This window comes from Balaenoptera borealis (assembly GCF_965194805.1).
Source record: "Balaenoptera borealis genome assembly, chromosome: 5".
Lineage (NCBI taxonomy): Eukaryota > Metazoa > Chordata > Mammalia > Artiodactyla > Balaenopteridae > Balaenoptera > Balaenoptera borealis.
Genome location: NC_138862.1, coordinates 76,955,792 through 77,094,736, shown reverse-complemented (window position 1 = coordinate 77,094,736; position 138,945 = coordinate 76,955,792). Strand labels below are relative to the sequence as shown.

The following is a 138,945-nucleotide window of genomic DNA, read 5'->3' as shown; positions in this document are numbered from 1 at the left end:
CATTAAAATGTGAAAAATGAGTCAAAGAAAAAAGACAAATGTCAGAGGTTACTTTTGAGGCCTCCTCGCTTTTATTTCTTTCTCCCATGATAGCATTTCCAGAGTGTTTAATAGCACAGTGGTCATCTTCTATGCATTTGCTGGTTTGTAGTCTAGAGTATCTAGATACATTAACCTTCCAACCACCTTTCTGGAAAGCTGTCTCCTCATTGGTGAAAGGAAAGACTTAGGGCTACAAGCTTTTCTAGCATTAGTTCTGATCTTTTAGAGATATGTAGGGTTTTGGGTTTTTATTTTTCCTCAAGAGCCTGATACAACTTCTTTACCAAAGAGATTATCAGTCACTGTAAAGCTTCCCATTTATAAACTATGCTTCATCCAGTACCAATAGAACTTAACTTTATACCTCTGCTATGAGGTCACTGGCTTGGCTGAAATCCTTCTAATTTTATTTTTCATCCAAATGTGTGTTGTAATCAACACCTGCATATGTAATACAGAGAGGTAAATTTCAAATCTGGTTAAAGCAAATTCATGTCAGAACCACTGAATGAAAGCACAGGCTACCTAGATAGATCCTCTTATCTAAATTTATTTCATTAAACAAATGTTTCTTTTTCCGCTTTAACAGGAAGTCAGGGCAGTTGGGAATTATTCTGTTATGATTCTTTTCTATATAAATTTACAGTGGTATGTATTGGGGGAAATAAAACACCTGTTAAAGGAAAAAAGAAATGCTCAATTAATTAGAATTAAAAATGGGGAAGATTCACCAGACCATCTGGTTCTTTATTCCCACAACTGAATTCAGGGAGATTTCAGCCCCCACTTATTTGCACAGCAATCTTAAATTCTACACAATGTTTTATAAACATTGTCTTCAAACTCACTGAAAAAGTATGTAATATCTATTTTCAACTTTTAAAAATTTATATTGCTCTTAGAGTTTGTCTTCTAGAAGCTGGAAGAGTCAAAACATTGGCCAAGAATTTGGGTATACATATTCACATATTTAAAAGGCATCTTCTGAAAGGACTAAAAATGCATTTTTTTTTTATCATTTTGGATTTTATAATAAATAGATCATCAAATTCTTGGTAACAGATTTTTTTTTTAACATCTTTATTGGAGTATAATTGCTTTACAATGGTGTGTTAGTTTCTCCTTTATAACAAAGTGAATCAGCTATACATATACATATATCCCCATATCTCCTCCCTCTTGCGTCTCCCTCCCACCCTCCCTATCCCACCCCTCTAGGTGGTCACAAAACACCAAGCTGATCTCCCTGTGCCATGTGGCTGCTTCCCACTAGCTATCTATTTTACATCTGGTAGTGTATATATATCCATGACACTCTCTCACTTCGTCCCAGCTTACCCTTCCCCCTCCCGGTGACAGACTCTTGTTAACTAAATTCACAAGGTTGGCCAATAGAATAATTTGTTAAATTATATAATTTGTGGTAGAGCATTTTAAGTGCCTAGCTTCTGTTTAAACTCAGGACTAGCTTATAGATCATGCTGAATTAATTTTAACATATTGAGGGCAACTGCTTTCCCTGTAGAAAGTGGGATGAATACCTGTGCCTAAACTCTGCACCTCCTCTCAGTGGGTGTGTGGTAATGAGCTCACACACACACACACACACACACACACACACACGCACACCCCAGCCAGGCTTGATTTAATCTCTCTTTTGCTCTCTCTTTCTCTTTCCAGAATGATGGTGCTTTCACAACCACATAAAATCTCTTCTCTAAATACTACTTTGTTGTGTTATCCCTGGGTCTTAGGTTAATGTAGTACTTTTACAGTTTTTAATAACACTGATTAAGCCTAGGAGACATTCTGCCCTCATCCAATAAATGATGAACAAGTTTAAGCTAGAGAACTACTTTACTTTTCTTATCTCCAAATTCTTGGTAGGAGGGAGCATCCAACATAGCAGAAGTCTATGCTCCATGATAATTAGAAAAAAGAGGAACCAAGAGTAAGAATGGTCCAGAATCACAGGAAATTAATCCATGAAAGAACTTTCTCCATTAGATGTCTGTCTTATTGATAGCTTCCTTTAATATCACGTACTCTGTGCTGGCTTTGTAATCAAACAAAATTCTGACATCAAGTCAGTTACCCAAACACACATCCCTACTTGAAAGAGAATGAACTCACTGGTTAATCCAGATATATACACAAATTTTCTGACTCTAAGTCCTGGATTCTTTCTACTGTACCAATGATTCCAAATCTACCAGTGCAAAAAGTTCAAAGTGCTTGCCAAGAATTTTCTGTAGACAAAAAAAAATTAATATGTTTCATACTTTTGGGTATTACTTTCAAAATGTATTTGGATGCTACTGTAACTAATAAGAATAATTACTTAAAGCTTTGCTGAGAGCATAATTGCCAGAACTTAGACACAATCATGATGTCCTTCAGTAGGTAAATGGATAAATAAACTGTGATACCTCCAAACACTGAAATGTTATTCAGTGCTAAAAAATATGAGCTATCAAGCCATAAAAAGACATGGAGGAACCTTAAATACATACTACTAAGTGAAAGAAGCCAATCTTTTTTTTTTTTCATTTTGTAAAAGCTGATATATTTGCCTTTGCTTTTGTGTAATCAAAGCTGCCTTATTCTATGAGCCTGAAGGTTGCATTTGAAATTGACATTAGTTTTGGTTTTCTCAGGCTCAGCTTTTTGTCCAGAGACTCTTAACAGATTCTCATTGGCATTGGTCTCCACTGGCACGTCCCATGTGTGCCATGTGGAATGCTGTCTATAAAATTTTGGAGAAGTCTGTTGCTTTGCAAATACTATGCACCCTTTATACCTTAGGTAAGCTTACCAGTTCCCAGCCCCTTTAGGAGGAAGTTCACCATGCCCACGATGGCAGAGATAAATCATAAAGAGAAGCAGACTTGGCTGGAGACAACACAGAGGCTAATCACTTTTCAGAGGCTATACTCATTTCATCTTTGAGGGAAGTCACACCTTCATAGAACAGAATCTCTCATTGCTGATATCTATGGGAGGCTAGACAGGATTTCTTCTAGGGTCTCAAGCATATCATACACACAGCCGCTCCAACACTGAATATTACCATTTTGTAAAGATCTTTGTCCATTAAGTGGCAGTTGTCCTGATAGTACTCAATCAGAATGCTCTCCAAGGTCCATATGCCACATAATTTGCCAAACGACTGGAAAGAAGAGTCCCATGCTAGTCCTGGAGCTGTCAAAGTGGGATGTTACAGAAAATAAGGAAGTCTAAGTTAAATTCTGTGGTCCTGATGCAAGAGTCAGTGGGCTTCAGCAACACCTGTATAATCCCAGAGTTGAGGTGGCTGTGTGGGTGTCATCTTCTTTCTTTGGGGCTCCTTGTTTGTCGTCCAAATGCTTAGGAGTGGTCAGCTGAAGAATCTATAAACAGGTTCTAGTTGGTGATCTTCCTTGTGAATATCTGTTTCATGAAGGCAGTCTGAACAAGAATCACAGAAATCCAAAGACATTTCTGGAGGACAATCCTGGCAGTGTCACCGAACACCCTGGATAGGTTCTATGCCACAGTTATCACACTTGAAGCCCACATGTTGCACAAATCCACTTTCAGTTTGCATTTGCTGAAGTTTCTGTTTTTTTAACTTTTTAAACTGTAATAGTTCCTTATATTCAGGTAAATTCTTATACATAATAGGAATACTTTCTTCATCTGATGCCTCCTCCATAGCAGTGTTCATGTGGTTACGAAAACGGGATTGGTCATCATCTTCATCCATATACACTGGTGGTTCATGGGAATTCATGAAAGTGGAAGGTTTAAAGAGATGCTTATTAAGGGGGCATTGCTTGTTGAAGACTTTTTGGAGTATATATAGAAATTTGGTGTTCTGCCTAGAACTGGAATGCCAGCTTTAGTTGGTTTTATGAAATACTTCTGCACTCGGCTGGCAACCTGTTTTGCTGTCCTACTGCCCAGTTCATCTGCTATCTTCCGCCAGCGTCGAGATTCTACTTCTTCAGGAGGGTATTTCAAGAGTAGTTGTTCAAGCTTTTTCTGTTCTGCAACAGTCCACAATTGGTTAAATGTTTCAGGTTTGGTATCATCACACAGGCATCCTCTTATCATCTGAGGATGACTGTTTGAGCCTTCTGGACCATCACTGAAAGGCAACATAGAGTATGAAAGGGACTCTCCATCCTTCCTAGGATCTAAAGGACTTTTTGATCTAGCAGGTAAACCTACTTTATCAAAAACTAGCTTAACTCTCCTAGTATGTCTTTTGTGATTTGTAAATTCTCTTTCAAAGTTCCCAAGGCTATTGGTATATTGGTCCCATACAATCTCGGGCAATTGAACAACTCTCTGTGGATATGGAAGCCCTATATCAGCCTTCTTCTGGAGCTTTTCCACAAATCCAATGGGATTTTTTAGTGCTTCTCTCTGATGTCTGCCTAAACTTTCAAGGTCCTGGACTGCTTGAGAACGTTGAGCCTCGAGTACAGCAATCGTCTGTAACAGTCTCTGATAACCATGACTCTCGAGTACTTTGTGTTTTATATCAGTAGTTCTTCCATTATTATTTCCTTTCTGAATTTGCACAGGCTCTGGTCTCTTCTTTGGTGATCTTGATCATACTTGAGAATGAGAAGAGATTTCTTCAGGATGAGCAATGCTACGTTTCCTTAAAGTTCTACCACAAAAAGATTCATCCAAGCCGTTTAACCCCACTGTTGATCTTGTAACACGAGTAGATCGGGAAGCAGCCATACTATGGCAAGTCCCTACGATACGGTCATCATGATCCACTCACTGGGAAACCTGTACAACCAAAGATCTATCATTGTGGAAATAGTATCTCTTTTCCTCATATCCTGAAGGAGTTGGAGCTATGATCTAGAATAGAGCTTAAGCATCACGGTTTCAGACTCTCAGCTTCAGCCATGGAGAATACTAGAACTTCCGAAATTCCTTTGTTTTTTAAAAGTGTTTCGCCTAGTATTTGATTACCAAGCGTCTGCATTTATCTGTCATCACTGTGAATGTCGATGTTACACTGAGACTTCAGCTATTAATTATTTATATGGTTGTACTAGCACAACTTGATATCTTCCGGGCGGGGCCGAGCACCGCAGGCCACTCTGGGAGGTGCGGCCGCCGTGGCCGCTCTCCGCCCCCGCCACGGCACTGGCTCGGCTGGCCGCCGCCGCCCGAAGCTGGACAGCGGCGCTGGGGCACTTCCAGGTGGGTCCCCGCCTCCCATTCCTGCCAGAAGCCAATCTTAAATAATAACATAATGTTTGATTCCAATTATATGACATTCTAGAAAAGGCACAACTATGGAGACAGTAAAAAGATCAGTGGTTTCCAGGGGCTGGGGCATGGGTTGAGGGGGTGGATAAACAGGCAGAGCACAGAGAATTTTTAGGGAAGTGAAAATATGATGCACATAGTTATTTCACATTGTGCGCTGTCAAAGACATAGGTAGGACCTACCTGTTCAAAACACAGCACATTATAGCTTTAAAGACTAATAACCTTGGATATGATTCTGAGTTTTCTTTAAAATTTTTCCTTTTCAAATGCTTGAAACTCCAATGTTGAAATATATTGAGCCATTATTAATGATCATCATTCTATTATTTATCATGTTATTTCTCAAGGTCACAGCTACCTGTGAGACAAGAGGACTCAGGATTAATTCTGATGGGAAGAAACGAAAAGTTTCAATCTGTATCACTGGTTACAGAGAATTGTTAAACAATAGCTAGATAAATGGATTGATGGATTTCCTTTTCTACAAAAGGAAAGCAGAAGAGTTTTGTTTTATGTTAACTAATAAAGGAGATTCTAATTCTGGGGGCAACATTTTAGTGGTTTTAGTATCTAATACTGAAACATTAACAGCATTAACATGTAAGTAGAAGTTACTATTTGTCTCCTTTGTAAATTCTGAAGAAGACTTTGAAGAGTATAATGAATGATCATAATGTTGAATGTAAATTTAACGCATATACCAACTGCTTTTCAGAATGGTCATAAACTGTAAATTATTAAGGTCATACTCAATTTTCTTTGGATCTCTAAGTATCGCTTATGTTTAAATATCCTGCCTACCGCAGCATGCCATTTTACAAGCTCCTCTTTAGCTCCCATTGCTATGTCAGGCATTGGGAATTCAAAAAGTAAGTCACAGTTCTGACAGCAAGAAGTTCTAGACTTTGTGGCTAGGATGAACGGGGGATACCCAACATAGCCTGATTTGGTCCAAGGAGGACACCTTCAAGAAAGGGGAAACCTCAGCTCATACTCCAAGCATAAATAGAAGCTGGTCTTCACAATAGGCTAATAAGTTGAAAGCTCCTTCAAGCAAATATTTGTTAAATATCTGACAACATTAACAGTCAACGTGTTGAGGGGCTGAGAGCATAGACTGGACTCAGGTTGCCCAAGTTCAAATTCTGACTCAATATCTGTGTGACTTTGGGTAAGTTATTTAAACTCTATGGACTTCAGTTTCCTCATCTGTAAAGTGGAGATCATAATACTAGTCCCTACCTCATAGATATTTTTGTGAGCATTACAAGAGTTAATACATGTAAAAACTTAGAACAGTTCCTGCCACATAGTAAGTGCTAGTCAAGGATGGCTATTACCATTTATTTTCAGAAGCTGGCTAGGGACTCTCTGTGCGATGCTCACAGAAGTATCCAGCCACTCCTCTGTTGCCCTGAACAATCCAGCTCTGTCCCCAACTTTTTATAGTCCACACAGAAAATTATATTCCTTGCATTTGTCTGGACTCACTGTCCTTAGAAAGTAATTTAGAACTCTATTGCTTTGGGTCTTTGGCCTTTGGGAACCTCATCCTTATTCTCACCTCCAGTGTTCAGTGTTCCTTCAGACTATAAACATTACTCTCTGTGGTAAGTCCATTTTTTTCTCACATGTTACAGTTTTAATGATGATGTCTAGTTCCTTACAGATTGGGACCCTAGGAACAATCTGACAGGTCTGCTCACCAGGAGTTAGGCAAATCTTGGGGTGTGTGTCTCTCAGTGAGGGGAGTCAAAGGGTCTGGGAGAAGGTGGGTAAGGAAGGAGTTAGTGGGATGAAGGAGAGGGTCTTAGCATTCTAAGGAGAAGGAACTGATTTTTAAAAAATAAAGTATTTCAAGTTGGACTCAATGATTTCTTTAGGTTTGCTTTTTAGTCCTGAAACATTCTGGTAAGTTCCTATTTGGTTATAGAAGATAACCCACTTAAATCTTGGTAATTGACCCTTGAGCACACAATTGCCTTATCAAAACTCTTTTCCATTTTTGCACCCATCAAAATCATAGAGCTTTTTGTCTGACCCTAAAAGTCATGTATTGGTATGTATTTAGCTAAAATACACGAGAGACTTTTTTAATCTCCTTCACCAAAATAAATTCTTCAGAAGGAAGGCTTTCATAATTCTTATTCATCTCCTCAACCCCTGTACCTAAAAGAGGTTCAGAGCAGCCATTAAAAATAATGCTTGTTAAAAGACTGGCTGAATGAATGAGTTAATCATTTTTCTCACCAAAAAGAGAGCCAGCTTCCCATTTTTAGTTTATGTGGAGAATTTATCTTGTTCCAAAGCCTCCAACTCAGACTGTGTTTAACACTCCATTAAACAAGGGAAAGGAAGTCTTGCCATTGCCAGAGTAGTTTGCAAACTTACTCTTCCTGCAAAAGAGCAAAAGGGAAAATAATCAAAAACAGCAAAAGGTGGAAAATGTAGGTACTTCTTTGTCCCATGTAGGTTACTATTCTCCACCATGGATAGAGCAGCATGTCCTGTAACCACAAAGTGATTTAGAAACAACATCTCAATGCAAATACTTCCCTATCAATTAGCAGCATTTTTTTTTTTGAGATATGCATGTATCTGCCAGGCCTCACAATATAAAGCAAAAAACAACAGTGTCATATTCATCAAGGAAAAGGTAGCCTGGAGTTACGCTTATTTTTTAGAAGTATATAATCAGCAGTCTTCCAGTGGAAAAAATATCAATGAAATCTGTATAGGAAGCATCATGACTTCTCTAAAGATGCCAAGGTGAAATCAAGAATTATAATAGCAATACATAGTGCTTAACCATGTGCCACATAATATTGTAATAATTGCTTTACAAATATTATTATTCACTCTTCATAACATATGAGGAGGTACTATTATTACTACCCCACCCCCCTTAACAAATAATAAAGCTGAAGCAAAAAAGTAACTCCAAAGTTACTAACAAGCAGCAGCTAGCAAGCAGCAGAGTCTGGATATAAGCCCAGGTATTTTAGTCCTATGTCTGTGCTCTTAACTACTATGCTAAAGAGGAAATAAATATAGTAGATGCTTATATTTTAGAAAATGAATTATATTGGAAGCTTTTGAACTAAATTAATTGATAATGTCTCTCTAACTTGAGCTCCTAGGTAAAAATTTAACAAACATATGTGCCAATCACTGTATTGAGCACTATGGGAATCTCACAGTGATGGATAAGGAACCATCTCTGTGCCAAACAAGGTACGATCAAGTATAAGAGGCAGGTGTGTATAACCAATGGCAACAGGGGTCAGATGAAATAAATGCCATAATGGAGAGACATTTTGTGATGTGGGAGGGAAGTCAGTGTTAGAAACAATTGGCAATAGGTTAAGAGGCATTTGATTTATCTCAGATACTTGTTTAAATTAAGAGTCCAGGATTTGGGGGCTTAAAACTATAAAAAGAGGGTCATAATATCTGAGTGGTGTGGTGGAGAGAGCACAGATTGGAAATGAAAAGATATTTATCTAAGACTAGTTCTTCCACTAACTAAGAATCTGAGTCTCAGTTACCTTATCTGTTACATAGAAATCCTTCTCCCACATTTATTTACTTTTTTTTCGGTTGGTTTCCTTGGTTCATTATTTTAGGTGAGATTCAGGTAAGACAATGTATAAGGATGGACATAACAATCTGTAAAGTAATCTGGGTATTAGCAGTATCATGACAATCCCTTGCTGTTTTTCTGTTTATTTGATGTTATACAACAAGACTCACTGTAGCCACCTGGGATGGACACTGCTCACAACTTTAAGGTAGCATTCACATGGTCAAAGGAGAGGAAGAATAGACTCTTCCTGTCTCATCACCATCCCCAGTCATTTTATATTCAGGTCTCTTCCTATATCAAATTTTTTATTTTAATTATTTCATCACTTAATGACTTACTTGAAATGATACTCAACTATTTTATGTTGTTATTGGTGTTATTATTTTATACATTTCAAGAAACTACCACCATCATTACAACAACTATGGCAGACTGCATTTGTTAAGAATGGCTTCAACATCATCTCCCACCCCACATGCTCTTCTTACAAAGCTCCTTGCTTTGAGATGTGGGTCGGGTCTGTAACTACAGCAAAAGTCATGCTATGTGACTTCCAAGGCTAGGTCATAAGAGGCAATACAGCTTTTGCCTGGTTCTCTTAAGACTCCATGTCCAAGAAAGCCCAATCAACCCACAGAAAAATCCACATGGAATGTAACTGAGGCCCTAGCCCAGTCCTGGATAAGCTTCTAGCCAACAGTCAATACCAAGTTACTAGAAATATGAGGGAGCCATCTTGAAAGTAGTCAACCCAGCTGATACCACATAAAGCAGAGACAAGCTATCTCCAAGATCTATTTCCAAATTGCAGATTTTTCAGCAAAATGAATGATGCTGTAGTTTTAAGCACATTAGTCTTCGGGTATTTGGTCATGCAACAATAGCTAACTGACTCAATACCCATAACTAACTAATCCTTGATCCCTTCCTTCCTTTTCCCTTTCCTTCCTTTCTTTTTCCCTTTACTTATTCCTTCATTCCTTTTTTTTCCTTCCTCCTTCCCTTCCTTTCTTTCCTCTTTTCTTCCTGTTTGTCCTATGTACAAGGCACTGTTGTAGGTACTAGAGATATAAAATATATAAACAAAGTTTATTCCTTCAAGCAGTTTATAGTACATCGTGGAACACTGACATGTCAATCAATAATTAGAATACTCAGCTCATGCATCTCAATATCAAAAAAACCAAAACAAAACAACAAATAACCCAATCAAAAAATGGGTGGAAGATCTAAATAGACATTTCTCCAAAGAAAACATACAGATGGCCAAAAAGCACATGAAAAGATGCTCAACATCACTAATTATTAGAGAAATGTAAATCAAAACTACAATGAGGTAAATATCACCTCACACCAGTCAGAATGGCCATCATCAAAAAATCTACAAAAAAAATAGTAAATAATTAGAATACAGCCTTTTAAGTGTTATAATAGTGGTTTGCTTAATATGCAAAGGGAAATTTGGGAGGTGAATTCTAACTGTAGTTTTCATTGAATAAATGATAAGATGTAATAATAACAAATATTTCTTGAGTCCCTACTATTTGCATGCAGTATTTAAAATAGTTTTAATGTATTAACACATTAATCTTTACATGACAACTCCCTGATTTAGATCTTATTGTTATTCCCATTTTATAGTTGACAAAACTTAACCAATTATCTGTAAATATACAGAGAGCTTTAGTAATTTGCCTAAGCTCAACGAGCCAAAAAGAAGTTGAGATTTGAACCCAAGCAGCCTGGTTGAGTCACTCAACTATCCTCTAAGAACATGAGAGAAAAGACTTTTCAGGCAGAGGAAATGTAAAGAGTCAGTGTGTGCCTGTGCTTGGGAGAGAAGGCTGTTATGCAACAGACATGGGGAGGTGCCATTCAGATGCAAGGAGTGTGGTTAGTCTATACCTACCAGCCATTTGTTCTTTCAGGATCCACCTCAGTTTTTGAGCCAAGCTTCTTTTCAAGGAGGCCCTGGTCAATGAATGAGCAAGGCAGTGGTATAAATGCTAGTCATTTCTGCTAAATGAGGGACTCCTCTAACCCTCATTGGGCTGGCAGAGACCTTATCAGGTCCGCATCATGGCCAGTTATGCTTCTTCCCTTTTCCTTTCACAAGTGTTACTTCCTAACCAAACTTTTATACTTCTAATTTTGTCTAAGTGTCTGCTTTTCAGAGAAATTAACTATAGCAGGGAAGATCAGAATAGAAAGTCAAGCAGAAGTCAAATCAACAAGAGCTTTATAATCCCTAATACAGAGTTTGGGTTTTTCTCTTATAAGTCAGTGATTTTCAAATTATTTTGTGAACATCTATTAGTAAAAGATTCTGATGTATACCCTCAATATATATTTATATGCATTTATTTATAAAATATATATGTAGATGCGTAGATTTTATATGTTGTAAACTCACACAAAGATATAAATTTTTAAGAATCAAAACATATAAAATTTATAAAAATAAATATTCCCAGTTTTACTGGTACCCAATTAATCTAGCTTATTCATTCCCTAGAGTAATGCACCCCATATACTGGAGTGACTACTGTTTCTGTTACAATGGAGATCTCTAGGTGTTTTATGTAAGAATCTAAGCCACTTAGATTTGTATTTTATAAAGGTCATTCTGGTAAGACTGTGGAGAATAGAAAAATTGGGGCCAAAGTGGGGAGAGAGTGATCAGTTAAAAGACTACAACGCGTGAAGAATTAGAATGGTAGTGTGAACGAAAGGGATGTGGTAGTTTTAAGAAATATTTGTGGGACAGAATAGGAAAATTTAATATGTAATAGAATTTAGGTGGTGAGGGATTCCAAGTTGAAAATGACACAGATATCGTGCTTGAAAAAATGAGTGGATAGCTGTACAATTGAACTGAGTTCAATAATGTAAAAAAGGGTGTCCTTGTGAAAAATATAATAAATTCAGTTTGGCCAACTTGGGTGTCAGTTGCTGAGAGACATCTGGTTAAAGAGGAGGTGCCTTGAATGTGCAGCACAAACTACCCCTGGAGACATGAATTAGCAGGGCAAGTGTGTTAGTGGAAGCAGTGAGGGTGAATTATAAATTAGATCCACCAGAGATGGTGTATGGACTTAGAAGAGAAGCACTCCGTTTAAATTGCTGGTATTGATATGAAAATGATAATGATAATACTTTTATTACTACATTGCCGGTATTCATTTTTAAACTTTCTCTAATTATTTTAAATTATTTTCTTATAAGATAAAAACAACTGACTCCCAAATATAGCCATCAAGTAAATAAGAGAATAAACCTGTGATTCTATAGTTTCTATTGAGAATTGAAGGAAATGGAGAGGAAAGATTTTATCATTAAACTAGAAAAAACACCTGCATAATACACTCCTATTAACAAACCAGTAAATTCTTCATAATGAAACAGATCAGAACCCTACGGTTCTTCCCCTCCGTGTCCTCCAGCTGCCTTTTGTCTGTAGAAAAACTTTAGTCAGAGAATACATTTTATCAGAGAAGTGAGAAAATGCAGAAGCAATGGAAAACAGTCAAACAGGAAGAAATAATAATAGTTTCATCTTTAAGTAAAGTCAAGGACATTTAGTTCCTCCTCCAGGGCTATGGGTAATATTCTGAGCCACATCCTTTGAGCTGTTTTGTACATACTGAAACCCCTGCCAGGTGGAAGAAGTTAACTACATGATGAGCAGACTGTAGCCATGACATAAGCAGCCACAATTCCGAAAACTGGCCTGAAAGAAATGGGAACAAACTGACCCTGGAACTAAAGATTAACTGTACTTAAAACAATCAAGATGACGCTGATCAGACCACTGCATGAGCAACTTCAAGATGACTGTCAGAGCTGACTGTGCTGTTCTGCATGTAGCCCCCTCCCTCTGCCTATAAAAGCTCTTGCCCACTGGTTGTCAGTGGAGGCAGTCGACCTTTGGACATGAATCTGCCCTCCCCCCACTCCCCCGGAAATATAGAAAACTTTCCTTTCCGCCAACATTTCCTCTTTATTGGATTTAAATAACTGAGTAGCCGGACCCCACTTACGCTAACAATAATTTTGTTTAGGCCACGCAAGGGTCTTCCGAAGGAAGGAATGTATCTACGAATATATAAGAGGATAAAAACTTACCATAGGAGGAGTAAAGATGACGTAACAGGAGGATGCAGAATTTGCGCCTCTGCACAACTAGGGCACCCACCAGGCACTAGTGGGGAACCACGGACACCTTAGGGGGTGGGAGGAACCCCCAGTGACCGGGTAGGACGTGGGGCATGGGGGGAGTGAAGGGGGGAGGAGAAGTGGAGGCAAGACAGGACTGGTGCCCCTGAGGGGTGGCTGGGGGAGGGGAAAGGATCCCATGTCCAAAGGGGGAAATTGCGGGACCACTGGGAGGTCAGAGGATCAAAAGGGAGAGTGACCAGGTCTCCCTTGCCCTCTTGGGCCCTCAGGAGGCTGTGAGATCCCGGGCCTGATCTTCTGCCCACCAAGGCCCCCTCCAGCCCCGCAGGTCATGACGGAGTGGGAGGGAGGGAAGGGGGAGCAAAAGTTAAGCCCGGACCTCTGGGACTGACACCCCTGAGGGGCAGTTGGGGGAGGGGAGGAGTTCCTACACACAGTGGGACCCACCACGGTTACGGGTCCAGCGGGGATGGGGGAGACCCTGGGGGAGATGGTGGAGGGAGGGGGTGGGCATGAAGGAATGGAAGGGAACGGGGCCAGTGCTTTCCCTGTCCACTTAGGCACTGGGAAGCCTATTGGGCTCCCAGGCCTAATCCTCTGCCCTCAGAGCCTCCCTCCTGCCGCACAGAGCCCAAGCCCCACCCCTACACCCCCACTCAGGGCCCCACCTCTATACTCAGAGACCCCCTATGAGACCTCCTCCATCCACATCCTCACACGGGGCCTTACCTCCAAACTCCTGAACTCCACACTATGGAGGCAGCCCTTTGGATATGCTGCCTCTCCGCTTCCAGGCAGGTCTCAAGCAGAGGCCACACCCCACACTTGAAAGTTGCCCCACTTAGGTCCCACCCCATCCTAAACCCCACCCCTGCCTAAGTTCCACCTCAGCCTAAACTCCACCCACCAAAGCCAAGGTTTTTTTTTTTCTTTCTTCTTTTTCCTCTTTTAGAATTGGGTTCTGTTTTACCTTGTTGATTCATTGCTGTTGATTCATTTATATTTTTATTCTTTGCTAAAAAATCTTTTATTTTTCTAATTTTATTTTATTCTTTATACTTTTTGTTCTGCTCCTTTTGGCTTGTTCCCCTCCCCCTTTTTTCTGTTGTGGTTTTGTTTTACCTTATTACAGTTGTTTCACTTACATTTTTATTTTTCCTAATATATTTTCATCTTTCTAATTTTATTTTGATTTTTATTCTTTGTTATTGTACTGCTCCTTTTTTCTTTTCCTTTTTTTTTTTTTTTTCTTTTGCCTCACCATGTGGCTTTCAGGATCTTGGTTCCCAGGCCAGAGGTCAGGCCTGAGCTCCTGTGGTGGGAGCTCACGTCCAAACTGCTGGACTAACAGAGAACCTCAGACCTCAGGGAATATTAATCAGGGTGGGGCCTCCCAGAGGTCCTCATCTTGACACAAAGACCCAGCTCTATCCAACTGCCTGCAAACTCCAGTGCTGGACACCTCAGGCCAAACAACCAATAAGACAGGAATACAGCCCCACCCATCAAAAAAAAAGAAAAATGAAACGACAAAAAAATATGTTACAGATGAAGGAGCAAGGTAAAAACCTACAAGACCAAATAAATGAAGATGAAATAGGCAACCTACCTGAAAAAGGATTCAGAGTAATGATAGTAAAGATGATCCAAAATCTCAGAAACATAATGGAGAAAATACAAGAAACATTTAACAATGATATAGAAGAACTAAAGGCAACCAAACAGTGATGAACAACACAATAACTGAAATTAAAAATACTCTAGAAGGGATCAATAGCAGAATAACTGAGTCAGAAGAACAGATAAGTGACGTGGAGATAAAATAATGGAAATAACTGCCACAAAGCAGAATAAAGAAAAAAGAATGAAAAGAATTAAGGACAGTCTCAGAGACCTCTGGGACAAAATTAAACACACCAACATTCAAATTATAGGGGTCGCAGAAAAAGAGAAAAAAAAGGGTCTGAGAAAATATTTGAAGTGATTATAGTTGAAAACTTCCCTAACATGGAAAAGGAAATAGTCAATCAAGTCCAGGAAGCACAGAGACTCCCATACAGGATAGAGCCAAAGACAAACATGCTGAGACACATATTAATCAAATTATCAAAAATTAAATACAAAGAAAAAATATTAAAAGCAGCAAGGGAAAAACAACAAATAACATACAAGGGAATACCCATAAAGATAACAGCTGATCTTTTAGCAGAAACTCTACAAGCCAGAAGGGAGTGGCAGGACATATTTAAAATGATGAAAGGGAAAAACCTACAACCAAGATTACTCTACCCGACAAGGATCTCATTCAGATTCAATAGAGAAATCAGAAGCTTTACAGACAAGCAAAAGCTAAGAGAATTCAGCACCACCAAACCAGCTTTACAACAAATGCTAAAGGAACTTCTCTGAGTGGGAAACACAGAGAAGAAAAAGACCCACAGAAACAAACCCAAATCAATTTAAAAAATGGTAATAGGAACATACATATCAATAATCACCTTGAATGTAAATGTATTAAATGCTCCAACCAAAAGCCACAGACTGGCTAAATGGATACAAAAACAAGACCCTTATATATGCTGTCTACAAGAAACCCACTTCAGACCTAGGGACACATACAGACTGAAAGTGAGGGGATGGAAAAAGTTTTTCCAAGCAAATAGAAATCACAAGAAAGCTGGAGTAGTAATACTCATATCAGATAAAATAGACTTTAACAAAAAGACAGGTACAAGAGATAAGGAAGGACACTACAAAATGATCAAGGGATCAATCCAAGAAGAAAACATAACAATTAGAAATATTTATGCACCCAACATAGGAGCACCTCAATACATAAGGCAAATGTTAATAGCTGTAAAGGGAGAAATCGACAGTAACAAAATAATAGTGGGGTACTTTAGCACACCACTTACACTAATAGACAGATCATCCAGATAGAAAATAAATAAGGAAACACAAGCTTTAAATGACAAAATAGGTCAGATAGACTTAATTGATATTTTTAATACATTCCACCCAAAGTGGGAAGAAAAGACTTTCTTCTCATGTGCACACTGAATGTTCTCCTGAATAGATCACATCTTGGGTCACAAATCAAGCCTTGGAAAATTTAAGAAAATTGAAATCGTTTTAACATCTTTTCCAACCAAAACGCTATGAGATAAGAAATCAATTACAGGAAAAAATCAGTAAAAAAACACAGATACATGAAGGCTAAACAGTGCACTGCTAAATAACCAAGAGATCACTGAAGAAATCAAAGAGGAAATCAAAAAATACCTAGAAACAAATGATAATGAAAACACAACAATCCAAAACCTATGGGACACAGCAAAAGCAGTTCTAAGAGGGAAGTTCACAGAAATTCAAGCTCACCTCAAGAAACAAGAAAAATCTCAAATAAACAATCTAACCTTACACCTAAAACAACTAGAAAAAGAAGAACAAAGAAAACCCAAAGTTAGTGGAAGGAAATAAATCATAAAGATAAGAGCAGAAATAAATGAAATAGAAACAAACAAAACAATAGCAAAGATCAATAAAACTAAAAACTGGTTCTTTTGGAAGATAAACAAAATTGTTAAACCTTTAGCCAGACCCATCAAGAAAAAAAGGGAGAGGACACAAATCAATAAAATTAGAAATGGAAACGGAAAGATTACAACTAACACCACAGAAATACAAAAGATCATGATCTACTACAAGCAACTATATGCCAATAAAATGGACAACCTGAAAGAAATGGACAAATTCTTGGAAAAGTACAATCTTCCAAGATTGAACCAGGAGGAGTTAGAAAATATAAACACAACAATCACAGGTAATGAAATTGAAACTGTAATTAAAAATTTTCCAACAAACAAAACTCCAGGACCAGATATCTTCACAGGTGAATTCTATCAAACATTTAGAGAAGAGTTAACACCTATCCTTCTCAAAATCTTCCCAAAAATTGCAGAGGGAGGAAAACTCCCGAACTCATTTTACAAGGCCACCATCACCCTGATACCAAAACCAGGCAAAGGTATCACAAAAAAAGAAAATTACAGACCAATATCACTGATGAACATAGATGCAAAAATCCTCAACAAAAAACTAGCAACAGAATCCAACAACACATTAAAAGGATCATACAACATGATTAAGTGGGATTTATCCCAGGGATGCAAGGATTCTTCAATATATGCAAATCAATCCATGTGATACACCATATTAACAAATTGAAGAATAAAAACAATATGATCATCTCTATAGATGCAGAGAAAGCTTTTGACAAAATTTAACACCGGTTCATGATAAAAAGCTCCCCAGAAGGTGGGCATAGAGGGAACCTGCCTCAACATAATAAAGGCCATATACGAAAAACCCACAGCAAACATCATTCTCAATGGTGAAAAACTGAAAGCATTTCCACTAAGATCAGGAACAAGACAAGGATGTCCACTCTCATCACTATTATTCAACATAGTATTGGAAGTCCTAGCCAGAGCAATCAGAGAAGAAAAAGAAATAAAAAGAATACAAATTGGAAAAGAAGAAGTAAAACTGTCACAGTTTGCAGATGACATGATACTATACATAGAAAATCCTAAAGATGCCACCAGAAAACTACTAGAGCTAATCAATGAATTTGGTAAGGTTGCAGGATACAAAACTAATGCACAGAAATCCCTTGCATTCCTATACACTAACAATGAAAGATCAGAAAAAGAAATTAAGGAAACAATCCCATTTACCATAGCAACAAAAAGAATAAAATACCTAGGAATAAACCTACCTAAGGAGGCAAAAGACATGTATTCAAACAACTATAAAACACTGATGAAAGAGATCAAAGATAACATAAACAGATGGAGAGATATACCATGTTCTTGGATTGGAAGAATCAATATTGTGAAAATGACTCTACTACCCAAAGCAATCTACAGGTTCAATGCAATCCCTAACAAATTACCAATGGCATTTTTCACAGAACTAGAACAAGAAATATTACAATTTGTATGGAAACATAAAAGACCCCAAATAGCCAAAGCAATCTTAAGAAAGAAAAATGGAGCTGGAGGAATCAGGCTCCCTGACTTCAGACTATACTACAAAGCTACAGTAATCAAGACAGTATGGTACTGGCACAAAAACAGAAATATAGATCAATGGAACAGGATAGAAAGCCCAGAGATAAACCCACATGTGATCATCTTATCTTTGACAAAGGAAGCAAGAATATACAATGGAGAAAAGACAGCCTCTTAAATAAGTGGTTCTGGGAAAACTGGACAGCTACATGTAAAAGAATGAAATTAGAACACTTCCTAACACCATACACAGAAATAAACTGAAAATGGATTAAAGACCTAAATGTAAGGCCAGACACTATAAAACTCTTAGAGGAAAACATAGGCAGAAAACTCTATCACATAAATCACAACAAGATCCTTTTTGACCCTATTGTAGAGAAATGGAAATAAAAACAAAAATAAACAAATGGGACCTAATGAAACTTAAAAGCTTTTGCACAGCAAAGGAAACCATAAACAAGACAAAAAGACAACCCTCAGAATGGGAGAAAGTATTTACAAATGAAGCAACTGACAAAGGATTAATCTCCAAAATATACAAGCAGCTCATGCAGCTCAATATCACAAAAACAAACAATGCAATCCAAAAGTGGGCAGAAGACCTAAATAGACATTTCTCCAAAGAAGACATACAGATGACCAACAAATATGTGAAAAGACGCTCAACATCACTGATCATTAGAGAATGCAAATCAAAACCACAATGAGGTATCACCTCACACCGGTCAGAATGGCCATCCTCAAATAATCTACAAACAATAAATGCTGGAGTGGGTGTGGAGAAAAGGGAACCCTCTTGCACTGTTGGTGGGATGTAAATTGACACAGCCACTATGAAGAACAGTATGGAGGTTCCTTAAAAAATTAAATTAGAAATATCATATGACCCAGCAATCCCACTACTGGGCATATACCCTGAGAAAACCATAATTCAAAAAGATACATGTACTGCAGTGTTCATTGCCACACTATTTACAATAGCCAGGACATGGAAACAACCTAAATGTCCATCAACAGATGAATGGATGAAGAATATATATATACAATGGAATATTACTCAGCCATAAGAAGGAACGAAATTGAGTTATTTGTAATGAAATGGATGGACCTAGAATCTCTCATACAGAATGAAGTAAGTCAGAAAGAGAAAAACAAATACCGTATGCTAACGCATATATATGGAATTTTAAAAAGCGGTACTGATGAACCTAGTGGCAGGGCAAGAATAAAGACGCAGATGTAGAGAATGGACTTGAGGACACGGGGAAGGGGAAGGGGAAGCTGGGACGAAGTGAGAGAGTAGCATGGACATATATACACTACCAAATGTAAAATAGATAGCCAGTGGGAAGCTGTTGCATAGCACAGGGAGATCAGCTCGGTGTTTTGTGACGACTTAGAGGGATGGGATAGGGAGGGTGGGAGGGAGACACAAGAGGGAGGAGATATAGAGGTATATGTATACATATAGCTGATTCACTTTGTTGGACAGTAGAAACTAACACAACATTGTAAAGCATTTATACTCCAATAAAGATGTGAAGAAAAAAAAAAAACTTACCATAAACTCCTTGATAAGCAGCAAAACTCCTTGGCAGAAATATATTTTACTAGGTCTCGATTGCCCATTAGAATTCAATAAATTCCACTTTCTTTTGCATTAATTCCACTTCTGATTTCCACAAGTTATACAATATCAGTATCTACCAAACAAAGCATGACATTTTAAGTCTATGCAACACTCAGAACACATAACCTTTTCAGAGTTTCCTTTTCCCTTAGACAAGATTATCTCCTCCCATTAATTAGAAGCTGTTACTTAGATTAAAACAAACAAAAAAGTGCATCTTCTTTACTTAAGAATCACGTATATATACCATAATATAATATTTTGCTTTTCTGGAGGGCTGACATTTTAAGAACTTACCCAGAACCAACTTATCGTTGTCATTTTAAAATCAATTTAATAATGTTGAAAACTCACAAATGGTCATAATAAATAGAGCATTAGAAATGAAGTGTATCTCAACAGAAAATGCTCCTCTCCTCAATAAGCAAGTTAATACTTTTTTCAACCAAGAAAAAACAGTAATGATAACAATCATATTTTATTTTGAGTTAAAAATGTATCATCTAGGGTGGAGAGAAGATGGCGGAAGAGTAAGACGTGGAGATCACCTTCCTTCCCACAGATACAGTAGAAATACATCTACACGTGGAACTGCTCCTACAGAACACCCACTGAACGCTGGCAGAAAACGTCAGACCTCCCAAAAGGCAAGAAACTCCCCCCGTACTTGGGTAGGGCAAAAGAAAAAAGAAATAACAGAGACAAAAGAATAGGGATGGGACCTGCACCAGTGGGAGGGAGCTGTGAAGGAGGAAAGGTTTCCACACACTAGGAAGCCCCTTCGCGGGCAGAGACTGTGGGTGGCAGAGGGGGGAAGCTTCGGAGCCATGGAGGAGAGCGCAGCCACAGGGGTGCGGAGGGCAAAGCGGAGAGATTCCCACATGGAGGCTCGGTGCCAAGCAGCACTCACCAGCCCAAGAGGCTTGTCTGCTCACCCACCGGGGCGGGTGGGGCTGGGAGCTGAGGCTCGGGCTTCGGTCGCATCTCGCAGGGAGAGGACTGGGGTTGGCGGCGTGAACACAGCCTGAAGGGGTTAGCGCACCACAGCTGGCTGGGAGGGAGTCCGGGGAAAAAGTCTGCAGCTGCCGAAGAGGCAAGAGACTTTTTCTTCCCTCTTTGTTTCCTGGTGCGCGAGGAGAGGGGATTCAGAGCACCGCCTAAACGAACTCCAGAGACGGGCGCGAGCCGCGGCTATCAGCGCGGACCCCACAGCAACAGGGGCACAGAGGAAAAACCGGAGAGATTCCCGCACAGAGGCTCGGCGCCGAGCAGCACTCAGCAGCCCGAGAGGCTTGTCTGCTCCCCCGCCAGGGCGGGCGGGGCTGGGAGCTGAGGCTCAGCTTCGGTCGGATCGCAGGGAGAGGACTGGGGTTGGCGGCGTGAACACAGCCTGAAGGGGTTAGCGCACCACAGCTGGCTGGGAGGGAGACCAGGAAAAAGTCTGCACCTGCTGAAGAGGCAAGAGACTTTTTCTTGCCTCTTTGTTTCGTGGCGCGCAAGGAGAGGGGATTCAGAGCGCCGCCTAAACGAACTCCAGAGACAGGCGCAAGCCGCGGCGATCAGCGCGGACCCCAGAGGTGGGCATGAGATGCTAAGGCTGCTGCTGCCACCACCAAGAAGCCTGTGTGCGAGAACAGGTAGTGACCTGTTCTCCCTCCCGGGAGCCGGTGCAGCCCGCCACTGCCAGGGTCCCGTGATCCAGGGACAACTTCCCCGGGAGAACGCACAGCGCGCCGCAGGCTGGTGCAACGTCACGACGCCTCTGCCGCCGCAGGCTCGCCCCGCCTCCTCTGTACCCCTCCCTCCCCCCGCCTGAGTGAGTCAGAGCCCCCGAAGCAACTGCTCCTTTAACCCCGTCCTGTCTGGGAGGGGAACAGACGCCCTCAGGCGACCTACACGCAGAGGCGGGTCCAAATCCAAAGCTGAACCCCAGGAGCTGTGCGAACAGAGAAGAGAAGGGGAAATCTCTCCCAGCAGCCTCAGAAGGAGCGGATTAAAACTCCACAAACAACTTGATGTGCCTGCATCTGTTGAATACCTCAATAGACAACGAATCATCCCAAATTCAGGAGGTGGACTTTGGGAGCAGGATATATTAATTTTTCCCCTTTTCCTTTTTTTGTGAGTGTATATGTATATGCTTCTGGGTGAGATTTTGTCTGTATAGCTTTGCTTTATAATAGCTTTATTTTACTTCACTATATTATAGCCTCTTTCTTTCTTTCTATTTTTTCTCCCTTTTACTCTGAGCCGTGTGGACGAAAGGCTCTTGGTGCTCCAGCCAGGCATCAGGGCCGTGCCTCTGAGGTGGGAGAGCCAACTTCAGCACACTGGTCCACAAGAGACCTCCCAGCTCCACGTAATACCAAACGGCAAAAATCTCTCAGAGATCTCCATCTCAACATCAAGACCCAGCTTCACTCAACGACCAGCAAGCTACAGTGCTGAACACCCTATGCCAAACAACTAGCAAGAGAGGAACACAGCCCTATCCATTAGCAAAGAAGCTGCCTAAAATCATAATAAAGCCACAGACACCCCAAAATACACCACCAGACGTGGACATGCCCACCAGAAAGACAAGATCCAGCCTCATCCACCAGAGCTCAGGCACTAGTCCCCTCCACCAGGAAGCCTACACAACCCACTGAACCAACCTTAGCCACTGGGGACAGATACCAAAAACAACGGGAACTATGCACCTGCAGCATGTGAAAAGGAGACCCCAAACACAGTAAGATAAGCAAAATGAGATGACAGAAAAACACACAGCAGATGAAGGAGCAGGGTCAAAACACACCAGACTTAACAAATGAAGAGGAAATAGGTAGTCTACCTGAAAAAGAATTCAGAATAATGATAGTAAGGATGATCCAAAATCTCGGAAATAGAATAGACAAAATGCAAGAAACATTTAACAAGGACGTAGAAGAACTAAAGAGGAACCAAGCAATGATGAAAAACACAATAAATGAAATTAAAAATACTCTAGATGGGATCAATAGCAGAATAACTGAGGCAGAAGAAAGGATAAGTGACCTGGAAGATAAAATAGTGGAAATAACTACTGCAGAGCAGGATAAAGAAAAAAGAATGAAAAGAACTGAGGACAGTCTCAGAGACCTCTGGGACAACATTAAACGCACCAACATTCGAATTATAGGGGTCCCAGAAGAAGAAGAGAAAAAGAAAGGGACTGAGAAAATATTTGAAGAGATTATAGTTGAAAACTTCCCTAATATGGGGAAGGAAATAGTTAATCAAGTCCTGGAAGCACAGAGGGTCCCATACAGGATAAACCCAAGGAGAAACACACCAAGACACATATTAATCAAACTGTCAAAAATTAAATATAAGGAAAACATATTAAAAGCAGCCAGGGAAAAAAAAACAAATAACACACAAGGGAATCCCCATAAGGTTAACATCTGATCTTTCAGCAGAAACTCTGCAAGCCAGAAGGGAGTGGCAGGATATACTTAAAGTGATGAAGGAGAAAAACCTACAACCAAGATTACTCTACCCAGCAAGGATCTCATTCAGATTCGATGGAGAAATTAAAACCTTTACAGACAAGCAAAAGCTGAGAGAGTTCAGCACCACCAAACCAGCTTTACAACAAATGCTAAAGGAACTTCTCTAGGCAAGAAACACAAGAGAAGGAAAACACCTACAATAACAAACCCAAAACATTTAAGAAAATGGGAATAGGAACATACATATCGATAATTACCTTGAATGTAAATGGATTAAATGCTCCCACCAAAAGACACAGACTGGCTGAATGGATACAAAAACAAGACCCATATATATGCTGTCTACAAGAGACACACTTCAGACCTAGAGACACATACAGACTGAAAGTGAGGGGATGGAAAAAGATATTCCATGCAAATGGGAATCAAAAGAAAGCTGGAGTAGCAATTCTCATATCAGACAAAATAGACTTTAAAATAAACAATATTACAAGAGACAAAGAAGGACACTATATAGTGATCAAGGGATCGATCCAAGAGGAAGGTATAACAATTGTAAATATTTATGCACCCAACATAGGAGCACCTCAATACATAAGGCAAATACTAACAGCCATAAAAGGGGAAATCGACAGCAACACAATCATAGTAGGGGACTTTAACACCCCACTTTCACCAATGGACAGATCATCCAAAATGAAAATAAATAAGGAAACACAAGCTTTAAATGATACATTAAACAAGATGGACTTAATTGATATTTATAGGACATTCCACCCAAAAACAACAGAATACACATTTTTCTCAAGTGCTCATGGAACATTCTCCAGGATAGATCATATCTTCGGTCACAAATCAAGCCTTGGTAAATTTAAGAAAATTGAAATCGTATCAAGTATCTTTTCCGACCACAACGCTATGAGACTAGATATCAATTACAGGAAAAGATCTGTAAAAAATACAAACACATAGAGGCTACACAATACACTACTTAATAATGAAGTGATCACTGAAGAAATCAAAAGGGAAATCAAAAAATACCTAGAAACAAATGACAATGGAGATACGACGACCCAAAACCTATGGGACGCAGCAAAAGCAGTGCTAAGAGGGAAGTTTATAGCAATACAAGCCTACCTCAAGAAACAGGAAACATCTCGAATAAACAACCTAACCTTGCACCTAAAGCAATTAGAGAAAGAAGAACAAAACAACCCCAAAGCCAGCAGAAGGAAAGAAATTATAAAGATCAGGTCAGAAATAAATGAAAAAGAAATGAAGGAAACAATAGCAAAAATCAATGAAACTAAAAGCTGGTTCTTTGAGAAGATAAACAAAATTGATAAACCATTAGCCAGACTCATCAAGAGAAAAAGGGAGAAGACTCAAATCAATAGAATTAGAAATGAAAAAGGAGAAATAACCACTGACACTGCAGAAATACAAAAGATCATGAGAGATTACTACAAGCAACTCTATGCCAATAAAATGGACAACCTGGAAGAAATGGACAGATTCTTAGAAATGCACAAACTGCCGAGACTGAACCAGGAAGAAATAGAAAATATGAACAGACCAATCACAAGCACTGAAATTGAAACTGTGATTAAAAACCTTCCAACAAACAAAAGCCCAGGACCAGATGGCTTCACAGGTGAATTCTATCAAACATTTAGAGAAGAGCTAACACCTATCCTTCTCAAACTCTTCCAAAATATTGCAGAGGGAGGAACACTCCCAAACTCATTCTACGAGGCCACCATCACCCTGATACCAAAACCAGACAAAGATGTCACAAAGAAAGAAAACTACAGGCCAATATCACTGATGAACATAGATGCAAAAATCCTCAACAAAATACTAGCAAACAGAATCCAACAGCACATTAAAAGGATCATACACCATGATCAAGTGGGGTTTATCCCAGGAATGCAAGGATTCTTCAATATACGCACATCAATCAATGTGATACACCATATTAACAAATTGAAGGAGAAAAACCATATGATCATCTCAATAGATGCAGAGAAAGCTTTTGACAAAATTCAACACCCATTTATGATAAAAGCCCTGCAGAAAGTAGGCATAGAGGGAACTTTCCTCAACATAATAAAGGCCATATATGACAAACCCACAGCCAACATTGTCCTCAATGGTGAAAAACTGAAACCATTTCCACTAAGATCAGGAACAAGACAAGGTTGTCCACTCTCACCACTATTATTCAACATAGTTTTGGAAGTGTTAGCCACAGCAATCAGAGAAGACAAAGAAATAAAACGAATCCAAATCGGAAAAGAAGAAGTAAAGCTGTCACTGTTTGCAGATGACATGATATTATACATAGAGAATCCTAAAGATGCTACCAGAAAACTCCTAGAGCTAATCAATGAATTTGGTAAAGTAGCAGGATACAAAATTAATGCACAGAAATCTCTTGCATTTCTATACACTAATGATGAAAAATCTGAAAGTGAAATTAAGAAAACACTCCCGTTTACCATTGCAACAAAAAGAATAAAATACCTAGGAATAAACCTACCTAAGGAGACAAAAGACCTGTATGCAGAAAATTATAAGACACTGATGAAAGAAATTAAAGATGATACAAATAGATGGAGAGATATACCATGTTCCTGGATTGGAAGAATCAACATTGTGAAAATGACTCTACTACCCAAAGCAATCTACAGATTCAATGCAATCCCTATCAAACTACCACTGGCATTTTTCACAGAACTAGAACAAAAAATTTCACAATTTGTATGGAAACACAAAAGACCTCGAATAGCAAAAGCAATCTTGAGAACGAAAAATGGAGCTGGGGGAATCAGGCTCCCTGACTTCAGATTATATTACAAAGCTACAGTAATCAAGACAGTTTGGTACTGGCACAAAAACAGAAATATAGATCAATGGAACAGGATAGAAAGCCCAGAGATAAACCCACACACATATGGTCACCTTATCTTTGATAAAGGAGGCAAGCATATACAGTGGAGAAAAGACAGCCTCTTCAATAAGTGGTGCTGGGAAAATTGGACAGATACATGTAAAAGTATGAAATTAGAACACTCCCTGACACCATGCACAAAAATAAACTCAAAATGGATTAAAGACCTAAGTGTAAGGTCAGACACTATCAAACTCTTAGAGGAAAACATAGGCAGAACACTCTATGACATACATCACAGCAAGATTCTTTTTGACCCAGCTCCCAGAGAAATGGAAATAAGAACACAAATAAACAAATGGGACCTAATGAAACTTAAAAGCTTTTGCACAGCAAAGGAAACCATAAACAAGACGAAAAGACAACCATCAGAATGGGAGAAAATATTTGCAAATGAAGCAACTGACAAAGGATTAATCTCCAAGCTTTACAAGCAGCTCATGCAGCTCAATAACAAAAAAACGAACAATCCAATCCAAAAATGGGCAGAAGACCTAAATAGACATTTCTCCAAAGAAGATATACAGATTGCCAACAGACACATGAAAGAATGCTCATCATCATTAATCATTAGAGAAATGCAAATCAAAACTACAATGAGATATCATCTCACACCGATCAGAATGGCCATCATCAAAAAATCTAGAAACAATAAATGCTGGAGAGAGTGTGGAGGAAAGGGAACCCTCTTGCACTGTTGGTGGGAATGTAAATTGATACAGCCACTATGGAGAACAATATGGAGGTTCCTTAAAAAACTACGAATAGAACTACCATACGACCCAGCAATCCCACTACTGGGCATATACCCTGAGAAAACCATAGTTCAAAAAGAGTCATGTACCAAAATGTTCATTGCAGCTCTATTTACAATAGCCAGGACATGGAAGCAACCTAAATGTCCATTGACAGATGAATGGATAAAGAAGATGTGGCACATATATATAATGGAATATTACTCAGCCATAAAAAGAAATGAAATGGAGGTATTTGTAATGAGGTGGATGTAGTTAGAGTCTGTCATACAGAGTGAAGTAAGTCAGAAAGAGAAAAACAAATACGGTATGCTAACACATATATACGGAATCTAAGGAAAAAAAAAAAAAAAAGGCCATGAAGAACCTAGTGGCAAGACAGGAATAAAGACACAGACCTACTAGAGAATGGACTTGAGGATATGGGGAGGGGATGGGGTGAGATGTGACAGGGTAAGAGAGTGTCATGGACATATATACACTACCAAATGTAAAATAGATAGCTAGTGGGAAGCAGCCGCATAGCACAGGGAGATCAGCTCGGTGCTTTGTGACCACCTAGAGGGGTGGGATGGGGAGGGTGGGAGGGAGGGAGATGCAAGAGGGAAGAGTATGGGAACATATTGTATATGTATAACTGATTCACTTTGTTATAAAGCAGAAGCTAACACACCATTGTAAGGCAATTATACTTCAATAAAGATGTTTAAAAAAAATGTATCATCTAGAAAACACTTACATTTGCCTTGTTTAATATGTTTAGTAAATTAGGTGTAATAAGTATTATTACTCTCATTTTAGCAAAAAAGAAACACCTGCTGAAAGAGTAAGTGCCCAATGTCACACAAAGAATAAGAGATACTGAGTGAGGACCTGAATGAACATCTGACACCTAGTCTTGTTTTCTTTCCACTATCCCATAAAGGTTCCAAAAAACTGAAAATGAGAGCAGCAAGCCTTTAGGATCGTTTTGCCTGTCCCCTAGCAATCTGGTGAGGAGCCAAACCTTAAATCCACCCTTGCTGTATTTACCATTTTGCGCAAATGATTTGTGGCAGGAACGCTAAACAAGTGTTCTGTGTAAATAACTAATCAATAAAGCACTATGAATAATAAGCAAGAGACCTGGCAGTTTGTCACAAGTGCTATTGCAGTGAGTGGAAGATTGGAACAAACACACAAACACACTCCCTGAGCCCAGTAATGTAGATGAAGTCCTGTGATAGCAAACTGTAATGTAAGCTTTCTGAGAATCATGGTATGCCCAGTAGCTTCCCATTAAAAGCCTATTGAAAGCACGCCCTGGGATATGAATGAAGGAATGTCTTTGTTAACTATGTAAATCTGATCTTATGTCTGCAACCATTGTCACCACTGCCACAAAAGATTCTTCCATGCCCTACAAAGTCTCTAAAAATCATGAGAAATCTATTGTAACTGGCTTTAACAATGCTCATATTATTCAGCTGTCACAGAGGAGTATATGTGATTTGTACTAGAAAACCACATTTTTCATTTCTAAATTTAGGGAGCATGAGAAAAACTAGAGGGAGTAGTATGGGCCTGATTATGTTGGTTTTTGAAATTCATATTGTTTATTAAAATAAGTAAACAGATCAAATTTCACATTTCAGTTTTAAGTAAAATCTAGTCCATAGAAATAAGTATTCAGAGACAGGTAGCTCGGAAATGAAGCTACCAGTTCATTTCTATAAAAACCATAGGTTCATGACCATGAATTCCCTTATTTTTTTTATTGAAATATAGTTGATTTACAATGCTGTGCTAGTTTCAGGTGTACAGCAAAGTGAATCAGTTATATATATATATGTATACATGTATATATATTCTTTTTCAGATTCTTTTCCCTAATAGGTTATTAAAAAATATTGAGTATAGTTCCCTGTACTACACAGTAGGTCCTTGTCATTTATTTTCTATATAGTAGTGTGTATCTGTTAATCCCATACTCGTAATTTATCTTTCCTCCCCTTTCCCCTTTGGTAACCATAAGTTTGTGTTCTATGTCTGTGAGTCTATTTTTGTTTTGTAAATAATTTCATTTGTATCATCTTTTTTGATTCCACATATAAGCAATATCATATGGTATTTGTCTCTCTCTGTCTGACTTACCTCACTTAGTATGATAATCTCTAGGTCCACCTGTGTTGCTGCAAATGGCATTATTTCATTCTTTTTTATGGATGAGTAATATTCCACTGTGTATATGTACCACATCTTCTTCATCCATTCCTCTGTTGATGGACATTTAGGTTGCTTCCATGTCTTGCCTACTGTAAATAGTGCTGCAGTTTCTAGGAATTCTAGATGAACACAAGACTCAAGAGGTTAACATTAAAATAACCATGCAATTATACTCTTAGATCCAGTAGATATTTGTGCTCACAAAATTCACTGGCTTCAAAATGACCTTATATAAAGTTGATTTTGTTGCATAATAATCCTGTGATGCAGAATTAATTGGCTTAATTAACTATATAGAGAAACAATGGTCTGTGACTTACCTAAAATTTGTGAAACCAAGAAGTGACAGAGACAGAATATGAACCAGCTCTCCCAAACCCAGGTCCAGTGGTTTATGTGATATAAAGAAGAAAAAAAATTGCAAAAATTCAATTATTAGCTACATGACCTTAAGAAAGTCACTGAATAATCTAGACTTGTTTCCTCAGAAAGAAAATGATACATTGGAAAAGATGCATCCTAAATTCTCTGTAGCAACTTGAAAGGTATTGTGACAAAGCTATATGTGAATGTGTTCTTTAGAGCACAACTCGCTAGAATTCACACATCAAATAGCACAAATTTGGGCAATTCATTTCATCTCCCTGTGCATCAATTTTATACATGAAAAAGGAGATAATAATAGTACTTACCTCATAGAGTTGTATGAAGGTTAAATGAGTTTGTTACACAAAACAAATAGAAGAGGACCTGGCATGTAGCAAGTACTCTACACATATTAGTCATGGTAATTTTTAAACTGGTAATTTTATAAAATAAAAATACATAAAAATAATGTCATTTACTTTATTTACTTATTTATGTGTACAGTAGAAATAATAGCTTACAAAAACATGATATTGAACTTCCTTCAGATTAGAGCATAGCTTATAAAATGTACCACAAGTGGTACATAAGCAATATTCTCATTTGAAAGAATGATCTGAGTGAGAACAAGCCAAGCTATTTGTCAAATGTCTATCATAGGATAAGGGTAATTCATCAAGTTTCTCCATAGTCTAAGTGAAATAGCCTATGAGCATGTGCAGTTCTCTGTGGTCTGATTTTGTGCTCACAAAGCAAAATTCTGGTTATTGATTCTATTCCACATGTTCACTGGAACTTAGAAGATCACTTCTTGAGCAATAGATGAACGTGTTTCCAGGCACTGGACTAGTTTTCTCCTCATCGTTCAAATAACTTGGCCTCTAGTTTATCAGCCATTCTTCTGGAAGTTGGTTCAGTCTGATTCAGTCTTCCAGATTCTGGTTCTTTGTGTGAATTTTGGAGCAGCAGAGCAGAAGACCACATTTGGACTTTGGTCACCTCATTAAATGCCCTCATTCTGTCTTGCCCATTCTGCAGGACCCTGTCACTTAAAAGCCCAGGCCCACCCTAACATCCTTTAGATAAAATGCCATAGTTCATTTATAGTAACCACTCTCCATTTACATTATCTAACAGTTTACACGCTTGTCATCATATTACTTGATTAAAACATTTATGAAGAAATGTCAAGAAAAAGGAAGAAAAAAAGCCAGGATCACATAAGCAGCAAAGGAAAAATAGATATATTCAGGTGCATCAAAATAAAAACCTTTAGTGTATCAAAGGGCACTAACAACAGAGTGAAAATGCAACCCAAGAAATGGGAGAAAATATTTACAAATCATATATCTGATAAGGGTCCAATACCCAGAATATATTTTTTAAAACTCCTACAACTTAACAACAACAACAAAAATAAAACATCTAGTTTTTAAAAATGAGCAAAGAACTTGAAGAGACATTTTTCCAAAGAAGATTACAAATGGCTGACAAGCACATTAAAAAATGCTCAACATCACTAATCATTAGGGAAATATGAACCAAAACTACAGCGAAACACCACTTCACAGCCAATAAACAAGCAAAAACAGAAAATAAAAACTGTTGACCAAGATGTGGAGAAATTGGAATCCTCATACATTGCTGATGAGAATGTAAATATATACAACTACTGTGGAAAATGGTATGACAGTTTCTCAAAAAATTAAACATTGAATTCCTACATCATCCAGAAAGTCTACTTCTGGGTATACACTCCAAAGAATTGAAAACAAAGATTCCACAGATATTTGTGCACTCATTCATAGTAGCATTATTCATGATAGCTAAAACATGGAAGCAACACAATGGATAAACAAAATGTAGTATATACATACAAAGGAATATTATTCTGCCTTAAAAAGGAGGGAAATTCTGACACATGCTATAACATAGATAAACCTTGAAGACATTATGCTAAGCAAAATAACGAGTCACAAAAAAGACAAATACTATATGATTACACTTATATGAGGTACCTAGAATAGTCAACTTCCTAAAAACAGCGTAGAATGGTGGTTGTCAAGGGCTGGGGGAGGAGGGACTAGGGAGTTAGCACTTAATGGATATGGAGTTTCAGTTGGGGAAGATGACAAAGTTCTGGAGATGAATGGTAGTGATGGTTGCATAACAATGTGAATATATTTAATGCCACAGAACTGTACACTTAAAATGGTTAATTTCATATTACATCTATTATACCACAATTAAAAATATTTTTAAGATTTTAAAAGTCAAGATCAGAGAACTAAGGACAACTTACATGGCATACCCCACCCCCGACTAAAAATAAATAAATAAAAAGCAAAGAGATAAGCTAATAATGGTTGATGCATGCATTGATGAGGCAATAAATAAATAAATGAATAAGCTACTAACCCTAACTGGAAACCTATGACTTCTCCTCCAGTCTCTAACGTATTTCTCTTGGCAATAGTTCTATTGCACTTTATATTCAACAAGGGATCAGAATGTACTAGTGATTCAACAAGAATTTAATAAGAAAGACTTTTCCATGTACCTGGGTCTGAGTTTTGAGCTGTAAAATCACTAAAATCAACTGTCTTAACATGTTCATCCTTCCAGAAAATATCTAGATATTATTATCCTGTATACGGTAGAGTTAACTTGAATTGTTAATTAAATCTTCTTGCCTGCTGCCTGTTTTCTTTTGATAGTAGGTTCTCCAAAAAGTATGTGAAAATCCTTTATTCTGAGGGTGGACACCACATCTGACATAGTCACAGAATGCTAAGTTAAGAGTTATTCTAGATCAATTTCCATTAGCACCTTTATAATGAAATTTCCTAAAACAAAATCAGATGAAATTTAAAATTCATTTTGTGACCAGGGCTCTGAGTCATGGTATCTAATAAAACAAAAACATTCTGATATTTATACCTGAGATCTAAATCTTACACTCTGTCAAATGCTTTAGTCTATAAATCTAAGCAGTCAGCAATATTTCTAACAAAAAATAAATATATATATGCATGAATACACAGAAAGAAAAATTACACGCATATGATTCATTCATTTCTGTTCCTTTTCCCTTTAGGTTGCTTCAAGAAGCAACAAAATTTCAGTTTATATACTTTTCCATAGGAAAAAAAATTACCTAGAATATCGCAAAAAGCTTATGAAAAGGTTTTCCCTCAGTTGTCTCTAGCTGACTTATCAAGCATATACTTCCTGATTATTTTCCTAAAGCGCATCTTTGGTCATGTCACTGCCCCACCCAAAAACCGTCAAGAGTTCTTCACTGCTTGCCAAGTGAAGCCCAAAACCTCACTCAAACAGTCCGTGCCTGTAGCAGTCTGCAACTTCCTTCTCTAAGTGCCCTGCACTATTTTTCTTTACACGTCCTCCTCTCTAAATAAAACATGCAACCTGCCATTCCTGAACAAACTTAAAATTTCCAATCTCTAGACATTTTCATTCTGCCTGATTGCAATGCAATTCTATGTATCTAAATTCCACTCTTCCAAATCTAAATGTGTAAAGTAATGTTCTCTTTTTAGTTTTTAAGAACTACAGTTTCTTTTTACTCTTCAAGGGTCAAAATTTCCAGAGGAACAAATTGAAAATGATTACATTTTTTTTCATTAAACTTACTTCCAGAAAGAGAAACTTACATAGAATCATGTAGAACTTAGATTTCCAGCTTCCTAATTACCATAAGACCCAGCAATCCCACTACTGGGCATATACCCTGAGAAAACCATAATTCAAAAAGAGTCATGCACCACAATGTTCATTACAGCTCTATTTACAACAACCAGGATATGGAAGCAACCTAAGTGTCCATTGACAGATGAATGGATAAAGATGTGGCACATATATACAGTGGAATATTACTCAGCCACAAAGAGAAACGAAATTGAGTTATTTGTAGTGAGGTGGATGGACCTAGAGTCTGTCATACAGAGTGAAGTAAGTCAGAAAGAAAATAACAAATACTGTATGCTAACACATATATATGGAATCTAAAAAAAAAAAAAAATGGTTCTGAAGAACCTAGGGGCAGGACAGGAATAAAGACACAGACGTAGAGAATGGACTTGAGGACACGGCGAGGGGGAAGGGTAAGCTGGGGCGAAGTGAGAGAGTAGCACTGACATATATACACTACCAAATATAAAATAGATAGCTAGAGGGAAGCAGCTGCATGGCACAGGGAGATGAGCTCGGTGCTTTGCGACCACATAGAGAGGTGGGATAAGGAGGGTGGGAGGGAGATGAAAGAGGGAGGGGATATGGGGATATACGTATGCATATAGCTGATTCACTTTGTTATACAGCAGAAACTAACACAACACTGTAAAGCAATTATACTCCAATAAAGATGTTTAAAAAAACTGTATACAAAATATTGTTATTTGTATATTCCACAAACATTTATTCAATACCTTCTGTGTACTTCAAATTATAGAAGGCAATGCCAAATGTTGGGAAAAATACATTCTTTGGAGTAATGAGACATAATTAGAATACAAGGTGAAAGAAACACATTGTAAAATGAGAGAGAAAGAAAAAGAAGAGAGATTGTGCGTGCTTGGGAGGATCCCAGAAAGCGTCACGTTAAAACAAGATGTTTCCATTTGTCTTCAGCAGATGTCAACCACAACGGAAAAACAAGACAGCTAAGTATAAAATCCTTCATCATGAATCTGTTTCCATGGTGTCAATTCTATATGTTTATATAGACTATTTTCTTGGTCTCATGAAAAAGATTTTAATAAATCTATAAACACAAAAGCATTGAAAGCCATATTTGCCACAAGATACCAAAGTTCTTAAATATTAGTGATTTGGAATATTACTGTGTATATTCCCATCCTGGATTAGTTCTCTTTTTGAGATTTGGGGAATTATTTTCAGACTATCTGTCTTCAGAAACTATTGATGCTATATGACTTCAGCAGCACAAATTAGGTCCATGAGTAGGAAGGTAAGTGCTTACTTCAGGAGCTATGTTTTGACTTTCACAAATGGGAAGGCCTAGAGGTGACTTTGTGGGCCAATTACAGTTCATTTCAGGACTCCTCTTGCCTTTAGTGTATCTCTGAAGAGATATACTCCAGAAGATGTGCTTTCCTTCTTTAAATAAGTATATGCATTCTTGTGATGAAGGGAGAAGCAACCAAGAAATCCTGCTCAATTAATACATGCTGGAACATTGCCATTAATGAAGGATAAATAAACCTCTATAGTCGTTCATTTGAAACGTCAAGAAAAGCAATGGATTCCTTAAAAATAACAAACATTTATTTAGTTCCTATAAGGTGCCACAGTTTTAGGCATGGGGGACCTTGCAGTGAAAAAGGCAAATGGTCCATGCTCTCCATGCAAGACATTTTGCAGGTGTATGAGATATGGGTTATGGGGAGAAGGGAGGCAAGAGATTGGAGAGGAGAGGAGGTAAAATACATGCAATTAACAAGTAAGCAAATTTCAAAATGTAATTTCAAATAGTGGCAAGTGCTATGAAGACAATAACTTAGGGAGATCTGATAAATAGGGAGTTGGCAGAGACCTTAGGTTAGGTGGGCAAGGAAGGGAGCCATATATAAGAAGGTGATATTGGAACTGATACCTGAGTTATCAATTTAAAAAACAACAAGCCAGGTAACAATCCAAGCACAAAAGCAGTAAGGACAAAGGTCCTATGGTGGAACACAGCTTGGAAGATTCCAGAAAAAAAAAAAAAAGCTAGTATAACAGAAGCATGGTGACTGAGGTGTAGGATGCTCCAAAGCGAAATTGTAGGGTTTGGCAAGATCATGTAAGATGATGTAAGCATATAGAAGCAGTTTGGATTTTATTTTCTTAAAGCTCTGATTTGAAGCCATGGTAAGGATTTCTGTATACTTTTGCATACACTAGTGAAAGGAAATTTTGATGTTTATATTTATTCAAAAAGCAGTTATTGAGGAGCTCCTATGTGCTAGAGTGTGGAATTGGAGTAGAAAGTAGACAGGAGGATAGACAGTACTTACTCTCTAAGAATTTATAGAGCGATAGAAGAAAAAGTGCTAAAAGTCCCAATATATTATATTACATTTATAAAGTATTTTGCATAGTATAAAAAATGATATAACTTCCAGTTGGTAAGATCTTTTCATATAATATGGCGTATATATTGAGCCTTGAAATATAGGTATGAATTGAGTGTGTGGAAATGGGGGCATGCATAGGTTCTGGAAAATGGATTAAGACAGAAGGAAAAATACGAGACCTTTTATGGAATGCAGGGCACAGCATTTAACCAAGTGTTGCTGATACTGGCCATATACGTGAGGCAATGAAGGGAAATTAATTAATTCTCTCATTTATTCAGTGAATATTTATTGAGCAAGTACGATGTACGAGGTGTCATACTAGTTTCTAGAGAACAGTAGTGAATGAGATAAAGTCCTTGTTCTTATGGAGCACTCCAGTAGGGGGAGACAGACAATAAACAAATAAGTTAATATAGAGTACAAGAAGATAGTAAATGCTATGGAGGAAAATAAAGCAGAGAGTAAGGGAAAGCAGTTTGTAGGTACTTAAACTTTTACAAAATTGATCGATAAAGGCTTCTCTAATAAGTGACATTATAGCAGAGACCTGAAGGACATGGGAGAGTGACTCATACAAACATCTGGGGAAGAGTATCAAAGCAGAAGAAGCAATAGGTGGAAATGCCCTGAAGTGGGAACATGCTTGGAATGTTCAAGAAAAAGTATAGAGACAGGTGTAACTGCAATATTGGGGATGAGCTGGAAAGTGATAGGAAATGAGTTTGCAGAAGTGCTTTGGGAGCAAGGGGATTTAGACATGAAGCACCTAGGTGATAGCAAGTTGGGAAGCCATTGGAGCGCAGTGAACAAAATGGTAGAATGTTCTGACTTTCGTTGTCAAGAGATGCTTTGACTAGTGTGGTGAGAAGACCCAAAGAGGATAGAACAGAAGCAGAAGGCTATGGACATTATCCAGGTGACAGGTGTTTGTGACACAGATCTGGATTTCTATGGAGGAAGTGATGAGAATGGTCAAATCCTGGAAATACTTTGAACTGATAAAATTTGACAATGGGTCAAATATTGATAAAAGAGGAGTCAGACTGACACCAAGTTTTTTAGCCCAAGTAACTGGAAGAATAGAGTTGACATTCACTCAGATGAGAAAAACCCCAGAAGAACAGGGATTTGTTAGGCAATCTACATGTTAGTTGTAGACATAGTTTGAGATGCCTATTTGTAACTAAGCAGAGATTTTGATAGGCAGTTGAATGTATGGGTCTAGAGTTCAGGGCAAAAGACTGGGCTAGAAATAAAAATTTGGGAGTCATCAGGAGATACATGGTCTTTAACACCTTGTAACTGGATTATATAAACCATGGAATAACTCTAACTGAGAAAAGAAGAAGGCTTGGCATTGAGTCCTGAGGTACTACAGATTTAGAGGTCAGGGAGAGGAGGAAGAATCAGCAAGGAAAGGAGTGCTAATGAAGAAAGAGGTAATAGGGGAGTCAAAAGGAATTAGTGCCCCAATAACTTAATGAAGCAAAAAGAGAGTAATCAACAGTGACAAATATGTTTAAGTAATTTGAGAACTGAAAAGTGACCATTGGATTTGGTATTGGGGAAGTAATTAGTGACCTTGACAAGAGCTGTTAGAGTGGACTGGTAATAATTAAAACCTCACCAAAGTAGGATTAAGAGAGAAAAGATAAAGAAGAAATAGTGGAAGTTAACTCCTCTGAGAAGTTTTGTTGTAAAATGTGTCAAAGAAATTGAACAGTAGCTAGAGGAAGAGATACAATCAAGAAAAGTTTTGCCTCCTGCACTATTAGTGGGAATGTAAACTGATACAGCCACTATGGACAACAGTATGGAGGTTCCTTAAAAAACTAAAAATAGAACTACCATACGACCCAGCAATCCCACTACTGGGCATATACCCTGAGAAAACCATAATTCAAAAAGTGTCATGTACCACAATGTTCATTGCAGCACAATTTACAATAGCCAGGACATGGAAGCAACCTAAATGTCCATCGACAGATGAATGGATGAAGAAGATGTGGCACATATATACAATGGAATATTACTCAGCCATGAAACGAAACGAAATTGAGTTATTTGTAGTGAGGTGGATGGACCTAGAGTCTGTCATACAGAGTGAAGTCAGTCAGAAAGAGAAAAACAAATACCATATGCTAACACGTATATATGGAATCTAAAAAAAAAAAAAAAAATGGTTCTGAAGAACCTAGGGGCAGGACAGGAATAAAGATGCAGACGTAGAGAATGGACTTGAGGACACGGGGTGGGAGGGGGAAGATGGGGCAAAGTGAGAGTAGCATCGACTATATACACTACCAAATGTAAAATAGTTGGCTGGTGGGAAGCAGCAGCATAGCACAGGGAGATCGGCTCGGTGCTTTGGGATGACGTAGAGGGGTGGGATAGGGAGGATAAGAGGGAGGCTCAAGAGGGAGGGAATATGGGGACATGTGTATGCATATGGCTGATTTGCCTTATTGTGCAACAGAAACTAACAAAGTATTGTGAAGCAATTATACTCCAATAAAGATCTATTTAAAAAAAAAAAGTTTGCCTGAGATGAGACATAGGTTAGTCTAAATTGAATGCTGCTGGAATGGTCCAGTTGAGAGAGACAGAAAAAATAATGAGAGAAAACAGAAAAGGAGAACTACATAAGTAACGTATTTGAGTGGTCAAGGAAGTTGCTTTCTAGTGCACCAATGGTTTATCCATACTAATAGGAGGGAAAGCAGAGTATATTGGTACTAATATTTACAGGTGAGTAGATGGGGTAGCAGAAGTTTGTAGAAATTTTTTTATAATTGCTTTCTCTGCTCGGTGAAATAGAAGGCAATTTTATGAGCTGAGAGTGAGGCCAGGAAGGGGGTGGTTAGAGAAGAGTGGTTAGAGAAGAGAGAAGATTTAGAGGAGTCCTCTAAAGAAGTAGGAAGAAAAAAAGCACATTCCCCTAAATGGACTATAGGTCAGGATAAAATGTCTGTTTGAGATTAGCAGGCATGCATTTAAAAGTGATATAATTAAGCAGAGCGTGTAGGTTTTACTCATTATGATTGCAGGGTCAATGATGATTTTGATCAACTTTAATTTTGTAAAATTAGTATGATGTGAGGGGCAGTATGATGCATGGATGGATTCTAAGCTATATGAAGACCTAAGGGGTATAAGTACAGTGAAAAGGTAGGAAGAGCTAAAAAGCATAGTCCCTGGAGTATTGGAGTTTAGATAAAAGGGAGACTGATTTAGAGCTGGTGGGTTTGACGATGTTACAGTTACTCACATTTGATAAAGTCTAGTTGTTTTCATTAAAGTGAATAGTCAAAGACGGACAAAAAATAGATTATTTACAAAGTGGTAAAGAAATCAGGATAAAGTGATTAATTGCCAGTATAAGGAATAAGGACCACAGACTTAGAGTATGTAAGATGCTCTGAAATTCTTTTTTTTTTTTTTAACATCTTTATTGGCGTATAATTGCTTTACAATGGTGTGTTAGTTTCTGCTTTATAACAAAGTGAATCAGTTATACATATACATATGTTCCCATATCTCTTCCCTCTTGCATCTCCCTCCCTCCCACCCTCCCTATCCCACCCCTCTAGGTGTCACAAAGCACCGGATGCTCTGAAATTCTTAAGAAAAAAGTGACATGATCATTACTTTGAAACAGGTAATCAGAAGGGAGCATGGAAGGGAAATATATGTAGGCAGAGACTGAAAGCAAGAGAAAAAATTAGCAGTCTGATGGCACCATAAAGAGCAAAAAGAAGAAGGAAAAAACTGAGGAGAAGTCGGGTTGTGTTCTGCTTTTAGTGTAAAGAAACATATGAACTGGATGCATTGTCTCAAGAATTTGGCATTCAAACCAGGTAGATAGGCATGTAAGTCAATAATTTTGACCAGATGTGATAAATGCTATGCCACGGGTATGCACAAAATGTTATGTAGATGCCAAAAAGAAATTGAACAATTCTGATGATTCTGCTATGAGCAAAATTGAGGGATAAAGGAAAAACTTAACTGAAGACATAAATTGTTAGCTGAAAGCTGGGTGGTAATTTTCCAGGTAGGGTAGGTAGAACTGAGTGTGCCAAGTAGAGAGAAGAGGAAGCTTAATACCTAAGGAGTGTAAAGAATACGACATGTCAAGTATATAGTGCTGTTTTGGATTAGTTTGAGCATGGATGCTAGAGGAGACATCATGGGAAATAAGGCTAGACTTGGAAGTTGAAGCCAGTTGTGAGTGACTTTGGATTTGGTCTTTTTTCCTGCAGGTAATGAGGATTCACTAAATGTTTTAATTGTGTACTTTCAGAGGTTGTGTGTGTGTGTGTGTGCAGTGAACATGTGCACATGTGTCTGTTTAAGACAGTGCATGACGTTCCTTTTTTTGCATAATTCTGAACTTATTTGGTCACACTTTGATCTCCCATGAAATAAGCGACAACCTAAACTTGGATTGTGGTTACAATTAAAGAGTGTAAAATTAGCCTTCCTTTCTAGTAATCCAATTGGAAACATTTGCCTCATCACTATTATACTTTAACAAATGAAACTGATAAACAGTTATGTGATAGGAGCAAAACCAGAGCCCGGCTAATATCATCTGGGGTTTAGATTCTCTTTGAATCCAGTTCCACATCTGTAAAGTGGCAGATGGGAGATGGACATACTTGATAACTCTAAGGTTTGTTCCACATCTAGAAGTGTGATTACTCCATGCTAAGAAGAAAAAAGGCAAACTATACCTAAAATTTCACTATGAATATCCACATATCAAAGAAAAAAAAATGAAAGTAGCCATCCTCTTTTTCCAAATCAGGAATAAAATGTAAAATACAGTTGTCCAAAATAGAAGTTGGTTAATATACTATTAGGCCAACATTGAATAAGTACACAATTATATTGAATGCTAGTACATCTATACTGATTTTCAAGGATAGTGTGGAACGTTGCGGTCTAGTCTGGTTAGCATAATTTTGTTGATGTTCAGTTCTTACTGAATTTATTTCATTTGAATTCAGAGGAATAAACCAAAACTTTAAAACAAAGCCAGCAATTTTTTTCCTGTGTTTATATGTTTATGTAAATTTTGTGACAAAATTTTGTGACAAAACCACAGCTTTCAGTGGGTGCATGAGGTTTAAGTGGTTTCATCTCAGACTGCAACCAGATGTGAGGACTGTTGAAGTGACCAAATGTCATATTGCAAAACCAAAACAAAACCACCGTTCACTGTCTTCATCTCTGCTAAACACCAAAATGATGTGTTTCAAGGACCAGCAAAGGTCTGAATGAAATTTGCCTTCATTGGGAATTAGGATTTAATCCAAAACGAGCAAAGAATAAAATCATCAAGGGATTTGGGTGAACTTTTGCACCATAGATTTCAGAGGAAACTGCTAATTGTTGACCAAACCCATGGAGCCTGATAATTAATCATATGGAGGTATTTTCTCTGTTCTATTGTACAAACACCATATTCATATCCATTTTAATATTCTGCTTCTTTTATATCCCCAAGTGAGACTACTTTCCTCTTTTCTTTCCTCTTCAGTCTCATTGCTCATCACTAATGGTCCAGCTCAAATTCATTTATGAAATAACACTTGCCATGAAGACTCCCTTCTTTCACTAGAAATCATTGAATCCCCCTACTTTATAAATGGGAATCTATGTCTCAGAGATATTTATTACATTATTATATATAAATATTTGATTATATAAAGATATATTACATATATAAAGGTTTGGTAAAGTCATACTGTTTATTGGAGGTTTATAATTTCTCTAAATTTCTACAGCTTTAATTATCTATAACACAAAATATATTTACCATAACTACAGAAGGGTACCTCCCAGTTTATGAACATTCAATTTGTGAACAATATAATCCCTCGTTGAACATCGGGGGAGCTACCTATTAAAAATTCTAAGATGTGAGAAATATCCCCTGAATGCTACAATCTGTTGTCTACACTGATACTTTCTTCGTAGTTCCAGAAATATGGGGGGGAGCAGCACTCTTTTTAATGTCTTTAAGGGGTTTCAAAGTCTGAAACTAGCACTTTAGTTTTACAGGTCCTCTACTACTGCACCATAAGGTATTTTTATTCCTGTAGTATTCAAACGCCCTGAGTTTTCTAATTCCTTCTCATCAATTATTCAACTAGAGAAGAGTAGCAAGATAAACTTTACTGTTCACTTGACATGAGCAAAGTTTTCAAAATAGGTAATGTCAAGTTACTTGGAATCAAGTAGTGACCTAGGAGAGAAAATAACACAGTAGCCTAAAATTTTCATATGTATATATATATAATATAAGTTATATATATATATATATATATATATATATATATATATATATATACACGTAACCTCACATATCATATAAACTAAAACTCAGAAAAGTTAAAAAAAAAAAAAAAGAAAAAAAAATTGTATAAGATCACCCAGCACACAGCTAAAGTTGGAAACACAGGTGTTCCAGTTCTAAAACCAATGTTGTCCCCTTTCCAGCTATAAGAATTAGTAGCTCTGCCACTGTTGCAGTTTCCTAGGCCAAGATTCTCCCACTATCTCATAAAGCTCCTCTCTACAGTGGTGATAAATTCCTTTTAAGGTTGTAATTGGTAATCTTCTGAAAAGAGAGACAAAATATTTGTTTCCTTCTCTGAAAAATGTAAAGGGCTTACAGCACACGGCATGAAATGAGGACACCTAAACAGCACCCAAATATCTGTAGATAAGTAAGCCTTTTTACATCCTGGAAACTATGGTGTGATATATTCAGGATGCTGTTGAGGTCTCAAACACTCTCTAACCCAAACTTATAAAGAGCTCCCAAGTGAGTGTTTGATTTCCTGACTTCCCCTAAGGGTAATTGCCTCCAATACATAATCCTTCAATAAACTGGCTAATTTAAGTAAACACCAAAGTTGGCAATGGTCAAGGATATAGGGGTTTAAGGTAATAATAGTACCGGCATATGAGGCCTTAAGGAGCAGGGATTAATATTCCAGTAAATTGGCTTCTCATCTTTTCTGCAATTCCATTCTCTGAATTTATAATTTTAGTAGATACCATTATCATCACTTATATTGACTATTATTCAAAAAACATGGAATCGGACCTGCATTCTATACTTTTGTCAGTTTATAGTTCAAATAGTAAACATATATTGATCACCTAATATATGTCAGGTACCATGCTAGGCTCTGAGAATATAAAAGTGAAAAGAGTGATTTTCTTTGAGGGGTTTGCATGACAGCAATTCCAGAAAACAGAGAAGACCCAAGCAGCAAATTACAACGTGCATTTATTAACGTATAAGTAAGAGAAGCAACAACAACAACAAAAAAGTAACACCTTACTTCTACAAGGCAAACATTTGGTTGCAGAGATCAAACGCCTCCTGAATAAAGACTTTATTAGTTTATTTATATTAAATTGTTATACAAATATGAATATATAAAATATATTCATAAATTAGTTTATTTATATAAAATTCCAAATCCCAAGTCTAGCAGGTGAAAACACAAATGAAAATACATAAATTTTCATCCTTTCATATCTCCAAAGGAAAGAGGGGTACAATTTGTTCTTTACAATATTGATTCTTTATGAAATTACAAATGGGCAAATGAGGCACTGCTCCTTTAAACTTTATTATAATATATTTTAAAATCTAGCAAAATAGATGCTTAAAATATATAAACTTTGCTCATTTATAACTATATATCTATATATACTTAAATATCTAACATATACTTAAACATACAAATATAACTGAGTAATGTTTATAGCAAAAAAAAAGGCTGTAAAACTGAAAATCCAATACTACAGAGGGAACAAGAAAGTATATTTAAAGATATATTCTGACCCAGAGGAACTAATATGTCCTATGTTATGTAAACTCTTCTAAAGTATTCATTGTAGATAGAAAACTGCTCAATCATTAGAAGATACTAGATACCAAAACCACCAATATGCGCATGCACACGCATGCGCGCACACACACACACACACACAAACACTCTAAACAAAGTCCCATTTTTATACTTACATTCAAAATCTACTAAATAATGTATTTTTTTAAATCTGACAAGTAGTGAACTAAATGTGTAATATATTTTGTAAAAATAAAAAATTTCCCAAGAGTACATCTTCCCCTCATTTGATGTTTCTGTATTTTGTTAGAATTTGTTAAATATAGATTAGAATTTGCCTGACATATGTTATATTTCAACTTCATTTTCAACGTTTTTAAAAGTAATAAGTGTCTCTTCAGAATAGTGTTTAACTGATTATTTTTGTTAGTTTTTTATTAACTCGTTAGCTTGACTTTACCCAATTCAAAAGTGTCTATCTTTGGAAGGGGATAATTAATCCTTTTATATTTATTGTAATCCTTATCTGTTGATCCTATTTCTCTCATCTGTTTTTTCTGTAAGTATACGGAAACTTGGAAAAGGGTTTGTGTTTTTTTGTTTCTTCCTTTCATATATTTTGTTGAAATTTATAGAATTTGTTCTTCAACATGTGTACCTCTGGTGATATATTTACATCATTGTGATATATTTATATATCTAGCCTGGGGCCTCCTTATTTTAGTGTGAAAGCAAATAGTTTTTATGAGGTGTTAAGTGCTAAGCCCCTCCCTGATGGCAGAAAATAAGCTGAAAGATCTCTTTTGTCTGTAAGGACTTAAATGAGAGCGTGAACCTGCAGGGGTTTGGGGAAAGAACATGGATAAATAGTACCAGATCCCAAATTTGGATATCTGAGTCTCATCCAAAGAGCAACTCAGAGATTAGCCAGTGACATGCTAGCACCAGGACCAGGGGCTGAAGGAAATAACAGGACAGCATACAATTGCTCAGGTCCATGCAGCTATTGGGCAATAACTCCAGCCCAAGAATGTCTCATCAAATGCAAGATAAAATTATAGTTACAACTCTGATTATTCAACTTAGTGTTTGACCTTGGATACATCCCTTTATCCTTTAAACATCATAAATTAATGTGATAATGATTTTATAATTAACTAGAACCTCTTCAAAACTCAAATTCTTGACAAAACTTCTTTTCTCAGACTATACTGTTTTTGTTTATCACTTAGGACAACATGAATTGGAAATTCCGTTAGAAAAGAGGCCAGTTTTAGGCTATTCTAGGTTTGTTTCACCTGGTTATCATTTTATCCCATATTTGAGAAGCCAGAAAAGTACCTGGTACAGTACTCACTCTTTCATGTTCCCCTCAGGCGACTTTGAAATGATTGCACCAGACACAAATTATGGGTCCTCCATAAACTTTCAAACAATGAAGCTGTAATTTTAGAAATAGCAGAGAAGTTACCCTATTCTTGTTCTTCAATTAGCTAGAATGTTTGGGGCTGGAAATCTTTTTGGAACAATCCCTCACGCCTAGTTACTCTTACTTGTCAGTTTATACGATAGGTTTCTGGGTGCCAGAAGGCCATGTCAACCCTGGAATGTGATTTTATGAGGAAGCCCATTTAACTGACAGTGAAAATAAGGGGTTAATAACAATCATGTGCATGCAATTGTCCATTGAGCTGACTGACTTGCGAGCATGGCATACTTTTGAATGTCAACTCAACTTTTAAAAATCTTGTACTCAAACACTTAGGTCTGTATAATAATTTATAGATACAGGTTAGAATCCCATGGAGTGCTTTGGAAATTTATTTAGGTAGACTTTATTCCAGGTAAATCTCATCATGTAAGTTTGATAACTAAAATAGTGTGCTAAATGTTCCAGACAATTGCCTGCTAACTTGAAATCTTGTACACTCAATATAAAAATTATGGCCGCTGAATTTTCAAGAAAAAAAAATGAAAACGTTTTTAAAATTTTTCTTCTTGTAATTCCACAGTATATTTATACTCTAAACTCATGGAATTAATAAGAAGAATGGATTCAGATACCATCTGACCCACTCTCTTTTTCTTATATTAGAAAAGGGAGGTTTAGAGGGGAAAAGTGGCTAATTTGGTTATACAGACATTTACTGCAGATCAACGAATAGAACACAGCTTTCCTACATCCAGTGTTCTTTCAAGGCACTCCAGATCATACTAAGCTAATTGTACATAAATGTGGTTATGTCCAAGAATGCAAAATTTCAACCTCTAGTTCTGATATATTAACTACTAAAATGAGACAAATTCTTGTTTGATTCAAATAGGGTAAATTACATAAATAAAATTTTGGAAGAAAACAACAATTTCCAAAATATATAATCATTAATAGTCTCACTGATTAAGAAAAAAACAACCAATTTATCTTTGAATTCTAATAAAAATCAGATTTTTAAAATAATGAATTTTAAGTATGAAAGGAAAATAACCAAAAAAAAAGAGGAAACAGGTAGCCTTCTAGGGATATTTATTCAAATGTAAACAAGCACCCTTTTAACATGCCATATCTATGGAGCTGGAACTAAAATGATAGAGAAAAAAACTTGGAAGAAAGTGGTTTCCTCACTGTGTCTTCCAGTTTACTGGATTATACTCTGTTGCATTATGGTTTAAAATGCCATGCTGAGCCACGTTTAGGGCCAATAATTTTTTTGACATTTTATAGTTAAATTTTAGGTTTATTCAATCATTCAATCATAAATCATCCAGCTTGATTTGGATTCAAACTTATTCAAAGTCAAATCAGTTCCTTCTATAGCAAGGGCTTGCAGTGGGGAGGAAGCAACAGTGATAAATACCACAGAGGATGTTATTTTATATGAATTAGAGTATAAACCTATATTTTATTTGCTCTTATTCAATGAAATGAAAAAATTGCCAACCTGAAATGGTAAATACTTATAAATTTAATCTTTTTTCTACCCTTTTTTCTTTGGACTTTTGTTTTTAAAGATAATGAGACTGAAAAAGTTGTTTTTAACCTAAAACACAAAGTTTTATGGAAATATTCAGAGGAAATTGTGACTGTTTAAGAAAATGTTGCTTCACGGTAGTGACACCACAGGGAAGGGATTTCTTAAAATAATCCCTTAAAGACGGTTGAGGTTTCTGACCCTTGGCTCTGTGGACTTAGATTGAGGTGTAAATTTTGTAGACCAAATTTTTTGCAATAGATAATATTAAAGGGAAAAATAAAAAAAGAAAATATATCCAGAGTGTTTCAAATTCCTTTATTTTCATTCATTTTGAACTTTTCTACTAACTGAAGGTCATTCATATTCAGAATTATATAGCTTCATCTGATTTATCAAAATTTCTCTTTTATAGAGGGAACTATATCTAAATGTTAAGATATTTGTATATTATTTGCATATTAATTTATGGAGGTAAGAAAACAATTTTAAGGTAATACTGCTTTTTCCTTTGTTCTCTGAATCTTTCCTCCAGCCTGTGTAACTCACGTAAAACCTGGAACATTACTGTTGCTGAAATAAGTGTTTTGGGGTTTCTTTTGAATGAATGAATGAATGAATGACCTCATATATATTCAAGTTTAATCTTGGAGAAAATGTTTGATGAAAGTGTCACTAATAGTATTTCTATTATTATCGCCTCTAAGTAACATGTAAAAAATCTTTACCAGGGTCAGAGTGGATAACAACACACCAACCAGTGTTCATTGCAAATTTATTCTGCATCAAATTCTTTGTTAAAATCCTTTCATAGATTATTTTACTTAATCATCAAAACGACCTTAATAAGTGGGTACTATTAAATATATCCATAATGAAACTGAGAGAGCTTAAGTAACTTGACAAATATTACAGAGTTATCAAGGAGCATAGCTAGTTAGCAGCAAATATGGAATTTAAACTTAAATAGTACAATTCCAGTGCCCTAGGCTAGACATTACCAGACTATTTTTTAGGTTGGAGGAATCAATCTATTTAGGAATGGTGAAGACGGACATGGCAGCCCGAAGTAAATGCCCTTTACGTAAAATTTTGATTTCTCTTACATAGGTTTAAAAGGTATACAAAGCATATACCAAGCTGTATTCCAATGATGATTTAAAGAGAATTACAAAGCAATAAGCAATGTCTAGTTAAAACAATTCTTTTGTTCGTCTTGACTTTATCAATTTATAATTTGTGAACTGACGATCCACAGTGTTCTGTCTGACATTTTGCTTTCCTTTCTTGCCCTTGTAGTCTCTTCTCCAAACATCAACAGAATGATCTTTTTAAAACATAAATCAAATCATCCTATTTCCAGATTTAAATCCTCTAGTGGCTTCGGTCACGTTTAGAATAAATCCCACTCTTTACTAGGCTCTGCAAGGTCCTATACGAGCTAGCCCTTATCTATCTGTAATAATCTCCATCCGTTTCCTCCTTAGTCACCTTACCTTCCAAACACTAGAATCATTGCTCTTCCTAAAACAGGCCCAGCTCTTGCTCTCAATGAAAAGCTCTTCGACCTCAGATTATTAAATGGTTCAATTCATCATTTCATTCAGATCTTCACATATGATATCTCCTTAAAGAGATCTTCCCTCGGGAATTTTTAAAAAACCACCCCCAGGGCTTCCCTGGTGGCGCAGTGGTTGAGAGTCTGCCTGCCAATGCAGGGGACACGGGTTCGAGCCCTGGTCTGGGAGGATCCCACATGCCGCGGAGCAACAAGGCCCGTGAGCCACAACTACTGAGCCTGCGCGTCTGGAGCCTGTGCTCCGCAACTGGAGAGGCCGCGATAGTGAGAGGCCTGCGCACCGTGATGAAGAGTGGCCCCCACTTGCCGTACCTGGAGAAGGCCCTCGCACAGAAATGAAGACCCAACACAGCCAAAAATAAATAAAATGAAATAAATTAATTTAAAAAAAAATACCTAGCTCCATCATTTAAAAAAAAAAAAAAAAAAAAAAAACCACCCCCAACCTCATCACTCAATTCCCTTCATGGTTTTCACTACCTGCTTATACGATATGATAGTTTACTTTTTTATCTATAACTTCCATGGGGGCAGAGACTTAAGAGCAGCAACTGTTCACTGCTGTGTGTTCATTGCTCTGACAATGCCTAACAGTAAGCATTCATTAGCTGTATGTTAGAAAATAAATGTTATAATCTTGAATTATTACAAAATCATTTTTTAGGTCTAGTCAGGCACACTTGTTCATTTTATATATATATATATTTTTTTTAATTATTTATTTATTTATGGCTGTGTTGGGTCTTCGTTTCTGTGCGAGGGCTTTCTCTAGTTGCGGCAAGCGGGGGCCACTCTTCATCGCGGTGTGCGGGCCTCTCACTATCGCGGCCTCTCTTGTTGCGGAGCACAGGCTCCAGACGCGCAGGCTCAGTAATTGTGGCTCACGGGCCTAGCTGCTCTGCGGCATGTGGGATCTTCCCAGACCAGGGCTCGAACCCGTGTCCCCTGCATTGGCAGGCAGATTCTCAACCACTGTGCCACCAGGGAAGTCTCACACTTGTTCATTTTAAATCAGATTGAATAAAGCGTTGGAGTATAAAGATGTTTAGGAGACAGCAAATAATTTTATGAAAGCACATTTTAGTTTACTCATTAGGTCAAAATCATCTTCTAATTTTTATATATTCTAGCCTATATTTTTGCTTTTGCTAGTGTTTAAAGGAGGAGGAATGATAGATAGATTCTATTTCTCAATACTTAAATATTTCAAAGTGAATCATAAAATAGCTGAACCTCTTTGATTATTTCAAATAGTTACAAATGGAATAATAAGGATAGATGACTCAGCAATGAAGACAGTGCTCTCTGGCCTGTTTCCGTCATTTGCAAAATCGAGGAACTGGACCTAATGGTCTCTAAGACCCATTTGGTTTATTGTCCTACAACTTGAATATTGTAATTTGAAAAAATAAATCCTCATCTGTAACTCTAAAATATCAAAAATAATAATATAATTTTACAAATTTAATTTTCATAAATTATAACTATAAATGGCAATAAATTGCAAAAATCCTTTTTGATTAGTAAATACTGCCACCCAAATCCTCCATTTAACTAATTGTGTGACATTAAGGGAGTAGCTTCACCTTTCTATGACTCTATTTCATCAATTGCAAAATGGAATTAATTATACTATACACCTTATAAGGTAGTTATTAAAATGAAATGGGCCAATGTGTGATACAACATTAATGTAATATGTAGCATATTATAAGTGCTGAATAACATAAACATAATTAATTAACTTAAGGGTTTAAGCATAAGTTAAAGTGAAACATTCTACCTAATCTTCTTAAGAATACTGGTCAACCTCTACACTCCTTTTTTGAATAGGAGTGGAGATGTGGGAGATATTTCAAAAAATAAACTTATACATAGAACTGATTTAATTAACACAAATTCTGAATCCTTTCAGTTCAGACAAAAGCAATAAAACAAGTAAACAACATGAAGTAAAGAACACTCGTGGAATATGAAATGTTCTAAAGTCAATTTCTTCATTATTATAATAAAAGAGAATGTGAGTTATTTGCTAAGAAACTTCAAAGAATAAGTACAAGAAATAGAAAAAAATGATAAGACCACAGAATATAAAAGGTAAACTAGAAGAAATCAGGAAGAATATTGAAAATAACAATGAAAAATACTAAAATTTGAAAATACACTAAGATTTTCAAGGCATGGAATAGATATCATTAGAACAGTAGCAATGAGGTAGAAGACAGATGAGTGAACATGCAAAACCAAATGGAAGAAAATAGTGACAAAAATGCTGAAAGACAACAGCTATAGAAAGCAAATAAAATAGACCCAATCTAGACATAAATGGTATCTCTGAAGAAGAGAAAAATACATAAATGGAATGGAAAATACATATGTTAAGAGAGATGCTACTCAAGTGAAGGATAATATGGCAAAATAACAAGAAACCTTGACTCTGTCTACCATGCTAAAGCTTAGATACCAGAGAAGGGGGTAAGAAAATTTATAAATCCCAAATGATAAAATAAAACAGAGCATTATAAAAGGATAATAAATGCAATATAATAGAACAAAGATTTCTAAATTTAAAAAATTTTTATCAATTAATAAATATAATACATCTAAATCTAATAATATAAATGTAAACTTATATAAATAATTTGATAATTAATAATGAAAACATAAAAGTAAAACATTCCTTATAATTTTATTATTTTATACAAATGGTAAAGGAATATCATCAAGAACATGATAAATAGATTTCAATGGAAACTTGCAAAATTTGAAAACCTACATGGACAAGATAGAAAGCTATAAAAAAATTGGACACACAAAAATATGAAAGTTGACATATCAAATAATCATTTTGAAAAACCGAAATGGCAATCAGAGAACAACTCCTCCACATTCTGAAAAAAATTCCCCAATTAAAATAGCTGTATGATCAATTCTCACAAACTTGCTTTAACCACATTGTTATTAAAGAAAAAAGGGGGAAGTGGGAGGAGCTGTGTGATTTATCTTGTAAGGCCATATGAACCTAAGCCCAAAAGTGGAATAAGAATAGCACAAAAATCATAGGTCTAGTTCACCTATGAAAATAGTTGCAAAAATCCTAAATAAAATGTCTGATAATCAGACACAAAATGCTTTAAAATAATATATTTAGTTCAGTAGATTTACCTTTGAAGTTCAGATTATCACATTAGTGAAGAAAAGGAGAAAATCAAAGAATTGTTCAACAGATACAGAAAAAGCATTTGATAAGTATTAACAAATATTTATGTTTAGAAAAAGAACTTAGAGCTAGGAAGAGTCCAAAACTTTCTTAATTTGATCAAAAACTCAGGAAATCTCATGATTCTGGAAAATCTTTAGTTGGCCATATATCTTTAAGATCAGAAATAGGATGAAAAGGCCTGGTAGCTCAGGCCTATGATTAGGGGGAAAAAAAAAATCAATAGGTGATAGAATGATTAAGAAGGGAAGAGACAAAACTGTCATTATCTACAGGTGATGGAATTAAATACACTGAAAACTCAACAGAATGAAAAATATTTTAGAATTAGAGAGTTCCGTTGGGCTTCTAAATAAAAAATGAACTTAAAAAGTGTAAGAGCACTTTTTTAATTAAAAACATTACTTTATATTGGTAACATCGAACTGGAGTATATATTAGATACCATTCATAATAGGAAAAAAAATAGGAATTAACCTAACAAAGAATTTACCTTGCACAGCAATTTATGGAGAAAAATATTTAATTATATTAAGGGCCATAAAGGGCATAAACACAGGCTAAACATTAATTTCATGTTTATGGATGGAATTTTTAACACTATAAAGATATCAATGCTCCAGATTAACCTATAAATTCAACACAAATTTGAATCAAAATCCAACAGGGCTTTTTTGAGGAACTCAGAAAAATTATTCAAAAATTTACCTTGAAGAATAAAGGTCCACAGAGGGTTATTTCAATTTGGAAAGAGAAGAACAAAAATTTATCCTAGCAGATATTAAGATATATTACAAAACACAGTAATAAAGTACATTGCGCAACTAGTTCAGGAACAAATAACCAGACCAAAAAAACAAAACAACAGTGAACTTAGAAAAATATCCATGCACACATGGAATGAAGGTGAGTAGAATGTAGAGGTTAAAAGTATGAATACTGGAGCCCCACTGCTTGCATCCAAAACATGGTTCTGGAACTTAATAGTTCTGTGACCTTAACCTAACTATTCACCACTCTGTGCCTCCGTTTCCTCTTCTGTAAAATAGGAAGTAAAAATAGTGTCTTCTTTATTATTTTATTATTATTATTACTATTATTATTATTATTTTGGTGAGAACATTTAAGTTCTACTCTCAGCAAATTTCAATTATACAATACAGTGTTATCAACTACAGTTACCATATTTTACACTAGATCCTCTGACCTTATTCCTCTTATACCTGAAAGTTTGTGCCCTTTTACCAACATGTCCCTATTTCTCCCACCTCTGCCTCAGTCCCCAGCAATCACTTTTCCACTCTCTGTTTCTCTGAATTTAACTTTTTAAAAATTGTAGATTCCACATAAAAGTGATACCATGCAGTATTTGTCTTTCCGTGTCTGGCTTATTTCACTTGGCATAATTTCCTCAAGGTAAATATGTAAAGTGATGGATATGGTTAAATAACTAGATGAGAGGAATCCTTTCACGATGTGTATATATTGGAATCACCACGATGTATCTTTTAAATATTTTATAAATTTTTATGTCAATTATACCTCAATAAAGCTGAAATTTTAAAATATATATATAAAGTTAAAAAAATGTCTTCTTTATAGGGTTTTTATAAGGATTAGTTGAGTAATGCACTTAGAACACTAGTGGGCATAGGGTAAGTGCTCAGTAAAGATTAGTTATTATTAATACATATCAGAAAGGAAAATGAGCACCCGTTTAGCAGATGGTGTTGTGGATACTGGCTCGATATCTGGTAAAAAAGACACTAAGAACTCCAGGTGAATTTTTAAAATTAAATATGAAAGATAAAATTATAAAGTTAATGAAGAGAATTTCTTTTTTAATTTTAAAAATATAAATTATAAGGTATGCACTTGATAAACTTGACTACCTTAAATTTCAGAATTTGTGTTCATGACTGATGCCATAGACAGAGTTAATAGAAGGGGAAAAGACCAGGAGGAGATATTTGCAGCATTTAATTCTAACAACTATCTCTAGACTATAAAAAGAGCACATAAAATTTATTAATATCAAAATCCACCAAAATAAACGATGACCCAAAATAACTCTAAATGGAAGAAGTTATACTACGAAAGAAAACTCTGTAAGCACTGAATTCTTTTAAATATAAATAATATTAAACAGCTTTGAAAATTATGGCTATTGAAGAGGATGTAAAGTTGTAAATCTTTACCCTGTAAAAATATCACTCACTAAAAATTTAGATGCTGGAAGTAAACAGAGGAGGAAGGAAGACATATGTACACAAATTTCTCATCCTTTTAAAGCAGGGAACCAATAGATAATGTTCAAAGTTAATAAACTAGGGAACAGTTTTAAGAAACAATTATACTCAGAATATAGCTGCCCAAATTACCAGAAAAATATGAAAACAAAAGCACATAAAACAAAGCTAACATAGACTAAAAGTAAATGAGATCAAAAGAAACACTGAAAACAAAATCAAATATAACATTAGAAATCAGAAATATGGAACATGTGCTCAATTTCCAAAGCCTATCATCTACAATATTTAATATGCTCCATGTTTGCTACCTTACTGTCAGCATCTTGAGAGCTGGTTTAATGACTGATTCATCTTCTTGCCCAGTTCCATGCACACTAGTAGGCACTAAAAAATAAATTCTTGATTTATAATGAAAGTACATACAGTTAACCCTTGAACAATGCTGGGATTAGAGGTGCCCTACCTCCACACAGTGAAAAATCCACATATAATTTATAGCGGAAGGAACCTTCCTTAGCGGTTCCTTCTTATCCACGGTTTCACATCTGCAATTCAACCAACCACAGATGCACATGAACGATGTAGTCCTGTAGTGATTACCCCGGAAAAAAATCCATGTAAAAGTGGACCCAAACAGTTAAACCCTTGTTGTTGAAGGGTCAACTGTATTTAGAAGCCTAGTTAAAGGGCTGCAAAATACTTTAAACATAGTATTCAAGGTTGATTAAATCCTACTTCTGATGACAATATTTTAAGGAGGTTTGAAGAACAATTAAGAATAACGTATTAACACTTGTCTGAATGGTTCAGTCTACTGTCTTAGCAGGAAAAAAAAATGGCACACTTAAATTGAGTAATTGGAGGAGGGTTTCAAAATGTATTCTTGGAAAAGCTATGGGTCTGATGTAGGGAAGCAATAAGAAATGTCACAGAGACTTCCTTGGTGGCACAGTGGTTAAGAATCTGCCTGCCAATGCAGGGGACATGGGTTCCAGCCCTGGTCCGGGAAGATCCCACATGCCGCGGAGCAACTAGGCCCGTGAGCCACAACTACTGAGCCTGCACTCTAGAGTAGTGAGCCACAACTACTGAGCCCGCATGCCACAACTACTGAAACCCACACGCCTAGAGCCCGTGCACCACAACGAAGAGTAGCCCCTGCTCACTGCAATGAAAGAAAAGCCCGTGCACAGCAATGAAGACCCAATGCAGCCAAAAAATAAAATAAATAAATTTATTAAAAAAAAAAAAAAAAGAAATATCACAGTATCCTATGACTAATAACAGTGGAGTTCTGACACCATCCTGAGTCCTGGGGGAAAGTGAGTTTTGAGAGCAGGAAAGCTACCTTTTTGGAGCTGTGACCCGCCATATAGGGAGCCGGCCCATTACAACCCCTGAAGAAGACTGATCAGGGCAATAAAACCCCGAATATACTTCTTTCCCACTCACCGAATCTCCTAGAGTGCCTCCTACCCCTCAAAATCAACTGAACGCTAGAGAACAAGGAGCCAGCTGATACAGCTTAGAGTTCAGCCTCCCTGAGCAAAGTGCAAATGGAGAAAGGTGAGTAGAGGTTCTGGAGGGGCAAACGGAAGCTATCCGGCACAGACTCTACTTCCCAAAACTGTAAGAAAAAGGTCTATGTCAACTGTTTTCCATGGTAGGCAGATAAATATTTTTTTATTAATAAATACCATGCATTGGATTTGAGCTTCCATTTGATCCATAATTACAATCTTTATCTTCTGTGTATCTAATATATTCTCAAATAAAATGGGAAAACTGCATTCTATTCACTCAGAGAGAGTTCTCAGCCACGTCTTATTTTGTTTTCCCTGGGTTAGAAAATTGGGTCTATGATCTAGTTTCTGGTCAATAAAAAATAAGTCATGAGTGACTGAGATAGTTCTGTATTCAGCAAAAATTTTCTGACTGTGCAATTCTCAGTACAGCAAAGATATATTTATTTCTCTGCAAAGCAGATCCAAAGAAGCACCTAAAGAGTATCTTCTCTGTTAGTTATAAGGGTAACCAATATTTTGGTGCCAAATCTTACATGACCCTTTTTACCACATTATTAATAAGGACAGATGTTTTGAATTGAGAATCACACAAAAGCCAAAATATGCTCCTGACCTTAAAAGACAGGATCAAACTTCCACTGTACTGTAATGTTTTTTTCATCCAGAGACATTTATTTTAGGATGCCTTCTTTTTGTTAGAAGATTTCTGTCAAATGAATTGAAATACTTTCTTGGTCCCTCTTAGCTGGTTAAATCTGAGCACTGCAGAAACATTTCAACTGGGCTCAAGACAGGCAGAGAGTATAAGGTAGAAGATATTCTTACCAAAGAATTGAACTTTAGGTCTCATGTTAAAAAGAGGTAGCCTGCCATGATATCTTTTCTTAACTCCTCTCATTTTTATAAGAATTCACATAAAACATGTGCCAAATTATAGTTCTTCACTGTGGCATTTAGAGCTTATGCTGTGTTTTCATATTCTAGTCAATTTATTTTCCCATCTACTCAATCATGATTTCAAACATTCTAATTAATTCTCTAATTCCCTTACCTACCTCCTTTACTCTCGACTTCCATGGCTTACCTCCTGGAATGCAGATCTGAAGAGTTAAGAGATACCTGAATAGCTCCACTTAGGTGTCACATGGACACCTAAAACTTCTTACTTCTTAAAATATGCCTTCTTTTCTGGGATTCCCTATCTCATTAAATAACCTATCTCTTACCCAGTTTTCAAGAGAGAAATCTAGGAGTCTATTAAATTATCACTCTTCATTACACACCTCAGACTCATAACCATTTGCCATAGATTGGGTTCCCTGGGAAGTGGACTCTGAGGCAGAAATTAGCGTTCAGAAGTTTACTAGAAAGTGCTCTTGGGATCAACAGCTATGGAAAGGAAAAGAAGGAAACAGGATTATGTAGAGGGAAAAGTTGGGTCGAGATGCAGTCCCAATGCCAATCCCATGGTTATTCTTGAATGAATATTTATATCCTCACACTGATTATTCACTGGATGTGGCCACCCTAGAAAGGGGTGCAACCTTGGGCAGGGGAGATCTTCCCAGCTGAAACTGGGGCTATTTAGCAGCAGCACACTCTAAAAAGTGGATTTGAATGGCACAGTATTCACCATACCAATAAACCCCCTCATTATACCATTTTGTTTCTTAAGTAGCTCTCAAGTCGTTCCAGTTCTTCAGGTCCCCACTTCCACTATTCTAGTTTGCTACTAACATTTCTCCCTTATATACCAGCTTTATAAAGGGTTTTACTATATCCAATATATTTCTCTTCTACTTTATTCCCCACCCAGCTGTGCAATCTTTGTAAATCACTTATCGGACCACATTTCTCCTATGCTTAAAAACTTTCAGTAGTCTCCTATTGCCTTTATGATAAAACATCAGTTTCTTACTAAGACCAGTAAGGCTGTAATGATCTACATGTCTCTTCTTTAACATCCTGAAGCCACTTATCCCCCCCTTACACTATCCCCTGCCAATGCCTGACTATACCAAACCTTTCAAATGGACCACGTGCTCACCTTTCAGATTTTCTATACATTGCTCTGCGCCTGGGAATACACATCACCCATGTCTGTCCTTATGACTAATTAGCTTACTCTTCCTTAGAGAAGTGTTTCTTGAATCCTTAGAATAGGTTAAATCCTTCTGCTTCTGTTCCCTTAGCACCTTTTATTTCTCCTATCATAACACTTCCCTATCATAACAATGGTTTACAATTTTCTATCATTATTATCTTAATTTGTACCAATTGCCTGCCAATAGTCTCATGAACACAGAGCTTGTGTTTGCCGTAATAAGCAACATGGCCCAAGATGGAGCCTTTATCTACAGTCTTACTCTTATATAGCCCTGACTCCTATACATATTTCAACAAGTAAGTAAAAAAGAAAAATTTAAAACTAAACACACCCAAAACAAAACATAGCTCAAAATATTTTGAAATAAGTAGGTCTTTGTCATAGATTTTTTGGGGGAAACAAAAAGAATGAAATTGCATGTAACTCAACAAACCTTTCCTGAGAGATTCCTCTCCCTGTGGCACAGCCGCTGTTAAATTATCTTTCAACTCCACCCACCCCCCTCCCCCCATCACATCCCTCCACATAGTTTGATTCCTTTCGTATGTAACAGAATTTAGCCCCATTCATTACCTTCCTTAAGCAAGAAAATATATCTGCCTTCCAATCCACCCACCTTAAATAGAGACAGGAGAGATTCTAAATCCTGTAGATAAATTTGCAGTTTTTTAATAATAATCAATTCACAACTATTCATTAACATTAGTGCAGATGAAAACGTCTGTGGGTTTGTGTAGTTCCCAGAGCACCACCTTTTTCTCAACTACTGTAGAAAGTATATTGAAATGCTTATGAGTGTTCACGAGATCACTCATTTATTTAAAAAAAAATGTAAGTGCCCTCTGTGTGCCAGGCACTATTCTAGTTTGATGGAATACAGAAGCAAGCAAGAGATACATGATCTCAGGTTTTGTGGAGATTTCTTTCCAGTGAGGGGAGAGGAAATACATCAACTGAAAAATAAAGTAAAAAGGCAATGTTAATATAGAAAAATTGCAAGGAAATAAAAATGGGTAGTAAGAAGTATGGCCAAGTGACTATTAGATTGATTGGCCATGGGAAGCCTCCTTGAGGATGATCCATTTGAGCCAGAAAGCTAAATGACTAGAAGGATTCAGTTTGCAAAAATCTGAAGAAAAAGCATTCCAGGAATCTGGAATAGCGACTGCAAAAGCCCAAAGGTGGGGTATAGTTAGATTAGGCTATTGTGTTGAAACACAGGTATCAAGGCGAGAAAATGATACAGGCAGATATCAGATAAAGTACCCACGGTCAGGAGTCCAAATTCAATTCTATGGCTATGTAATGTAGCTAAACGATTTTGATCAAGGAATTAAAATGAAGGAAGGCAGCATGGGCTAATTACTAAGAACATGGCTTTTGGGAGCCAGACTGTATGATTTTGAATCTCAGCACTGAAAATTGCTAGCTGTATCTTAGACAATTCACTTAACCTTTCCAGCCTCGGTTTCCTATAAAATTGCAATAAATATAAAAGTATCCATTATACTTTATATGACTGCAGAATATTAATAGCTACCTAATTTCTATTTTAAAAGATCACACTGCGGTAGCATGAAGAAATAATTACATGAAGAAAGTAGAAATCGTGAACTCATTTAGAGGCAGTATTAGTTTTTATGGCTGGCATAACAAATTACCACAGACTTAGTGACTTAAAACAACACAAATTTATCATCTTTCACTACTGTGGGTCAGAAGTCAGACATAGGTCACGCTGGGCTAAAATCAAGGTGTTTGGCAGGGGTGCATTCCTTTCTAGAGGCTCTAGGGGAAAATCCATTTCCTTGCCTTTTCCAGTCTCTAGAGGCCACCTGCATTCCTTGGCTCATGGCCTCCTTCAAAGACAACAATAGCAAGTTGATACATCTAACATTACATCTCTCTTACTAACTACAGCTCGGAAAAACTCTTCACTTTTAAGAACTCATATAATTAATGTACACCCTTTCAGATAATCCAGATTAATTTCTTCTCTAGGTTTGTACACTTAATTATAGTTTCAATTCCCTTTTGTCATGTAAGCTAACATATTTACAGGTTTTCAGCATCTTTAAGATTAGAAAATGGGCATCTTTGAGTGGTCATTATTCTGCCTAATATTGCTTAACACCGGTGGTTTTTAGGAAAACATCTTAGGAATATTTAATTTAGTAATATTTTAGTAATTTTGTAATATGTAGTAATTTAGTAACTTTAAATTTAAACAGATATTTAAAGTAATATTTAAACAAGTCTTTTGCAAATTTTATGTCTAAAAAGATACTGTGGGCTTCAAATTGTAGAAAGTCCTCATTATCCAAAGACACTTAAAATAAATCTTCTTAAAAGGTGAAACATATCCTAATAAATAAAAATAAATCAATTTTAACTAAAATTAATTTGAATTTATTTCATTTCAAACTTAACAATTTAAGCTATAATACATGGTAATTCTTAGAATAAAACACTGAAACAAGAATGAGTCTTTTTAAAAGTAACTTTTCAGCAAAACAGTATGATAGCACAGAACACTATTTATATTGATCATTTAAAGCAAAACAATAAATAAAGGCCTTTTGGCAATTAGGAGCCCATTTTTGATTAAGGAAACTTAGTTAATTTAGACCAACCCTTCTACTAAGGATAACTAAAGAAACTGGGATAGATGATAGATAAACAGAGACAGATAGATAAATGGATAGAAAAAAAGACAGACAGACAGATGATATATAAAGAGACAGATAGATAGATGAATAACCCATTAGAGTGTCCTTGCAGAGCTACTAAGACAGTGAAGAATTGCCTATTCAGTGTAACTATGTAACTAGAAGGAAGGAAATGAGGCTCTGGAAAAATGAGTCTAGCATTTTAGACACTTTGCCCCTGGAAATATCTATTGATTCTTTTAAAGACTACTAAGAAGAAAACAATCTGAGTCACATTTTGACAACCTTACAGGGCTGGGTGGATAAAAATTGGAGTTGAGGACCTGCTAAGGTGGCAGGTCTCTGTTAAACTTCTGCATATTTTTGGTTGAAATTTGAAAGAACTATATCCTGGAAGAGAATGTGCACTCAACATAAACTGGCACTTTCAGAGACTATAGTCCGACTTCAAATCAACTCAAAAATTTTCAAATATACATGGTCAAAAATAATCAGGAACACATGGCCACAGAATGCATGAATTGCATCCAGCATAAACAAAATGTAATAGAAGCCTATTCAATGGAGCTCCAGATATTGGAGTTGCTAGACCATTTTAAAGTAATTATTCTTAATATATTCAAATAAATAAAAGACAAAAATCTATACAGCAGAAATTCTGCAATTAAAAGATTTTAAAACAAAATTAATAATTTAACAATAGAACTTAATAATTTAGACACAGTTAATAATAGAATTTAATAATTTAAACATAGCAGCAGCCATATGTGAAGAGATAATAGGTGAGAATTATCTGGTGATAAAATTTAAGAAGATATGTATGATCCAAGCAATTCTGACCTAACTATATTTTACTGATATTCCTGAAAACTGGAAACAATAACAGTGTGTAAAAGAAGCTAAAGGCACAAACACAAAAATTTTCAAAGGAGCAACAATTGGACTGAGCTGAATCCTCAACAAAAGTAATAAAATAAAATAAAATGAAATAAAAAACAGTGAAGTATACTTTTACAGTACTAAAATAAATAAAAATCTAGATTGCTATACCCAGAAAAACAAAATAAAACAAACATTTTCAAAAATTAATGTGAAATAAAATTACCTTCATATAAATAAAAATTATGAGAATTTTTCTCAACAGACAAAATGAATTACAAGGAGTATTTTTCAAGCAGAAGGAAAATAATTTCAGATGGAAGATCAGAGATACAGGAAGGAATGAAGAGCAATAAAAGTGGTCGATATCAGGCTGAATCTAAATAAACATTGACTATATCAAATAATAATAATGTCTTAGGATACATAGAGAGAGAGAGAGAAAGAGAGAATTAGAATATGTAACAATTGCATTGAGATGAAATGTAGTGGTAAAAGGAGTTAAAGTGTTTTAATTCCCTTGGATTTTTTTTAAGGTAAAAGTGACAATTAATTTAGACTAAGTCAAGGGCGTTGTATTCCTAAAGTATTCACAAAAAGAATAACAACAAATAATTTTCACCTAACAGAGAAAAAAAAATGGAACCAGATAAATATGCAATCTACCCAAAAGAAGCAGAAGGTAGAAATAAGAAAAGAGAGAGGAGAGATAAATAGAAAGCAAATAGGAAGCTGACAGATTTTAATACAACTATATCAATAGTTATATTACTTATAAGTGGATAAGTGATCTAATTAAAGGAAAGATATAAAAATTAAAAGATAATAATATACTAACTACAAAAAACATTTCTAAAATATGAGTACTGCAAGGTTGAAGTTAAAAATTTGGAAAAAGTTATAGAATACAAACACTAACCAAAAGAAAGCTTCTAAGTTCTATCCGTATCAAAGTAGACTTTAGCACAAAAAAAGAAAATTTAGAAATAAAGACAGACACATCAAATGGTAAAAGGTTACCCACTAGGATCATAGAGAATAAAGACATAAAATATACATTTTACACAGTGTCATTGTCTCAAAATGTGTGAGAAAAAATAACAAATGTACAAAAAGAAACAGACAAGTGACAGGAGATATTTTAATGCAGCTTATTCACTAGCTGATAGAGCAAACAGGAAAAAGAAAATCAATAAATATAGAGAAAATTTGAACAATGTGATTAGCAAACTTGACCCAATTGAAATATATGGAACACTGCACCCAGCACCTGCAGAATACACCTTCTTTCAAAAACACTTGGAATATCCACAGAAAATGACTAAACAAAATGATTTGAGAACACACTATTGGCATTTTCTACTAAAGTTGAAATAACATGCCCTACTTTATGACAGAGGAATTCCACTAGTATATTTTAAAAAAAATCATACATAGAGGCATCAAAAGACACATACAAAATTATTCATAGCAGCAGTATTCATAATGGTCAAGAACTGGGAAATACCCCACAGCAGAAAAATGGCTATTTAACTGAGAGCACTTTTATACACTGTAGTAGTATATGGTAATGAAAATAAACAAACTACAGCCAAAGGCAACAATGTATTCGAATATCACTAACCTAATATTTATCGAAAGAATTCAGTCAAGGATAATATATACTGCATGTTTCCACTGGTACGAAACTCAAAAACTAAAGGGTAGTAAAAGCTAAACTAAAGGTAATATTAGAAATCAGTATTATCATTATGTTTATTCAGAGGGAAGAAATAGTGAATGAAGGGAGAGTGGGTGCTGGCAATATTCCATTTCTTGAACTGGGTGATGATTACACAGATGTTCTCTTTGTCATAGTTAATTGAACTCTGCAAATATGTTTTCTCTGCGTTTTTTCATATATGTGTTATACATTACAATTATGTATAGGAATGTATAACTATATATGTATATATAAAGAAAAAATATATGCATTTATGTATATACATATAATGGAGTAAGAGATGACATTACTTTCTCTAATTGAAGTCAACATACTATCAAGCCTCTATGACAACTGATAATGGACAGCACTTGACCTTGACAAATAAAGGTGTCTCAGTCTCTTCTTTTTAAAAATAGTCTATTTTGGGTAGTTAGACTAGATATAGCACCAGCTGTCCTCTCTTCTTTGGCCCAGATCCCTCCCCTCACACTGTAGTCAACATCTCCTCTAAATTAATATTGAACACATATTTAAAGGCTATAATATTTAGCCAGTGCTAAAATAGTAGGCTTCATAATACACCTACATGACTTGGTTGAGGCTATATATAAACTCTCTGCATGTACCTATTCTAGTCCCAAAACCAATATTATTTCCTTTAAGTGCAGGTTTCATATCTAACGTTCCTTTTATTTTTGATTCTCTTGCCTAAAATAATTTACCCTACAGACTAGGCATTCATCAAATTTTTGTATTAACCATTGTCATATGATTTTTAAGGTAAAGTATTAATATGTACATGTTGAATAAGAGGAAAATAAAATTTCAAGAGATAAACTACCCATGAGCACACAGGTAGAAAATGGCAGAGTTCATATTCAAAGTCTGACTCCACAGCTTAAGTTCTGTCTTCCAAGTTCTGTACCCTCCCTAAACAGAAAGTTAGACTCAGATCTTTTTTTTTTTCTTAATCCTTTCATTAAGACTCAAGAACATGTTCACAAGAGAAAGGACAAGAAAAATTTCCTCCTCCAAAGAGATTTGAACTAATTTTTTTACACATCTCAACCCACTCTGCTACTCAGAGTTCTTTACTATAAAACTCTTTGGTTTGTCATGCAAAGAAATTCCAGATGAGTCCTTACCGTTGATCCTCCAGACGTCCCAAACATATCTAAATCCTCTAGTGACAGTTTATGCTAAAATATAAACTGAGTCCCTAATACATAAAAATGAAGTTTGTTTTTCTACCCCCAAAATAGAAATTTAACTTTACATGTGAATTATTCTAGTATTCTTATTAAAAACTCATCTTTTTATCTGTGTGTCTCTCTCTCCCTCTAGCTGGTGAATTTCTCAAGAGAAGAATGTTCTGATATTTCTAATCATTTTCAAAGCACTTAACACAGTGCCTAGTACAAATAAACATTCAGTTAATGTTTTTTGCTCAAGTTTTCATAGAAATGAAGAGAATTAAGTCAAAAGAGCAACAGGAAAATCCACTGTTGTGTCTTTATTATTAAGGTTAACTTTTTTGGCTTAGTTTATGCTAAATAATCAAGATCATTTTCTTTCATTCTCACCTGCTTTTCACGTGTCAACATATTTTAAAAGGATGCTAAAAATCACCCCTAGTAATACGTGTAGAAATATTTCCTTAAGCAATTATATTTGCAAGGTTTTTCCACTTTTACCCTAAGAATTGGTAGCTGATGGAGCAAAGAGGGCCAGTAATAACAGTTGCTAATGGTAACATATACTGAGGACAAACAGGAGGGAGATCCTGTGAAGTAGCTTGGAGAAAACCATAGCGTTAAGGGAGGATATCAAAGTAAAAATAGAATACGTTAGAAATCACCATCTTTCGTTGAATGGATATCCTGGCAGTCAAAGTCCATAAACAGAAGCAAATTGAGCCAAGACTTCCTTTGAAACCACTTCTATTTCATGGAAACTAATTTTTAACATGCTCAGTGGTTTAGGAACATGAAGAGTCAGTTTACAAATCATTATGCACTTCATGAAAAGAAAAAGAAATTGTCAAGAACCCAGATTTTAAAACCATATAATGGAGTTAAACATTAAGTCATGTGACAAATTAGAGGGACACCAGAGTAATTTCAACACAGTCAAATCATCAGCCTTCAGTCTTCATAGTGATTATGCTCTCAGCTTACATATATCTCTGCATTACTGTGGCGTCTTAATAACATCTGTTAAAAATCCTGACATGTTGGTAATGTGAGGAGAGAACATCCTTCAGTGTACCTATGCCAATAAGCAAAGGTCTCTTCTAGTTACTGAGGTTTTTAGTCTTTCTGACTATATATAGCTCATACTTCTCTGATCTCCTTACCTCAGAATAGAGTGTATTGAATAGCTCAATGAAAATCAGCAAGTTGTGATTATTAACTAGTTCATATGTTGGTTTGAAAACCCAGGTCTATGATAAAATGCTCTAATAACAGGAGTGAGGCAAGTGTGCAATAAATCTGGACTTGGCAGGAGAATTGCATTAAATTTATCTTAAATATAAGGCAACCATCTTGTTATTTGTTAAGATATTTTTTAATTTTCCATTTCTGATATTAAGAAATTATACAATTATTGTATATTCTGGACCAAATATAATACCCTCTTCTTCTAGAACGTGCACTTTAATCCACAAACACCTCTGTAAGTGTTTCTCATCACTGAGTACTTGTACACATCCTTCAAATCTTAACTCATGTATCTCCTACTTTATGAAACCGTCCTCCACTCCCCCAGGCAGAGGCAGTTAGGCTACTTCCTTTACGTTACCACTGAATTTACAGCAGCCATAGCACTTGTTATAATAGTGTGCTTATTTTTCTCTTCTTTCGGAATGAGTTTCTCAAGTGTAGAAGTGACTTGTTTAGCCTAGCTCTGGAACACAGTTGAGAAAAATAATAATTTGTTAAATGAGCCAATCTGCCTTCTGGATCTTATCTCCCATAATACCTCACACCAATACCATGTATGCATTTCATTATGCTTCAGACACAGAGGAATATTTACCATTTTAAAACCTTTCACACTTTTTGTTATAATAGTTTGGTTCAAAGAGTTGTTTCAGTCTGCATGGCCCATCTCTTGACTGAGACAGAAGACATTCGTTGATAGTACGGGACACCTGTTCTCTGTCATCTTTAAGGAACTCTAGAGAACTGCTTCAGTTGCCAGAGCTTCTTCCAGCAAGCGTCCTCATTTCCATCACTACCCAGTCCTACGGTAACTTGCAATTACTTCTGAGAAAGACCAACCATTCACTTCCCTGCGTGTTAGCGTGCTGATACTTTCCAATGTGCACATTACCTGAGAGTGAGACCACAATTTGCTCAAACTTCAAGACAATCTCTACACTTTATTGGGTATGTGATTTGGAGCCGGCTACTTAACTTCACTTTGTCTCAAGTCGTCAGCTTAAAAATTATGATACTGACAGTAACCACCTTAAAATGCTACCTATTTTATAAAATTCGAATGTGAAACCGCGATGATAGTCACCATTTATTGAATACATATTAAGCATTTACATTTGCTTTACATACATTATTAAATTTAATCATCCCTACAGCATTACAGAATAAGTATTGGTATCCACTTTCTACAGAAATGTATGTGTGTGTGTGTGTGTGTGTGTGTGTGTGTGTGTGTGTGTGTAGGAAACTATATCTAGTATAGTAATCTGGTCACAGTTAATTGAAATATGACAGGTTGGAGTAGGGAGATAAGACCCCTCAACTAATATGGATTTTTATCAGGTGTAATAATAAGGTTGTTAAGACAATAAACCAGCAATCAGCTTTCAATTGGGAGCTGGTTTTTTTAACAAAGTAATGTAAAATCTAAGAATATGTTAGCAAATAACCTGGTTTTTCATGCCAGTTCTTTGGATACTTTTCTTTCCAAGCACCATCCCCCTACTTTCTTCACATATCTTACTCCACCTGGTAAAGGAAAATAATAATTTCTATCCCCTTGTCAGGTAGAGTATGAGTGAAAGGTGATTCCAGGTAGGACATGTTCCCTACGACTGAAATAGAGCTCAGAATGGGAAACTTTTACCTTGATAACTTGAAAATAGGGGAAAGATTCCAGAAGTCATGCACCAAAGATTAAAATACAACAGCAATTAAAAAATCAAATAGTCAATCCAAGTAGTAAGGTAACCAGTGGGAGTCAGTAACAAAACCAACTTGTGATTTGAGAAACCAGAAAAACTAAGGATAAAAAGTTGTGGAGTAGACAAAACGGAAGTGATCTGGAAATGTTCCTGAAATGGAGCAAGCATGGCTCCAGTAGCCAAATCCAAGGCAGGTAAGTGTTTTGTAGGTCAGGAGTGTCTGATTGAGCCTGAGAAGAACAGAAAGCATACTAATCCTTCATATCAAGAGATATGAACAGTGTATGCCAAAAATAAAGCCACCTTTTCAATTTCAGTTTCCAGGTATTAGCTTGTCTACTTGGTCTGTCTACAGGCTCCTTAGAAGCAAATCTCTTCTTGAAGCAGATGCAAGCCTGTCTTTTAAAAGAAACATTTGGAGAATCAAAGTTTCTTCTCTGCCCCAATAAGGGTGGTAGAGAAAACAAGGCTTCTGAGAAAGTAAAAGCTAATTTTTTAAGATGGTCTAAATAAGATGAAGTAATAATAAAAGAATTATACTGATTATCATGTTTATACTCACTTTTAATGCTTTTGAATTTAAGCATAAAATGCTATATTTTGAACCTAGAATCAGTATTTTTAAATCAACTAAGAAAATACTAAATTAAATAAATCAATTTTTGCTTACTGAGTTAATTCAATCAATCAATAAAGCTTTCATTGTAAGACATTAAATGTAGAAAAACATTTCCAATAGACACTTATTTCAGAGTAGTTTGATATACTAATAGCCCTTGCATTCCAAATCTCCAATTCTATAGAGAGCTTCCTACCTGAGATCTTGAATTCTTTGGACCAAGGTAAACAGATACTGGGCCAGATTCTATATCCCTATGTCTAATTTTTCCTTCCTTAATCTAGCCAGCCCTGTTTCTAAAAAGAGACTTTTATACATATATGTGATCAGTATATCCTCTTCCATACACTTTCTCCTAATTTTCCTAGCAGAAGGTTTCTGGAAAAAAAGAAAAAAAGAATGAAAAGATACATGTGTAATTCTAGGTAACTTGCTCTAGTTTAAAGGGTGAGTAGAAATTATTTACATTTAGGAGGTTTATGATATGTAGTTAGAATATGCGCTGTGAACACATCAGGTTTGAATCTCAGCCCCTACCACTAACTAGCTGGTGACGTCTACTAAGGCATTTAAGCATTCCATGCTAAAGTTACTTCTTTTCAAACATATGGCTAATAGTAATACCCGCCTCTTAAATCTACTTTGAAGATTAAACCTGATACGGAATGTAACACTATTAGCAGAGTACTGGCTCTGAGGAAGAACTGAATAGATGTTAATTGTTATTCCTATTATTACCAGATGTCATATTTTGGTAATATGGAAATGAGCTATTCTTTGTTTCAATTTCTTTTGCCTTAGTCTAAATATCACCCTTCTGTACACAGGAACAAGGGGGTCATGAAGATGTTTAGATTAGTTAATCATAACCAAATAGATAATTAAATACATAGATAATTTTTCCTCAATAAGACCAGGTTCAATAAACCATGATTATTTAATAGTGTTATGCTCAAAGACCCATGAATAAAATAATTAAGGGAAATATGTTATTGGGAGTTTCATTGCTTAGTGAACTCAGAATCTTTGAAAACCTCAATGTTTATCATCTTGACTGATTTTTACTTCCTTCTGTTTGTTTTGTGTAAATAATGAAATTAATTTTCTTCCAATAATTCAACCTATTTTTGTTGTTATTTCATGCTAGACTTTAAGTATGAGTAAAAAACAAAGATGAGATGATAGTTGCCCAGTTCTGCTCAGAGAGGACTGGACAAAACTGGGAAGTATTATGGGACAGACTGGGAAGAGGATGGTTTTTCTCCCAGATTTGACTTTCATTGTCAACTCTCTGCACAAACTCCAACTTTACATTCAGCTTCATTACCATGTCCACATTTATAATGAGATCTAAGGCTAAAGCCTACATTTTAATGAAATGTAGATAGTTCTGCTTCACTTTGGCAGGTCAGTGAATTCTAATACCTTGGCAGGCAAGTGAGTGAGAGTTTATTTCAGATAATGAGCAAGGTTCACAAATGCTGAAACAAAAGTTCAATGTGAAGAGTAAGAAACAGTATTTTTTTTAATATTCTAAGAAATATAAAGGAACAAGGCTAAGCACATGTGATTTCTATTCAAGTAAATAGTTCGTGGTGATAATTGTACGTAAGATAATTTTAAGGCTGGACTTTAATTTATAGCTTCATTTTTTTTACATCCATGGAAGCTGAAAGATGATGTGAATCTTGAATATTAAAAAAAAAGTTACTTTTGTTCATTTATGATTGTAATAGTGTGGACCTTAAAGGCTTCTTCTAGTCTTGGCCTGTGGATGGTAAGGTACATCCTTATTCAAAAAACATGTGTGCACATACTTAATGTTAGGGTGAGATCTGTCAGCCACTCTTCAGGCACCCTGGCAACTAAAATAATATGACAGAAGGTAAATCTCTCAAATCGTGTTTAAAATATGCTTCTATAAAACTTTTGTTATACCATTTGTATAGCACTAATCACATTGAAATGTCATTATTTTTCAAATTAACCCTCTCCTCGTCAAGACCTTAAATTACTTGAGGATGCGGGCTATCCTATACAAACTCTTTACACTATACCTTGACTTTCTCAGGACCTGGTACACAAAAGACTCTAAGGAGTGTTCCTTTGTGGAAATGAACACTCAATAATGTAGTCAATGTAGGCATATTTGCAAATAAGCAGTTACCTGACTTGGTAAGTCAAGGACATTTGACAATTGGAAAATTCCTTAGCGATCACTTGAATAAGCTCCTGATTTCACAGCTGAGGAGCTGGAAGCCCAGAAAATGTAAGACTTGTCCAGGACCCGCACAGGACAGGGAAGAGCCAGTCTCACTCCCCAGTCCCAATTACATCAGTCCGTGGAGGACCAAATGGAGGCAGGGGGGTCATTGTTCCAGTAAGTATCTTACTTCTAATCTGCAAAGGGAAAACCTGTGGGATACTCCTAAATTAAATCATGTTGGCAGCCAAAAGTCCAGTTTTGCAGAAGACCATGGGATATGAAGATTCTGCATGAAGAAAAAGGTAACTTGCTTGGCCTCTGCTAAATATCTACTCACTTCCAGTGCACAAAGTCATAAAAACATTAAAATTGCTAGTGTGTGTGTTTGTGTGTTTGAGAGAGAGAGAGAAAATGAATGAAAGAGAATAAGATTTGGATAAGAAAATATTTCCCCCAAATAGTAATTAACTATATGAAAATAAATTAATAGCATTTAGATTAGACATAAACTTTAACTTTAAAAAAATAAAAATGAAAATATTACCTTTACTAATTCCTGACTATTTTTTATGACTAAAACCTATTGCTATTCCAGCTAAAATTGACACTTGTCACTTTCTTGGCACTATGCACTTTCTATATCAATAAAAAGTAATGGCTAGGAATCTGGCCTCTGAACCATACTGAACCTGTTGACTAACCTCAGTATACCTCAGTTTCCTTATATTCAAAATGAATATGATAAAAGAATTAACCTCATAGGATTATTGTGATGATTTTAAATAAACTGGTACATGTAAAACACCTTAGAGCAATATATGGTTCGTGGTGAGTGCTCAGTAAATGTTAAATATGTATTTAACATGTATTTAAATAAATAAATAAAATATGTATCTTAAAATGTATTTCCAGCTCCTAAACATTGAGTTATAAACCCTTCCATAAACCTCCTAACTTGAAACTTGAAAGGAAAGGAAATTCAGAGTTTAGAGAACTTCCAAATCATTTGTACGTCATTCCTTCCTTTTTCCTCAGTTTGAGTTCATTATTAAAAAGACAGAGAGAACTACCATGAAACATTTGTTTTAGCTTGAGAAAACAATGAAATCAAACGCAAAAAAATTATTACTGTAGAGCCATTTGCTTGTGGATTGAATAAATCACTGTTATTTAATATATGGAGGTAGTCATCAGAGAGATTAGTGAAATCTGACAAAAAATATTCTTGCCTAGGGCTTACATTCATACCTACACCTATCTACCCCCATTTGGAATGAAAATATAAGTTTGTGAGCAAATATAGTTTAATAAGAGAACTAATTCTGAAGCAAAAGAGATGAACGATTGTATCACATATTACATGTATGTTTTATTCGACCAGTGTATTTGCTTAGGTAACAAGATGTAAATTGATTATAGGGCAAAGATGAGCATTATCAAATGAAAATTTAGTTTGACTTGCCCAATATGTATGTCAACCTCACTAGGGTATGTGTTTTATATTTTAAAACTTTCACATGGTAATAACTTTGATCAATATATGACAGGTTATATAAGCAAGCCACCTCTTTATCTATTTGAAAGTAAGTCTGTATATACTTTTCAATTTTTTTGTTAATAGAATCAAAAGGCTTAAAAGAACATAACTAGTTCTCTAATCTGAGATTAGAAGTGATAATCATTTCTGCAACACCTGTAATAGATCCATTTTTTCTTAAGTACCCTTTGATGTGGAGGATATTCTTTGAGGGAAATAATTCTATCATCAAAACATCTAAATAAAGTGTTATTGACAGTCTTTTCACTCCTATTGAATTCAAATCTCTCTTCCTATACTTTATGACCCAAGATAAGTATGAGGACTCTGTATAATTTTTTTTGTCCTTCAAATTAAACATATCCATTCTTCTAAATGGTTTTTAGAGTAATTGTTTTCCAGATGCCACCCTGACCTGGGTCCCCATTTTGGGACACTCTAGTTTACCTGTATCTCTCTCAAAGTATGATACAATCTGACAAGCATAGAGTAGAGTAGGATGATTACCTTCATCCTTTGCATATCATCATGTTGATGTCAAAAGTTTGTAGGCATCCATATTATAGTTAATATGCACTGGGTGTTTTACTTAGAGTAAAGCTTTGCTTTATTAGATGCCTAAGAGAATTTAATAATCCTGTTAGTGGCTGTATGGTCAGGCCACCCAAGAAGGCTCTTCTCTTGCTTTCTGTACATCCCCTGCTCAGCCAGTCAGTGCCTGCTTCACCTACACCCTACTTACATGACTGGCCTTCCTACATACTTGCCCCAGGCCCCGGCTACTGACTGTTCTTATCAAAGGAGAGGTGAGGGGCATACCCTTCTGCTAGTTTCCCGGTAACCAATGAGCCCACCTGACATCAATTCCCCCATAGCTGGTAACATCTCCCTGCGCCCGGAGCAAAGCTTGCCGCCATGTCCTGACCTGCTTCCGCAGCACCGGTGGGGTGTTGCTCCAGGACCTTGCTTCAGACATGTAAGCCCCCACATCCATTAAACCATTGATATCTCTGTCTCTGACACCAGGCTCTTACTTCAGTCTTGAAGCTGGGCAAGCACAGGGACTGTAGGCCTGCAGGGTGCAGCTCAACAGTGGCATATCCTACTTACTTAAGAGGTCCCAGCTTACTTATCTTAGTTACCACAGTATATTGAACAAAATTTATTTATGTTATGATGCCTGAGGCTTCTTCCCAGTGTGAACTCGTAGAAATGAATTTAAGGGATGTATAATTCAGAGACATGACTTCTCCACAATGATGGAAGTTGATGGCCTAAATAGATGCATTCTAGGAATGTCAGGGATACCCAGGACTGTCACACTGACTTCTCAACATCATTGGTGTAACACAGTGGAAAACAGTGTTGAGGAAGGTTTAAAGAAGAGGTTTTGGAGGAGTCACTCATGAACACAAATCCCAGCTCTCACATTTATACCTGCATGACTTTGAACATATTCCAAACCTCGTTTCCCCATGATTTAATTTTGGATAATTCCTACCTTGTAAGATGTGTCTAGAATTAGATGGAGAGACAATATAGTGTAGTTGTTAAAAACATAAGCTTTAAGGTCAGAAAAATTTGATTTAAATCTTGGCTTTACCACTAACTAGTTTATTCACTTTAGCTATGTTTTGGTTTCTTTGGTAAAAAGAGGATAACAGTAATTTCTCCTTCACTGTGTAGAAGTGAAAATTTAACAATAACACTGTCACATGGTAAGTTCTCAATGAGTTATGCTGATTATTACAATGACTGTTTAAAAAACTGTAATACAGTACCTGTCTCATAGAAGATCATCAAAAATGGTTATTCTTATTATACAGTGTCCACCCCTGTAATTTCCTATAACTTTAACTTAAAATAATAGTTCCTGACTCAACACGAGAGACAAACACACTTGATATGATAATTGGTGAAAAACTTTCTAGAATATCAGGTGATCCATTAGGAAAAGAAGCCCTAAAAACAAAGATGCAAACAAGAGCTAATCAAGGGTTGAATTCCTCACAGGATAGTATGGAGTCCATCCTGGAGTTATTTGCATTTCAACTTTGCCTTTCCTATTAGAATATATGTTCCTAGAGAACAGAGTCACAACGTCACAGACACAGCAGAATTCCTTGCACATCCAATGGGACAGGTAAATACAATTCTTTAATATTCAGAGTTTTCACCTGTATAATGGTGTTAATAATAGTTGCCCTATTATCTAAGAGTATTGTATCACCAAGAAAACAATTACTATAGCAGTAATATAACTTATAAACAGATTTGCAAATTTTGATGTGCTATTTGTTGATAGGTTATTATCATTATATTAGTACCTCATTGTACTAATATAATAATAATCAAGTGATTGTCTCCTGGAGTGTGTGTGTGTGTGATAAAATGACAGTTTGGTCTTCTAGTGTAGCTTCTGGTGTTCCCTACATTTCCATGTCCTTAAACTGATCAAGTCAGTGATTTGAACTGTTACAATTTAGCAGATAGAATCCTGTAGTTAATGTAACCAGTAGGGATGATCTTAATAAAGGAAGGGTGTAAAGGGTGGAGGTATCAAATGGCAAGGGCATTCCATCAGGGTCAGCCAATGTTGTGCGGTAAAAACAGTTCTTGAAATAAGGCCAATGACTCTAGTCGAGGCTCTAGCCCCATAAAATAAAGGTGAAAGCCAATGCACTTTGGCTCAAAGGTGATCTGTAAACCTCCAGTTTGTTTTAAAATCTCCCACAACTGCAACTACATAAATACAGTGTGCCCTAGACATGGGATACATCCAAAATCAATGCAGGGACTTCCCTGGTGGTCCAGTGGTTAAGACTCTTCACTCCCAATGCAGGGGACCCAGGTTTGATCCCTGGTCAGGGAACTAGATCCTGCATGCCACAACTAAAGATCTCTCATGCCGCAGCTAAAGATCCCTCACACCACAATGAAGATCCCACATGCCACAACTAAGACCCAGTGCAGCCAGATAAATAAATAAATATTTTTTTTAAAAAATCAATGCAAACCAGAGTAACATGAGGAGTTCTATAGAGTCTAGAGGCAGAAATCAGTCTTCTGACCTGGGAGATTAGAATATGGAAATGTAGCCTTTTGGAGTTCACTTCAGGATAAATACAAGGGAAATATGAGGAGGCTTGTGAATGCAGTTCTTACACCTCTGAATTTCATCATTAAAGGGATGATTTATACAGATGAAAAATGCAGTGGAAAAGGTAGGACATAGCTAAGAGACAGGCTTTGCAAATTATTTCTATATATGAGTGCTTTAAAAGCTGTTTTCATGTCTAAAAAATTGGGATGATAATAAATAGAATATTGTCCAAAAATATGTAAAGGAATTATTGAAATATTGTTATACAGCAAAACAAGCATAACACTATAAGGAAGAAGACTTGTGTTTCCTTTTAGTATATAGGAAGCCACAAGACAACATCACTTTCACAAAATCATGCAAAACTTTTAGCTTTTTTTGAGACCATCAGGGATTTGAGGCCAATAGATAACAAGGGTTAATAAATTTTAAATACTTGCAGTTCCTCTGAGGGGAGAGAGGGCATACAAATAGTTTCACCCTTGGTAGAACATTTGAAGTAAAGGAAGCCAACATAAAAGTGGTGAAGAACAAAAGAATCATTGAAATTTTAACAAATTTTTAAAGTAAATGTGTCACTGGCATGAGAGTTTAGAGTTCCCAGAGGCCCAAGATGTAAGTGAAATCCTCATTCATTTGCTAGGCCTATAATATACTAAAATTAAACACACACACACACACACACACACACACACACACACACACATACACTACCAGAGATTAGAATAAGAATAGGAAACAGTAAATGAATTTAAAGCTAGGTCAATAGAAACTATTTCAACTGAATTATAGGGAGAAAAGATATAAAAAAATCAGACCTTCCAAGAGGTGTAGGACAATATCAAATGATCTAACATACATGTAATTAGAATAACAGAAGAAAAAATAAAGAATGAAACAAAAAATATCTGAAGAGATAATGGCCATTTTTTTCCCAAAATTAACGAGAGAAAACAACCAAGAAACTCAGCAACCCTCAGGATAAATATAAAGAAAAATACAACTAAGCACATCATAAAGCACATCACAGGTGAAGAGGCTTCCAATCAGACTACACAATACTAAAGAAGAAAAGCCATCACCTCAGAATTCTACCATGAGCTATAATAAAATTTTAAAATGAAGATAAGTTAAACACTCTCTTGGACAAAAATACTATGAGAAATGTTAAGGAAAGTTCTTCAAGCAAAAGGAAAGTAGTACTACTTGGAAATGTGAATCTAAACACACACACATACACAAACACACAAAAAGAAGCATCAGCAATGGTAAATATAAGTTTAAAAATTTTTTTTAAATGACTAAAAATTATTAACTGTGTAAAACAAATATAGAAAAAAGAATTGGGTTTATAAAACGGAAAATTAAAATGTGTACGATAATACCATAAAGGATGAGAGGGATAACATGGAAGTATACTATTGAAAGATTGTTACACAATATGTGAAGTGGAAAAATATGATTTGAAGGAAGGCTGTGGCAATATAAGGATGCATACTATAAATCTATAGCAACAACTTAAAAATAAAACACAGGTATAAACTATAATCCAAAATAAAGTAGAATGAGAGGAAATAGATGAGACAAAAAATCCCAGTTTTTAAGATGGTAGTTTTAAAAATAAGTATATCAATAATTGCAGTAAATGCAAATGATCAAAACACACCAATTGCAATTTAGAGATTGTCAGACTGGGAAACAAATAGCAGAAACCAATTCTGTTCCGTCTATAGGAACACATTTTAAATGTAACGGTATAGATTGACTGAAAGGAAAATGATGTGGGGAAAGATATACCATGCCAAAAATAATCAAAAGAAAGCTATATAAACATATTAATATCAGACAAGGTAAACTTCAAAACAAAGAATTTTTTTAGCGTTAAAAAGATAAATTACATAATGATAAAGAGATATGCACCTAATAAAGAGCTTAAGCATTCATAAAGCAAAAGCTGATAGAACTGAAAACAGAAATAGAGAAATTTCTCAATGTACTTGAAGACGTCAGCAAGTCTTCCTCAGTAATTGAAAGAACAAGTAGACAAAAATCATTAAAAGTATAGATTTAAATATTATCAGCCAACTTAGCTGAGATTTATAGAACACTCCATTCAATAATAATAGAACGCACGTTCTTTTCAAGCTCACATGAAACGTCACCAAAGTAAACAGCTATATTGTCAGCCATAAAATAAATCTTGACAAATTTAAAAGAATTGAAATAATACAAAGTGTGTTCCCTGAGTACAAAACAATTAAACTAGAAATCAATAACAGAAAAATATATGGAAATCACCAAATGTTTGGAAATTAAATGACAAATATCTAAATAACCAATAGTCACAATTTTAAAGAAAATTAGAAAAAATTCCAAATCAAATAAAACCTGAAAACAGAGCATATCAAAATGTATAAAATTTAGCTAGAACAGTGCTTAGAGGACAATTCATAGCACTAAATGCCTATATTAGAAGAAAAGAAATATCTATAATCAATAATCTAAGCATCCATGTTAAGAAAATTGAAAAAGATGAGCAAAGTAAACCCCCATCAGAAAAAAAGGAAGGAAACAAAACATAGCCAAAATTAGTGAAATAAAAGGATGAAAATCAAGAAGATCAATGAAAACAAATGCTGATTCTTTAAAAAGACAAATAAAATTGATAAAATTCTAGAATGACTGATCAAGAAAAAAAGACTGAAGAAAAAGAATACCAGAATTAAGAATAAAATAGAGGATATCACCACAGATTGTACAAATAACAAAAGCAAAAAATAGAATAATATAAATCATTTTAATTTAATGAAATGGACATATGATTTGAATAATGCAAACTATAAGAGTACACTCAGGAGGAAAAGATAAAATGATTAGCCCTACACCTATTAAAGAATTTGAAATTTTAGTTAAAAACCTTCCCACAAAGACAACTAATATCACAGATGACTTCATTGGCAAATTCTACCAAACATTTCAGGAGAAAATAACACAAATTCCATACAAACTCCTCCAGGAAATAGATGAAGGTTGTTATGGACTGAATATTAGTTTTCCCCCCCACCAAATTTATATGTTGATATCCTAACCCCCAATGGAATAGTATTAGGAGGTGGGGGTATTTGAGAGGTGATTATAGGTCATGATAGTGGAACCCTCATGAATGGAATTAGTGCTTTTATAAAAGACACCCCAGAGACCTCTCTCATACTTTCTGTCATGTGAGGACACATTGAGAAGTTCATCATCTATGAACCAAGAAGTAGGCCCCCAGTAGACTCCAAATGGTCAGACACCTTATTCTTGGACTTCCCAGCTTCCAGAACATGAGAAATAGATGCTTGTTGTTTAAGCCTTCCAGTCTATGGTATTTTTGTTAAAACAACATGAAGGGACTAAGACAAGGGTATAATTCTTCCCAATCATTTTATGAGACCACCATAACTTTCATACCAACACCTAAAAAAATATATTTTAAGGAAGTGAAAAGCCTATATCTCCCTCATGAATAAACATCCTTAAAAAGTTTTAGCACTCCAAATCCAGCAATGTAGAAAAAGGATAATATTTTGTGATCAAATGGAGTTTATCTCAGAAAAGCAAGGTTACAATTCACTTTCAGAAAACTAATAACAGAAGGGAACTTCTGCAGCCTGATAAAGGGCAGCTATAAAAACCCTACATTATCATATTCAATGGTGAAAAATGAATGCCTTCTTCACCCCAGATCAGGAACAAGGCGGGGATGTTCGCCCTCCACTTCTATTCAATATTGCACTGGCAGAGCTGGCTGAGGCAATAAAAAATTACAAAGATATAAGAGACATACAGGTTGAAACAGAAGATACAAAACAGGTTTTCTTCCCAAACAAGAGAATTTTATATACATAGAAAATCCTGTTTAATCTATAAAAACCTACTAGAACTGATAAATAGGTTTACCAAGATCACAGAATAAAAGATCAATATACAATAATCAGTTGTATTTTTGTAAACTAGGAATGTCCACTTGGAAATTGAAATTTTAGAAACTACATTTATAATAGCATCGAAAAACATCAAATAATTAGTGATACATTTAACAAAATACATACAAGATTTGTACAGTTTTGAAATTTAAAAACATTGTAAAGAGAAATCAAAGATCTAAATGAAAGAGAAACATACTATGTTCACACATCAGAATACTTTTAAGATGTCATTTTTCCTCCAATTGATCTATAGATTCAATGAAATCCCAATAAAATCCCAGCTAGTTCTTTTGTGTACATTGATAAGCTGATCTTAAAATCTATATGGAAATGTAAAGGACCTAGAATAGCCAAAAGAATTTTGAAAACTTCTAGAAGGAAACACACAAAAAAAATCACTACAAACCTGAGTGAGGGAATGATTTCTTAGGGTACATAAAGCATGCTCCATTTTTAAAAGATGGCTAATTGTACTTCATCAAAATTATAAATGCCTGCTCTGTGAAATGAAACTGCTGTGAGAATGAAATGACAAGCTACAGAATGGGGAAAAAATTACAAAACACAAATCATAAAAATTCTTGTATCTAGAATATATAGCGGACTCTCACAACTGAATATTAAGCAAAAGTTTTAAACAGACGCTACACCAAAGAACATATACAAAGGGGAAGTAAGTACGTGAAAAGATTCTCAACATCATTAGTTTTTATGCAAATACAAATTAAACACAATAAGGTACCAGTATACATTTATTAGACTGGCTAAAGTTTTGAAAATGGCAATGACTGTCCAATGCTAGCAAGGATGCTGAGTGATTGGAACTCTCATACATTTCTGGTGGAAATGCAAAACGGTAGAGCCACTTTGGAAATCAGTTTGGCTATACCCTATCAAGTTAAATATACACTTGCCACATGATCTAGGAATCCCATTTCTATGTATTTGCCCAGGTGAAATGAAAACATATATCCACTCAAAGACCGCTATATTAATGTTTATGGCAGCTTTATTCATAATCACCAAAAGCTGGAAGCAACTCAAATTTTCACCAACTGGTAAATGAATAAGCAAATTGTGGCACATCCATCCAGTAGAACACTCTCATTATTAAAAAGAAACCAAGTGCTGATACATTTAACAATATGGATAAATCTCAGTCAGAAGCATTATTCTAAGTGAAAGAAGCGAGACACCAAAGACTATATACTGTATAATTTCCCACAGCCTTCTGGAAAAGGTAAAATTGTAGGGACAGAAATCAGATTGGTGGTTACCAGGACCTGGGGGTGGGGTAGAAGATTGACCATAAAGGGCAGGAGGGAAATGTGGGAGGGGGGTTATAGACATGGTCTTTATCTTGATTGTAGTAGAGGCTACATACTGTCTACATTTGTCAAAACTCATCAGACTGTGCACTTTAAAAGGGTGAATTTTGTGTATGTAAATTATCCCTCAATAAACCTGACTTGAAAAAAAGCATTAGGAAGTATGGCATAATAGTGTGGGTAATAGTGGCATTTGCAGTCATGTTGATCTTTACAAAGGAACCCATTTGTATGTCTCTTAGTGCAATTTTGAGGCTAAACAATGTGCTGGGTCCTTTATCTCTCAGGGTTTGACCAGAGGTAAACACAACAGGAGATTGTATCCAGGAAGCAAAGTGAAATCTCAGTGTTTGTTTCCTAGGTTCCCTCCCCTGTAGATCACTCTTGACTACCTGTGTCCCTTGATGAAATGTTACACTTCTGCCAGGCAACTTTCTCCACTAAGATCCCTCTGTTCTGGGTCCCTGTAATCTCACTTTTAATCCTTCAGGCTTAGGAATACCTGGCTATTAATGGGGGTTCAGTATACTGAATGATACTTTCTGGTTCCTCCACACCTGCCCACATTAAATTCTTCTCAAATTTCTCAATTTGAACATGCCACCTCTTTCTTGCCAGAATCCTGACTGATAAAGAAAACGAGATTCAGCTCCTGTTCTCATCATCACTTTTAAGCTGTGAGCACTTGGGCTATCTCTTTCACATATTTGAGCTTTAGTTTTCTCATCTGTTATATATGAATAATAATACCTCATTAGCAAGGTTATTATGAGAATTAAATAATGATATAAGTTTTCAGTAATTTTTTTTCTCTTTTTCATCTTAATCTCTTCATCTATTACTGGGTGTTTATTCTCTTTCTATTTCTTCATGTGCTTCTATTTTAGTCTCTATTTTAAGTAACAGAATTTCTTTATCATGTATAAATGCATAAGTCATTTACATAGGGCTTTATAATGTGCAGAAGCCCGTATAAATGGCTTAAATGTACCATGGTTATGTTCCTGGAATAAACTGTTGCTACAGAACAGTTAAGTCAAACTTTTGAATTAGGTCAACAAAATCCACAAATAGGGTGGAATCTTTGGACTGTCTAAGCAGGGACAGATCTGGAATAAATCAGCCACAGATATCACTTGTCAGCATGCTAAGGGAGGCGTTTCAAATAAGGGTAGAAGGTACGTCAAGAATATTGGCTTCTAGTAGCATTATGATGAATCTGTTAAATCTATATTGAGAGTTTTCCAGCATGTGGATTCAAGTTAACATAATTGTTTTATGGCAGTAATGTCTAAACAAGGACACGATTAGGCTGTATTTTTATCTTGACTTGTGAACTATCACTGCCAACTACTCAAATTTCAAGCTTGTTGAGACATATGTTATCCCTGGAAGCCCTTCACAAAAATGAAGCATTTTACTGTCCCACCAATTCAGTGTGCTCTGGTCAGTTCTCCAGCTAGATCTAAATTAACCATGTACTAGTTCCTACACAAGCAAGTAGTATTTTAAATGCCTTTTAAAGCAAAACCAAAAAGAACAAATCTATTTCTATTTGTGCAAAAACATAATCTGATTTGGATTCTCTTTTCCAGCTTTTTAAATAGTGAGACAGAATGAAGTCGTGGGAAGAAAACTGGATATGGAATTACGATCTGTGTTAGAAATCTGGCTCTGCTGCTACTTCCTAGCTGTGTGATCTCATTAACTCACTAGACTCAATCTCTTTATCTGTCAAATGGGGATCTACTGGTGAATTAAATGAGCTAATAATCATCTGACAACATATTACCTTTAGGACTTAATAACTTATAATAACTTATTTTTTACAATTTGTGTATGTAAAGTTACAAATGTGATTAGTAGGAAATGGGAATGAAGGAAAATTTCAGACACAAGCAGGAATGTTTTGCTTAAAAGGAAATTAAAATACTGGAGAACAAGAGCAAGATAAAAATGATTACAACGACTGCATTTATAGCCCACATGTCTCAGTTCAGTATTTATAGGTTTGTTAGTGACAGCCTTCCCAGTATAGCAATGTTAATTACAAAGTAACTGTCAGTTTCACTGACAGGGCTGCCGCACCTGACTGAGGCTGAAACTACTCACCATTTCCATACATGATCATTTAATTTAAGGGTCCAAAATATACATCGATAAATCAGTTTGCATTTCTGATTTTGTTTCCCTAAATCTTACTTTGAAATATCCTAGTGACTTTCTTTTTAATAAATCTTAGTGCATTTTATTTCCCAAATGTGATTTGTAATTATCAGAGCTGGACTAAAGCCTCAGGAAGAAATGATGGGTCTAAGGCTGAACACAATACTAAATGGATACTTAAATTTTCCGGAGCCCATGCTCCTGTTGCTGCTTAAATTCCATGGTCAAAGCAGTAGATAGAATAAATATGGAGAGGAAGAACAGGAGAGGGAAACAGAGAAAGAAAGAGACTGGGAAAGACAGAGAAAAAAGGATGAGAGAGAGAGATTGAGGAGAAGCTTGGGAAAATGTTCAGTGGAAAATCTGTAGAAATGATGTAAGAGAAAGCAAAGGCAGGGATTGGAGTAAGGGGTGTATAACTGAGACTATAAAAACTCAGAGTGAAAACTCACCATCAGAGCTGAGTTTGGGAGAAACTGCACAGACAGGACTCTAAAGTGAGAATCTCCTGATTTTTCACAAGGTAAGTTAAATATAAAAGCTGATAAAGAGTTAGGCTTTTTCCTTTTAACTTTTTAAAAAATTTTCACATACTTTTTAAATGTTTTGATTATATCTTGATTTAGCTAAAGTCAGAAATGTTTTTGGAAATATTTTCCTCTCTAAAAGTGAGTAAAAAATCTAAGATATTTTTGTAATGCAAACTTAGGGTGGAGATAATTGTTTGCTCAGGCATTTTATATTTATTACATTATTTTTGCTTTTATATTCCATTTTAAAACAAAGAGAAAGGGAATTCAAGATAATAATCCTATAAGTGTGCTAGATGTATTAATTTTGCTTTCATCAAATATATCCAGTGTTAGGAAATTTTTAAATGTACAAAGTGACCTAATTTTAAAAACCTAGCTAGAAAAGAAAGTTTTTCTCTTACCTGTATTTCTATTACAATTGGAACTTAGGAAACATCCCTAAACTAATAAAATTCTGTATTCTATATTCTTCAAACCCATATTATTGTCTGATTTTATTCTTACAAAACTCAAATAGGCAAGTATAATATGAATAACATAGCTTAGAGTAGACTTAGATCAATGTCTAATCTTCAGTATTTGAAGTGCTCTTGCTATTAAGTTATTGAATTAAGAGTTAATCTGAAACATACATTTGAGTTCTGTTTAAGAAGAAATTTAAAATTTTGTTTCAGGTTTTGATCTGTGGAAATAGTGTACACTCAATAAATTCAGTTCTAGCAAAACAAAATATAGCTCCTTTGAATTACAATTATAGACATTATAGGTTTAGGAATGAGATTATTATTTATTTCTGAGTTATCTTTCTAGAAATTAGATCATTTAAACAATGATTTATGATGATTTTAGTGCTCATGTAAGCTATAGAATTGATAGCACTATATTTAATGGTCTCCCACAAACATCAGCACGTTTTGTGTCTTCTCTTTACTTTGGTACTACTCTTCATCACTCTTAATAGAACTTTTCTAAGAAGAGCTTCCTGCAGATATGCATTCGTCTCCTCTTTATAAGTGAATTGTACTGTGGCTTCATTCAATAAGTTATTTAAGGTAGTTAAGGTTATTTGCTTTCGTCCTGTATTTCTCAGGATTTTAAACTGATTCTGATACAATGAATCATGGGTAGTAAAGAAGCAGTTATGTTTAGTAGACTAGGTATGGGGACCTCAGGGCTATAATTTTAACTTCTTATTCAAATACTTTCAATGATTTGAACATTAATTAATAAAATTAGATCGGTTGAGCTTGTCTCAAATGAACAGAACTCAAAGTAAGCAGTCTCAAAATATTACCCCAAATGTGTCACTATGTAGTTGTGCAACTTCATGCAAGCTTAAGCACAGAGTAGGGCTCGACAACATTTTGTTATTATTGAAAGAGATGAAAGAACTAAAAGTGCCAGTGATACTGAATGTGAGAATGACCTGGGGAAGCTCCCATATCAGTCACTTTTCCCTATATTAGACAATGAGGACTCAGTATCACAGAATCTTGGGGCTAATCCTTAGACATCATCTAACTTAACCTCCTTGCCAATATTTCATCCACTGTGATCTCTACACACCAGACAATGTTTGCTTAGGTTCAATGGTGTTATCAGAGGAACACAAGCTTTGGAGTCAGGAAACCAGCTTTCTAATCCCAGTCCTGTCTTCAACAGCTTTTACTCAGCTTCCTAGGGGCATTTTTCTCTCCTCAGTAAAACTAGAGTCTGTGTGAGTACAAATGATGAGTCACAAGTTCCCTCGTAGCCCTAGGCACCTCTCTACACAGGCCAACTCCCATGTGCCTAAAGATCTCTCTGACTAGAGATATTTTTAGCTGAGTCCTCCTCCTTTCTGCAAATAATTTTCAGGGTACCTCTCTGGAGCAGCGGTTAGCATCACCAGCCAGTAACTGCTGGTGCCTTGGCTGGCTCGAACTGGCTGTTGCTCAGCCTTGCCTCTTCTCCCTTACCAATGCCTCATCAGCTCTGGTCTCAGAACAGAGCACCCGCTCCCTCCAGAAACAACTCCTCTGCCATGCCTCCTCCTGCCCCCTCCTCCTCTTAATCCATTTTACATCTCCCCTTCATTTCCTCTCCCTAGGACAAGTTAATTACCTCTGAGTCTGGCTCTCTCCATCTATTGAGGATGGTAAATTCCACAGTTTCTAATGAGAGCCTCCTTCCTTTCTAAAACCCTATGTTCCTATGACACATAAGACTCTAAACATGTGAAAAATGCACCTTTAAAATATCACCTGGGCCACCACTGAGAACTTGGCTGCTGACCCACTAAGTAATAGCTGTGGCTTTCCATGGACCTCTCCATGGACCTTTTCATGGACCTCTCCGTGGCTTCCCTGTGGTCCCACTTTGGTGGTTGCATTTCCTTGCAAACTCTGACTTGTCCATCCATGCTGGGGCACTAAGAGGTTTAGAAAGTGACAATTAAAATTTATTTTGTTAATATAATTAGAGTTTGAAGAATAATTATGTTTTAAGTATAACAGATTTCTTCCCTTTGTTTTCTTCTCATTATAATATTCTTTATAGTTGTATGCTAATATTTTCATAGAAATATTGTGGCTGAAATTAATGATAATGCATAATATACTGTAACATTAAATGTTAAGAGTCATTGCCATTTATAACTCTCTTTAGTAAAATTTCCTTCCCCCATCAATATTACTTTCTTTATTATATTTTATTTTCTATCACCCTGCTATAATTCTATTTTATTAAATAGTATATATAAATACAAAGTGGGGTAAAGGGTGAAGGAGGTGGTAGTATTCCACATTACCCTGATGCTAATATATGCCATGTTTAACTGCAGTTATCCAACTTTACCCTTTGAAAGCCTTTTTATACCACATAAAAATGACCTATGTATCAAATGGCTAAACAGAATGTTTATGTGCAACTCTATCAGCTTTTCCCTATCTCTAGTTTTGAAGATTCTTGTTTTTCCCATTATTCATTATTCGAATTAAAGAACAAATTCCCTTACCAGAATTGTACACAATCATACACGAAGTTCTCTTGTCTTTCTAGATAACATAGTTTTATATGAAGAAACTTATAATAATTCAGGGGTCTGAGCACAAATTAGTGTTTGATAAGGAGAAATCTTAAACTTTACTGGTATAATGATTAGGGAATAATGATGCATGTCTCTTTCATTAGAATGAGAATCTGTGATGTGAAACATTAATGGACATACCGGGATTTTGGCATGAACTTCATCATAGATTACTGTAGGTGTAAAACTTAGGCAAATCTCTTCCCATCTCTAAGCCTTAGTTTCCATATCAATAAAACTGGGAAGTTAGTATCTGTCCCGCATTTCTGTTTACCTACCCCATAGGGCTGCTTCATTCATTCATTCATTCAACACATAATGTTGACTCTCTGCCAGGCATTATGTTGGGTGCTGAGATACAATATTGAACATGTCATAGTTCCTACCCTCAAGGAGTTTACAGTAACATTTAAATAGTTTGTTAAACATACATACCTGGGCTTTTTAATAGTGGGATCTTACTAGTGTTGTTGTAGGTTTCTGCCTTCTTTGTGCAAGAAAGATACTAGTAGTATGATTGAAAATTCCAAATAGAAAAAAAAAATTGAGATATTTAACAACAAAATTTTATGATTTTGGAAGGCAGTAGTGTCTGAAAAAGAACAAAAATGGTGCCAGAGAGAATAAAATCAGTTAACACATGTATACCAGTAAATAATTTTTAGCATTCAGGGAAATTCATTTCAAAGAATTTTTTTTTTTTTTTTTGGCTGTGTTGGGTCTTCGTTACTGCACGCAGTCTTTCTCTAGTTGCAGAAAGCGGGGGCTACTCTTTGTTGCGGTGCGCGGGCTTCTCATCGTGGTGGCTTCTCTCATTTGGAGCATGGGCTCTAGGTGCATGGGCTTCAGTAGTTGTGGCACTTGGGCTCAGTAGTCGTGGCTCACAGGCTTAGTTGCTCTGCGGCATGTGGGATCTTCCCGGACCAGGGCTCGAACCCGTGTCCCCTGCATTGGCAGGCAGATTTTTAACCACTGCACCACCAGGGAAGCCCCTCAGGGAAAGTCTTTTTAAAATGCAGTGGTCTGCCACATTAAGAACACCTCATCCATAAACATTTGACTTTATAAGCAATTTGTTTTGGAGATGGGAAAATGTTTATACTTCTACAAATAAGTTATACTTGAAGGAGCATGAAACTGAGAGTCTGAAAGCATTACATTGTTGTTCTGGCTCTTCTTCTAACTGGCTATGTGGCTTCGGAAAATTGACTACTGCCAATGGAAGGGCAATGAGAAATGAGAAAGAATACATTCCTGACATTTTCATTTCTTAAAAAAAAAAGGAAATGTGAAATTTCTCAGTCTCAATTTGCACCTTCCTTTCAAAATCATACTCAAAATATAAAGCAAATACCCATCACACAATCTACTGAAAATACCAAATTTCATAAAGAGAATTTTAAACAAACAGCTAATCACCATGAGTATTTCTCAGATGTATTTCTGTGAGGATGATATAGATGATATGTATGCTAGTGACAGAAACTACCAGTTGTAATTCAGTTGCTCTTGGGTGAAAATCCTCAATGATTTTAAATCTAGTATCTGAGTTTATGAGGATCCAAAACTAATCCCCACTTCTGAAGTTCTAAGTGCCAAAGCCACACTTAGTTCTCTTGTTTGTGGAGCCGATTGCACCATAGGCAGTGGAATTGCAGCACCAATAAAGAAGAGACTGCAGCGTCCAAGTCTCTGCTTTCTAGCAGGAAAGTGTCTCAAGCATCTTGTTGCTTCTCTCATCAATGAAAACTAGACACAAATTTAACACCCTGTTCAAATGTCACTCATTGAAATATCAAGATTATCTGTATCATGTCAAACTGTTATGTATCCTCTTGATTGTTTAACATAAGCTTTGCTGATTGTCTCTATGAATGGCCCCAGATTCCCTAGGTGGTTGTTGAGTATAAGCTTTACTTTCCTTGGAAGGACTTGTCGTCAAACACTTGCCTTCAGCTCAGAAATAATCATTTTTATACCATGCAGTTAATCTTTCCATATTATCTTATAGTTTTCAAAATGTTTTCATGCAAAATTTAGCGTCTCCATTGAAAAGTTCACCTATGATAAAATAAGAGTAAAAATGATGCAGTGTTTTTTCACAGATAAATGTATATCTTTATATGTTTTAGTAAATAATATTAAATATGAAAGTAAATGTTTTTATTGCTCTTATTTGGCAAACAAGGCAAATCCATAATGATTTGTGCTATTTGTAAATTAATTAATTTGAAATTAAACAAAATTAATTAATTAAAATGTGAGTTCATAAAATGAGTTTTATTAGACAATTTTGACCATTTAAGCATCTTGCTCCAGGTTACCAAGCACAGCAAGGACACGTATCCCTATCCTTCAAGTCTAATTCTGAGTTTTCCTCACCATCACAGAAATATTTTTCTGATGATGAATGTCTATTTATTGACTGAAATTTTTTATTTCTAAAATACTCATTAGTTTATCTAAAGATTTTTAGAAAAACATTATGTGAAAGATATATGTACATATGTGAAAAAATATGTGTATATGTGAAACTGGTGGTGTTTCAGATATCTGAAAATTTCTATTTTCAAAAATTCCTATTTTGTAACCAAAATAGGAACTTTTGATAATAGTGATTTTGTATCCACTAATACTAAGACTTGTGAGTACTCTGAAAATATTCAAATGTTTATTTTCCTTTGATAGACTGTTAACTACAAATGCAGAGGAATAAGGAATCAATCAAATCTTTAAATTTTTTAACATTATGTGATTTTTAAAATTTATAACTGATCATGTGTTAAATATTGTACAATGCTTTCTTTCTCTGACCCCAAAAGAGCAGATATAACTGCTGCATGCTAGGGAATCTGGATCCTCCCTCAGCTCTAACAATGTTTGTTTTGAAAGTATGGGGGAATTGAGTATACTGTCTTAAGCATGATGAAAAAAAATCCAAGTAAACATTTGAAAGTAAATAGATATAGCATATTTCATCCATTCTGTGCACATTTAACATCTCTGAAATTGGAATGTCTTACACTTGCTAGCATGTCATAATTTAAATGGTAGCATTTTTTCTTTCTTAAAATACATTTATAAAATGGGATTGCTTACCATAAATGAAATCTTAAAATCAAAGATTTGAAGGCCCTCTCTTTTCAGCTAGAAATACTTAAAATTCAAGAGGAGCATATTTATGTGAAAACCTAGATGCAAAATCTTATGCATAGACTCAGCTGATTTGAGGGACAGCAGAAAGGTTTTCCCAGCCAAACCTACACCAACTATTATCATTACCTACATACAGAGTCTGTGCTTCCACCAGAAAAGAGCCAGATTCAGAAACGGACTTTACAAAAGCTAGAAGCAACTTTAGAGGTCAGGGAGACTAACCTCAGTTTACTCAGCCTAGAGAGGAAAGGGTTTGCCCAAAATCATACAGTGAAATAGCAGCCGAGCCAAGGCAGGACCTGAGTCTCAGAACCCCTAGATCAGGTCTCTTTCTATCACAGAGAGCCACACAGACTTTGTGTTAACCACTGTCCCTTTTAGGCCCGTCTTTAAAATAAAAAAAATGATAGTTATTCTGCTATCTACTATCCTGGAAGCTTTCCTCTATTATCAAAAAGACCTGGGTGACCACGACTTTATGGGGCAGGGTAAAGGGTACATTGAAGAAGAACTTACTCCGTTTTACAGATTTACTGCGGGACCAAGCTGATCCACCACTTGCCTAGAAGACCAGCCCCGTTTTCAGAGAGAGAAGATTTGGGGAGTGTTGTGTGCAGGTACACACGGTCATTTCCCAATGTCAGAACTAGAGACCCTTCATAACATGTCCTGTTAAATCTCACTTAAATGTCTGCAATGCCAAAGTAGAAGAAGAGGATTAAAAATAATAATAATAATTACTTTTTAAGTCCTTTATCTTTTTTTTTTTAAATTTATTTATTTATTTTTGGCTGTGTTGGGTCTTCGTTTCTGTGCGAGGGCTTTCTCTAGTTGTGGCGAGCGGGGGCCACTCTTCATCGCGGTGCGCGGGCCTCTCACTATCGCGGCCTCTCCTGTTGCGGAGCACAGGCTCCAGATGCGCAGGCTCAGTAATTGTGGCTCACGGGTCTAGTCGCTCCGCGGCATGTGGGATCTTCCCAGACCAGGGCTCGAACCCGTGTCCCCTGCATTGGCAGGCGGATTCTCAACCACTGCGCCACCAGGGAAGCCCAAGTCCTTTATCTTTAATTAAGGCTTTATTTTTAATTTCTGTTGAAAATAGCGTGGATAGAGTCTATTTGGAATATTTCTAATCAAGAAATTGTCCCAGAAGTTATCAAAAATCACCCCCAAAACTCAGTCCTTTTGTGAGTTTCTAATGGTTAGATCTACTATCCCTAAGTCAGACGTTGTTGAAGAGAAATTTCCTTCGTCACCTGAGTGATTTGTTTTTCTTCAACACCAGCCCTCAAAGGCAGATAGTTTGGATCAGTGGCAACCAATCTTTTCTTTTTCCCACCGAGCCCACTTGAGAGATCATTTTTCACAGTAACAATGACTCATTGCAGCACTGATTCTCAATAATGCAAACATCTTTCTTCATTTTAACAGACTTCTCATTTAATCCTAGTTTAAATATAATTTAACCAGTTACTTTGCTGCTGGGCTTTCAGAGCCTAATCTTCTTATAAAGGCAGATCCCATGCCCACTGTCTCTTTTGAAGCTCCTCACATTAGAGGAATGGTATTCAAAAATTACTCAATGAAAAGTATAGCTGTACTAAAAAAAATTGCAAACACCTCCACTATCATGTATTCACGCAGTGAACATCCTTTGAGTGTCCTTTCTGTGATCTGGAGTGTACATGGGGCTGAGTAGATTTTTAGTCATGGGCTATATTTATCCACTATCAACCAAATAGGAAAATGGAGCTGAACCTGGTCTTTTCCTTCCCTCCCTGTAATTTCCTCTGTTTCTAATTTTGTAGCAATCAAGTTTCAACTAGTTAATCAAATGTCTTTTGTGTGGCAGGTGCCAGGGTGTTTGTTTTCATTAGTGTACCAAATGCCATATTTAGGAACTTGGCCTTTTGGTTAACTGGCTGCAAGCATGGCTTTAAACCATTAAATGTGTGTATTTAAACTCAGCATTTATTTTTATATCTCCCTATCCGAATAATCAGGATGTGGTTATCTGTAAGATGATATATTATGACTTTTTTCCTATATACACCCAAGCACAAAAATATATGCCTCAGACATAATCATCAATATTACAAACACTCATCATCCTGTGCCTTTTATAAGATTGCAGAGATGAAGAGAAACCTGGTTAGTAAAATGTGCATAAAAATAGTTGAAGGAAATCCACATGGGAAAGCTCATAAAATTGAGCAATTTCACACTTTGTAACCTTTTTTAGCATGATAAAAAAAAGTGGAAGAAAAACATCACAACTGTAGTTTATCTTTGATTGAATGAAAGAGCTATTTTAAAAAAGATATGCCAGAAATATGAGCTCATTGTAAAAATACACTTATGTTTTTGATATATCTTCCCTTTTGCTGAGGAAAGTCAGAGACAGCAGCAAAATCAGAAGGAAGAATGATTCAATGGCTGATTTCCTAAAGAAATAAGTAAGGCAGTTTTTGGTTAGTATTTTTACCAGATAACTTTTACATTCATGCTTGTTATTTTTCTCCTGTCTCAATTTAGAGAAATAATCATGATTAGCTGTTTTTAGATACTTATCAAAAAACTCAAATATTAAATATAAGTTTGTCAGAAAGAGAACACAGAATTTACTGCTCCCTTCCAGAAATTGTGGAATACAGAGAAGCAGCTAGTGACCAACACTGTATGACTAGATTGCAAAGTAGAGTAATTGATGACATGATGAACTAGTTTAGACTGCATTACATGAAAATTAAGATCATATTTGATAAATAAATGTTATAGACAATGCTAAAATATTTTATCTCCATTTTAAGTATTAATACACATTTAATACAGATGCTACTCTGTCTAGGTCTTATTTGTCTGTATTCTAGCCGATACATTTATTACTAAAATCCACACTGAGGTTTCACAGTAACAATATTTTAAGGAAGTGTCATAAAGAAAATCTTGGATCACACCAAAGAGAATGTAGTTATTAAAGAAATATTTAGTAATATCTCATAAATGTTCTTTCACTTACAAATTATAAATACTATATGGGATAAAGAGGTTATACATGAATTAATCTAATCCTCTCAAAAAGTTCTTCTGAGGTCAGAATTACTCCTCATGTCACAAATATGGAAAATAAAGCTCAAGTAGGTTAAATGACACACACTCGAGGTCACACTATTACTAAAGCAAATATGAGTCAAATCCAGTTCTTCAGATCGATCCTAGAATCCTTTCTTTTTGCTCCCTGTAGGTTTCCAAGTGATTTTTTTTAAGGAAACAGAAGTTTACTGAAACTTCTCATTCATGAAGGATGGCCTGGGGGACTTCCCAAGGTCATGTGCTAAGTGGCAAAGTCAGGCCCGTTCTTTTGGTAGCTCACAGCCCGTGAGCTTCTCCCAGCAGGGCAAGGCCTTCTGCTTTAACCAGTGGCAAGAGTGGCATCCAGCAGGCCTGATCTCGGTTGTAGATAAGCTTTAATTGGATTTATAGGTTTTTTTTTTAATGTAAAGATTCAAAAATGACACACCTTTGTGCTTACTACACAGAATTAACAAATGTAATCTTTTAACATGTTTGCTTTACTATGTATATAGAGAGAGATAAAAACTGAGTCCCTTATGTTTTCTCCATAATCTCATATACTCCCCACCCTCCCCAGAAGCAATCATAGGCATGAATCAAGTTCCATTGGTTTATATTTTAATTATATGCATAGATTTCAAAATATATGAAATTGCTTTACGTATTTCCAATTTAGGTAAATGGTAGCATGGCATATGTATTGTTCTAGAACATCTAATCTCCCCTCAAATCTGTTTTTTTAAATCCTTGCATATAATTACACATAACATTCAGGTCATTTGTTTTGAACAGTAGATAACACCTATATTTAATTTATTTGCGTAAAGTCCATAGTATGAATTTACCTCATTTGATCAATCCATTTCCTCTTGAGGAGGGTACTTGAGTTGATTCGTTTTTTTACTACTATATAAAATGAAGCTATGAACTTTCAGATACATGTCTCCTTATAAACTTTGGCCCAGTTTTACTTAATTGTGAGTCTGTTTTTAAATTTTTATTTATCAGAGTTATTTAAATGTTCCAAATGCTAATCTTTCTTTTTTATATCTGTTGAAAATATATTCCGTTTTTAATTTGGTTTTTATTGTAATTTGTTTATTGTATATTTCATGTAGAATTTTTCAATTTTGATATAGTGTAATTCGTTAATTTTTTCCATGAGATCTACCTTTTGAATCTTGCTCAAGAAATCCTTACATATCACAGGCCATAAAGATAGTCTCCTATTGGAACTGTGGTGTTTCTGAAATTTTGAATTGAATTGCTTTTAGACACAGCACATTCTCTCTTGCTCACCACAAATCCCACCAGGCCTTAGTCTCTCATACCTAGTCAATTTAACACATTTTCCCTTAGGTACCTGAGGTTGTAGTCTGTGGATTAGAGAGTCAAAGAATAAAGTTACACAAACTCGATTTTTCAGACTTGGGTTAGAGTTAAATTATGATTATAGCTGTACAACCCCAGTCTAGGTTTCCATGGAAATGAAGCCTTGATAGAATTCATTCTGGGAGATTGACAGCTTCTATTAAGTATCATATAAGTTTTGCAGAGGTGTACTCCAACACATAGAAGCTGAATAATTTGGTTTATTACCTGCCTATAACAAACTTTATAGACATTTTTGTTTTCTATCTTGCCAGACTAATCAATGTTAACCCTGATGTGTATGACCCTTAGATGCTGGACTGGAGATTGGCAAGTGCACATTTTATCCTGGCTGTGACATTGATGGTCTGGAGCTCAGGAAAAGTGCTGTCAGTGGATGTCACAACAGAGGTAATGGAAACTAGCTTAAGGGACCATACTTCTTTTAAGAACATAAGCCAGTTTTATTAATGTCAGAAGCAGGTGTTGCTGATAAGTAGGGAGAAGGTTTGATAACACAAAAATCGAGTAAATAGGCATTTCTTTCTATGCCTTGTCCTCACCGTGGATTCAGAGAAAACCAGCTATCTAAATGTTAAAAAAAAAAAAAAAAGCTGTAAGTAACAACAAAGATTTGTACTCCATAAACCAAAAACTATAGGAGAAAATTCATTATAATTTCAGCCATATTTATAATTGAATCAATTACATGAAGATGAAGTGCTTTTATGTGAAATTTGAAGTCGTTTACATGTCAAGATTTGAGTAGTTGGGCCAAAATTTTATCACTCTACAGATGTTTTCTTGCTGCCAAGACTAAACTACAAAGGAAAAGAAATGTGAGGACATCGCCACACAGAGAGAAGTTAATTTGGCTCATTTGATCTTAATAGAAACATACATTCTTTGTGCTTCTTAAATAACATAAAGTGAGGATCTGAAATGTGTTTTACTGAAAGACAAGTTTTATACAAGTTTTGTGAATTTTTCCTGATGATTAAGAATATCTTTAAAAAGAAACAAAAATCTACATTGTATATATGTCAGTTGGAAGAATGAACACATAGTTTTTGGAAGAAGCTCTGAAAGATAATAAAAGATCTCCTAAATTTTCCCTTTGAAGGTTTGCCTCCTGATCTTAAGAGTTTCTTTCTCATGATTATAACATCCTTCCCCTCTTTAGTTTCTATGCTGCCAAGCTCATGTAGGGAAGTAACAGAAGTTGAGGTTTTTTTTAAAAGTTGTGGACTTTGAACTATGAGTTACAAAGAGCTATAGAGATTTTTAATGTTTTTATATGATGAAAGTAGTGTTTGGGGATAATTAACTTCATGGCAGTATTCAGGACAGAATAGAAGAAAGAGAGAGAGAGAGGAGATAAATAAATTATACGGTGATTGAGAGTGTGCATTAAGCAGTGAAGAGGACCTGATATAAACCTCTCCTCATGGGAGTCAGAAAGAGGAGGGCAAGAGGGGTTTTCCAGAAAGAACTGACCAGACTTAGAGCAGATTTCAATGGTTTAGGAAAGAAGGAGCTCAATGGCTTTAGGTCTCAAGAGCTTTGAGGTAGACTATAAGTATTGCAAAAGAGAATTGTGTGAGTCAATGATGAAAAGGCTTGGAAAGTACTACTGTTTCATTTTATTGGGAAAAAAACGAAGGGAATAGAAAGAGAATAAGAGAAGTAACTCAAAAATAAAGACAGGAAGTGAAGAAAAAGAGTCTTTCCCAGACCAAGAATCTGGCAAGAATGTGACTAAAGGAGGAAAGGGAAGAGATCCCTGTAGTTAACCCTTCTTCCCACAGGGGAATAGTCTCAGACTCTTGGGAAAGAAGTAGCATACCCTGCACAACAAAATGACTCCAGATTGCTAGCAGGAGAGTTTTCTGAAATGCTGTGATTGCGCCTGAGAAAGGAAGACAGACTTCACAAACTGGAAGCTTATACTTTTATGATTTGGATGACATGCCAAGTGGCAATATGCGTAAATAAACAAATAAACAAGAAATCTGACATGGGACAATAAAGTCCTTGGGATAGGTCTGACTCATCATAGACACTCATTAATATTTGTTAGTAAATCTCATGGGTGGAGATGCTAAGCTCCTTCAAGGCACAGACTGGATTTTACTCATTTTTGTATCTCTTGGGTCTAACGCAGGACCTGCACAGTGGATGTTTAGTGGCTTGAATCAGTAAGGAATGAATGAGTGGTGAAAAGAAAATAACATGAGGTTTAGATTTTTTTCAGAATTCATTCAATAAATATTCAGCAGAAATTTATTGAGTACTAACTATGAGCAAAATACTGGGATAGGCATTGAATAGAGCAGACAAAAGACTAATTAGACATAGTCTTTGCCCTCAAGTTACTCACAATCTAATAGGCAATACAAATATATTGTAGCTAATCTAATACAAGGGAAAATGTAATGATTACAGTGATGAAAGAAGTATAGATAAAGTGCTTTTGGAGTAATAAGGAAGGATGCAGTTGTTACCGGGAAGGAATCTGAAAGAATAATCAGTTATACTAAATTTTAGAGGCAGGCCTCCTTTAGAGGAGTTTACCCCTTTTTTTTATTCTTTGTGTGTATGTGTATGTGTGTGTGTTTGTGTTTTGTTTCCTTTTCATTTCTTTTGGATAAACCTCATCTCTATGTGTTTTTGTCCCCAAAAGTCTTTCTCTCTGGATCATAACTCATGAGAAATCAAGGTTCATGACAGGCATGTCAGCTAAAAATAGCAAAAGCCAAATGCAGATGATTGTTCTTCTTCTTGTTAATGAATGGAATCACCTTTCCTGCCCTATAGGCCTTTGATTCTAGAGTCTTAGATGTTCAGTCACCACCCACAGTCAAGGAAGAGAAATCAGCCACTGATCTGGCAGCAAAACTCTTGCTTCTTGATGAACTTGTGTCTCTGGAGAATGATGTGATTGAAACAAAGAAGAAAAGAAGCTTCTCTGGTTTTGGTTCTCCCCTGGACAGACTCTCAGCTGGCTCTGTAGATCATAAAGGTAAACAGAGGTAAGTGAACTCTTAGAGAAGGAACATTTTCATTTTCTAATTCTTGCACTCTGAGTTCAGAAACAGAGAAGTCCACATTAAAAAAATACAATGAAAACCTTGTAGGTAAATAGATTTAAAAGTGTCTTAGCTAATTTCTGAGTTTAATGGCATCATTTTAGAAATAAGTTTTAGGGAGCAAAATAACTGCTACAGTATGCACTAATATTTTTGTCAAAATGCTTTCTGAAGAAGATTCTGTTACATGTAAATATAAAGTAGCTCTTATAAGACATAACAGCATTTGGGAAGCAGGGGGAAACATGTGTCCTATGAGATAAATGTTCTGGTCAGTTGCATTTTCTATTTAATAAAGGTAACCACAGTACCATTTTATTTTTACCCTTGTTACACAACATTCCAAATGATGTGAGTAAGTCCCCTCTCCTATACCAAGAAAGCAGTGAAGAGCTCTCAGGACCTGGAGTCAGGACACATGTGTTTAAGTCAAATTTCTAAGCATTTCTAGCCATGTGACTTGTATAACAATCTTATTCTCTGTGATCCTCAGCTTATTCATCTGGAAAATGGGGATAATTACTTACCTCTATAAAAATCAAATGAGTACTTTGTAAACTGTTAACTGTTATAACAGAATTAGAGTAATTAAATCTCTCTTTAATCATTGAGTTTCAGTACTTTAAAGCAGTCATTCCAAACTTAATTCATTTTCTACCCCCTCAGTATCTGTTCCTCATGCTGTACATTTCACAGCAGCAGTGACACAAGGATCACCCAATTCCCCAAATTCTGGAATTTGGGGAATTTACTAGGATCCCTTTTGCTCACCAGGATTCCATTTGCTTACTTTAAATATTCCATTATTCACTAAATTCTCTAAATCCTACTTGTTTTATATGTTTAATATCTCCAGAATATCCTTTTACATTAAGGCTTTACTAATTCTGGCCTAAATAATCTTTTTGACATGTTTTCTTTCTCCAGTCTTTCCCCATCTCCACTTCCACCACCATCCTCACCCCTTTACTGGTGAATGCATCCTTTACTCTGCTATCAGGGGGATCATCTAACACAAAAATCTTTTCATGAAAAGTTCCCATTGCTTACAAGATAAAAGCAAACTCCTTTAGGAAATTCTATGAAAATTTTCATAATCTGGCACCTCTTTTCTTCCTGCACTCATTTCCACATCCTTTAGTCCGGTTTCACTTGGTTACTTGGAGTTCTAGGACACATCACTTTTGTTCCTGGTCTGTGACTTTGCTTTTGCTCGATGATTCTCATCAATACAAGATGCAATTTGCTAGGCTTCTGAAAGATTCTCAAGGTTACACTAGGAAATAAAATCATCACTTTGGGACTATAATTTATCCAACATGTACTTGAAAAAAATACCACACATGTATTTTGAAATTCAGGTCGTATTCTAATTAAACAAATACAAGTTAGTTCCACTTATGTTCTAGGCACTGTGTTGGGCTACGGTGGAAAAAAGAAGGAAAATATAGTCTTTGTCCCTCAAAGAGATCACATACCAATAAGAAACAGAAATATTTATAACAAATTATAACACAAAGCAAGAAGAGAGGCAATTTTTAAAGAAGGTTATAGAAAGCCAAAGGTCAAGTGGAGAAAATATTGTGCCTTCTAATAAATAGTATTTCTTTGATTCCTGGATCTTGCAATACAGTCTATAAAATAATTTGAAAGTCAACATGTAAACATTTATGTAAATATTTATATATGAATTTATAATAGCATACATAGCATATACACCAAATATTTATTACATAAATCTTATAAATATATATAATCTACATTGAGATTCCATCATAACAATTTCTTTAGGAAGTGTCATAGATACTATATTAGGAGATATAGTCTATCTAACATAGCTTGGCTTGGAAGAAAAGGAAATTGGCAAGCACTTAGTCATTTGAACAGATTTTCACATATAAAGGCTAAAAATAAACTATTATAAGTGTGTAAAAAATTATGGAATATTGTTCTCATGAGTACTTCCTGAGGAAGCTACTGGATGAAATTCTTCAAACAATCAAAATGACTGGAGAAGTAACATCATAAGAATTGGTGTGAACGTAACTTTAGAATTAAAGTGTGATGATGGTTCCAAAAAAAAAAAGAGTGCCATGTGTTATAGTTATGCAGTCTGACAATATAGATACAGCAAAGTATCAAGCAATTCAGGGACAGTAGAGGGAGCATATGAAATTTAGAATGAGTTTTTGATTGCTTCATAGCTATTAACTGAGAATAAAAGGATATTACAACAAATAGTTGCTTGCAGACATGGAGAAGAAGGGAAAACGTGGAATTTTCTCTTTATAGAATCTGTACAGCTAAAGCAATGAAGAAACAATAGAATTAGTAGATGTAGAAATTCTCCTTTATAGAATTATTCCAGCTAATAAATGAAGAAGGAGTGGTAGTATTAGAATGTCTCTATTTTGCAAACCCTAATGAAATGATGGCTTTCGACAATGATTGTCAGTTTCTGCTAGCATCACAAGAGGAAAAACAGTGAGTCATTATATGCTCCCTGATGGAAGAACTCAACACTACCCATATAACAGAATTGAAAAAAAAAAAATGTCTTGCCTCTACTTCTACCTGCCAATTTCCAGGAAATATAGAAGACAAAGAAATGACTTCAGAAACATTATAGGGAAGCAAACAGCAATTCAGACTGTAGAAAACAGCAGAATAAATAACCTAGTTTCTTCAATAAATAATTTACAAAGATTTGAAGAAAAACAAGAGATGGAGGAGGGAAGGGATCCAAAAGATCAAAGTAGATTTAAGGGACTTATTAACTAGTCACAATTTTGGGGGGTTGTAATTCAAGCAATGGTCTGTTTAAAAATTAACATGTGTAAGAGACAATTGTGAATGTGCACTGAGGCTACTTAATGATTTTAAGTAATTATTGTCTCTTTTAAATATGAAAATGGTACTGTGGTTACATTAAAAATTAGATTTATTGTTATTTAAATATTTAGTTGTAAGTATTTGTCTGGGATTTGCTTCAAAATAATACAGGAGTGGGAATGGAATAAATGAAACAAGACCTACCATAATCAGTAATTGTTGACTTGGAATGATGCATACATGGGAGTCTATTATACTATTCTATTTTCGCCCGTGTTTGAAATGTTTCATCACAAATTAAAGAAATGAAATTAAACAATAAGATAAACAAGAGATTAGACCTGGCAGAAGAGTAAATACATTCACCATATGATAACGCTAAGAAAATGACTCAGAATATATCACAAAGGTATGGAGAACAGAATGAGAAATTATAACATACAATTTAATCTAATTAGAGTTTAATGGTGATAAGTAGAAGAGAATCACTATTTAAAGAAATTATGGGTATTTTTTCAATAATTTTCCAAAAATGGTGAAAAAAGATGATTTGCCGAATTCCGTAATAACAGCAAATTTTGACCCAAATAACTAGTACTATTTTTGAAAGGTTAATTGGGTTAAGAAAAATTATTCTGTTAAAAGGAAGCCAGGTAAGAGATGGCTTAAAGGCCTGAACATTCAGGGCATGTTCTTGGGATGACTAAATAGCATGGTGTAGGTTCAGCAGCAATCATTCATATTGTTGCCCTCTGGACTGTGCAGTACAAAACCTATATAATCTTAGTAAGTGTCTCTGGAACCAGATTGTGATGGTCCCATTGAGTGTTGTATAAAGAAAGGATATTAGTAATTAATGATCTTCAGAGGTCAAAACTGGTCAATTTTCTTTTTCCTTTTTCTCTACCTTTCCCTTCACCTCCAACTACTTCCAGAAGGTTGGAAGTGTTAAGGACAGCTAATGCATTTGCACAGAAGTTTACGCATGAGCTTGAAAAATTGAGGACTTCCCCTAATCAAGACTCTATATTTTGTTTCATGACTACAGTTAGAATACAGAGACTCTGCTCCTTTGTACTCTATGGCTTAACAACAAAGGTGACCTCCTATATCAGGACTGTTTTATTTAGCATTTATTTAGAATGACATATACAAATTAATAGTTTTCTTTTTTACATATAATTTATTTATGTCTTTTATGCTTTTATTTTTGATAGTGGATGTTTTACCCCCTTTTTTTTTTTCGTAGCTTTTTTTTTTTTTTTTTTTTTTTATTTATTTATTTTTGGCTGTGTTGGGTCTTCGTTTCTGTGCGAGGGCTTTCTCCCGTTGTGGAGAGTGGGGGCCACTCTTCATCGCGGTGCGCGGGCCTCTCACTGTCGTGGCCTCTCCTGTTGCGGAGCACAAGCTCCAGACGCGCAGGCTCAGTAGTTGTGGCTCACGGGCCTAGCCGCTCCGCGGCATGTGGGATCTTCCCGGACCGGGGCACGAACCCGTGTGCCCTTCACTGGCAGGCGGATTCTTAACCACTGCGCCACCAGGGAAGCCCTGTTTTACCCCCCTTTGAATTAGATTCCATGAACACTTCCTGTGAGATTTTCCTTCAGGATTCTTTTTTTATTCAGGAATTCCTGTTCTTGGTCTTAAAGCAAACATTAAATCTGTCTATTAGAGATTTGGAAAACAATGGGAGATAAGTAATAGATATTGCATAATATATTTCTATACACATTCTTGAGTTTTAATTGAAAAATAATTTTAGATTTCTTTCGAAGTATAATGCTAACTCAAACAACATTAAATGTTAAATTTTTCTATCATCTGTTGCAAAGATATTTGAGAATCATTTAAATGTATATGATAAAGTCACAGGACTAAAATGTGTGTTTTCCTACATTTACTAGCAAGAATATACAGGTTAGAGTTTTGCAACTATTTTATTAAAAGATTTCTAAAAATTATCGTAATTTTGCTTGGGAGAGCTGTACATAATGTTATTTGCTGTTCTTTGATTACATTATATGAGATAAGACCTTTGGTCCTTTAGTCCAGATAGCTTTACTACTTCTTTACTTGCTTTTGAATTATTCACAAGGCCAGGATTATCTTGTTACCTTACTATGCATGAACGTATACAGAACACTTTCTTTGTTGCTTACAAACACTTGTGATGTTCATGTATATGCCATCAATTTTTCTCCTTCTCGGGGCATGCATTTTCTATTTTCTCATACTCACCGAGAGAAGGTTATAGGTCTGAGATCCATTTTCCATACTGTAGCCCAAAGATTTCACCCATCACTAAATCTAGGAATTCATAAGCTCTTTCTGTGTCGTGGGCCACTGTGGACCCCTTCTCAGAATATTGTTTTTAAATGGATAAACGTCATGAGTTCATAGGTTACTAATATATAGAAACAGAATTATCATAATACTTAAAATGAATTTGTAATATGGCAACATATATGCTTCTTTATTAATGCATAAAATAAGATCTAAAAGACATGTCTAAATAACAATAAATTCAAGTAGTGCTGAACATAAAAACAATTTCAAAGTATCTGTAATGATAAAAACGTCGTCTGAATGTATCTGTGATTTCTACTGTGACAAGGGTTTACTTACTACTAACACCATTGTGATTTGTTCTCTACATTCATAACTGAAACAAATGCTATATTTCGATTAGAGGATAATGAGACTAAAGGTGTAACATTTCCCATCCATGTTTATGGATCCTTGAATTACATGACCCCAGATTTTAAAACTCTGTCTCACGCATATGAAATGCATTATTTTATTTTCAATTACTATATTCAGAAAAGAAAAATTTTAAACTCTGCTTTTGAAAATGTGAAGAATGAATGAACAGCTAGGGAAAAAGAAAAAAGAAAACAAACAAACATAAAAAATACCAGGGCAAAGTCCATGTCAGATCATCATAAAATGAAGCAAAGAACCATCTGTTGTTTCCTATTTTATATCATATTTAACATTTTTTTCACCTGAATATGACACTAGCTTCATTTTCAATTGGATGTGCAAGTTACTTTAATTCTCAGGGCAGAGTTATCTCAACTATGCTTTGAAGTTCAAAATATTTCTTCATTCGGTTCACTTGTTTAAAGCCTGAAGTTAATGGTCATTCAGCTTATGAAAAATAAAAGGAAGCAGCTATGACCATATCCCTAGCAAAATCGTATCTACTATTTGAATGACACTTTAATATTAGAAGGTATTGGAATTTTTCTAAAGGGTGGTTTCTCTCACTTCTTCACACAACACTGAAAATGCCTTGTAAAATATTAACAAAAATAATAATACTTTATATCTGAATTTAATTAGGATAATCATTTTCACAACTGTTATTGTTTTAATTCTCCCATTAATATTTTGAGGTCAGCAAAGCAAGTAATATCATTGTGTCACTCGGGGTTCCTGCAGGAAACAGGCAGGAAACAGGAAACATTTGAAATAGGAAAATTTGAGAAGGATTTAGACACAGGAAGACTATTTACAAAAGGCTGGGTAGAAACAAATCATAATGGATGGCACAACAGCCCAGGACCCTGGTCTGAAGAGTCAGTTGCCTTGGGAGAAGCCGTGACCTTCAGTTAGGAGAAAGTGATCTTGCAAGGAGGCAGCGAGAGGAAAATTATTCTGACTTCACTTCCTCTCTCCTTCCAGTCTCTTCTGCCAAGGCTGCCCATTAGGCCTGTCCCAAACCAAAGCCAGGGAGCACAGGCACTTTTCTGGGATCCAGAGAGGTTAGTTTCCTTGACTGAAAGTAGGGTGAGAAAAGTCAGAGAGTGTATCTGGAGAACAGATGGAAGACACCCAGTACAGTTATATACATTCTATAGATTCAGGTCAATAAACACTTTGCTCTCTAACATTGTTATTATAACCGCTTAATTGAAAGAGAAGACTCCATAGAACATAATTAGAAAAGCAACTTTATCCCTCACCCACATGCATTCAAACCCATTCAGTAGGAGTTGTTTCCTATCTCTTGGGTAAAAACACAGGCAGGTACTATGACCCTACAGGTCACACTGAAATGATAAAAATTCGTCTCATCACTTTTACTAGAAAAACAATCATATTTCAGTAATTAAAATAATAAAAATAATATGTTTTAGCCCAAACTATGAATATTATTAAAGTTTCTCCTTTTCAAGCTGGAAAGCTACACTGGGAAGAGGTTTGTGGTCAGTTTGTCCTCACCCCTTCCCCTACCACACTGGGCTGCCTTATGTTTCCTCCAGTATTGGGGATGTGGGTGCAGAGAAGTAAAGAAAAGTCTTACTTGACTGATGCTATCATGACTTGACTTTTGTGCTCTCTGGCCTCAGTAAATGCTCAAAGATGACTCCTCACCATGGGCCGTTTTGTGGGGTCACTGCATAACCCCCATAGGGAACACTGACATAAATACCTTGCCTCCAGCAATGCTTCTCTTTCAGCAGGTCAGTTTTGCTCTTCACCTTCATCCTACCAGCTCAGTTTCTTCATTTGACACCACCAGCAGCATCCTGCTGAGGCCGCCTCACCCATAACCCCTGGCCAAAAGCCCTTCAGGGAAGTTTCCTTTTATAATTAACCTAGGCCAACTCTACCCACATGCTCGCTCTACATCTGTTCCACAGAAAACCCACATCCTTGACTCTGGTCACTGAAAGTAAAGCTGTTGCTTATATAACCACTTCTTCACTCTGGCATCGAGCCAATTCTTACAGCATCCTGCCCTTTAGATTTCATAGTCTGTTCTGTGAGGTCTACCCTGCTTCAATGGGTATATGCAAACTTTTCTTGAAGCCCTTTCTCTATATGAAAGAAGAGGGAAATGTCACCATTCTCCAGAAACTTGCTCCAGAGAAATTCTCCTTCTTTACCTATTCAATATCAATCTTTTTATTGGATTAAGGTTGAGGAAATTAGTTTGTAACAACCTCCTTTACAAATAGTGCATAACTTTAGCACCTTACTTTGGAATGCAAGAGAAAGTACCACAGTTTTTTTTTTTTTTTCCCCCTTCAACTTTTCTAGGCCACAGCCAAAACTGAGATAGAAAGAATCCAATTATAACATTCTGATACACTGGGGTTTTTTTTATTCCTAACACCCTAAGAAGATATTAGCCCCATTTTATTAGTATATTTTCACAGATATAAAATGATTTCCTTGGCATAATGTAGCTACAACATCAAGTTGTTGAACTCCAAGTCCAATGACTTTCCACTGAAATAAGCTGCTTATGATAAAGAAATTAAAGTTATATGTGAATAAGGCACTTGTCCAAGGCCAGGAAAAGTGAGATTCACTTAGAATGCATACATTAAATAAATCATTTTGAAAAACTGTACCAACGGTATATGTGTTTCTATCCAAAGCCAGACATAAGGTTCAGACTAAAGTTGAGAATAGCAATTCCAACTTCAATTTGTCAGATATGATTGCACTTCTTGATGACCATGCCAAAGATTAAAGGTGAAAATCCTAACATTTCACCTTTCTACTTCATTGTGAAGCAATGTCGCAGGCTGAGACCAACCTAGGTATCTCATGATTTTTGCTACTTTTTTCCAGCACGTAATTGTTAATACCCAAAGGAGGTACTTCAAAATGGGCTCCATTTCATAGTGAAGAACACAGAGAAAGGATTCAGAATGTGGTGCCCTATTTCCATGTTTCCTTCCTCATATTTAAAAGCCTGTCTGTACTATAGGAAATGCACTTGAGCATTGATCTTGGGTCATTTTTCCCAATAATTGTTCTTTACTGCTTGCCTCTTACACCCCAGCTCAACTCCATGGAAAGAGAGAGTTCCTTTACCTTTTCTCTCTACCCTTCATATATGAAGGTTTTAAACTTTCTCCTAAAAGGGATAATACTTGATTCCATATATGGGCTTTGAAATGTACATTACCTACTCCCCCAAAAAGAAAATTCTAGAAGACATTTTTGTGTAAATTCATTTGCTGGATAGAAGTTTTGAGTGTCATCAGACCCTCAAAGAGGCTCATGAGCCAAGCAAATGAAAATCCTTTCTGCCTAATCCTACAGCTCTACAGTAGTTTCCAAATCAAGCATGCCTGGGTTACTTTACAGTGAACCCTTTAAATCTCATTTTTTCATTCCAGTGCTCCTGGTTTGTTTCTGAATGCTTGTTCGTATGGCCCTTTCCTTGGGATAATACTTCAGAAGCTGACATTATGCCTAGTCAGCACCATCATCATACGTTTAATAGAATCTATTTAACATTGAATTACCACTTTTGAGACAGAACTCCAAAAGTCATAAGTCAACTGTGTGCTAATGAAGTAGCAGTTTCTTTCATCATTCTAAACATATCCCATTTATTTAGTCATATTTCTCAGCCTTGTGTTTCCACGTAGAGAAACTCCAGTTAAGGAAAGACTGGCCCCAAGCCCCACCACTTAATTCACTCCTTCTCAAAGGAGAAGTAATCACGTACTTCATAGGTCAGTTTGCGAGGAGTAGTTGAGCATGTTTAGCTCATCCCTTTTCTTTCTGTTTTTATTTGATAATTATGACTAATTGTGTAAATCCATCTAATCCTCAAATGAGATGTAAGAAAGTCATTTAAATGCAAATTAAAGTCTTATTCTACATTCAGCTTGATCAAAATGACATTTTGATTTCTCCACATTGATCATTCATATCTTATTTCTGTATTGCTTCTGAAGGTGGACTCAGGAAAAAAAGGCATTGTGTATTGGCCCTTAAAAACTACATCATCACTCAGACTTAATGTGGTCCTTCATCAGAACATTCTGGAATTTGAATTTGAAGGCCTAATTGTCTCTTTTAAATTTAAACATGACTGTGGACTTTAATGATTTCTCTTTTCATTCTTTACAGGGACTTGCTGAGTCTCCTTCATTTTACTCTGTCTCATACATCAGTTTTTCCAAGCTCATAAATTTATATCTAACTTCCTATAGTCATTTATTAATTCTGTAATTTTAAATTGTGGTAACCAATATTGCAGGACTTAGGGGTCAACATTTGTTTTATTGTTTTCATATGCCCCATAAGTTCTTCCTGGAACCCCCAGACTTGGCTGTGATCTCTTCTCTTGTGGAATCCCAAAGCACTTTGAATCTTACCATATTAGATCTCTATTGTTATGCAAACAAGTTACCCAAAACGTAGCAGCTTAAGACAATAGTAAACATTTATGTTCTCACTCAGTTTCTGTGCATAAAAAATCTAGGAAAAGTTTGCATGGATGATTCTGGTTCAGGGTCTCTCCCAAAGTTACAGTGAAGAAGTTGGCCAGGGCTGCAGTCATCTGAAGGCTACATGGGGCCTGGGGATATCCATTTCCAAAACGGCCCACTCTTAATGCTGATGACAGGACGTCTCAGTCCCTCACTAGCTGTTGCCAGAAGGCCTTAGTTCATTGCCATGTAAACCTCTCTATAGGGCTGTGCGATGAACTTAGGAAATGGCAATTGACTTCCCCTAGAATGGGTGATCCAACAAAGCAAGGCAGAAGCTGCAATAATTTTCATTACTTAGCTTTAGAAGTCATTTCCACAATATGCTATTGGTTACAGAGGTCAGCCCTGTTCAGTGTGGAAGGAGACTGCATTACAGTAGAATTATTGGGGTTTATCTTGGAGCCTGGCTACTATACTCACCTAAGCTTTAAAGTATACTTATTTAATTCTGTGTTTTACTCATCTAAATTACTGAACTATTTAAATGAACATTCTCTGTTAGCCATTACTATACTTTCCCTTTTTGCTGTTACTCAATGTTGGTAGAGCTGCATGCCCTTCTTGAAAGGGGCCAAGCATTTTATTGTCCCTTTAAGATGTAACAGCAAATCAGACTATTGTTTTTAGGGAACACCCTCCACACTCTGATTCCTAAGTTTCTTTCCTTGGAACTCAAAACAGTAAGCAGGATCAATAAAAATTGTTGTGTATCCTACAACTGGGGGAAAAAATGTTTAAGTTCACATGAAACAACTACTAAAATTAACAAAGTATCTGTTCACAAAATAAGCCTTAAAATTTTTAAAGGCTTGGTTATCATACAGAACATATTCTCAGACCATGACATAATTAAGTAAGTAACAAAAGGATACCTAAAAAAGAAGGTACAGTTCTCAACTCATTTCATGAGAATAGCATTATCTGGACACCAAAACCATGTGTGGAGAGAACAAGAAAAGAAAATTACAGGACAACTTCATTAATAATTATAGATATGAATTCCTACCAAAAAAATCAACAAAACAATTCCAAAAATATATCAAAAAGATAATACACCAATATCATGTTGGGTTTATCACAAAAATACAGTACAGTGTTGATTTGCTTTAGAAAGTCAAATAATAGAACTAATAAATTGAAGAAATAAAGCCATATCATCTCAAAAGATGCAGAAATAGCATTCAATAAAATTAAACATCTATTCATGATCTAAATCACCAGTGGACTAGTAACAGAAGGGGCCTTTTTTAACCAAATAAGGGACTCCTATTAAAAAATCCTGCAACATATATTCTTAAATGATAAGCAACAACAAATCCAATAAATTATTGAAGGTCTTTATGGAGAAAATTATAAAAATATATGAAAAGGCATTAAAGATAAACTAAATAACTGATCTCGGATAGTAAGATTTAATATTATAAAGATTTCAGTTTTCTCCAACTTGATTTATACCTTAGATTCAATACAATTCCAGGTAAAACTGCAAAAGGATTTCCCATGAAACTTGACAAGGTGAATCCAAAATTTATGAATAATTAGGTGTGAATATAGAAAAAAAAAGGAGAAATATGACCCTTATGTCACTCCATAAATAACAAATAATTTTAAAAGGTTTAAAAATATAAATGTGAAAGGCAAAACTGCAAGAGGTTTTAGGGCAACATAGGATAATATTTTTGTAACATTAGAGGTGATTTAATGAACAAAATGTAAAAATATTGATAAATTTCAAAACAAAATTAAAGATTTTCATAAAAGACACAATAAAGAAGATTAACCACAAATGGGAAAGGATATTTGCTCATAATTGACAAGGTCTAATATTCAGAGTATAAGAAATTCTCCTACAAATCAATATTTAAAAGAAAAACAAACCAATAGAAAAACAGGCAGCAGACTTAAGTACTTCCAAAAGAAGAAATCCAAGTGGCCAATAAGCAAAGGGAAAGGTGAGCAACTTCATTAGTATTCACGGAAAGCAAACTAAGAACACAATGAGATACAACAACAAATGTACTAGATTGACAAAACTAAAAGTCCACAATGGGAAGGTTGACATAGATTTGAAACAATAGGAACTGTCATACACTGCTCTTGGGTGTGTAAATTGGTACAACAACTTTGGAAAACAGTCTGGAACTATGTAATAAAATTAAGTATAGGCATAACTAGCAATTCTACTTCTAAAAGTATACTGTAGAGAAATCCTTAAATGTGCATTACAAACATGTAAGAAAATTTCTAGCTGAACAGTACATAACAATAATGATAAAAAAAGAAAAAGAAATACCTCAAATTCCCATCCATGGTAAAATGTATTAATAAGCTGTTGTATATTCATTATTCATAAAATGAAATACCATATGACACTGAACATAAAAGAACTACATCTACCCATGACAACATGGACAAATCTCAAAACACAATATTTGCTGAAAGAAGTCAAGAAGTATTCACACATTTCTTTCAAATAAAATTCTAGAGCCATCTAAACTAACCAAGAGACTTTTGAACAAAACATATAGATTATAAAGAAAATAAAGGGAGATATTAGATCAAAATTCGTCCTACAGATTACCTCTGGGACGAAGTCATGGGAGGGATTCAACTTGGGAGGTGAAGTACTGGTAATACTAAAGTACTGGTAATATTTTATTTCTTAACTTTGTGCTACCAATAGGGATGTTTATTTTATTTTTTTAAACTCAACATAGGTGAATTTATAGACTCTTTGGTATGTATGAAGTGATTCTAAATAAAAAGTGTAAATATAAGTTTTCTAACAGTTGTTTTAGAATGGTGAACATCTTTAGAAATTGAATTATCAAAGAATATAAATTTTAAAGAAAATCCTATTTGGCTCAGGAAGTCTGTATTTTAGTCTGAAGTTTAAAATTATATTTAAAATAATCCATCCTCCTTATATTACTTTAATAGATATTCTTTACCCTTAAACTACCTTCAGAATATTTTAGAATGGAAAAGGTGGATTGTTTTAAATGGATGTATAATATAAGCCATGTCATACTGTTATTTTGTCACAAGAGGGACTAGATACTCAGAAAGTACGGTTTTCCCTTTTGGTCTTAAAAATATTTTTCTATGTTAACATTTATGTTTTATACACTGTGTATTACTGTCAGTGAATGTGTTGTAGATTGTAGTATGGTTATATATTTCATATCAGCAAAAATGTTAAGAGAAATACTAGTTTACCATTTTACTTCTGAATAGATAGAAACTGTGTAGAAATTATTTAACTTATTAAGGTATTGTTGTTTTTTGGTAAGTAGAAGAAATAAATAGAATCCAAGTCAACATCCCCTGGTTACTAATACTTTTTGGATCAAATCTGGGGGAAAGAAGGGAAGGAAAGAGTAGGGAAGAAGGAAGGAGAAAAAGAGTTTATTTGTGCTTTTTACCATACCACAACTCCCTCTAGTTTACTTGAGCAGGAAAAGTATATTAACCATAGTAAAGAAAGAAAAAAATGTTATTTTCATTTATTTTACCTTGACTTTTGAAAATATACATTGGTAGTATGGACCAATAAATGTTCTGTTCTAATTTATAATGATGCATGAAACCATCATACTTCTCTTTAAAAAAGTAAGAGGATTATTTTTTGTGACACTGTCCATTCTGCAGATGCTTTGGGAGGTCAGTTCACATGTGAGGCACTACTCTTTTCCCAGGTGCCATTTCCTTCCTCTTCTCATCGGTCCTTTGAACACCTGGAAGGGGCTGGTTTCTCACTTCTTCTTCTGTTTGTCTGGGACTTTCCCTGAGCATTTTCCTCCATCCCGGGATGGCTTCTACCTTACCCCTTCCCTGGAGTTATAACGGGGAGTTGTCCATGAAGGAATTTAAGGGCTCAAGGAATAAAAATCACATCAGTTTAATGTTTTTACGTATTAACCATTTATACTCAGCCCTAAATCATACAGACAAATGTATTCAGTTTTTTTTTATTTCTATGGCAATAAATTACCACAAACTTCTGGAATTAAGCCAACATAAATTATATTATCTTACAATTGTGTAGGTCAGAAGTCCAGGATATCCTCACCAAATACCATTCTAGACCAGCGGTCCCCAACATTTTTGGCACCAGGGACCAGTTTCATGGAAGACAATTTTCCCACAGTGGAGATGGTTCAGGCAGTAATGCGAGCGATGGGGAGCGATGGGGAACAGCAGGCGAAGCTTCGCTAGCTGGCCCGCCCCTCACCTCCTGCCGTGCGGCCCAGTTCCTAGCAGGTCCCGGACCGGACGGATACCGGTCCACGGCCTGGGGGTTGGGGACACCTGTTCTCGACAACTTTGATATGATTGATGGATAGCTAGTGGGTGACCCCTAAAATTCCTTCTGTATGCTGCTAAGGGCTTTCTCTTTCACCTAGTCTACCAGCAGGATACAGAGGAAGTCAAGAGATTAGCAGGCTGTGCTCCTTCTTGGAGGCTCTAGGGGAGAATTCATTTCCTGCTCATTTTAAGATGTTGGCAGAATTCGGTTCCTTTTGGTTGTAGGATGTAGGTCCTCGTTTTCTTTTAAGGATGTCTAGAGGCCACAGCGTTGCTTGATTTGTGACTTTCTCCTCCATCTTCCAGACTAGCAATGGTGGGTTAGGTCCTTCTCCGATTGCAGCTCCCTGACCCACTTTTCTTCAGGCATCGTCCACTTTTAAGGACTCCTCTGACTACACTGAGCCCACCCAGATAATCTAGGATAATCTTCTCATCTCAAGGTTTTTATTAATCCCATCTGCAAAGTCCCTTTTGCTATGTAAGGTAAATGATTTACAGATTCTATGGATTATGACACGGACATCCTTTATTGTGGCAGAGGAGGAGTGACCATTATTTTGACCACGAGGAAAATAACTGCTTAAGTGAGGAGTCTGTAAATCTACTTATGTGAATAAAAATTATTTTAAAATATCATGAAGACATTTTTCTTTTTATTCCAGCAGTCATTATTTATAATTACATCAGAAGACCTAAAGCACAACTGATATGCAAAGTTTCCTATGACTCTTGACCATTCACTCTATGCTAATTTTATAGCCCAATATGTTTCCCAATTGAATGTCAAGTTGAAAAATATGTAGTCAATTTATTATCATGATATCCAGAAGTGCAAACAATAGGCACCACTTAGGAGGGTGTGATTTTCAGAAACTTGAAGAATGGAGGCAGAGGTATGGATAGGTGAAGGATAAGCACTAAGTATTTTTTTTTCCCAGATTTTCCCGTATTGGTCATACTGTTGTCTAAGAGACAGTCCTATAAGATCATATATACAATGCTATCTACATTGACTAGCAAAACGAAGGGCCAACCCAAGAAGGAAGATAGATGTGAATCAGCAGAAAAGAAGGCTGAATTAGATTAAAAAGAAAAAAGAATAATAATAACATGTGTCTATTCCTACCAATATCATTTGAGGGTAAGCTCCCCATCAGGGTCACTTCCTATTTTTATCATCCTTGTATACACAGCACTAAGCACAGTACCTGGCATATTGAACGCATTAAATAAATATTAATTATCTTCAAATTAATTGTTTTAATTAGAATTAAACAATATTTATAAAATTTTCTATGTGCAAGATACAGTAATAAAAGTCCCTCATGTTTCCATTGTTCTCTATACTTTTCAGAGCTTTTTAAATGAATTATTTACCTAATAATGATATGAGGAACATTGATAAGACCTGGTAGTTAAGGCAAAAACTTGGCATCAAGAAAAATGAGAGAACTTTGTCCTCTACTATTCGTATAATATTAAATCCTTGTCATGTAACTGGCTCGTTTGTGGGTTCGAAAAGTTGCTAGGCATTTGCAGATGCCTGCTCCCTTGGTTTGGGTAAAAACTCAGGGCTTGTGGACAGTAAAAATATTTTTAGAAAAAAGTTACCTAGATAAATAGGCATCACACCCATCTGCTGTAGCCCGTGTGACACTATTTAAGCAGGCAGTGACATGCTGAAGAGCAGGAAATAGGTTTTAACCTGGAGGTCCCGGTGCTTAGCGCAGCTTCTCAGATAAAATACTAAGTGAATATAGGAGAAAATAAGAAACCTGCAGCGTTATGGTAGCAGAGGCATTTGAGCGCCTACTGTGACCCAGGCCCTGAGCCACACTCTAGAAGTTTTCATTTAATCCTCACCCAGCATTAGAGGTTGTGGGATCTTAGTTCCCAGACCAGGGATCGAACCCAGGCCCTCGGCAGTGAGAGCGCAGAGTCCTAACCATGGACTGCCAGGGCATTCCTTCAGACGACAGTACAATCTTAAGCAAAGGTAATGCCGTTTCTCCAGTGCTTCAGTCAGTCCGGGAGGCGTCTGCTCATCACTGATATCCAAAATTTCACAGGATGGCAAAGGTGGAAAACTCTGCAAAACCACTTCTGAAACCAGCGGTTCTGTACTGAGTTATTAAAAATAATAAAAAGTTACACAGGAGAGAAAGAGTTATTCAAACAAGTTTAACACCGTGATAAGAGCCCCAGTCCAGTTAACATTGTACCTTGTTGGGCTGTCATAATACTTCCTTAAAAACGTGTTATAAAGAAGGAAAAATGAAAAAAAGTTATAGTATATAATAAATGTCACTTACAAAAAAAAATCCTTGTCAATCTGACAGTACTTAATTATAGGTTTTTGAAAACAAAGACTATTACTGACTTATTGATCCCAAGACAGCTACAAAAGGAATCATACATAGTAGGTACATAGTAAATGATAATAGGAAAAAAAAACGTAGATTTTTTTTTTGTAGTTTTTTTTCATTTTTAGTGTTTAAATTACGTAGTATAATACTGACAATATAATGCAAGTAATTAGAAAGAACAAAAGAAGCTATTGGAAATGCTCTGAAACAAACCTTTTTTAACTCTTTAAGCTGTTGAATATTGATGAAGTTGTCTTGAGAGGTAATTAGTTTATCACTGAGATTTTCCAGTGATGAGCTCTATCATTGCTGGTCAAAAACTGAAGCAGAAATTCTTACATTTGGGGCGAGAATTAACTTTAAGACTCTTTCCTATTCCAAAACTATTTGACTGCTGGTAATGTTCTATTTCTTGATCTGGGTAGTTATTGTGCTTATGATCTGTATATGCCTCATGTTGTTCACTTAGAAAATACTTATCCTCTTTTCTGTGTGTATATTATGTCAATAAAAAGCCTAACAAATCTGTAAGTCAACTCCCTTCAGCTGTGAGATAAATCACTTATTTACATAGCCTTCTTAGCTTCTCCAGCTAGCAGGGCTGTCACCATGCTCAGGGGCTGGCATTTAAACTCTTTTTTAATTGACTCTAAACTAATCAGCAACTTAATTTGATCCATAAAGATCATGATGCAGTTTTAAGATCTCAGGACTCCCTTGGTGGGACTCTGGCCCGCCCCACTGAGATGGCACCTGATGACCTTTCATGAAAGGAATATGGATTTTGCCATGCTCTCAGAGGAGCTAGCAGTTATTTTTCTGTTGCCACCAAAAAGAAAAAAAAAAGAACAAACACCCAAAACTAACGGAACAAAAACCCCCAAACCTCTGTGGCTCGGGGTAAGTGCTCTGGGTAGATTTCTATCTTCATTAGGAAGACTGAAAACGTCTTTTAATTCCAAGGCCAGTGTATATTATGCATTCACAGCTCTGGGACCTCTTCTGTTAGGATTTTGACTTGATAGCACTAAGTGATGGCAATAACAAATCAAATTAAAATGTTTCTTTTTTTTTAATTAATTAATTTATTTATTTATTTTTGGCTGTGTTGGGTCTTCGCTTCTGTGCGAGGGCTTTCTCTAGTTGTGGCAAGCGGGGGCCACTCTTCATCGCGGTGCGCGGGCCTCTCACTATCGCGGCCTCTCTTGTTGCAGAGCACAGGCTCCAGACGCGCAGGCTCAGTAGTTGTGGCTCACGGGCCCAGTTGCTCCGTGGCATGTGGGATCCTCCCAGACCAGGGCTCGAACCCGTGTCCCCTGCATTGGCAGGCGGATTCTCAACCACTGCGCCACCAGGGAAGCCCCCAAAATGTTTCTTTTTAAAGAGATAATTTATAGAACATACAAACTGTAAGGCCTCCTGTAGGATTTTTTTAAATTTATTTTAATAATGAAGTATTTTTTTCCCAAACAATATTTGAGTACATATAACAAACATAGACCATCACATACAAAGCTTCTCTAGGTAAAATCTGAGTGAAGACCTGAGAGGCACACTTACCCCACATTCAGTCTTGGCATCAGCATCCTTTCCTCCCCCTCCTTTCCCAGGAGAACCATTCTAAGGGAGAGGTTGGGGAAAACCGCTGACCTAGTGCAATCTTCCTCAATTAACAGAGGAATACACCCAAATCTGAAGAGGGGAAAGGGACTTACCCAAACTAAACACTCAGCAGATTGTTATGTTGATAAGACCTGGCTTTTCATTTGGGCTATTTGATTTTGGATAAGTTATTTAATTTCTCTAAGCCTCAGTATCCTCTGATATAAAATGGAGGTAGTCAAACCTACTTCAACAGATGTTGAATAGATAAGAGATAGTGTCTGATGCATAGTGGGTGCTGATGAATGAGAACTATCACAGTTATTCCAACTCCAGAAGAAAGTCCCCAGATCTGCATGAAATAAAAGAGCAAAACTAATGATTGATAACTTGGACTTTAGCTTAAAAATGTTCTTTTTCGCTTGTTTCAGGAAAGTAGTAAATCATCCAAAAAGGCGATTTGGTATCCCCATGGATCGGATTGGTAGAAACCGGCTTTCAAATTCCAGAGGCTAATTGATTCCAATCGTGAGTACAATTTGAAGAAATATAATACCTGCAGGCTTTGATTAACATTTCACAATGGGCTAACTGATCCATCTTGGTTTGTAAATCCCCCTTTTGATTCCTTAGCTTATAAATTCGCTTTTTCAAACATTTCTGTACTTGATTAGTATATAGATGCTAAATAATTTAAATGACATTAAAAAAAACCATTCCTAGACCTACTTCACCCTAAAATAAAAGATTTAGTTATTCTCACAGACTTCTATGTAATTATTGAATATTAATATGCAAAGATTAAAATTCTAATAAACAATAAATCACTTTCATAAATATAGATAAATGTGTAGCAATCCCTCTACTATGAAGAAGACACATTCTAGTGACACACACAATTTTGTTGCTAATAACTACATTACCAGAATTATCATCATGAACACAGGAGAGAGAATGGTGTCGCAGAAAGGGTATTAGCCAAGGAATCAGGACATATAATCCAAATCCTGGTTCTGTCATTCATTATCTCATTTCCATCAAGATACCTTATTTCTCTACAGCTTGTACATTTAGATAGTAACATAAGGGTATTGTAGAGATTAAATTAGATTCTTGTACTAGTCCCAGAATGTATCGGACACACAATACGTGCAAGTGATAACAGCTTATATTACAGTTCTGAAAATTAACTCTGTGCTGAGTCCTATACTAGTGCTATACATGCATTGTTTAATTTACTCATCAGGTTCCATAAAGTAAGTACTGTTACTCTCCCAACATCTTGAGAAACAGTACAGTGTAAGGGGTAAAAGTGCCAGGTAGAGAGCTCAGGCTTTTTGGGTCAAATCCCAGGTCATTTATCTGTTAGCTGTGGCAACTTGCTTAAAGTCTAAAAACCTCTTTCATAAAATGAGGATAATAATAATTTCTACCACATTGCATTGTCCTGAGGATAAATGAACTGATATACATTAAGCACTTAGAATTGTGCCTGACATGTGTTAAGCACTCAATAATTATTATTATTATACAAATAAGTGGAAAGCTTAGATATATTAATTAACCCACAATGCCACATAGCTAGTAATTGATACAAGTATAATTCAATTCCAGAAAGCTTAAATTGTTAGCTTATATTTTAAACAATATATTTAATCACACATATTATATGTTTTAAATACTGAATATTTGTTGCATATAAAATCTAGGCAATGTATTTTCTCCCAATAGGGCTTACAGAGGGTGCATTCTTCCTTGCAAATAGATAAGACAACCCAGAACTGCTTTGACAATTTCAGGCTACAGAGAGAAAACTCTGCTTTCTGCTTTTCTCAAGATAATCCTCAGACCAATGATGCCCCAAAAGAATCACATTAGCCTTGATCCTCTTTTAATTTGTCATGTCATTTTTTTCTCCTCATCAAATACCCTCAACCACAATGAAAAGTCAATATTTTACCTGGACTTTCTCATTCTCAGAATGACTTATTTAAAATAAATATTTTTCTCTGTGGAGTTGTTGATCAATGAAGTTAAGAAGTTACTGAATGTCCATAAATAATGGGAGGACTTACTGAATACAGCCAATATCACTGCCTTTTGAGCAGCACCATCTTCAAAACTCAGACTGGACTGTCTTTATATCTAGAGATACACCAAGTATGGTCACTCTTGGGGCTGTTAACAATCACCACATTATATCTGAGTAGGAACTAACTGCTATCAAAAATCAAGTAACTCCTTGAAATTAGGGCCACAATCCTGTAGTTTCTTGAAGTATTGAGAACGTTATGACACTGAGGTTAAAATAATTAAGTTCAGTTGGTTTCCACAGGTATCCTATCACCTTTGCAACCCTTGATTATCACCCATTTTAGTATTTCTGAATTCATCCAAAACAGGTTATGATAAAAAGAATCATACAAGAAACTCATTTTTCCTATAAATTTTTATATGAAGTTTTAGACCATAAAAACTCCAGAGAGCTACTAAACTACGAAAAGGCCGTTGAATTAACATAATGTTTTCTGAGTCACTGTTGAGTGAAATCCAAATTAGTATATTATGTCCTTCACTTAACAGACTTTACAGAGTATCATGACAATCACTGTCCTTATTATTATAACCTCAAGAGAGTAATATCACAAAAAAAATGTTTAGAAAAGAACTTAACATCACATATTTTCTCTTCCTTTTTTCAATCATTGTGTGTTCACCTGCTCAACCATCGTTTCTATTCCTTACTTCCTGCTACTATCACCAAGATTTCTCAGACATTTTTTGACTTCCTCATGTGAAGTTTCATGTTTTATATTTATGAATAGTAAAAGCCATCAAAATATATTTCTGATTTCCATTCAACTTTTCAAAATTACTTTTGCTATGTTATTTCTTATTGTCACAATATTCCCTTGAATTAAACAGGAGATGTAATATGTGAATCATTTAATAGATAACTTGAGTCATTAAATAGTGTTCACATAATCACGCAGCTAAATCTTTTGAGATTCAAGAACATAACGTCTCATTTAACCTAAATCTTTTTTTTTTTTTTTAAACGAATGAGAACACGGGCTTTGAGAGGAAATTGATTTGCCCAAAATTTTACAGACTTCTGGACAAAGCAAGGTATAGGACCCAGTCTCTGGACTTCTAAGCCAACGTTCTCTTCATAACCCATAAGACCTGTGTGCTAAATTGTTATTGTTAACTTCACTGATTAACCATTTCTTAAGGAAACAGAAACAGTATCTCAGACTTTATGAAAATCTTTGTTTCACTTCTGTGGGAGTTGACGTACACTCATTTGGAGCAATTTTATTTGTGGGTTTTCACCTTCTGGATTTCAATATAAGTCTTCACACTAAAAATGAAACTGGTAGTAATCATGGAAGTTTTTCTTGGTTTGAAATCAAGTCTAGATACAGCTGCCATGTGTTACTTAGTTTCCAGAACAAATGCTAATCTCTTCCCTGATAGGCATTTTGGAAAGGAAGATAATCTGATTTTTACACAATGTCCTCCTCAGATCATTAATGTATTGGACCCAAGTTTTGAGTTTTTAATAGGCTTCAGTTCTAAGCAACTTGAATTAAGAGTGGTAAAGTTTCATAACTTCTCTAGATACAATTAGCAAGTTCTAGGTCTCTGCCGTTGAAATCAGGATGCCCACTTGATGAAATGTGATAGAAATATGACCATCAATTGTGCTACCCCGGCTGCCAAATGCCTTAAGACTTAATAATGTGAGGCAAACGTTGCTGTATTATACTGACAATTTTTATTTTAGAACAATATTGACACACTATCATTCAGATAAATTAACGTAACTCTCAAATAACAGAAATATTGTGTTTAAATACCAGTATATGGTTGGACCCTTTAAAAAGAGCAAAATGTACAATAATTATCACATGTTAATATAACAATAGAAGTAGTAATCAGATTTTCTTTATCATTCACTTGTCATGGCAACATCCTTTGAACCAAGACTGAAAACTCAAAATAAATAGAGGTACCGGAAGAATGGAAGTGTGGTTTCAGCATAAGCGCCTAGCTGTTACATTAAAAATATCCTTTTTTAATAAATTTTGATCTGAAATTATCATTTTGCATTATTGTCTCTGCAATAAAAATATGGTGCATAAGTAAAAGCTATAATGAAACCTCATGTAATTAGAGTTTTAGCTCTTCTCCACTGAAGTTGATGAATTTCCCCTTATCTACAGAGTTCACATTAGCTTTAACATTTTCAACTTTCATTTTTGCAGACACAACTTCCTTGGGTGAAATGTCACAGAAATATGGAAGATGCTTCGGTGAAGTTCTTCACACTCCTTAATGATTAAACTTCTAAGGAACCTTCTATAATCCTTTCCAGAGCTTTAACTTCAGTTCATCCCATCACAGTATTGTTGTAACTTCAATTAAATTGTGCAGATAATTTCAATGTATGGATATATTTTAAATATATATTTTAGTTATTCATGAACAACCTAGTTGGCCCCAAACCTTACTTTTCTAAGAAACACAATACAGTGAAACGCTTTCTATGTGCATTTACCATTTACATATATTATTGAAGAATAATAACTGAAGACTGATTTCTTTCAGTAAAATTTAGGTACAATCCATTTGTTCATCATTGGGGAACAAGGAAAGACAATGCTGTATAGTTTCTCTTGAAGTTTTACTTCTCTCGTATCCTTTGTCTGTGAGGCTCTTGAGTAATGATTATGAAACTAGGCTTCTCTTATATTCATATGTCAATCCAGTTCAACCAAATAAAACACAGTCCCAGTTCCAGAAACAAGAGAAAAATGTCTCTGAGCAGAAAAAAACAGCAGTAATTAAGCCCATAAACTTTATTCTCTCAATGAACTGAGAAACACTGCAGGTAAGAGCACATTGACTTAGAACTAGGAAATGAAGGATATTACTCATTTGCCAAGTTTGGCTATCTCATGTCCCCTAACAACTTTCCATTTCTCTAAATTACAACTTATAGTTAATTAAGAGTAGCGGTGGCTGATTATGAGAACAACTACACACAGAAGTAACAGATGAAAGTATGGGGAAGTCAAAGAATCACCAAGTAGGAAACCACCAAAGCACTTGGGGCCAGTTAAGTTCACCTAATTTTAGCACAGTATATTTAAGCACATTACAATAAACAGTCTTTTTGTTGTTAATCACTCATCTAAGAATCCATTTAATTTGTTTCATACACTGTGTTTAATAAAGCATTGAAGAATATATGAGAATGATTTCTTTAAAAAGATTCAAATTGTTTTTAATTGGCCTATGAAAGCATAAGTTTTGGTATTCTGGAAAGCTCAGCTCTCAGCAAAACTGTGTTGTTCTTGTAATTTAGACGCATAAGCCCATTGTGCATTGGATATGCTTTCAAAACATAAATATAACTTATTCCTTGGACCAGAGATTTAGCATAAGTCAGCAGAAATTTAAAAACCCTCTGAAAACACTTCTTTAAACCCTAGTAATCACTGTCAAACAGACCTGATATGTGGGAAGAAAAAAGTTCGGTCAGCAGAGCAAAGGTTTATTTTAGCCTAAAAAGGAAGACTGTGGTGAGAAGGTATAGTCATATCAGAAGAAGAGGAGAGAAATGGGTTGTTGTTGATTTTAACTAAAAATGAATTAACGTACGATCCAAATAACAAAATAAACTCAGACATAGAGATGAACATATGCACTTAGAATACAAAGTGGTATTTTGTATATAACTTCTCCTTGAGGGGGGAAATGTTCTAACTGCTGAAAAACTTTAAGTTTAGGAAAAAACTGAAAATGAATGATTCTTTTAATTGTAATAGAGGAGCCTTAGCAAAGAGAACTGAATTTTGAGAAATCTCACCGATTCTTCAATTTCTGTTCATAAACTTACATCAGAAGGTTAGTGGTACATGGACAGATATCCTGCAGGACTCACTATTTGAAAGAATTATTTAAGTTATAATTGCTCTTGCCCACATTTCCCAACTTTCTGATGAATTATAGAAATATGTCTAATTCCTTAGAAGCTCTTTCTTTCCTTTTTCTCCCCTTTGGGTATTTGTCAGCTGCTAATCCAACTGGGTGCTGTTGCTTCACGCTTTGACAAAAGGTATTAAAACCTACTTTAACCTAAAAATTTCTCATGATGAAGATTTAAAGTTGGATTAAACAAATTGATTTCCTATCTTCTTTAATTTTTAAATTCAAAATTATGCTTATGGCCTCCATTTTAACTAAAGTAAGAAGTCACAGTGTACCGATTTATACTCTATTCTAATGTGTAATGCATTTGTCTCATAGTATATACACGACTTACATGAAGAAAAAAAGAAAAGTGTTTTCTCCACTTATAACTATTTTATTTCATATTTTAATTTTTACCACTACTTTATACAGAGTAGAAAATAAGTCAGCGGTATTCTAGTTTAAAATAAGGCATCCTTGTAACATAGCAGGAAATTTAAGACACAATTTCTGTTAAGAACATGACGAGTCATCTCATCTATTTGTATAACGCATTGTATATTACTAAATCCAGCTATATTTCATTGAAAGTCACCAGCTTAAAGGGACTTTTCATTTAGTTTCAAAGAAATAGATTACTTTTTATTTTTCTTTGTTCCTGTGAAAAGCTTCATAGAGCAAACTGTGAATATGGATTTCTGAGTTCTGGCATTAATTATATAACCAGTTTTTCATGGGGGATATTAATTCCTGGCTACACACACACAAAAAAATATCTAGTAAATTCTACCTTTAATCTACAGATATCTTTAGGGAATTAAACTTCTTAAAGCAAATTATAAAAAGAAACAAATTATAAAAAGATGACTTTCTCTAAAAGGAAGAAGTATCAAAACCTTTTTTGAATGACATTACCCCTAAAGTTTACAAATGCGTAAATATTGTTCAACTGCTCCAAAGTTAATAAACGTGAGATGATGAAAACAGGAGTTTTGTTTTTCTTTATGATAATATCATGTTTGTGTTCACAACAGGTGTAAATACGTGGGAACATTCAGGCATTACTGAGCAACTAATATTTATGTACATTTAAGAGGCTCCTAACAAGTGTATTTAAAGCACTGCAGGCATGTTACTCAACTTGGTCGGTTTCATGTATTTTTAAATTTTTTTTTAGTTTAAGCAATATTGTTCATTCTAGCTCATGAGATAGTCTTATCTTTAAGCACCACACAATTAACATCATGTAGATAAACTGCATTTCCCCTGTTCTGTGACGTAAGGGAATGCCGGTAGGCTCATCTGGCCAGCTAGTCATTGATATTCTTTAATTATAAAGTTACTTCGACTATGTTTCTGTGCCACAACAGGTGGCAAACAAAAATGAAATTGGATTCCCAGCCTTGAATTGATTAAATAAGTTTGCTCAGACGAGATGTAAGTGAGAACAGTTTGATGTGAAGACGTGGTGGAAAAAAATGAAGGACAATCCAATGAGTTTTTGTTTTGTTTTACCTGACAATTTTTGTACACTGAGTCTAGTCTCTCACAGACGTGCTGAGAGCCTCAAATAATTTCTGATATTGTGGAGGAGGCAGAGATGAGAATTAAGGGACCCAAAAGCAAATTGTTCTGTGTGAAAATTTTCTTAATATCTGTCTCTGAAACATCTAATACTTCTTTCTCCTAGAGTTCGATAAACAATAGATTTCTGCTTCCTAGTAATGTATTCATTTGGTTGTAGTAGTCTCAGTGACAATTGTCCTAATGAACAGAAAAGAGATAGTAGCCAGCATAATCACAAAAAAAGAGAGAGGGCAATGATGCACATTTTCCATAAATTGAGACAATATAATATAATTTTCCAAGACATTTTCTAAAATATTTTAAATAAATTTAATAAAATATAATTTCTCATATAAACTGAGACAATATAATTTACTTTAATTTTCCAAGACACTGTCTAAAATATTTTAATTGATAGCTCAACAGCCTAGTCATCTCTGGACAAAACTATATTTAGACAACGAATTTATGAAAAGCATACAATAGATACAGCACTCCCAACTTCAGGTCTACAAAGCCATTCTGATAGTCCCATGCCATTCAAAAGTGCAACTGATTTGTCATCCTTATTCACAACATAAGTTTTAAGCATGTAATATGCTGGATAATTTCTGCCACCGTTTCTTTATGCTTGAGATAGCTACAATCTTTAAGCAGTAAAGTGAGTAGATTTATAACTTTGTCTAATGTTCTTATCTTTTTTGGCATCCAGAGGAAAAACTTTAGACACAGTATTTCCAAAAGCAAGCTAAAAAAGAAACAAAACAAAGTCTTTATTAGGAAGATTTTTGATTAAATGGTACATACATTTGAATAAAATAGTTTATGTATGCCTGAGTATGAGAGAAAGTTTTCTAAAACGAATGTTCAAATGGTAGTTATTAGCCTCATGTGGATCTTTAAATTAATTAAAATTAAATAAAATGTGAAAATTCAGCTTCTCTATCACACTAGCCAACTTTCAAGTGCTCAATAATGCCTAGTGGCCTGTAACTACCGTAATGGGAAGTGCAAGTTAGAGAATGGTCACATCATCAAAAAAAGTTCTATTGGACAGCACTGTTCTACGTTATAATGCATATAATGCAGTTCAGCGAATACAGTAAGACGCACCCTTCTATTTAAGAGTTGGGGTAAGTTAAGTCCCAAAGAGGAAGTCACATAAGTAAAATCAGTGATAAATATGCTTCTATTTACTGGAGAAAAAAGAAGGAAGAAAATTTAAAGTTTACTTTGCAGACCACCAAATGATATTTAAATAATTTGATCATCGCATTGAGTCTTCACATTCTGATCATAAAGTGATGTTTCAGAAAAATCAAACCAATTTGAACAGCATTTTAATCTTCAAATGAATGAATGAGTCATTTTAAATCTTCTGTGGGTTGTTCCCAATCAATTGTCCAACTTACGTTAGCTTCATCTAATTAATTACAAATTGCTCTAATTTCCTTCAATCTAAATGGTTTATAAAATGAAGACCTTGGGGAGATGGGTCTTCAATTCACTATTGATTAATAGGATGCACAATAAAAATGAGTTGAAAAACTCAGTAGAGTTAAGACACTCTTTGCCATAAATGATAAAAGTCTATCTTCCTGCCTAGGTTTCTCTCCCTACCTCCACTCATTCTGTAAACTGTGACCCTAGAGCTCATCAGCGCAAACACATAGAGTGTTACGATAACACTCAGAGTCTACTTTTCATTCCTAAAAGAGCCAGCGTTTTCTTTAAACAAAACCACATTCAAATCCTATGCAAACAGAAGTTTATTTTCAGACAGTAAACTGAAGAACTTGGCCCTCTAATCCAATCTTCTTTTTATAGTATTTTGGAAAGTCCCTTTCTGTCCCTTTGGATATCTTTGAATATCTCAGTCTGGAAGGAAAAAGAAATCTACACATATCCCAGATTTATACCACAAGAGCAGCTCAATTAAGTATGCGCTGGAACATAGTTTGGAAATTTTCTGGACCAGTTGAAGGGAATTTTCATGAATGGTATCCCCAGTAGAGCCAACTCCTCAATGTTTATTTATCATTTATCATTTATGTGAAGGAAAACCCTGGCCAGCATTCGGGTGTCTCTTGATGTCTATCTGGTTCACTCTTGTAATCCCCGTTTTTAGCATGATGCTAGGTGTTGGACAGTTATATTTTTAATGAATGGAAGAATTTAGCAGCTGTCTGTCAACTATATATTAAATAATTAAACAAATTACAATAATTCACAGTAAGTGTAAGATACTCTTGCTTTAAGCTGAATCTCTGAGTCCATTTTACCATCATACATTGCTATTTATGGTGGACTGTTTCTAGTTATGCCAATAAACACCACACTTCAGATATGATGTGGGTTGTTTTTGTCACCTAACCTGGGCATATAATTCATATGTTTATCACCACAAATATTTACTTTGTTCCTTCTACATACACATATGTTTTAATATCTCCTTGCTTAAAAACAAACAAACACAAAGCTTCCTTGACCCCCTCAAGCTACTCTAATATCCCAATTTTTACTACCCTTTAGACAAAGTTCCTCAAAAGAGTTGTCTGTTGTTAGTCATTCCTGTTGTTTTGTCATATTCTCTTTAACCATAAGTCCACCAGATAATTCTTGTCAAAACCATTAAAACCCTACCCATTGCTGTTCAGATGGAAAATCTCAGTTCTCATTTTACTGGACCTATCATAGCTTTAGAACAGCTGAACTGTGTCTTCCTGGAAACAGTTTTTTTATCTGACTTCCGAGGCATTCTTTTCTTTGTCGCCTTTTTCCTCGGTAGCTGTTCCTCCTCAGCCTCCTTTGCTAATTCTCTCTCATCTGCCCAGTCTGTAACCTTGGTGTGGCCTGGGACTTGGCCTTGGATATCTTCTGTTTTATATCTGTCTAGAGTGATTCCCTAGACAGTCTCATCACAATACCAAGCAATATTGATATGCAGATAACTGTCAAATTTAGATCTCCAATCTGGGCTACTTCCCTAAACTCAAATTTATATACTCAGTGGTTTACTTAAATCATTACTGGGAAGATTTTGTTATACATGTCATAAGAAGCTCAAAATATCTATGGTAGAGGTAAGATTCTCCAACTGTTCCTTGCATTTCTCGACATTCCCCAGGGGCTTCCCCAACCCCGCTAAGTTAGCTTGAGATCATGTGCCTAATTTTGGCAGGTAAGGGTGCATTTACCTCCATGTTTTTCCTATCCTGCTACAAGGACACACGGTGCAGGGACAAAGTGAAGGAAAATAACCAAGGTACCTAAGGCTTCATGTAAACACAAAATAAATCTTAAACCAAGTTACACCACTGAGATTGTAAGGTTGTTTTGTTGATGTGCTTTGCCTAATTTATCCCAAAATACACTTTGAAAACTTGAAGGAGGGCGGTACTCTAAGAAGAACTTAAGTTATGGCACAGTCTCAGCAGTTGATTAATGGCAGACAAGGAAATTGATATCATAGGCTGGAAACAGGAAGAGCCATTTTACAAAGTAACATAGTATGTGGTAAAACTGACATCTGCAACAGTTCAGGTTCAGATTGTGTTCCTCTTGAATTTCTAGAAGAAAAACTAGGAAAACAGAATATTGGCAGTATTTTTAGGTTGTTGTTGGATACACTTAGCCAGGTATTGCAAGAAATAGTGAGCTTAAGAAGAAAATGGTGTCTTTGCAAATAAATAAAAAGAAATAGAGATAGTTCAGAAATACAAGATCTTGAAATATTGCAAGAGCTCTTTCTGGATCCCAAAACTATAAAATGGGATTTAAAGTGACTCTGAGTGATGCCAGGTAAATATCAATTGGAATAAGGAGCTCAGGGCACAAATCAGATTATATGTATAGCCTTCAAAGTATGTTCCAGATGTCTTCAAGGCAACTCAGTTGCGGATGAGAATGCAAAAGAGTTAAAATTGTTTTAAAAAGATTGTGTGTAGCAAATAGCTGAGAAGCTTTCTAAATTGTTACAAGAACACCATTGGCAAAGCAACCATAAACCCTAGAATAAAAATAGTCTTTGACACTTTAAGACCAAATAAACCTTGGGCCTCCAACTTTGTGAGAGTAGGAGACCTGAGAAAACTTTGCAATCCTCAAGAAGGGAATATTCCCCCAAGGAGCCCATATGATGTGTCCAGGGATGAAAATGAAAAAGCCAAAAAAGCAAAAACCTCAGAAAGGGTGAAGCCAGGGGAAATAACACAGTGGACAAAGCACTCCACCTACACACTAGCAGGTCCTAATCAAGAACCATTCTCCATCTCCAGGGTAAGAAACTTTTATAATATTTGCCCAGTGGGATTTCAGAATTGCTGGAGGCCAGCATTCTTGATGTTGTGTGTCTCTTGTTCTTTTCCTTTGTGAATAAGATTATTGATTGTGATTATCCAGTCCCTGTTCCTCTGCCAATTATTGAATTTTGTCCTTTTAGCTGATAGGTCTGTGAATGAAGAGGAGCCACATTGAATTTGACAAAGATTAGTATCTCCTGGAGGGCTTATTCTTTGTTCTGGGTGCAGCAGTGAAAGGAGTTTGGAGTTGTCTCTAATGGGAGACGGTTGAGTATAGCCTATGTGGTTAAGAAAAGATCAAAGGATTGACTGTGGTCGAGGCAGTACTCCCCAAGTACTATACGTGCTTTCTAACATTTATTAGCCTGTCTTGCCAATATTTTGGTGGCAGCCCAAGTGATTAATTCTAGACAATGGACTTCAGTAGAAGTGATGCATGTCACCAAACTGAGTTCTGAACTGAGGCAGTTGAGAGATAGGATGCATCCTCTATCCTTTCCTGTGTCTTGGTAATCTTGGTGGTAGTCAAGCTACAGCAATAATCTAGATGATATAGCCACAAAATAGAAGAGGGTTGTACTATGTGCATTGAACTTTATGATTGGATTTTATTATATTAGGTCTCTGAGATTTAGATGATAATTGGTAACACATCACAGCCTAGGCTATACTGACTATGGAAAGGTCCAGCAAATCTCTATTTCTACCACCAAACTTACCTCGCTTATTAGGATGGGAAGAAGATAAACCACTTATAGCATAAGACATCTCAGCATCCTTTGCCTCCATGAGCTGCTCTTTCAGTTTTTCCAGCTGTTAAAAATCAAATATGAAAAGTATTAATCTTTAATAACAGCAATTTTGTTTTCTATTGAAGAAGAAGAAAGATAGACAAAGAAAAGGAGAAGGAAAGATGGAAGAAAGGAAGGAGGAAAAAGGAACATAAAAGGAAATAAAAGTAATAAATGAAAATAAACAAAAAGAACTAAATAGAAAAATAAAAGGAAACTTGCATTTAGAAACTGGCTGGGAAAGGTCCATGACTTAACAGGTGATCAGGAACAAACAGGTTTACGGTGAAGGAAGTCAAGTCTGAGTGTTCATTAATGGGGAGCCTGTAAACACATCCCGTGTAGCTGGTCTTGATATTAAGTCACCTATAATGACCAGTCCTTTTCAAGGAGTTCCAAAGAGTTATGTGAATGTTTGGATTTCCTGAAATATTTGTCCCTTCTAGCAGTAAGTGAGAAGTATTTTGAGGCCCTAGGGTTTCCACCCAGAGTGTAAGCCATGTTAATTTTTTGCAAGCTCACTGATTGCCTAAACCCTAAAGACCTAACTCTATCAAAATAGAAGTCAGTCTGAGCTACTGCATGCATCCGTGTCCTAGATACTAAGAATTGATGGGGCATAATTCTTTCTCACAAACAGCCATACAGTTTGTATAATAGTGGATTTGCATGCAGTTGTGTTTGAGAGAGTTAAGAAATCATCTAATCCAATGATTTTCCAATGTTCTTCATAGCAAGGAGTCAGGGGATAAGGTTGCCAAAGGGCTTTCTGTACCGAGGCCAAATGCAGGTCAAGAAAGCAGCACTTCGGGCCCCTCCCTCGCCAAACTAGCTGTTTCAAACCGAGAAGCTCCACTTTTATATATTTCATTTACTGAGACCACATACAATTTTGTTTGGAAAAAAAATTTTCCACTTTAAAAAATAATAATAACTTTTGAAAACCACCAATCTAGTTATAGCCTCCTATTTTACAGATGAGGAGATTTAGGTCCAGAGAATTTTAATTCTTCCATGGTTTCATAGGTAATTGGAGAGCTGGGTCTAGAATCCAGATTTCTAGACATTTTATCCCATGATCACTTCAGTTATGGCTTTGTTCTGTTTTCTTTATTTTTTAGTAGAATTTGATTATTTTTTCCTAGTGAATTACTTCACTCTTCCTCTAGCAGGAATAAAGGTTTTATAATAGAGTATTAACAATTTTAACAACTATTATGTCAAAAGAAAGTGTCTTTGGTTATTATTAAAATTGAAATTTTAAGTACTTCACATTCTCACCTGGTTAAGTTCTTCCAATTTGTTAGCCAGCTCTATATCTGCAAGACACATTTATCGTATGAAAAATGTACATTGCAAGTAATATTTAATTCATTTCAGGTCATACATTCAAGGAAGACAAAGGTCTTTTTTGTATGATTTGAGATCACCTACCTGTCCCTAATATAAAGGCCCAAGCATTTTTTCAATGCCTGTAATATTGAAATATAATCAGTAATGTAATGAGCAAATACCTAATTTCTATCAATAAGCACAGAGTTTTTTTAAAATAAACCATAGTTCTAACAAGGACTATTATTTAGAAATAAGCTATTTTACTGACATGGGGAAATTCTCATGAAATGATATTAAGTAAAAAAAGCAGGACACAAATCTTATCTATATAATTCAATCAAGAAGGAAATTTCCAGAAATGTTAATATCAACTCCCTCTGGGCTTTACAATTTGAGTATAGCTTTTTTTTTTTATAATTGTGTTCATTTTCTTCAATGAAAATATCTTATTAATTTTAAAATCCTGTATCTTTAAAGTATTTATTACGGTATTGTTTTAACTGGTACACTGTCCCATGAATAGACAATTTTTTTTATAAGAACAGATGTTTTCTGAGAGGGTACCACATTATCATATTGCCACACTGTCTCTCAGGTTAGACTTGCTAAGTTTCTGACGGCATTTGTCATTTCTTGGAGACCAGTCTGATGCATAATTGTAAATCAGATTCTCCTGTTCTTCAAAGAAAAAAAACTCTCAGTTGGTATAGCCTAAATTTCCCGATGGTTTCTACTCCAACCATTTCCCAAATTGAAAGAATTTGATTGCAAAAAAAGTGCTAACTTAACTGCCACAAAACCACAGTTAACTTGTGAAATTTCTAGTGGAAACCTGTTTTGAAACATTTAGTGATACTCTTGAAGCATTTAGTAAAAAATAATATTAACTGTACCAGTGCGAGTTGCTTAGGTGAGAGGAAAATACGACTAAAGATAACTATTGAGTAACTAGATAGTTACTGATCTCATTAGGACTCTCAAACTGAACAAAATAAGATTTTAATATTTTTTAATAACACCATTGCTTTTAGCGTGAATACGAAATAAGAAAGACATTTAAGCCTTCAATGCAGCATTAAAATTAGTAATTATTATTTTATTTAATATAAATTAACATGTAGAAAGAATAGGTCAGAAGATGGAATAAATAAAGTTTGACTTTATTCTTAACTCACCAATATTGGAAGGTCTTTGGAAATCAAAATTTTTATTCAGTAGAGCCAGCAATAGTTCTTCGCGATCTGTATCTTCTTTATCTGGAAACAATTCATTTCCTGTAATAATTACCTCAATGTAGTGAAACCTCCATTTTCAATCTGTGTCACTGAACATGTTTCTGATTAAATAGGTTTTACAGGTAACTATAATCACTGTCAATCACTATATGCACTATCAATGTGTATACTCACCAATAAAATGTGTATAGAGAGATGTGTAATCGAAAAAGATGGGCTGTTTTAAAAATCGTTGAATGTATGTGAACACTCAAAGAGAGATTGTGAGAGCGAGAAGGAGGCAGAGATAGAGAATGTACCTGGAAGGTTACAGACTAAATTTTACCTGTAATTATTTCTTGGTTAGTAGAATTGCAGGTAAATTTTACTTTCTGTTTTTTCATCTGCGTTTTTTAAAAATTTTCTACTATTGTGTTTAACATAAGAAATATGAATTAAAACTTGTTTTTAAAAGAAAAAATAACATTTGATTTTGAGATTTTATTTGATACACATTACAATATGAGCCTTTTTGTGTTCTGGGAATTGCCTTTGAATCATCCAAGGCAACCCTGTGGAAGAGGTAAGACAGTGCCTACTTCTTCCATATTGATATCTTTCCATCTTTGTCCATTTACCTCCCAGCCTACTCATTGGTCAGATGCCCAGCTATCTCAGCACTCTAAAAACAGAAAAATCACCCAAATTTTCATAAATACTTTAATTCTGGAGTAGAAGTCAGGACAATAGACTTTATTCAAGCTATAAAAAATGAAGAGTCAACAAGATTTTAATGCAAACAAAATAATAATTAGTGTGTTATAAACAAAATGAACTTCGTGAGGTGGCCTAAAAAATCAAACCTTTATGATACAATTTCTATAGGATCATTCTTCCCTCTATCTCCTCATAATAACTGATACTGTGTGGACAAAAGGTAGATTAGTGAGTTTAAAATTTAGGAGTGGGAATATTGTGGTTTCAGTTAGAGAAATGGCTCATAATTTAGCTAGATTCTTCCTTTAAATTGTTTCTCTTTCCCTGTGTCTACAAACTGTCAATTAATGAACTCAAGAAACTAAGTGGCTAATTAAAGGAATGAAAGCTTTGCTGAGAAAGAAAATAAATGACTTGGGGTAGGTGGCAGCATCAAAATTTTCTACATTGACCAAAAACACTTATTGTTGCTCAATTTCCTCAATTTCAAAGTTCCTCAATTTCCATTACTTCACAGACATAGAAATTATTTGTGAAATTCTGGGTTTTTTTTTTTTTTTCTTTGAGTAGTTAAAATAATAGACTATCAATGGAATTTTTGCTTAACATCAATTAAACAAGGACCCTCAGAGATAATTTAGTTTAAGAGAAATACATGACTATGCAATAGTGTAGTAATTTTTTATTATAGCTGTTCATTAAAATGTTAAATTACAATCTTTAAAATGCTTTAATTGAAAAAAATAAGGATCATTGTGTAGCCAGGTGATAATGATTATTTGTTTCAGAAAGAGAACTGTGATAAAAGAAACAGATTCATTGCCTTCAATTTAGGGAATTTATAAGACTAGGAGAAAGGTAACGTAGGAGAAAAGTGACGATCTGAAGCTTTTGTTTGCTTAATTTACAGCCCACTTCTCTGCATATTTAAGTGGAACATTTTTTAAAAAGACAATTAATATATTTACCATTCTTTACCAGTTTGGTTTCTAATAATTACACCTGCATGACTGTCCTCAAAAATTCTTGTCACTAACTTTTAAGAAAACCACCTTTTGTAAGAATCTCTGAGGAAAAAGTTTTTTCAAGAAATTAAAATTTTTTTATTTCTAAAGTTAAGTAAGATATTGCCTAAGAAAAATAGCAAATAAGTCTTATTTCTTGTTTTTATTTTTAGTATTAAAACATATACAGCTTTAAAAGAAAAAAAATGCATGTACTTTTCATCTTTCTTTGAACTAAAAGTTAGTATTGATAAAGGAGATGTTTGAACAAAAAAATACCCAAGTGCAGATACCACTTTAGCACAAATGATGGCAAAGTTACTCAGACATGAGAGAGTGATTACTTTTGCAAATACACAGGAAAAAACTGATTGATTACTACTTGAGATACTGAAGCTTAAAAGACTTAGTTGTCTCCTTGCTTGTCATTTGAATGTGAAGATTTTTAAGGGATATAGACAAGAAACTTTACCAGAAAGAAACCTGGAAACCCCTCAAATGATAATATACTAAAAAAATTAAATTGACATAGCCTTTCTGGTCACGATACTCACTCCTCCACCTTTTGTGGTAGGCAGTTTGCCCAGTTTCAGGCTTATCCACTGAGGCAGGCTTTCGTATGGCCCCAAGCAAATGAAAGCTGGCAGATTGTGCCATTGGTCTTGCATGGCGTCTAACACAGAGAGAAAGATGGTGACCCCTTGGTGTTCTGTTAGCAGACAAATGCTTATTTGAAAACAATGTGTTAAAAGACTAAAATAAGTCAAACATTTAGTTGCTTTGAAAAATGTGTACATGGAGAGAAGCTCACTCTAATCATCGACAATTTAGATTAGAAAATAATCTTCCCAATAACTAATCTTCTCCATTTATATATAATGAAACTGAGATCAAAGGGAGTCCCAGAAAGAAACTTTTCCTGTATGTTGCCAATGAAATATACATATGAATATGTGCTATTCTGGGATCAGAGTTGTTATCTAATTATAACCTAGCAAAATGTTTGAGTTGGATTTTTCTGTATTTCATATACACATGATATCAGAAGTTACAGTTACCACTAACATCCTAATTTTGCAAAGTCCTTTATGAATGGCGAGATGTTTCCCTCCTCACACATATACACTGTGTTAAGAACACTGAAAATCCCACTATTTCGCAGGAAAAACAATGAAGTCCTACCAAGTACCATGATTTTGACTGGCCAAAGACAAAATGTGAGTGCCATGGATGAAATCCAGAATCTTTCATTCCCAGGCTTGTATTTAGGTCTCAGGCCTGTATTTGTTTTTCAAAGGGAAAAATCTCTATAAATAAATAACAAGGGTTTCTGCAATTTTATTTCCACTGTCAAAAGAACTACTCTAATTTTCATTGACTTTTAAAACCACATTTGAGGCAAAATGGTCTAGTAAAGTTGAATTAGATCTGAAAGGGGAAACTTAATCCCTTTTCTCAACCCAGTGTCGTGTAAACAAAATTTATTACATTCTGTCTTGGTTCCCCCAAGTGAGACAAAAGTAAAAGGCTATCTCCCTCTTCCTGACAAGGAGAACAGTTAGATGATAGATCACCTCAGAGTTTCAAACTGGAAGAGATATTAAAGGAATATTTTTAAGTTACTATTTTTAAAATGTAAAGAAATATATAAAAGTTTCAATGAGGTTAAGTTGTTTGCCTAATAAATCAGCATTTTTAATCTACCTCCACTGATTCCCAGATTAAAAGCTATTTCCACTACAGAACGCACTGAAAATTTTAAAGAAAGATCAAGTTACCATATTACAAGAGCAGAAACTTATTTTCACTAACTTTATCATGGCACATGTTTGTAGACTTCACAAATTAAATTATTTCATTTAACATAAGTACCCTAAGTACGTTAGAAATCTGATAAATACAGTCAATGCGTAATGTGGCTGTTACCATCGTCCTCCTTAAAGTACTATGTAAATTTCCCCATGCATTACTCTCCCCAAATCTCTTCACACACAAGTTTCTATCTTGATGTGTTCTACTAGGAACCACTCTCCTTTCATAAGTAACTTATTAATAATCTCATTGGATGAAAATCTCATTTTTCTTTCCTCAAGATGTATTTTTGAAATATGCATAGCACTGTATCACTATTTACACATTCCCATCTTTGGTCATGGAATAGAAATAAGAAAGAGATGCCCCTGGATTAGAAAAAAAAGAATGTAGCTGAAATTAATTTAGTACAGTGTCAGTTGAAATTAATTTACTTGAGAAGAACAGCAGATTACATGTAATTTAAAACAGCAACTACTGAAGGGCTGTTTGATGATTAAATCATACTGATGTTTAAAACATTATTGCCATAGTGGTAGAAAAATCAAAGCAATGCAAACAGGAAGATAAGGATTATTTACCCACCTGTAGGATTTTAGACTCATATGTACATACCTTGGATAAAATATGGCAGCCCATGCACCGATTCTAAAAAGATCATTACAGATAAAGTTAGGAGTCCAAAACAAAGAGTGGTTGAGAGGATCTTATTCATGTTAAAAATCTTCTGTGCTAGCAGAAAAACTGACTATCCAGGTCAAGACGAATATTTCAATGGCTCTGGAATGCTGCAGAGATCACGTTTAAAAGGTGGCAAATGTGCTTCAACTACAAATGCTCTGGACAAAGGGAAAAAAAACCTTATAAAATGTGATGCACCCTGTCAACATGATTCACTTACTTGGAGAAGTGACAGGTTTGCTACTCAGTCAATGACAAGAAGAACCCAATCAATATATCTCATACTTGCCCATTTCACTAAAAGCATGCATTCTTATGCATGCACACGCACTCAAACACATGCACAGCATAAAGCAAAGACTGGGACTAGAGACCTGTGGGTTAGCTTTACATAAAAATGAAATGGGAACAATGCCCTTCATTTGGGTAATTTAGAGCCAGATGTGGTCTTCCGGATGGTAATGTTATCTGCAAGCACCACTTCATTTTTAACCAACCAAATAGATTTGAGCTGGGAAGAGCTCAAATTTGAAATGAATCATAATGGGAACATTAACATCTCACTCTGTTGGAGAAGGATGGTTTCATTTTGCTGCAAGCAGCACTTTTAAAAATTAAGGCTGAATCTAATTCAAAGTTGGCAAACGTCCCATCAATTACTCTCTCTAATACTTGCTTTAATTGTGTTGGTTTTCTTTTTTAAGTCAGTCTTTCAGTATATCTATAGTTCCAATTTTATGGCTCTGAAGATGCAATAATGACCAATGGCCTTGGCATTTACTCCTTCTCCCAAGAGACTTAAGGTGTATTTGCTCTAAAACTGACTGTGTTCCACGTGCGTGAACTGCAGCACATGATGATGTTAAGGAGGTGCAGTAACCAAACTTTTCACCCACTGCTTTAATAAATTTTCTGAATAAAGTCTAAACTACTTAGTTTGATAGGCAGGACTGTTTTTTCTTCACAGACTCATTTTCCACTACATGTCTTTGTGCAGAGCTATATTAGGCTTCTAATTCCTGAACATATCCTGCACTTTCTACACTCCAGAACTTTGCTGATATATTTCTGTATGCCTGGACTCTTCATCCCACCACCATTTTACCTTCTCAGTCCTCAAGCCTCTGATCAAATGCCACCAGCTCTGTTTAGTCTTCTGGATCTCTCTCTCTTTTTTCCCCTTATGGCCATAACATTTTTTTTTAATTTTTATTGAAATACAGTTGATTTACAATGTTGTGTTAGTTTCAGGTGTACAGAAAAGTGATTCAGTTATACATATATATTATTTTTTAGATTCTTTTCCATTATAGGTTATTACAAGAGTATAGTTCCCCCTGCTAATTTTTTTTTAACCTCCTTTGGACTGCTGCAACACTTTGTTGATAAATCTATCACAACTCAAATATCCATTCTTTTTATTACAGTTATGCGTTTGCGTGTCTGCTTCCACTATTAAATTGTCAATACTTTGAGAGCAGTTATTGTTATAGTCATTTCTATTCCTATTTGCAAGTATCAGAGTGACTTAAAGGAAAAATAAGTGAAAACATAGTTGCTGTGTGAATAAATAATAACTGAAACGTGTGGTAATTTAAAGGCAAAATGGGATAATGCTCTTCAACGTTATAGCTAGTTATAAAGCTAAATAAGTGAAAAGAATAGTTGAGACCCTTTAAATGTCTGTTTTTTCTTGAACCTAAAAAGTTAAGAATAAACATTGTCTTTGAAACCTGATTTTAAAAGTTTATCATGTTTCTGTCATTCAAGTATACCTTGATGTTATCTATCATAGTTTATTCAGTAAGTTATTTAGATTAGCTTTTTGAACTATTTTCTAAAAACTATATCAATATGGAAAATGGTATATCAGTATCATTTGATGAACAAAGAATATACAAATGTGATGAAAAATAGTTACAAGTTAAATAGTAAAGAAAAAAGAAAAATCATATATAAAATATATAGATGATAAATCTGATAAATTTTATATAAAATATACTGATAAATTTAATATTCCAAAATGAAGAAAGACCTGAGAATAAATTATTCAATGAAATGAGAAAGTTAAACATGAGCGAGCCAATATTAAAGGCACGTTTAGCTCATGGTTCCTTAATTTAAAAAAAAAATATTTTTAAATGTAAATAAGATTGTTCTGATTTTCTTTAATTTTGTTATATAGAACAAGGAACCCCGTTTCTTATGGGGTTTGCCTTCTTAAAAGAGGCAAAATAATTGGCTTGCCTCCTCTGATAGGGTTGGGTACTGGTGACTTGTTTCTAGACAAACTTATATGTATGACTTGTTCCACAAACGTTTGTTTCAGGAAATCTGATACAATTGTCTGAATCTTTTCTTCTGTTATATCTTAGTTGATGTTGGCAAGGTGATGAAAAATAAGTTCCTTTTTCATGATCATCCATTCACTTTGGAAAAAAGCTTACAAAGCCCTTTCATTAAATCGTTCATCCCTCTCTCCCTAATAATCAAATTATTCTACTAAATTCTTCTCATGAGTGTATAGCCAAATTAATTGTTCAAAGAAAAACAAATTTTCACTATTGATTGTATTGAACAGGTAAATGAAGTCAGCATATTTGTTCCTGGAGCCTTTAGCATGCACAGTAACATAGCAAGGTTATTGCTGCCATTCATTGAGCAATCATCCCATGTTAGGCCCTGTCCTAAGCACTTCACATACAGTATCTTATTTAATTCCCACCACAGTCCTTCAATAATTATGTAATTGTCGTATTTCACTTTTTCCAGCAAAGAGAGAAAGTTGTGGAGCCAGAAGTGAAACCTAGACCTACCCAACTGCAAAGCCACACTCTTAACCCAAGTTGTCTCTTGCCCACAAGGGGGGAAAAACAGAGATGAAAAGTGATTGTGCCAGTAACAGAGACCCCAATTTTAAGAAACTTATGACACTTTCACTTTGCAATTTCAAGGGCAATTTTTTCATCACTTAAACTGTATTTCAATTATAGCATATACATAACATTTCTATTTTGTCAGCAAAGACATTGTCAAGTTATAATTTACAGAAAGCTTTAAGATTTACATACACTTTATCTATTTCTCATAATGAGCGACAGGAAGAGTCAGGGTCCATATGGTGACTCAAACACATTTGAATAATTACTTTCTGACTCTATTAAACTCTTGGGCTCTCTTTCCAGTAAGTAGAAAAATTGAACAATTTCATTTTGACCTCTCTGACCCTGTTAGTTCTTGGTAAAATTCCTGACATATAGTTAAATGAGTGAATGAAAACAGCAGGCAGAAGGAAGAAGGCAAAAGCAGAGGTTCTGGCATTCTGACAAGTGAGTACATGGATTTTTTTTAAGAGTTCATAATGGGCTTTATTTGTCAAAATTAAATAGAAATGTCTATTCAAATACCTTGACAATTTTTTTAAATTAAGTTATTTGTCTTTTTATTCTTAAATTGTAAGACTTCTTCATATTTTGGATACTAGTTCCTTATCAGATATATACTTTGCAAACATATTTTGTATTCTGTCGATTGTCTTTCCACTTTGTTGATAGTGTCCTTTGAAGCACAAAAGTTTTTATTTGGATAAAGTCCAACTTATTTATATTTTCTTTTATCGTTTTGTGTTTTGAGTATGGTATCTAAGAAACCATTGCCTGATCAAAAGTCATGGAGACTTATGACTATGGGTTCTTTTAGAGTTTTATAGTTCTAGCTCTAAAATGTGGGCATTTGACCCATTTTGCATTAAGTTTTGCATATGATGTGAGGAAAATGTCCAGACTTATTCTTTTGCATGTGGACATCTAGTTGTCCCAGCACCATTTGTTGAAATTTCCCCATTGAATGGTCTCATCATTTTGTCTAAACCAATTGACAATAGATATGTGGTTTTATTTCTGGATTCTTAATCCTATTTCATTATTCAATTTGTCTATCCTTATATTTATACTACATTGTCTTGACTAACGTAGCTTTGTAGTAAGATTTGAAATCCAGAAGTGTGAGACTTCCAACTTTTTTCTTTTTTTTCTGGATCACTTGTATTTCTATATAAATTTTTGGATTAACTTGCCTATTTCTGTGAAAAAAGGCAACTGGGATTCTGATAGGAATTGCCTTGAATTTGTAGATCAGTTTAGGAAATATTGCTGTCAAGTCTTTCAATCCATAAACAAAGAATATCTTTCGAACTATTTAGGTCTTTAATTACTTTCTAAGTTGTTTTGTAGCTTTCAGTGAACAAGTCTTACACTAATTTTATTCAATTTATTTCTACGTAGTTTATCTTTGTGTTGCTATAGTAAATGGAATTATTTTCTTAACTTAATATTTGCATTGTTCATTGCCAGAGTATAAAATACAATTGAGTTTGTATAATGATCTTGTTTCTTGCAAACTTGCTGACCTCATTTATTAGCTCTAACATTTTTGTTTGCTTGTTTGTCTGTTTTGCAGATTCCTGCAGATTTTCTATTTAGAAGACCGTGTCATCCACAAATACAATTTTACTCTTTCCTTTCTAATCTAGATGCCTTTATTCATTTTTCTTACCAATTGTTTTGGCTATAACCTTCAATACAATGTTGAATAGAAATGGTGAGAGTAGATCTATTTATCTTGCTCCTGATCTTAGGTGGAAAAGTTTTCAATCTTTCACCTTTAAGTATGATCTTAGTTCTGGACTTTTTGTAGATGCCCTTTACCAGGTTGAAGAAAGTCCCTCAACTCTTAGTTTGTTGAGTGTTTTTATTGTAACAGAGTATTGGATTTTGTCAAATGTTTTTTCTCACCTATTGAGATGATCATGTGGTTTTATTCTTTATTCTATTACTGTGGTGTATTACACTGATTGATTTTTGTATGTCCAATGAAACTTGTATTCCTGGGGTAAATTCCATTTGTTTATAGTGTTTGATTCCTTTGAATATGTTACTAGATTCAGTTTGCTAGTAGTTTATTGAGGTTTTTACACCTATATTTATAAGGGATATTGTTCTGTAATTTTCTTTTCTTGCTATGTCATTGTCCACCTTTAGTATCAAGATGACACTGGCATCATAGAACTGATTGGGAAGTGTTCTTTTATCTTTCACTTTTTTAAGACTTTCTGGAGGGAGGAGTCAAGATGGCAGAATAGGAGGAGGCAAATTTGCCTCTCCTCACAAGTACATCAAGAATACATCTACAAATGGAACTGTTCTCACAGAGGACCTACTGAACACTAGTGGAAGATCTCAGACACCTAAAAGTACAAGAAAAATTCCCACACAACTGGGTGGGATGAAAGAAAGAAAAAAAAAGAAAAGAGGAAATGGGCAGGGACCAGCACCCCTGGTGGGGAAGTGAAAGTGAGGAGAGGTCCCCACACTCAGAAAA

At 35.5% G+C, this 138,945-nt stretch overlaps 3 protein-coding genes across 4 annotated transcripts; 1 reads left to right on the top strand and 2 right to left on the bottom strand.

Annotated features, from left to right (window-relative positions):
• Window positions 1-1,654: 1,654 nt before the first annotated feature.
• On the bottom strand, window positions 1,655-13,944 carry LOC309629509 (ZZ-type zinc finger-containing protein 3-like; the record flags this gene model as incomplete). Its single annotated transcript, XM_082393605.1, is given in 7 exon segments — window positions 1,655-3,544; window positions 3,548-3,852; window positions 3,855-4,641; window positions 5,103-5,289; window positions 7,717-7,721; window positions 12,952-13,006; window positions 13,817-13,944. Coding segments are annotated over 7 exon segments (1,593 nt in total). The 3' UTR covers window positions 1,655-3,418.
• A 48,428-nt stretch (window positions 13,945-62,372) lies between these two features.
• Window positions 62,373-118,613, top strand: OSTN (osteocrin). 2 transcript variants are annotated; one of them, XM_082393407.1, is made up of 5 exons: window positions 62,373-82,034; window positions 93,026-93,124; window positions 95,531-95,745; window positions 114,595-114,691; window positions 118,435-118,613. In XM_082393407.1, the coding sequence occupies exons 2-4, from the start codon at window positions 93,026-93,028 to the stop codon at window positions 114,677-114,679; spliced, it is 399 nt and encodes a 132-aa protein (XP_082249533.1). In that variant the 5' UTR covers window positions 62,373-82,034; the 3' UTR covers window positions 114,680-114,691; window positions 118,435-118,613. The 2 variants fall into 2 exon arrangements, with proteins under 2 accessions (XP_082249533.1, XP_082249534.1); XM_082393408.1 differs by lacking the exon at window positions 62,373-82,034 and adding an exon at window positions 83,330-88,884.
• Window positions 118,614-118,728: 115 nt separating this feature from the next.
• Window positions 118,729-138,527, bottom strand: UTS2B (urotensin 2B). The gene is made up of 4 exons (XM_082393412.1): window positions 133,501-138,527; window positions 129,314-129,412; window positions 128,085-128,122; window positions 118,729-126,825 (listed from the first exon to the last, which is right to left on the bottom strand). The coding sequence occupies exons 1-4, from the start codon at window positions 133,598-133,600 to the stop codon at window positions 126,673-126,675; spliced, it is 390 nt and encodes a 129-aa protein (XP_082249538.1). The 5' UTR covers window positions 133,601-138,527; the 3' UTR covers window positions 118,729-126,672.
• Window positions 138,528-138,945: the final 418 nt, after the last annotated feature.

Excerpts from the sequence above, each read along its gene's own strand:
- UTS2B (XM_082393412.1), bottom strand. The coding sequence starts at position 133,600 with ATGAATAAGATCCTCTCAACCACTCTTTGTTTTGGACTCCTAACTTTA. Across the intron at positions 129,413-133,500 it reads GCTGCCATATTTTATCCAAG|GAAATGAATTGTTTCCAGAT; the intron begins GTATGTACATAT and ends TAATTATTACAG. Across the intron at positions 128,123-129,313 it reads CCAAAGACCTTCCAATATTG|ATATAGAGCTGGCTAACAAA; the intron begins GTGAGTTAAGAA and ends TGTGTCTTGCAG.
- OSTN (XM_082393407.1), top strand. The coding sequence starts at position 93,026 with ATGCTGGACTGGAGATTGGCAAGTGCACATTTTATCCTGGCTGTGACA. Across the intron at positions 93,125-95,530 it reads CAGTGGATGTCACAACAGAG|GCCTTTGATTCTAGAGTCTT; the intron begins GTAATGGAAACT and ends CCTGCCCTATAG. Across the intron at positions 95,746-114,594 it reads GATCATAAAGGTAAACAGAG|GAAAGTAGTAAATCATCCAA; the intron begins GTAAGTGAACTC and ends CGCTTGTTTCAG.